This window comes from Felis catus, chromosome D2 (genome assembly GCF_018350175.1).
Source record: "Felis catus isolate Fca126 chromosome D2, F.catus_Fca126_mat1.0, whole genome shotgun sequence".
Lineage (NCBI taxonomy): Eukaryota > Metazoa > Chordata > Mammalia > Carnivora > Felidae > Felis > Felis catus.
In genome coordinates, this window is record NC_058378.1 from 18,849,027 (window position 1) to 18,990,840 (window position 141,814).

The window sequence follows — 141,814 nt, forward strand, 5'->3', positions numbered from 1 at the left end:
AATTTCAACACTTTGTCTAAAACTTAAGGCTATTTTTACTGTGTTATACGTTACCTGATCTGATGATTTGGTCTCAAAGAAAGCCAGAAAATTGGCAGGGCAAAATGTCTTCCTTAATCATTCTTTTTTTTTTTTTTTTCAACATTTATTTATTTTTTTGGGAGAGAGAGAGACAGAGCATGAACGGGGGAGGGGCAGAGAGAGAGGGAGACACAGAATCAGAAACAGGCTCCAGGCTCCGAGCCATCAGCCCAGAGCCCGACGTGGAGCTCGAACTCCCGGACCGCGAGATCGTGACCTGGCTGAAGTCGGACGCTTAACCGACTGCGCCACCCAGGCGCCCCCCTTAATCATTCTTTTATTGCTTTAAGACCACGTATTTTTATATTGAAGGTCTAGATCATGGTTTTCGACCACTTTATGTGTCTGGCCCAACACATGGGAAGGTAGCCGACCTTTCTGGGTATGTAACCGTATGCCATGCTGACATTGTGCCGGATAAGCTTGAGCAGGTGCACTGCTCGATGTTCTGCCCACAGGGAAGATTTCCCCTGTCTACTTTCAAGGTTGTCCCTGAGTGTTGCTGCAATGTGCACTGGATAAGCAAGAGATTGCTAGTGTGCTGGAGGCTGTTTAAGCCACGTGATCCCAACAGGCCTGAAGCTACTGCAGGCATCAGTGGTAGAGAAGATACAGTAAGAAAGTGATGGCAAGCTCCAGAGGGAGACTCACAATGCAGGCTCAGGGTCTGGAACGAGGCTGTCCAATCTGCTACTTAAAAAAAAAAATCGTTCTTGGGGCACCTGGGTGGCTCAAGCCAGTTGGGTGTCTGACGCCTTCAGGTCATGGTATCATGGTTCGTGAATTCGAACCAGGCTCTGCACTGACGGTGTGGAGCGTGCTTTGGATTCTCTCTCTCCTCCCTCTGCCCTTCCCCTGCGCGCGCACGCGCGCACACACGCACACACACACACACACACACACACACACGCTCTCTCTTTAAAAATAAATAAATAAAACATTAAAAAAAAAATAGCTCCTGATGTGCTACAGGGCTCTGGAAGAGATCAGATGTTTGACCATGGACACCAAGTGGCCATGCGTTCAGAACTGCCTATCAACACCTGGCTTCTGTCAGACTCATTAACTCACGGGATCAGGTGAGCCCAGAGACAATCCATCATAAGATGGAAATGGTACATCCAAATCGAGCCCAAACAGGACAAGGGAGTATAAGTAAACCACATGAGCAAGTAGCCAGACCCCTGCCACTCACCACGGTTGCACCTGTACCCCTCCCTCAATTTACATGAATAGCCATTGAGTTAGAGGGTCCCCTATGATCAGGTGAAACGGGAGAAAATACCCAAAACGTGGTTTATGATGGTTGCCTCAGTGAGTAAGTTCAAGCCAAAAACGGCGGCTACATTGTAGCCACACTCAGGGGTGACCTTGAAAGTAGACAGGGGAAATCTTCCCTATGGGCAGAACATGGAGCAGTGCACCTGCTTGTGTGTGGTGTGTGGAAGGAAGAAAGGTACAAGATGAAAATGCACATGGGCTTATAGGTGGTGTTGAATGACCTGGCTGATCGTGTCGGGAACCTGGAAGCCCACGACGAGGAGGTCTTGGATGGAGGAATGCTGACGGCCATGAGGGAGTGGACACAAGGTGGGAAGATCTCTGAAGTACATGCTAGGCTCAGCAAAAGTATCCACCTCGGAAGAAGGGCCATTCAACTACACAGACAAAATGACTCGGCCTGTTGACGTTAACCAGGCTAATCAGCCACCCCAGAGCAGAGTGGCATAGTGCCAGAGATGGATGCCCGACGTGGGCCCAATTGCATGGGTTGTCACTTACCAAGGCTGTTCTAGCTACCATTGCTTCTAAACACCCAACCTGTGATTAAACCCATCTCTGATCCCCCAATATGGCACTATTTTTGATGCAATCAACCACCCACTTGGGAAGTTTCCAGCATTGGGCCTATTCTTTTTATTTTTTTAAGTTTTTTTTTAATGTTTATTTATTTTTGACGGAGAGAGAGAGAGACAGAGCATGAGTGGGGGAGGGGCAGAGAGAGAGGGAGACACAGAATCCAAAGCAGGCTCCAGGCTCTGAGCTGTCAGCACAGAGCCCGAGGTGGGGCTTGAACCCACTAGCTATGAGATCATGACCTGAGCCACAGTCGGACGCTCAACCGACTGAGCCACCCAGGTGCCCCAGCATTGGGCCTTTTCTATCCCGGAAGGGTCCACAGTTTGTCCTCACAGGAGTAAACACTTAATTCCAGCCATGATGGCCTTTTCTGCCCACAGAGGCTCAGCCAGCACCACAACCAGGGAATGAGGAAGTACCTGATCCATGGAGCATCCAACCAGGAGGCCCACTTCACCAAACCCATCCCAGAGCAGGCACAACAGGGCACCAGAAGGCCTGCTCTGGCATTGCTGCTAAGTCAGTATGGAAACAAGGATGCTGTCTTCCAGGTCATATGCGCTGAATGTGAGGTCTCTGTACTACGTTGTATCCAATAGAAAGAATGCAAGGGTCAAAGAACCAAAGGACAGAAGTGAGAGTGGCCCCCTTATCATCTCTTTGACCCAGGGGGGATCTCTGTGCTTCCCATCTCTCCTCCTCTGTGCTCTTTGGGGGTTGAGGGACACATTTCAACCCATGCACCTCCCAATAACCTGCTGTACTCAGCGTCTGCTTCTCAGAGGCCCCAAGTGACACAGAAGGTAAAAAGGTGGGTGAATTGGCCACCCAATTCAGTTTACACAGAGGATTAAGTTAGTCGTCTAGAGGAATCCATTGTCTGATTTCATTGTTTATTATTTCCTTACAGCCCAGAGCCTTTGAAGCATTTTACTACATAGATATCTCTGTCAGATAGAAAAGATAATCCCAGAGGTTAGAAGGAAGGAGATTCGGTGCCAAACTAGAGCTGTCTGTTACCTGAGAAAAGTGCTGACTTTTCTTCCGGGAACAAGGAAATTTACTTTTTCTCAGCAGACTTTATAAGTGTTGTGGGAGACCATTGCAAAATCGAAACAGATCCATAGATACAGAGAACAAACGGATGGTTGCCAGAGGGAATGGGGTGGGCACAAATGAGTGAAGGGGAGTGGGATGTACAGGCTTCCAGTGAAGGAATGTAGAAGTCACAGGGATAAAAGGGACAGCATAGGGAATACAGTCAATAGTACTGTGACAGCATTGTATGGTGACAGATGGTCGCTACACTTGTGGTGAGCACAGCAGAATGTATACACTGTCGCATCACTACGTTATACACCTGAGAGTAAGGTGGTGTGTGTGTCAACTATATTTCAGTTGGGTGGATGGATGGATGGATGGATGGATGGATGGATGGATGGATAGATGGATAGATGGGTGGATGGATGGGTGGACGGACAGATAGATGATAGATAGATAGAATTTTTGGCATGTTAAAATACTGCTTGTTTGACATACCAGTTATATGCACATTAACATATTAACTGAAGACATCCAGTGGGAAAGAAACCTGTTTAGCTTTGGTTTAACTTGCTCCTAAGAAAAATGATCCAAAATTTGGAAACAGGCAAAAGGGATCACTGGGTATCCTTTCAGTGTCCCACTCAAAGTTGGTAGCAAGCTTGCTGGAAGAGCCTTTGTTTGACTTGCTACTCACCTTTGATTAGGATATTTGCAACTCGGAAGGAGATTAACTTGAAGACAATTGATGGTACAGCAAACAATATTTGTCTTATGAGAGTAAAGATAACCTCCAAAGATACCACGTATTGCCTTGTGGGAAATTAACCATGTCAACATAGTAATCTTATTCTACATTTTTTTTTAATTTTTTTTAACGTTTATTTATTTCTGAGACAGAGACAGAGCATGAACAGGGGAGGGGCAGAGAGAGGGAGAAACAGAATCTGAAACGGGCTCCGGGCTCCGAGCTGTCAGCCCAGAGCCCGACGTGGGGCTCGAACTTACGGACCGCGAGATCGTGACCTGAGCCGAAGTCCGCCGCCCAACCGACTGAGCCACCCAGGTGCCCCTTATTCTACATTTAAAAAAAAAAAAACTTTTCCTTGTTCTTCAATACTTCTGGAACTAGGTTTACCATCCTGCTATTCCCTCATCGACAGTGTAGTTAATAGATCTTTGACACATTTTGATTCTATATTTGTAAGAGGTAGTCACGCTTCATAAGTTATTGGAAATTGTACTTTAACAACTGTTTCCAAAAGTTACTTAGTTGCAGGAACACCACTGGTTTTTGTTGCTGTTGTTGTTTTCTAATCTCTTGCTGCCCATCCCTAGTGTTTTCTTTAGGCTAACTTCCTAAAAGTGAAACACTAAAAGGAAGTGTATTTTTCTTTTTCTTTTTTTTTTTTTTGGGGGGGGGACATTATTGCCAAATAGTCCTCCAAAATATTGTACAATTAAGAATACCACTGGGGCGCCTGGGTGGCTCAGTCGGTTAAGAGTCTGACTTTGGCTCAGGTCGTGATCTCACGGTCCGTGAGTTCGAGCCCCGCGTCGGGCTCTGGGCTGATGGCTCAGAGCCTGGAGCCTGTTTCCGATTCTGTGTCTCCCTCTCTCTCTGCCCCTCCCCTGCTCATGTTCTGTCTCTGTCTCAAAAATAAACAAAACATTAAAAAAATTAAAAAAAAAAAAGAATACCATTAACAGGTATATGAGTGTGCTGTCCCTTACATTCTCCACAATAGTGGGCACCATATTTTTAAATATATTGATCCATTTAATACATTGGTTAATATAATTGGTTAATTTAATAGAGAGATTAGAATCTCATGGTTTTGATTAGCACTTAATTATTAGTAAGGTCAATACTTGTTCGTATTTTTTGGCCCTGTTTTTCTAGGTGTGTGTTTATTTTTCCTAGGAATTTTAGTTCTATGGAAAAGATTTTTGGTATTTTTATCGAGATTGTGTTAAATTTAGAAACTGACCAGAGAATTTATGATACTGAGATGTTTTACCTAAGAATACTGGATATATTTCCATTTGTTTTAATCTTTCAGAAGTGTTTTAAAGTATCCTCCTATAAACTTTGAACATATATGTTTATGTTTATTCCTAAATGTATTTTCTATATTATATAATTGTTGCGTATCTGAAGGCTTTTAATTTTTGTATGTGGATATTATATTTTGCTATCATAATGAAACTGTGTTGTTTCAGTTAGCTTTCTCATTGATTCTCTGAGACTTTCTAGGGATACTATCATATCTTCTGCAATAGAGATCGTTTTACTTCTGTTACCAATTCTCCTAACAGATTTCTTTTCAGCGTTTGCATTGACTAAAACCTCTAGTAGAAAGTGAAATCATGTAGATAGCAGGCATGCTTTCTGGTACCTGATCTTAACAGAAATGCCCCTTGTGATTCCTCTTTAAGAAAGATGTTGGGGGGTACCTGGGTGGCTCCGTCAGTTAGGTGTCTGACTCTTGACTTCAGGTCAGGTCACGAGATCGGGTCACAATCTCATGGTTCGTGAGTTTGATCCCTACACCCGGACTCTGCGCTGGCAGCATGCAGCCTGCTTGGGATTCTTTCTCTCTCTCCCTCTTTGTCTGCCCCTCCCCTGCTTGTGCAATGCGAGGTTCTCTCTAAATAATTAAACAAACTTAAAAAAAAAAAAAAAGAAAGAAAGAAAAGAAAATGTGTCCTTCTTCACAGTCAGTGCTTTTTTTGGCTTGAATTCTATTTTGTCTGCCATCAAGATCACAGAACTTGCTTTTTTGTTTGTTTCCATTTTTCTGTCCCCTTTTTTCTCACCTTTCTTTTATATACAGACTACAGTTGATCTTGCTTTATTAGACACATTGGAAACCTTTCTGTTTCATAGATCAACCTTATCCATTCACATTTATTTATCCATCTTGTGTTAAAATTGCTTTGTATACGTATAATTAGTTGAAATGCTTCTCTACATGTGTTTTCTTTGCTGTTTTATTTTTATTTTTATTATTTTTTTAATTTTTACTCATCTTTGAGAGAGAGAGAAAGACAGACAGAGTGTGAGCAGCTAAGGGGCAGAGAGAGAGAGGGAGACACAGAATCTGAAGCAGGCTCCAGACTCCGAGCTGTCAGCACAGAGCCCGATGCGCGGCTCAAACCCATGAACCGTGAGACATGATCTGAGCTGACGACTGAGCCACCCAGGCACCCACGCTGTTTTATTTTTTAATTTTCTTTTTTTACTTAAAATGTTTTCATGCTTGTTTATGTTTATTTATTTTGAAAGAGAGAGAGCAGGGGAAGGACAGAGAGAGAGAGAGAGAGAGAGAGAGAGAGAGAGAGAGAGAGAGACTCAATCAGGCTCCAAGCTGTCAGTGCAGAGTCAGACATAAGGCTTGATCTCATGAAACATGAGATCATGACCTGAGCTGAAATCAAGAGTCAGATGCTTAACTGACTGAGCCACCCAGGTGCCCTTAACTTTTCTTTTGATATTTAGGAAACTTTGTAATTTTATACTAATGCTTAGTTTTGGAATTCTCTCCTTTATGTTCTTGTTTTTATTTTATTATTATTTTTTAATTTACATGCGAGTGAGTTGGCATATAATGCAATCATGATTTCAGGAGTAGGATCTAGTGTTTCATCCCCTGCATATAACACCCAGTGCTCATCCCGACCAGTGCCCTCCTCCATGCCCCTTATCCAATCAGCCCATTCCCCCATCCCAGAGCCCCCCAGCAACCCTCCGTCTGTTCTCTGTATTTAAGAGTTTCTTATGTTTTGTACCCTCCCTGTCCTTATATGATTTTTGCTTCCCTTCATTTATGTTCATCTATTTTGTATCTTAAATTACACATATGAGTGAAGTCATATGATATTTGCCTTTCTCCGACTAATTTCGCTTAGCATAATACCCTCCAGTTCCATCCATGGAATTCTCTCTTTCCTGATGCCAGTCCCCTTTTACTTTCTGATTTGTCCATTTGTATTCATATCCACCGTTCCCATCTGTTGTCTAGACAATGAGTTTGTTTTGCTTTTTCTCTCCCTCTTCCTTCCCCTCCTATTTTAGTTGCTTAAGTTTTTACTTAGTACATATCACATTTATATATTACTATTTTATTCTCATTCCCAACTTTGTTTTGGCCTTAAAAAAATTTTTTTTTAACGTTTATTTATTTTTGAGACAGAGAGAGACAGAGCATGAACAGGGGAGGGGCAGAGAGAGAGGGAGACACAGAATCCGAAACAGGCTCCAAGCTGTCAGCACAGAGCCCGACGCGGGGCTCGAACTCACGAACTATGAGATCATGACCTGAGCTGAAGTCGGATGCTTAACCGGCCGAGCCACCCAGGTACCCCTGTTTTGGCCTTAAATTTAAGTTAATTTTTATTACATGCTCATCAGCTCATTTGCTAACAATCTCTCAATCATCTGTCAGTTGAAGGTCACCGTCTCACAGACTCCTCAAGAAAGATTCATAAGTTCCATATTTCCCGAGCTTTTCCATGTTCAAAACAATTTTCCTATACTCTTGATACTCAAGTATATTTGCAGATACAGTCAAGGATCTAGGGATGAGATTCTCCTGGATTTGGCACAGGCCCTAGGTCCAATGACCTTCCCTTATAGAGGAAAGAAGGTGAAATTTAAAACACAGAGGAACCTAGGGGAATGCCATGTGAAGACAAAGATAAAGACTGGAGTTACACAGCCCCCAAGGCAAGGGATGCCAGTTTTGTCAGAAGCCACCAACAGTTCAAGGCCAGCCATGGGACAGATGATCCCTCAGAGCCACCACCCAAGGCCCAATGCTGCCATCACCTTGAGTTCAGATTTCTGGCCTCCAGAACTCTGAAAGAATAGACGTCCATTTGTTTTAAGCCACCGAATTCCTGATAATTCATTATGATAGCCCTGCGAAGCGAACATAGACAGCTTGGCTGGTTATAAAATCTCTAGTTCATGCTTTCTTCCGTCGAGTTTCCTTTCTTTCTTTTAAAAACGCTGCTCCATAGCTGCCTACTTTGCGTATTACTTTTGAAGAGTCTGGAGGCTGAAAAGCTGTCTCATTCTCTTGCCCTTACAAGTCATTGGACCCTTTTGCCTGGAAGCTTTGAAAACATGTTTTTATCTTTTTATTTTTAAATACTTTTTTTTTATTAAAATTTTAACGTTTATTTATGTTTGAGACAGAGAGAGACAGAGCATGAACAGGGGAGGGGCAGAGAGAGAGGGAGACACAGAATCTGAAACAGGCTCCAGGCTCTGAGCGGTCAGCACAGAGCCCGACGCGGGGCTCGAACTCACGGACCGTGAGATCATGACCTGAGCCGAAGTCGGATGCTTAACCGGCCGAGCCACCCAGGCGCCCCTGTTTTTATTTGTAACGTTTAACCATTTTGCTATCCTATGTCTGAGAATTGATTGTTCAGTGTCCATTTTCTCCAGTGGCTGTGGGCTTTTTATTTTTTATTATTTTTTTTTCAACATTTTTCATTTATTTTTGGGACAGAGAGAGACAGAGCATGAACGGGGAAGGGGCAGAGAGAGAGGGAGACACAGAATCGGAAACAGGCTCCAGGCTCCGAGCCATCAGCCCAGAGCCTGACGCGGGGCTCGAACTCACGGACCGCGAGATCGTGACCTGGCTGAAGTCGGATGCTTAACCGACTGTGCCACCCAGGCGCCCCGGCTGTGGGCTTTTTAAAACAGTAGACTCAGATTATTTTTATTTTTGGAATGTGTTCTTAGATTATAGGTTTTAATGGTAGTTCCGGTCTATTGTTTTGATTTGCTTCTCCATTATAAGGATCTTGGACCTTCTTCACCTATCATCTCAGCTATCTGTTCCCTTTTCTTTTGATTGTTTTGCTGCTTCTTTCCAATGCTGCTCTTTAGATTTTTTATTTAAAACATTTTTCCTTGGGTACTTAACCATTTAGTCAATTCTTTTTTTTTTTTAATTAAAAAAAATTTTTTTAAGTTTTATTTATTTTAAGAGACAGGATGAAAAGGGGAGGCGCAGACAGAGGAAGAGAGAGAATCCCAAGCAGGATCTGTGCTGTCAGTGGGGAGCCTGATGTGGGGCTCAAACTCATGAACCATGAGTTCGTGACCTGAGCCAAAAGCAAGAATTGGACGCTTAACCGACTGAGCCACCCAGGCGCCCCCTTCATAAAATTTATTTTTTAATATTTATTTTTGAGAGCCGCCTGGGTGGCTCAGTCAGTGAAGTGTCTGAGTGCAGCTCAGGTCATGATCTTGTGGTTCATGAGTTCGAGCCCCACGTCAGGCTCTGTGCTGACAGCTCAGAGCCTAGAGCCTGCTTCAGATTCTGTGTCTCCCTCTCTCTCTGCTCCTCCCCTGTTCATGCTCTGTCTCTCTCTGTCTCAAAAATAAGTAAACATTAAAAATACTTAAAAATAAATAATAAATATTTAGGACAGCTCCAGGGAGGGGCAGAGAGGGGGGACGGGGAAGAGGATCCAAAGTGGGCTCTGCGCTGACAGTAGAGAGCCCAACACAGGGCTTGAACTCACGAAATGTGAGATAACGACCTGAACTGAAGTCAGACGCTTAACCAACTGAACCACCCAGGTGCCCCAGAATCTGGCTCATTTTTTAGTTCTTTTCTTTTGGTCAGTGGTTTGGCCCACAAGAACTTTCTCCCCACCCCGCTGTCCCGCTCCATATTTTCATCTTTAAATTCTCCTTCGCTCTCATGACCTTAGGCCAATTTGAGACCCTTACATCACCCTCTTCTCTTGTTTTCACAGTTTTTTAGGAGTCCTCCTGCCCCAGGTATGTTCAAAGCCTTGTGACAGACCTGGACAGATAGCTCTGGCAGAAACTGGTGTTGATTTTTCTATGTAATGGCAATATGAGGTCTGTAATTACATTATAGGTATGAGATTTGTGTGTCTTTATTTGTTCTTTTTGTTACTCCATAGAGTTTTGGGGAGCACGTAGGAGAAGCTTCATATTTAATTGGCTTCAATTACCAGACATTTCCCCTGGCTGCTTTATTTTTTTTTTATATCCTAGATTCACTTCAGCAAGTTTAGAAATTGCTTTTCGTGGGTTTAGTTGGAATTATGTTAGATCTATAAATTAACGTGAGAAAACCAACTTGGCTGCTAGGCATGTGCTTTGGAAACTGATTGCCAGAATTCAACTCCTACTCTGCCATCTACTATTTGTGTGATTTGGGGCAAAATGCCTCGCCTCTGGGGGCCACAGCTTCTTCATTTGTTTAAAAACAAAAAAACAAACAAACAAACAAAAAAAAAAACAAGGGATGCCTAGGTGGCTCAGTCGGTTAAGCATCCAACTCCTGATTTCGGCTCAGGTCAGGATCTCATGGATCATGAGCTCGAGCCCCGTGTTGGGCTCTGCATTGCAGGGAGCCTGCTTGGGATTCTCTCTTCCTCTCTCTCATCCCCTTTCCCTTAAACTAAATAAGCAAACATTAAAAAAAAAAAAAAAAAGACCCACCCCCTAAAAATGTAGTGCGATTATGTGTATAAATTGCTTAACATAGAACCTGGTACATATCGAGTAGTATTCAGTCTACATATCCAGGAAAATATTGCATTTCTTCATTTTATTTAAGTCTAAGCACAGCTTTATTATTGCCTTCACATTTGTCTTGTACATTCTTTTTAATTTCTTAGGTGTTTTACCTTTTTATTGCAATTATGAATGCCATTTTTTGGCAGTGAATTCTCTACCTGCATACCCAGGAAAACCTATTTTTTGCCAATGTTGGGTTCAACTGTCTTGTAGAATTCTCTTGTCGCTTCATTATATTTTCAGTTGACTCTCTTTGGTTTTTTTAAGTAAAGAAGGATATAATTTGCCTGTAATGACAATTTCATCTTTCTCTTGTCCATAACTACACCTCGCTTATTTTTGTCTCTTGCATTGGGTAGGACCTCCAGCACCACGTTTCACAATAGCGGTGATAACTGGCATCTATGCTTTATTTCTGGTTTAGATAAGATGGTCTCTGTTCGTTCACTAGTAAGTATGATGTTACCTAATGGCTTGATCGAGATGCTTTTTCTCAGGGCACTGATTATGCAATGTGGCAGTTCTATTCTTATCATGTTGGTTTAGTAATAATGTGTTTTTTCTAAGTCTTTTAATATTCTGTCGGATATGATTTGCTGTGGTTTTATTAAGGATTTATATGTTGGTATTTTCCTGTGTTTTGCTTTTGGTGGTGATCTTTGTTAGATGTAAATATTAAGGCTAATGAATTTCATAAAATGGATTAAGAAGTCTATCTTTTTCTTATGCTTCGGAATAGTTTATATACCAGGGGAACCATTTATTCTTGAAAATTTTGAAAGAAGCCCTCGACGCAAGTATTTGTAAAACTAAGCAAAAATAAAAAATAAAAATAAATAGCCCTCAACACAAGAGTTTGTAAAGATAAGAAAAATAAATTTTAAATTTTTCCTCTTTTTTCTACATAGGAGGCTATCTTTTATTGTTTTCTTAATTTTTTAATAAATACTTTTAGCATATTTTTAAAAAAGCTTTGAATGTTTTTTTTTTGTTGTTGTTGTTGTTGTTGTTGTTGTTGTTGTTGTTTTGAGAGAGAGAGAGAGAGCATGAGCAGGGGAGGGGCAGAGAGAGAAGACACAGAATACAAAGCTGGCTCCAGGCTCTGACCTGTCAGCACAGAGCCTGATTCAGGACTCAAAGCCACAGACCGTGAGATCATGACCTGAGCCAAAGCTGGATGCTTATGCGACTGAGCCACCCAGATGCCCCTGCATATTTTTTAATAGATGTTGGAAAATCCAAAACGACACATACCCTAATACCCTGGCCATTCACTTCTCCATAGAGAAAACCACTGTTCCTTGTGTATCCTTGCCAAGATACTCTGTTAATGCATGAGTGTGTGTGTGAGTATATATATTTTTATTTTTTACTTAAATAGAGCATACTATACATGCAGCTCTGCACCTCGTTTTTTTCATTGTATGTCTTACAGTATGGTTCCAAATTGGCATATGTAGAGTTGCCTCATCCTTTCTAAAGATTGCATGGCCTTCCACTGCCTGGATATACCCCAATTTATTTAACTGATGCCTAATGCTAGACTATAGTTTCCAGGCTTTTTAAAAAAAATTTTTTTTAATGTTTATTTTTTTGAGAGAGAGGGAGAAGATAGGGGAGAGGGAGAGAGAGAGAGGGAGACACAGAATCTGAAGCAGGCTCCAGGCTCTGAGCTGTCAACACAGAGCCCGATGTGGGGCTTGAACCCACGAGCTATAAGATCACGACCTGAGTTGAAGTCGGAAGCTTAACCCATTGAGCCACCCAGGCGCCCCCCCTTCTTTAAATTACTTTTCCAGTCTTTTGCTATTATAAACAATACTGCAATGAATCTTTGTATAAATTTATCATTCCATACATGTGAGAGTGTATATAGAATTTAAATTCCTAGAAGTGACACACCCATTGGAATGGCCAAAATCCCAAACAGTGATAACACCAAATTCTGGCAAGGATGTGGAGGAACAGAAGCTCCCATTCATTGCTGGTGGGGATGTGAAACAATGCAGCCACTTTGGAAGACAGTTTGGCAGTTTCTTACAACACCGAACGTACAATCCAGCGATCTCTCTCCTTTGTGTTTACCAAGAAGAGGTAAAAACTTTTGTTCGTATAAAAACCTGCACGTGGATGTTTATAGCATCTTTCTTCCTAATTGCCAAAACTTGGAAGGAACCAAGACTTCCTTCTGTGGGTAACTGGATAAACTTCAGTACAGACGAGGGATTTCTTTCCAGGGCTGGAAAGAAATAAGCTATCAAGCCATGGAATGACATGGAAGAAACTCAAAGGCCATTACTAACTAAAAGGAACCAATCTGAAAGGCTACATACTGTACATTGGACATTCTGGAACAAGGCAAAACTATGAAGACAGTAAAAAAGATCAGTGGTTCCTGGGGCGAGGGGGAAGGAGGGATGGATAGACAAAGCAGAGGATTTTTAGGCAGTGAAACAACTCTGTATGATGCTGTAATGGTGGATACGTGTCCTTATACATTCATCCAAATGTACAACACCAAGAGTGAACCCTAATGTTAACTATGGACATCCATCAGTGGACTCTGGTGGGGGTGTTGTTAGTGGGGGAGGGGGGAGGCTGTGCTTGTGTCAAGGCACGGGGCAGGTGGGAAATTCTGTATCTTCCTTTCAATTTTGTTGTGAACCTAAAACCGCTCTGAAAAATAGTCTATTGTTAAAAATCCTGGAAGTGACATTGTGCAATCAAAGGATATATGTATTTACATTGTTAATAGATATAGCAAGTGCTTTCGTGCAGCAATTGACATTTTTCACCAACATGTGGACACCTCACCCTCATCAAGGCAATGCAGTAAAACTTTTTGATCTTTATTTAAATGATTGAGGAGAATGGTATCTGCTTGTCATTTTAGTTTTCATGTCTTCTATTATAAATCAGATAGGGACACCTGGGTGGCTGAGTCGGTTAAGCGTCCAACTCTTGGGTTTCAGCTCAGGTCACGATCTCACGGTTGATGAGTTTGAGCCCCGTGTCGGCTCTGGGCTGACAGCTCAGAGTCTGGGGCCTGCTTCAGATTCTGTGTCTCCCTCTCTCTCTGCCCCTCCCCTGCTCGTGCGCTCTCTCTCTCTCAAAAATAAATATTTTTTAAAAATTGATACCCTACTCCAATTCCAATATGGCTTCATCTTACTTTAATGTACTATATCTCTGTTTCCAAATAAGGTCACATTCTGAGATACCAGGAGTTAGGATTTCAACATATCTTTTTTGGAGGAACACAATTCAACCCATAACAACCTTCCTCTAGAGTCTTTGGGGAGGGGGTGAGAGAGAACGTAAAAGCGAAAGATGCCGAAACCTGCTTACACTGCATTCAGCCTGCCTGAGTCATATTGCTGAGATAGTTACAGCCTCAGCCTTCACTCTAAGCACACAATGCAGATGAGTTACCAAAAACTTCAATCTGGACTTCAGAGGAATTTACAAAACACTTCTGCCCCATGTAGATTGCACCCCTTCCTGGTTCATGCTTGAGGGAACTGTATGTAGGCTCATCTTTCAGCCATTGCCTCGCCACTCCGGTCCTTGACTGGATAACCTGCAAGCTTGAATTAAGAGAAAAAGAAATGTACAAAGAAAGGTCAAATGACAGCCCCACCTCCATCCTTATCAGATCAGAGACCTCACACCAGGAAGATTTTTGTTTGCTTCTTGTGCTGCCCATGGGGGCGGGGCAGGGCAGGGGTCCTGCTGTCCACATGAGCTCCCTGTTCGCCCTTTGAGAGGTACAGGAACCCACAGGTGGAACTGTTCTCGAAGTAATTCCACTGCTCTCAAGTTTCCGTCAAAAGACATCCTTTTTGAATTCAACACCTGTTGCCCACTAAACCTATTAAGAGTCTATTCATGGAAGGCCAGATTTTACTGCTTGGTTCAACCACACCTCCACCAAGAGCCCTTTCTGTCTGTCATTGGTCAGGATTTGGACTTTTGTTTGTTGTCTCAGGATTAATGCACAGGCTTTTCTTGCTTTTCTATGGTGTTTCATACTATACCCTGCATCCTAGAATTTAGACACCGATGAGAGGCTAACCTAAGTCATGGTTAACTTGGGTGGGGATTCCATGCTCCCCTGGGTCTAAGAGGTTGGAATTTAGAGGAAGGCATGCTTCCTGCTCACTTCCTGCTCATCAGGGCATTTGAAGCACTATTTAATTCCACACCACCTTTCTATGATCAATACTTCCTCTCAAAAGTCCTACACTCCTTACCTACCAGGGCACCCCAAGTAGGGTGAGGTAAGTGAGGCACTCTCCTGGGGGTGAAACTTAAAGGGGCCTAAAAAGTGTCCCTAATCAAGATAACACTTTCATCCAAAAATAGAAAGAATAATTGGCAAAGTAGGCCAGCTGCTAACTGCCTAATTTTGTAAATAAGGTTTTTAGGGGTGGGATTAACGTGGGAGGAGAGAGGCAGGATTGTGCAAATGCAGAAATGCATTTGAAATTCTGATACATTGCTCATGATGGATTTTTTTGCATTAATTTTGATTTTAAAAAATATTGCATTAAAATATTTATCTTGATTATGGAGGTTTAGGGTTTTTTTTTTTCTCGAATCCATACATTTTGCGATTGAAGCACGTGTCTCTCACTAGCCTTACCCTCGTATCGGCTTTGTAAAATTACGAGTCAACAAAAACTCAATCCACCTTCTTCAGCCACGCCTCATACATGTTAGAGAATCAGGCTGGTCCCATCCCTAATCCCCCAGCGTACAGATGCCTGCACCTTGAAGTCTCCTTGCGTCCCGGTGGGTTTTAAGATCCTCTCCTCTGGCTTTCCTTGCACGTGCATTAAAATACTACATTGCATTTAGATTGGTCTTCTGCACTCTCAGCAGCCGGGGTGTCTCGACCATGTGTTTTTGCACTTCGGCTCAGGTTAGGAAATGATCTCTTCCTTTCCTCAAAGTTATCCAATTTCACGGCTCGCCAACCACCTCCTCCAACCACCACGCCTTCCATAACCGCGCTGACCCGCAGCGGTGTCCTCTCCAGCAACGTTCTGCGTCTCAGTCCGTGCTCGGCCCTGGGACGTAGGGTGACAGGACCGGCCCCAGCCAGGGTCGCCGGGGCCGCGGACCCTCCCCGAGCCCAGACCAGCTCGCTGTCGGGCCGCCGCATCCCTTCACCGGTCATCGTGTGATCCGGTCTGCGCGCTCCGCCGAGTCGTCCGGCGTGAGAAAGGGCTCGCAGGTTTTTACGGGAAGGGACTGAGAAGCGCGAAAAAGCTCCCCGCACGATAGTGCGCAGGCGCAGCAGCGCCCGACGCTTTCTTCAGCCCCGTCTTTGGCGCCGCCGGCTCCGCGCCTCGCGCTCTGCAGCCCGGTGGGGGGCGCTGCGGGGAAGGACCCCCGAGGCGGGAGGGGGCTCCTTGGAGGGGGTGTGGTGCGGCGCCAGGGTCGCCGCCCTCGGGGGCGGGGACCCGTGCGGGCGGAGGGCCGCGGCTAGGACGGGCATGGGGCGGGCGCGACCCGGGGCGTGCGCGGGGGCCGGGGGCCCGAGGAGAAGGGTGACGGCGGGTGACAACGGGCGGGGCTGCGGGCGGCGCCGCGTTCACGCCCTCTGCTCGGCCGGGCCGGGAGGGTCCTCGGCCTCTGTGCGCGCCGGGCCGGGCAGGCTGAGGCGCACGGGGCGGACGCGGCGCCATGCACGGCCCGCCTGCTTGGCCGCTGCGGCTGCTCGTGTGGCGAAGCCCGGCCGCCAGAACGTGGGCCCCGGGCGCCCGTGTCCCGGGGCCCCGGCCGCAGTTGACGGGCCTTTGGCCGGCGCGGCCTTGGGGCGCGGGGCCGCGGTTCCTCGGGGACGCCGGAGCCGCGCGAGGCCCGCGCCGCTGGACTAGCGGCTACCCGGGCGGGGGTCCCCGCGGCCCCGGGGGCGGAGCAGGCCTCGCGCGGCTCCTGGGGCTGTGGGCGCGGCCCCCCGGCGCCTGCAGGTGCTGGGGGCTCGCCGGGCCCGGAGCTGCGCGGCTCCCGCGCGCCGGGCTCCCGGGCGGCCCAGCAGTGGCCGCCCGGGTCGGGGACGAGGCCAGGCAGCGCGGGCCGGCTTTGCCTGCGGCCGCGGCGACTCCCGGAGACGACTCGCGAATGCGCTCCGCGGCGGCCAGGCGTTCGGATGCCCGGAAACTTCTGGGGCTGGCGTATCCGGAGCGCGGGAGGCTGGCAGGTAGGGCTTTTTCTCCGTCCGTTCTCTTCCCAACGCTGGTCAGCACCCCTTACAAAGCGCGTGGTCCCGCGACCGCCGAGAGGGGACACCGCGGGGGCTGCAGAGAGACCCTGGGCCACTTGTAACACTGGGTGTAGGGACGGGCTGGCTTCTTACCTGAGGATCTCCACCAAGAAGGGCCGGGTGGAGCGCTCACCTCCCGGTAGCACTGTCGAGCGTTCAGGTTGGCCGAGTTGTGTTTTATGTTTCTCGGCTTGACACATGATACGAGTGGAGCAGTATTTCATTATTGGAACCTTTGGGTCTGTTCTGCTTTGGCATTGCCAGTATTCTCAGAACGGGCCGCGTCCCTCCCCCCCCCCCCTTCATTGTAAAATTTATTCTAGCCAAAAATATACCTATTTTGTATTATACACTGATACTACTTAAAAACATTTTTTGCCTTAGACAAGTTTATTAAACAGCATTTTTTTTTTTTTGCTGTGTGAAGTAAAACAGTCTAAACCTTTCAGATTTGTCTCGTGCTTTTTGCCTCCCTCAGTGGTAAGCAGGAAGTTACTAGCTCTTCAAAAAAAATCAAACACTGCCTACCGTCAGTGATCTGTAAACTCCAGAAACTTTGAGCACACTATAGACCAAACCCCAACTAAATCGTAATTGAGTAATTTTTTAAAGAAATAAAAGTGAATGTTTTTAAATGTGTATTTTTTTGAGAGAGAGAGCGTGAGCCGGGGGAGGGACAGAGAGGGGGACAGAAGATCTGAAGCAGGCTTCTTGCCGCCTGCACAGAGCCTGACTTGGGGCTGAACCCACTAACCGAGGGATCACGACCTGAGCCAAAGTCAGACACTCAGCCGACTGAGCCACCCAGGCGCCCCAAAATGAATGTTTCAGAACGATTTTCTATGGCTCCTCGTTTTTAACCATAATTCGGGAAATGTTGGCCTTTTAAGATTTAAAAGTTTCTGAGATTCCCCTAAATCTTCATTTCTGTAATAAATATTTATTGAGCCCCCTCAGAGTCTGGTGGGCCATGGGGTTGCGTGGGTGAGCGGAAAGAAACACAGTTCCTGTTCCTCCTAGGGCTTTCAGCTTAGTGGGGAAGAAACAAATGAAATAATCATATGACTGGAGAGAAAACTGCAACCGTGGTGAGGGCTTGGGATCGAGGCCTGTGAGGTTGTCAGATGCAGCCCTTGAAACAGTGAGAATCCCACACTCTTTGCCGCAAATCCACTGCTTTAGAAAAGATTTTCCGGGGCGCCTGGGTGGCGCAGTCGGTTAAGCGTCCGACTTCGGCCAGGTCACAATCTCGCGGTCCGTGAGTTCGAGCCCCGCGTCGGGCTCTGGGCTGATGGCTCAGAGCCTGGAGACTGTTTCAGATTCTGTGTCTCCCTCTCTCTCTGCCCGTCCCCCATTCATGCTCTGTCTCTCTCTGTCCCAAAAATAAATAAACGTTGAAGAAAAAAAAAAATTTTTTTAAATAAAAAAAAAAAAAAGAAAAGATTTTCCAAGAGAGTCATTTGCGATGTAGGGCAGGTTGGTGCTACGGAGGAGGGCAGATAGGGAGAGAATGTTTCTCTTCTTACTGTTGAAGCTTAGGGGAATTCTTGGTATCACTGAGGTAGACAGAATTTATGTCATGGCTCACTTGATTGTACGTAGATTTTGTTGGAAATAAAGATCTTTTACTCTATTAAAAGGACATTTTGAGACCGGAAGATCCCACTGGACTGTGAGCTGCTTGAGAATGGCGCTGGGCCTAATTCTGTCTAGTTCTTAGCATGTGTGCTGCCTAGAGCAGGGGCTCCGAGTGCCTGAGGTGGAAGAATAAATAATGGTACAACCAGGCCCAGATTGAGGCCCAAACGTAGAGACCCTGAACCCTACAGGGTGTGTCTGCCATTCCCATATGCAACTCAGAGTGAGTGCCAGGAAAACCAGGGGTGTTTAAAGTTTATTTCTTTATGAAGAGAGAGAGAGAGCGTGCGAGTGAGTGGGGGAAGGGCAGAGCGCGGGGGAGAGAGAGAAGCCCCAGCAGGCTCCACGCTGTCAGCACAGAGCCCCACGTGGGGCTCGATCTCACAAACCGTGAGACGACCGGCGCCGGAACCAAGAGTTGGACACGTAACCGGCTGAGCCCCCCGGGTGCCCAGTTTTGTTTTATTTCTGAGATATTAGGCGCTGAGAAGGTTTTTTAGGTGTCAGGCTTTGCTAGTGCCCACATGGGCTCGCCACCATGGGTAGCCTAGCCCCGCATCTCGCGTGCCCATCATCCCTGTACCTTCTTTTTTTTTTTTTTTAATTTTTTTTTTTTCAACGTTTATTTATTTTTGGGACAGAGAGAGACAGAGCATGAACGGGGGAGGGGCAGAGAGAGAGAGAGACACAGAATCGGAAACAGGCTCCAGGCTCTGAGCCATCAGCCCAGAGCCCGACGCAAGGCTCGAACTCACGGACCGCGAGATCGTGACCTGGCCGAAGTCGGACGCTCAACCGACTGCGCCACCCAGGCGCCCCCATCCCTGTACCTTCTTACTCTGTTCCCACATGTCCCACCACGCTGGTATGTGGAGAAGTACAGCAAGAGCTGTACCGCCTTTTATTATAAGAGAGCTGTTTTGGGGCGCCTGGGTGGCTCAGTCGGTTGAGCGTCCAACTTCGGCTCAGGTCATGATCTCGCGGTTCATGAGTTCGAGCCCCGAGTCAGGCTCTGTGCTGACCGCTCAGAGCCTGGAACCTGTTTCAGATTCTGTGTCTCCCTCTCTCTCTGACCCTCTCCTGCTCATGCTCTGTCTCTCTCTGTCTCAAAAATAAATAAAACATTAAAAAAATTTAAAAAAGAAGAGCTGTTTTGATCTGCCTCGCTGAATAATTGTGAACATTTAATCCGAGAAAGGCTGAGGTTGGTTCACTAATTCTTCTAAACAATCAGCACGTGTTGTACCTTATAAGGAAATCTGCTGAAAAACCCTTACTAGGACATACGGTTTCCTCAAAAGTCATTGTGTATGATACATTGAGGCCAATCTGGATGTTGGCATTTGTGGGATTAAAAGGAAGTGGGGTGTCATGTCGTCATTAATTTGTAACTTATCATCATAAGGGCAGCCTCAGATGTTGGCACAGCTCTTCGAAATGCTACAGATAAAGAGCTGTGTGCGTGTGTGCACGCGCATGTGTGTGTTATAATCAAGAGACCAAAAAAAAAAAAAAAAAAAAAAAACCCGAGTTGCAGAGAAGGAATTCCAATGTTAACGTGCTGGTTTTTAGGAAAACAAACGCAAACGTCCTTTTTTAACAATTCAGCCATACATCTGATTAACGACGTTTTCCTCTGTCTTCAGCAGTTTGCTGAGTATGCCACCTGAAGTGCGTGACCGGGAAAGTTGGATCTTAAGTAATTTGTGTCAGAAACTGTAAAATCAGGGTCTGCCATTTGAACTGTTTCCAGATGTGTGTGTGCAGAGAGCGGTCGTGGCGTCACCCACACCCCCCCCCCCGGGTCTTCTAGAGGCACTGCAGCCCCTCACCCGCCCCTGTGCCCCCTCCCCTGCGCCCCCTCCCCTGCTACCCACTTGCTAGAGGAATCCGCAGCCCATCTTCCTACAGCTGTGGCCCACAGCGGTGCTCTCGGGTCTCACTGATAACTCTTCCTCTTATCCCCTTGGCCAGAAGGAGTCTTCAAAGATACAGGAGCTCACTGAGGAGCCCCTAGTGGACTGCTGGGATAAGAAGTCATTTGTCAGAGCCCCTTGCTGCGCCTGGCAGATAGAGGGGGGCGGTGGAGGGCTCTGACCATCCCACTGAGTTAGGGGCAGGGAGCACTGCGTGAGCTGATCTCAGCAGTGAGGTGTGTGGGCCGTTGGGGTCCTGTGGGGTCGTGACCACAGTGCCAACCTGGAGGTGCACACAGAGACACCTTGCCAGGCAGGTTCCCGGTTACACTGTGCGAGATACACCACACCCCTCCACCCACACTGTTCAGTTGAGGCCTCTGTGGAGGACCTGGGAGGGTGCCTCTCACTTAAAATACTGATAAGGGCTGTGTGCTTTGAGATTAGGGCCATTCTGAGAACCCCATGCCCACCGGGAGCTTTTGCTGAATGTATAAGTTATATTTTATGAAGTGACCAAAAACAATGAAGTGATAAAGCCAGTGAATACGGTAAACAAGGAGCGGATGAGCCGTGCTGAGAGCGACTATTCCCTGAAGTCCCCGGTCAGGACAGAGGCTCTGACAAGGACAGTACTAACTGGCACATGAGGCTGTACCTTTGAAATGGGGACTGCTCCAGAAAGCGGGGGATGTTTGTTTGCTCTGGAGACACCATGTATCAGAGAACGCCTTAACGTTCTGTAGCTGTGCTATGAAACGTGTTAGCATTGATTTAAGTGGAAAGTGCATACCAGATTTTAAAAGAACTTGGTATGAAGGAAAAAAAAAGTGAAGTATCATTGTAGGGTTCGCTATTATTTTTATGTAGATTACATGTTGTTTAATAACTTGGATATATTGGATCAAGTGTGTTGTTAAAATTAATCTTACCCACTCCCTTTTACTCTTTTAATGTGGCGATTAGAAGATTTAAAATTACATAGGTGGCTCAGTCGGTTAAGCGTCCGACTTCAGCTCAGGTCATGATCTCGCGGTCCACGAGTTCGAGCCCCACGTCGGGCTTTGTGCTGACAGCTCGGAGCCTGGAGCACCTACTTCGGATTCTGGGTCTCCCTCTCTCTCTGCCCCTCCCCCACTCGTGCTCTGTCTCTGTCTCTCTGTCTCTCTCAAAAATAAATAAACGTTAAAAAAATAATAAAATTACATGGGTGGCCGTCGTGTCCCCTGAGCAGAGAGTACTGGAGGCAAAGGCAGCCCCCCCGCCCCCCAATTGCACATATGACCCAGATGCCTCAGTCTTCAGCACGTGCTGACAGTCTGGAAGGTCTTTGTTCTGCATGAACCTAAGAAGTTTCCTAAATGCTCTGCTTCCTGCTAGTCCGCCAGCCCCTCGCGTCTTCACTTCCTTCCCTGTCCAGTTTAGATGCCAGGCTTCTTCACCTCACCCTCGAACCTGGAGTATCTTCTACTCCTTTGTTCCCCATGGTACCCACCTTGCATCCACGGAAATGTCTCCCAGATGCCTGAAAACTCAACATGTCCAAAATCCAAAGTTGCCTTCCTCCCCCAAACTGCCTTTTCTGCTGCCACTTCTCTCAGAGAGCGGGCTGCTGTGTGAACCCCTTTGCCAAAGCCAGAGACATTCTTGACTCCTTGTGATGGGGACAACGGAAGTGCTATCTACTACGTATTGTTTGCTAGATATCGGGCACCGTACCAGATGCTTTACATGTATGTACTGAATTTTCTCCTTGTGGTATCTCTATGAAAGAGGTATTATTTTTATTGCCGTTTTACAGATGAAGAAACTGAGGCACAGAGCGGTTGAGTGACTCACTGAAGGTCCAACAGCTAGATGGCAGAGCTAGGTCTCAGCTTAGAACCTACCCTCCTAACACGCTTCCCAAATCCGGTCAATTCTCGGGTCCTCTGGAGCCTCGTTCCTAAAAACATCTGCAGTCCTTGTCACCTTCCTTGTCCCCTCTGTCCCCACCCTAGTTCCCCCAGTCCCCCTTGCCTGAAACCCTGGAACACCACACCGTAAGCGGTCTCCGTCTGCGGTCCTGCTGGCCTCCAGTTCTCTCCTTTCACTCTGCAGCCAGAGCGCGACATTTAAAATGCAAAGTTGCCTGTAGCACTCGCCCGCCTAAAGCCCTCTGACAGCCTGCCATACTGCAGATTCCCTGTTCCGCTTCACAATCTGCAGCCCCCCCACCTCTCCACTTTGTTTCTCGGGGCTGCTTTTGTGTCACGAGGTCCCTATTCCAGCTCTGTCCTGCAGCCATTCTGCTGCTTCCTGGCCTGCCCCGACCCCAGGCTCATGCCGATTTCTCTGCTTGGAATGTAGGAAGGAGAGGAAGGCTTTGTGTCAGAACAGGGTTCTGTCCTATATGAACTGGGTGACCTTGGGCAAGCGCCCTCACCTCTTTGCTGGAGTTGCCCCTAAAATAATGAGGATAAGAGGGGTGCTGGGAAGATTCAAGGAGATAATGCCTATCAGAGGCTTCAGATCGTGGTGGGGGCTCGTTTTTGTGCTTCGTCTTTAGTCCTGGAACGACACTGGGGATAGCTGTACCGGCCTGATGGTCGGATGCTTCGCTAAAAGATTGGTTCTATGTCCAGCAGCTGGGGGTCATGCTGTACAGCTTCTTCCACCCACCCCAAAAACCTCTGTGCTTTCATGAGTAAACTCTGCATTTTAGGATTTCTTCCCTGCTCCCTTTGAAGAATATTTCTTGCACTTTTTGGATGCCGTGGTTCAGTAGAACGAGGATAACCTTCAGGAAGATACCTGAAGAAATCTGTCAAGAGATACATAACAGTCGCTGGGTCCCATCAGGCAAGAGGCTTAACCATGGAAAACAGGTGAAGAATTTCAGAAGGGTTGCAGTGTCCTTGGCATGTTGGGTTTAGGGAGGAATCTGGAACGATAGTTCTGGTTCAAATCTAAATTATTCATTAATGTCAAAGACAGTGGTATGTAGGGAAGACGTCCATTAAAAAGAATCCATCTAACTGAAAGCTGAAAAAATCTTTTATTTTACTTTTGTCTACGTTCATTTACTTTTGTCTATTTTATTCTACTTTTGTGTCCTGCATTGTAGGAGAAGGACACAAATGGCAATAAAACAGGCTGATAATCTTTTTTTTTTTTTTAATTCAAAGGAAAAAGGGGATATCCTGGAATGAGTTTGGATTCAACTAAATTCTTTCCTCTTTGTAATCGTTATTATGACTGTGTCAGAACCAGGGTTCAGAATCTAAATCGTGGGGCATTTCATTCACGAACTCCAGATTCTGATTTGGAATCATCAATTTGAGTTAAAAGACGGGAGGAGGGAGGGGGAAATGGACCCTTGTGGCACTTCACATGCATTGCACCCGTGGAGGCGTTTGCCAGAGCGAAAGAGCAGACTGGAGAGACTAGCTAGCTACTGATGACAGATGAAACAGAAGGGCCTCTCGGGTTAATCCCTCGTTCCTCAGGACGCCTCTCTCCGGAGCACACTGGCTCCCTGAGGTTGTGCTGGGCAGAATCCCGAGTAAACATTCTCTGGGCCTGGTGGGCTTTCAGTCCCTCTGGGCTCTTGTCAGGAGCGTGGCATTTTGAAACAAGACCCCAGGTCTTGCATCAAAATGAAACGGCCCTTGACCAGGTTCACATTATTCAGTTAAACTGTGGTTGTGCAGTATGAAGCCAGACACAGGAACTTTCTGGCTCTGTGCAAAGAATCATTTCCATGTGGACTTTCCGAGGCACCAGATACTCCGTTCCTAGTTAGGCTCACTGAGGCACTTTGGTGTGATAGACTTTTGTGCCTTCTTTGCCCCAGTTCAGTTTATTTGTTTATTCATCCAGCAGATGTTTATTGAACTTCTCCTGTGTCTCTGTCCCCGTAGGCGGTGGGAGGATAGCAGTGAACGAAACAGACAAAAATCTTTTAGGTCCTAGTGGAGAGTAGACAGTAAACAAGTGACACTTTTGGTTTAGAATGCCAGAAGGTGGCAAGTGCTAGGAGAAGAAGGAAGAGGGAGTGACGCAGGCAGTGTTTGGGTATTTGTATTTTAACGAAGGTTGCCAGAAGGTTGTCCGCTAAGGTCTTCTCCAGAACAGGATGTCAGGAGGCCTCGAGGAAGGAAGAGAGCCATTGTGGGAAATGTTCCCTCCCTAAACGCCTCCCCTTTCTCCTAGCGCTCTGCCAGCCAAATAACCGTTGGCACTGAGTCTGCTCTTTGCTCTTTTTAAAATCTAAACAAATAGTTTTGATTGAAGTCTAGTTGATGTGCAAAGTTATATTCGTTCCAGGTGTAATATATTGAATCATCAATTCTGCCCTTTACTCCGTGCCCACCACGATAAATGTAGTCGCCATCTGTCACCAAACAGCATTTAGTACTGTATTATTGACTGTATTCCCCAGACTGTACTCTGCATCTCTGTGGCTTATTTATTTTATAACTGGAAGCTTGTTCCAGTTCATCTCCTATATCTATCACCCTTTTTTTTTTAATTTTTTTTAACGTTTATTCATTTTTGAGAGACAGACAGAGACAGAGTATGAGCGGGGAAGGGGCAGAGAGAGAGGACACAGAATCTGAAGCCGGCTCCAGGCTCTGAGCTGTCAGCACAGAGCCCGACACGGGGCTCGAACTCACGAACCGTGAGATCATGACCTGAGCCGAAGGCGGACGCTCAACCGACTGAGCCACCCAGGCACCCCTGTATCTGTCTCTTAATACTCTCTCCCACCTTTCCTCTGGTAATCTCCAGTTCTCTGTATTTAAGAGTCTAAAATATTTTGTCCATTTGTTTTGTTTTTTATGCTCCAAATGTAAGTGAAGTCACGTGCTGTTTGTCTTTCTTTGTCTGACTTACCTTACTCAGCCTAATACCCACTCGGTCCATCCATATTAGAGGAAATGGCAAGCCCTCATGCTTTTTTATGGCTGAGTAATATTCCACTGTGTGTGTGTGTGTGTGTGTGTGTGTGTGTGTGTGTGTGTGCGCGCGCGCGCACGCGCGTATACCACACTATCCATTCATCTGTGGATGGACACTTGGTATTGTAAATAATACAGTCTATATTCTTTTTATTGAGGTTACGTGAAAGTAATACCTTTAACTGCAGTGGTTAGCATTAGACAAAACACCAAGAGAAGCAATTGCTACTTGCAGGGTGTGAGAGCTCCCATCTCCTGGGGTTCAGTCCATTTGGTGTTCATCTAGGAGCCTCGCCATTGGCTTTATGGTGGTGGTACTAGGTGGGTTCCTACTAGGACCAAGCTCAAAAGTACGCAGTAGCACATACCCTGCCCCCCAGTCACCCTGGTCTTAAGAAGGAACTTTTGTTGCCTGCGTCTGATTACTCTCCTGGAGTTGTCCTGTGTGTACGTAAACTTCGAAACCAACAAGAAAACGTTAACATCCGGGTCCTGGGCTGTTTTCACTGACATTGTAGCTTGGTGACGTCAGTACCTATAGAGTTGCCCCATTCTTTTTAATAACTGTGTAACACTCAGAAAATAAATGCTCCTTTATTGATCTAACTTGTTCCCCATTTGTGGATGTTCCACTGGTATAAGTGATGCTGTAACGAACATCCGTGAGGGTACATGTTTTGCATACACTTAGGGGAGTATACATAGAAGTTAGAATCTTAGAGGCGGAATTGCTGGATCAAAGGGAATGTACATTCACATTTTAACCGATATGATCGCATCACTCTCCGTTGCATTTGTACCACTTTGCACACCCACTAACAGTGCAAATGCCCCTTTTCCTACAGCTTCTTCCAGCACGGTGTGTTATCGATCTCTGATTTTTGCCAATCCAGTAGATGAAAACTGGAATACCTTTGTAGTGTAGATTTGCACTCCCTTATTAGGAATGCACTCACCTGTTTTATGTGTTGTTCCTGGTTGGGTTTTCTCAGTATCTTCCTTTCTGTTAAGACTCTATCCCACTGTTTTTTAGACGGATGAACAATTGTATTATTATCTATTGTCCTATCACGCCAGTACTCTGGTGCTTTATTCCCCAAAGCAGTAAGATTAAGAGGGAACGTGCCACATGTGTCATGGATGACAGCAACTGCTTTCCAAAGGTTATTTAAAGTTCTGAAATTCTATACATAATTCAGAGATCCACCTGCGTTGCTTGATCTTCCAGCGAAGATACAGTTCAGATGCCAGGGAATAACCACGTGTAGCATGAATGCAGGAAAAATCTCATCTGAGATAAACACCAAGATCAAGCGGCAGGGAGGGAGGCCAGAACGGATTTTCAGATTTTCCACCGTCAGCTCTTGGATATTCCTGGCAAGGAAGACACGATCAAACCTGGGTAAAAGCAAAAGTCATCTTCTCTGGCTACTTGGGTATGCTCGGTCACCCTCCTCACTCTGTCCCTGGAAGCTCCTCGGTTCTTGCCTTTAGTCAAGGGCCCGGGAGCTGAAAGAAGGAAACCCGCAGCACCTGCTCTGCGCAAGCTCTGAGCAGCGCACGCTCTGAACAGCTGCTGCGGGCAAGACGCTTGGTGAATTCGGCGCCCCGCCCCTCGCCGAAGCACCCCCGGGCCTGAGAACTTCCTGTGTTTTCTAGCCGCAGTTGGGTTTCTGGCCATGTCCAGTGTCATCACCATGTCCGCTCCCTTCTTCCTGGGGAGGATCATCGATGTCATTTACACAAACCCCACCGTGGACTACGGCTATACCCTGACCCGCCTCTGCCTGGCGCTCAGCGGCGTGTTCCTGTGCGGTGCTGCTGCAAACACTGTTCGCGTCTACCTCATGCAGACTTCAGGTAAAAGGGCCCTCACCTTGCCGAGCGAGGCGTTCCAGAGGATTCGCACTGGGGCTCACGTGGGGTTTCGTGCGCTCCGGGCCCCCTGTTCCTCTTTTCCCACAGTCCCATCCAGCGGGGACAAAGCCCCATGTCTGGCCAGACGTGGGAGCTACGAATATTTTTCGATCTGGCGCTCACTTCTCAGCTCCCCTGGTACGTGGGTGGAAGGGAGGGAAGCCGCCTGTCTTACGGGAGGCACGGCCCGTGGGCAGGAGGCTGGAGTTCTGAGCCTTCTCCAGGGAGCTGTGGAAATCTTGCATGCTCCGTGTTTGTGTTTCCCCTCCAGTGGGCACTGGGGCGATGGTGTTTTACAGCCTTTCCGTGACGAGGCCTGGCTGTTAACAGGCCGGTGACAACCACAGAAATCACAGAGCCCGGGGTGCCCGACTCTTCCGCCGGCTGCTCGCCACTTAGCTCATAAAACGCTCTGCGGATGATTAACCGGCCCTTGCCCGTTGCCGAGCTCGGTACAGAAAAGGATTGCCAGGGGGGAACAGAATCAGCTTTGGGGAAGTTAGCGTAGGAAGCCTCATTTGTAAATAGTACTGTTTAAAATGTCTCTCAGCGATCTTCTGTTTTATCCCCGGGTCCCCTCCTGCGCATCCACGGTCTCCGCACGCTTCCTGAGGCAGAAAGAGTGCTCGTTACCAGTGTCTGCGTGTCAGCGTGCCGGGGCTCAGGGGGGCCTGTTGCCAGCAGGTGGACGCAGGGCCCCAGACATGCTGGGAGGAGGTTGACGACAGCCGCCCGAGCCGCTGCCTGTTAGCTGGCTCGACCCAAGCTGATGCCGTTCTTGTTTGCTTTTGCAGGTCAGCGCATTGTGAATAGGTTGAGGGCTTCGTTATTCTCCTCTCTTCTGAGGCAGGAGGTTGCTTTCTTCGACAAGACTCGCACTGGAGAATTGATTAACCGCCTCTCCTCGGACACCGCACTCCTGGGGCGCTCAATTACCGAAAACCTGTCGGATGGGCTCAGGGCCGGGGCCCAGGCTTCCATTGGCATTGGCATGATGGTACGTCGGCCTGGCTGGCATCGGCGCCTTCTGGTCAGGGCTTTGGCCTGTTCCGGGCCTCTCAGTCAGGGGATGAGCTCTAGCTGAGCTGTTCTCATCGCCCCATAAGCCACTTAGCCAGGAGTGCTGCCACAGAGGCACGGGGGATGTGGGGCTTGCTTCCTCCTGTGCGGCCTCCTGCACCCTTCATTCCTCCAGGATGACTTCTTATCTGGAGCGTGCACCATTAACATTTAGGAAAGATTGCATTCTTGCCTGGGTTTTCTAAGAATGTGTGAAAGAATGTTGCTGAAAAAAGCAACAGGTGGAAGGAGCGCTTTGAGTGCCAAGCTGTGTGTCAGAGGAAAGGTAAGTAAGTCACATTCCACCCGCCTCCCCCCGGCCCACACCAAAAAATGCAGTAGAGCTGCTATTGCTGTCTTGAGAAGACCAAGGGATGGTTTCCTTTCCTCTTCGTAAGGAAGACGATAAATTCTATCCTGTACACGAGTGGGTCTGTACTCCACTGAAGTGAGCTCTCTCTTCTCCCGCAGCCCCTTTTCCTGCCTTAACCGGGTGGCTTGAGCACCTTCGTCTGTTTGCCTCGCTTCTTCAAACCCTGTTTCTGTTCAGACCTGTGCTGCTGGCCACTAGAATGTAAAGCAAACTACATAGGTCATTTTAAACTTTCTAGTAGCCACAGTTTATTATTATTTTTAAATGTTATTTATTTATTTTGAGAGAGAGAGAGAGAGAGAGAGAGAGAGCGAGCAGGGGAGAGGCAGAGAGAGAAGGAGAGAGAATCCCAAGCAGGCTCTGTGCTGTCAGCGCAGACCCCAAAGCAGGGCTCGATCTCACGCACCGTGAGATCCTGACCCGAGCTGAAGTCAAGACTCTGACACTTAACTGATCGAGCCACCCAGGCGCCCCTCTAGTAGACACATTTTAAAAAGCAGAAAGAAATGATTTTTTAAATGTTTATTTGTTATTCTTAAGAGAGGGCGAGAGTGAGAGCAAGCAGGGGAGGGGCAGAGAGAGAGGGAGACAGAGAATCGGAAGCAGACTTTCCACTGTCCGCGCAGAACCCGACGTGGGGTTCGAGCTCACAAACTGTGCGCCGAAGTCAGATGCTTAACTGACTGGGCCACCCAGATGCCCCCAAGATGAGATTAATTTTAATAACGTATTTTACTTAATCCAGTATAACAAAGCATCAGTTCCACATGTAATTTTTGTAACAATCATTAATCTGATATTTAATATTATTTTTTCATGTTAAGATTTCAAAATCCAATGTGTATTTTATACTCATGGAGCATCTCAATCCGGGTGCTAAATTTTCATTGGAAATATTTCAGCTGTATTTAGATTTCATAACGTTTGCCATTGAAAAGGTAGATTGACATGCCAGAACTTGACCTAAACTTGACCAATAACTGAATAGAAATGAAATATTGGTTTTTAAGTTTAAATTTTAGTGAAAATTTAGGGATTCAGTTTCTCAGTCACACAGGCTGCATTTGCAGTGATCAGTGGCCATGTGGCCCTATCATTGTGAGCAGTGCAGTCCTAGATCCCCAGAGTGAAGATTCTAATTGATCCCATCTCCCAAGTGGAGCAGCTTGGGTTTTTGTCCTCTTTGCGTCCACGCAGCGCTCAGTCCAGAGCAGAAGGACGTACTGCCAACCTGAGCCAGTAAGGTCTGGTTTATGAAATGAAAAGCCACTGTGAAATCCCGTGTTTTCTCAAGAAGACCCATCCTGCACTAACGCATCATTCCTAAATATCGATAGTTCTGGGGCTCAGGAAAAGTTGGGAACCTCTTCCTGTAACAGTTTCAGACAGTTCAGAATAAGTCCGATGGCTAATCAGAAGGGGCCTTAGTCTGCTCAGGCTGTCTTAACAAAGTACCACAGAGCGGGTGACATAACCGACAGAGATTTACTTCTTACAGTTCTAGAGGTTGGAGTCCAAGGTCAAGGTGCTGGCCAAGTTGGTTCGTTGTGAGTTTCTTCCATTGGCTTGGCTTGTAGGTGGCCGCCATCTTGACATGTGCTCACATGGCCTTTCCTCAGTGCTTGCGTGCAGGTTCTTAAGGGTCTCTTTTCTTAAGGACCCTGATCTCATCAGGGCTCCACCCTTATGACCTCATTTCACTTTAATTACTTCCTTAGAAGCCCCATCTCCAAATATAGCCACACTAGGGTTAAGGCTTCAGCATATAAATTTTGCGGGGGGCGGGGGGGGGGGCACCAACATTCAGCCTCATGAGTTGGCATCACCTGGGACCTGGTTTTTAGCCCTGGAGGAACAAGAGTAGCCTTAGTTTCTCACAAGCTCCCTGGACCTGACCTCTGATAAGTCTGCTGACAAGAACCTAGTAATGTCTATACCAGACTGCAAGTTTAGTAGTTTACATTACGGGATCTTCCTTCCTACAGTAAGATGTGTGTTCCTGGGGCGCCTGGGTGGCTCAGTCGGTTGAGTGTCCGACTTCGGCTCAGGTCAGGGCCTTGCAGTTTGTGAGTTCGAGCCCCGTGTCGGGCTCTGTGCCGACAGCTGAGAGCCTGGAGCCTGCTCCAGAGTCTGTGTCTCCCTCTCTCTGCCCCTTCCCCACTCGTGCTCTGTCTCTCTCTGTCTCTCAAAAATGAATAAACGTTAAAAAAAAAATGTGTGTTCCTGCTCTTCCAAATGCTCCTTTTTGGTGACAGGACCCTGCATTAGGCTTCAAAGACTTATTACCAAGCACGGAACCAGAGCAGAGAGAGGTGGGTGGTGCCGAGACATTCTGATGGCTATTCCGGCCCCACCGCAGAGGACGCCCCATGCAGTTGGTTTGCTTGAGCTCTGTCGGATTCAGGCGCCGGAACTGTGAGGCCTGCCTTGATTGCATCCCTGCCCCTGCACATGGCCTGCAGGTGACCTGCTGGACTGCATGGCCTGTGTGCTCAGGGTGGATCGGTCCATAAGTGGTCAAAGGTGCCAACCACCTTCCTGCCTCAGGGCCTTTGGGCACTTGCCCTTGTAAGACCCTATTACACCTGCAGTTATCCTCTGTGTGTCTCTCTCTTTTACCCATCTGCTATCTAGCTGTCACTCTGATAAAACTCCACATGGATCAGCTGTCTCCCAGGTGCCTGGAATAGTGTGAGCTCTCTGTAGGCGTTCAGTAACGGGCTGTTGAATGAACGATTGGCTGATCGGTTTATCACTGTACGTTTCGTTCTGCGACTTTTCCTCAGCGTTTTAAGAAAGCCTCATGCCGACTATACCATTTCCCGTGCAGATGAGATTTGGCGGATTTTAACCATTTGTTGAAGAGACGCTGGGACCATTGAAAATCCAATCACCGAACTGCAGGGTTGGCAGGAGCCCCATTATGTTATGTCTCTAGAAGTTGATTATTTCCTCCTTGAGCAGCTCCAGTTGCTAGAAACTTCTTATGTTGAGTCCACATCCCTCCTGCCGAGACTTCGGTCCTCTGAGCCCTGGAAACAGCTCCAACTCTTCTTCCACTTGTTAGTCCTACTTTCACCTGATCATCGATTGATACGGGGTTTTGTGGTGTCTTTGCCGTCTTGGCCATTTCAGCGCGACGTTGCTCTGGTCATTCAGTGCCTTAGAGGGGACCCAGACTTGACTACAGAATTCCTGGTGTGGTCTGGCCAGCGTGGAGCAGCCCGGGCCTCCTTCCCTCACTCCTGTCCTGCCTTCCCCCCCCTCTCTCGTGGGACAGCATGGTCTAAGGTGCACACGGCACTGTGCCGGCTGTGGTCCAGCACTGGACGGTAAAATATTTCCATCCTTTCTTCAGCGGCTTTGTCCGTATTACCCCTGTGTGGTGTGCTCAGTACTCAGGGGGTTTTATGAAGCTTGAAGGTGTCTGAATAACACACACACACACACACACACACACACACACACACACACCCTGTAGTAGGTAATGAAAGTGTCTTGCTGCTCTGTGTAACAAACACCTAACACCTTTTGGCTTTTGTCTTTGACAGTTTTATGTCTCACCTCAACTGGCCACTTTTGTTTTGAGTGTGGTGCCTCCAATATCCGTCCTTGCTGTGATTTATGGACGTTACCTACAGAAGCTAACCAAAGTTATGCAGGATTCCCTGGCACAGACCACTCAGGTAAAAGCCCCTCCCTTACGTGGTCTCCGCTTGGAGGAGATGTGCTTCTGCTTTTCAAAAAAAGTACTTCAGGGGCGCCTGGGTGGCACAGTCGGTTAAGCGTCCGACTTCAGCCAGGTCACGATCTCGCGGTCCGTGAGTTCGAGCCCCGCGTCGGACTCTGGGCTGATGGCTCGGAGCCTGGAGCCTGTTTCCGATTCTGTGTCTCCCTCTCTCTCTGCCCCTCTCCCGTTCATGCTCTGTCTCTCTCTGTCCCAAAAATAAATAAACGTTGAAAAAAAAATTAAAAAAAAAAAAAAGTACTTCACTTTTCCTTAAGGGAGCCCTCAAGAAGGCTAGAAACCCAGACTAGGTTTCTATGGGCTAGAATCCTATAGATTCTATCCTTCTAGAATAGGCTAGAATCCTAGAAACCTAAAATACTCTGCCTTCTAGACTAGATTACTACCCACACCTTGAAGTAGATCCCACTTGACTAAACATTGTGTGAACTCTTTCGCTCTTCACCATCACTGTTTCTCGTAGGATCGCAAAGCTCATTATATTTTGAAAATAGTGTCTGCGTGACGCTTTGTCCTTTGTTAATTGAGAAGTGAAGCTTTGCAATGCTATCCAGTATTGCATTTTTTAAAAACTGAACATAGCTGGTACATTTTCATGTTACAAAAAACATGGGTGTTTATAATTGAAAACTTGAAAATATCGAGAGAAAAAATAACACATATAACCCTACCTCTCAGAATGAATGGTATTAACACTTTTGGAGTCTATCCTTTTTACCTATCTTCTTCTCTGTATAAAAATATATTTCACAGGGCACCTGGGTGGCTCAGTCGGTTAAGCATCCAACTCTCGATTTCGACTCACAATCTCACAGTTTCGTGAGTTCGAGCCCCGCGCTGGTCTCTGCACTGACCACACAGAGCCTACTTGGGATTCTTTCTGTATCTCCTCTCTCTCTCTAGCTCTCTCTTTCTCTCTCTCTCTGCCCCTACCCTGCTCGTACTCTCTCTGTCTCTCTCAAAATAAGTCAACTTTAAAAATATACACATATTTCAGCATCTATTAGCCCCCGTTTGCCTTTCTATCTACATATATGTGGCGTGTAAATGTGTAAATATAACAAAAATATATTTGTTTCCAAAAATAAAATTGTTCATATACTCTGCTTTGTAATCTATTTTTAATGCCTTAAAAATGAGAGCCCCATTTTAACTTTGCTCTAGAAATCTTGAAATGTGACTTTCCTCCCCTGAAATGTATTTATTATTCTCCCAGCTAGCTGAGGAAAGTATTGGAAATATAAGAACTGTTCGAGCTTTTGGGAAAGAAATAACAGAAATAGAGAAATACACCAGCAAAGTGGACCACGTGATGCAGTTAGCAAGGAAAGAGGCGTTTGCTCGGGCTGGCTTCTTTGGAGCAGTAAGTAGATCGTTTTGAAAAGAGTGCAAAGGACAGATGTTACGACTGAAACAGATTTGTATTCCCTTGACTTTGCCGTAAATAGAAAATAATTCTACTCCACTTCAAGATTAGGTCTGAGAGTTCATTTTTGTGAAAGAAGAGGAAACCACTACATGTGACTAAGTGGTGGTGGGGGCAGGCAGATCCCCAACATGGCCCAGACCAGCCACGTCCGCCTCACCGGGGAACTGTCTAGAAGTGTAGACCCTCAGCTGCACCCCAGGCCTACAAATCCAATGCTCTGGGGCTGCGCCCAGCAACAATCTGTTTTAACAGGCCTCCAGGTCGCTTCTGATGCAGGCAGTTTGAGACCCACTGGGGATTAACCAAAATAACTTCAGTGTGTTTCAAGAAAAAAGTACGACAAAAATGATCGCATTGATCACAATGAACTCAAATACAACACTGAACTAGAAAATCACTGCGAGTGGGAAATCTATACCATGTTCAAATGGGAAAGAACTTCAGAGGCGATTCAATAATGGTCATGATTTAGGGACACAGAGGAAACAGGCCCAGATGAGGCAGCATTACCAAAGACCATGTACCTAACAAAGCTCAAGGCAGATCAGAGACAGGACTTCAACTTGTCTAGCCTTTGCTCAGGGCATCACATTAAGATACATAAATGCATATGCTTGCTGTGCATTCGTCTTGTTGTTAGGGAGGGAGTCCTTAATATTGTGTTTTCCTTTGCAAACCGAGTCCATTGAGTAAAATAGGAATCTGATGGGTGACTTAGCTTCTAGGTTTTCACATTGATGAGATCATTTCCTTCAATACTGTGATCTTTCCAAAGTAGTTTTTTATTTGGAATTCAGATTAAAACTTAGTGTTCTGGGAAAACCTTGTTGTGATAGTTAAATGCAAAAAAGAAACTATAGGCGATATTTACGCTTTTTGCGTTTAGGTTTCTGGCTCCTACCTGAGGTGTCTTCATTTTCTTCATTTGACAGACGGGGCTCTCCGGGAACCTGATTGTGCTTTCTGTCCTGTACAAAGGAGGGCTGCTGATGGGCAGTGCCCACATGACCGTGGGTGAACTCTCTTCCTTCCTAATGTATGCTTTCTGGGTTGGATTAAGCATTGGAGGTATATAATTTAAATAGGCTTGGGAGTTACAAATTAAAACTCAGCTTATTGTCTCTGCGGTAACAATTTAACTTTGCCATTGCACCACCTCTCGTCAGTTAACTTCAACTGAAAAAAACATTTCCTAGAGTGTTAGTCCAAATTGCCTCTGAAAAAAGATGTAAAGATATGGACGCGATCTTGCCATGTAGGTGAGCAGTTCCTTGGCTGGGAAGGTGAGGATTTTCATAGGCCTCTCGTGGCTCATTGAGCTCAGGGTCATACTGGAGCCGTATTTTCCAACTTGCATGTTAACACGGCTTGCTGGCTCTGGTCCTAGGAGGTGGGACCAGCAGGTGGGGGCTCTGGGACCTAGGAGGTGGAAGGAAGGACAGTGCTGAACAGGTGTGCACACAAAACCCACGGTTCCTGTGGCTCTGGTAGTTACCCGACCGGCAAATCACCGTGAAATAAAATTCCTTTTGTACCAAGTCAACCACATTCAAAACCGATGAACAGTCGTAAGTATAAATCAGAAAGTGCGTGAAACGGAGTCGCTTGCCTTGGTCAAGAATCTCTCGAAGTTCAGCTTCTGTTGTTGAATCCTGGCCAAAGGGAAGCAAGTTCTTGGAGACAGAGCTGTGTGAAGTCTATGAAAGTTTTCTTTCCTGTACCTCGCCTGCATGCCCAGCCAACAGGGGACAAATGATTTCCTGCCTTTTGTTTTCCGCCTTCCCTGAAAACTGAGATAGAAAGGTTAGATAAATAGCTTGAGGTCTGGCCAGCGGAACTCTGCTATCCCACCGTGGCATCTCCACCCAAGACTTTTCTTTTCAGGGTTAAAGCTAGAGGCTTTTCCTTAGACGTTGGCAGGCAAGTGAGGATATTTTCTGGACTGAGATTTTGAGAGATCCCTGAAAAGAGCATGTTAGTTCTGCGGGCTGCTCTGGAAGAAAAACCTGATTCAGACCGGTCAGGGTGCTAAGTGACTTGGGAAGTGAGAGGGTCAGTTCTCGAGGACCCAGTGAGGTGGGGTTGCTCTCCTCTCCACCCCTGGGATGAGCCTGCTGGACCACAGGGTCTCACACCTGGGTGGTCGTGTTCCTTCAGTCTTCTGTCCTGCCCGACAGTGGATTTACCTTCTACCACTTACCCTCTCTGCGGCCTTTCTTTCACATCCCACGCTTGACCGCAGTCTCCTGTCCTCCCCAGCCTCCCCCAATCTTCTGTTTTCTGCTACAAGCTGCTTTGATCTTTCCTAGTCCCTCCGCTCCTCGCACCTGCTTTTCTCCAAAATTCTTGACCCGACAGAAGCTACCTCTGTTTTGGGGTCTTCACTGCCTTCCTTTTTGTCCTGACAAGTTCGCAGCTGTGCCTTGTACAGGAGTAGGTGGGAAACACGGTGTACCGGGTGACTGACCGGGAGTTAATTCCCTCCCCCAGTTACGGAAGCTGCTGCTGAGGCTCTGTCTGTGCTCGAGGTTTGAGGGTAACTTTGCTTTCTGAACCACAGGCTGTCCCATGACTCTGGTCACTGCCTGGTACAATACGTGCCATGTGGGGCTGGAGGGGGGGGGGAAAGGTGCGGGTGGATAGGTGGGGATCTGTGACCACACGGTGTCCCCACATTTACCACCTAGATAGGTACTTAAGGCTGTAGGAACTTGATTCAAGAAGCTGAAACAGATTTTAAAGGTTTTTGTGAAGCTCACTGTTGAAAATAGTCACATGATGAATCTGTAAGCAAGAAATCCTATTTTGTTTATTAGAATGTATTTAATAATTAAATGTTAAAGAAAGTTTAGATGTTTTCTGCTTAGAATAGCATACTGAAAAACAAATACAACAAATTCTACGTATATTCGAGAGAGGATCAGAAGGCTGTTTGAAGAAAAGCATGCTTGTTCGTTTTGTGCCAGAGAATGCCCTTACATCTACCTAGCGAACCCCAATATCTCGTTTCTTATTTATTTCTATTGAGGTGAAATTCACCTAACGTACCGTGAACCGTTTTAAAGTCTACAGTCTGGTGGTATTTTGTACATTCACAGTGTTGTGCAACCACCGCCTCCCCTTGGTTCCGAAATATCTTCGTCACCCCCCCACCCCCAGCCCAAAAAGAAAATCCCATACTCGTTAAGCAGTCGGTTTCCATATCCCTCCCTCCCCCAGCCCCTGGCAACCACAGTTTGCTTTGTGTCTTCCCGTCTTTACTGGAGTTCGCGTAAAAGGAATCACACAATATGTTTGTATTGGCTTGTATGTTTGGCTTGTTTCACTCAGCATGTTTTCACAATTTCCTCACATTGTAGCGTGCTTTGGTCCTTCCTTCCTTTTCACGGCTGAATAATACTCCGTTGTATGGGTGGACCGCGTGTTGTGTATCTGGGGCCATTTTGCTTTGTTTTTATTTTCACTATGTTGAACTACCTCCAACTCCTTCCCTCCTTTTTTCTTTTTTTTTCTTTTTTATTAATAGAAAATTTGTTAGAGGAATTTTAGGTTCACAAGATTAAGCAGAGAGTATAGGGAGTTCCCACATGTTCCCTGCCTCTATGCGAGCACAGCCTCCCCATCAGCATCCCCCACCAGAGTGACACATTTGATATCATTGACAAAGCAACACTGACAGGTGATTATCACCCAAAGTCCAAAGTCCATCGTTTACATTACGTTCACTGGTGTTGTATATCCCATGGGTTGGAACATGCATCTATCATTACAGTATCATACAGAATACTTTCATCGCCCTAAAAGTCCTCTGTGCTCTGCCTATTCCTCCCTTCCCTTAACCCCCGGTGACCACTGATCTTTTTATTGTCTCCACACTTTCACCTCTTCCAGAGCGTCATCTAGTTCAGATAGGCATCTTTCATTTCATAGGTGGCATTTAGTGTTCCTCTGTGTCCTTTCAGGACTTGATCGCTCGTTTGGTTTTAGCACGGACTAATATTGCATCGTCCGACGTACCACGGTTTCTTTATCCACCCACATACTGAACGACATCTCGATTGCTTCCAGGTTTTGACAATTATGAATAAAGATGCTCTAAAGATCCACAGGCAGGTTTTTGTGCCGACGCGAGTTTTCCCCCTCTCTGGGTAAACCCAAAGGAGTGAGATTGCTGGGTCGTAGGCAAGAGTATGTTCAGTGTAAGGAACCGCCTTCCAAAGTGGCTGTGCTATCTTGCATTCCCACCAGCAGTGAATGAGAGTTCCCAATGCTCTTCGTCCTCACCAGCTTTAGGTGTTGTCAGAATCTTGGGTTTTCATCCTTCCGTTAGGTGTGCGGAAGTACCTCGTTCTATTTGCATTTCCCCGATGACATGTGATGTCACCTGTAGATCTTTAGTGAGGTCTTTGGGTTCAGGTCTTCTGCCCATTTTTTGATCGGGTTGTTTTCTTACTGTCGAGTATGAAGAGTTCTTTGTACATCGTGGATACCTTTGTCAGCTGGGTCTTTTACAAATATTTTCTCCCAGTCTGTGGCTTGTCTTCTCATTCTCTCTGGAGAGCACAAGTCTTTGACTTTAATAAAGTCTAATTTGTCAGTTCTTTCTTTCATGGATCATGGGTTTGGTGTTGTATCTACAAAGTCATCACCAAGCCCAGAGTCATCTAGGATTTGTTCTATGTTAACTTCTAAGAGTTTTACAGTTTTGTTGAATTGCCTTTGCTCATTTGTCAAATATCAGTGGACGATATTTATCTGGATCTATTTCTGCCCGGTGCACTTTTAATTCAACACGAAGAGTTTAATCCACTGTACCTTGCACAGACTTCCACAAAAAATGCACCAAAATACCTTGGAAAGAATAGCTGAATTGCATTTTTGTGGCATCCTTACCACATGTTACAAGTGTATGTTCTTGCGGTTGGCATGGCCTAGCGTACTTGGAGTTTGTTTGCTTTAAGTCATTAATTCATTCACAGTTCAAAGGTGACTTCGGGGTACCTAGGTGTCTCAGTCAGTAAAGCGTCCGGTTCTTGATCTCAGCTCAGGAATTGATCTCGGGGTCTGAGTTCAGGCCCCGTGTTGGGTTCCGCGCTGCGTAGGGAGCTTATTTAAAAAACAAACAAACGTGGGGCGCTTGGGTGGCTCAGTCGGTTAAGCGTCCGACCTTGGCTCAGGTCATGATCTCACGGTCCGTGAGTTCGAGCCCCGCATCGGGCTCTGTGCTGGCTGCTCAGAGCCTGGAGCCTGCTTCAGATTCTGTGTCTCCCTCTCTCTCTGACCCTCCCCCATTCATGCTCTGTCTCTCTCTCTCTCTCTCTCTCAAAAATAAATGAACATTAAAACAAACAAACAAAAACAAAGGTGACTTTAAAAAGAGATTGTTGGAAAATTTAACATTTCTAAATTCCTTTTCAGTTTTTAGCCTAGTAAAAGTTGTATTTGTCGAGTGCTTGAAATGGGGTTTGGTTTTGCAGATATGAATTTAAAACGAATATTGGGATGTTTTATATTCCTTTTAAGTAAGCATTATATTCTATTTGTATTGCTCGGTTTTTTCACTAGGTAGCTTTTCTCTGTAACGTTGTGATTTTAATTCAGTGGTTGATTACTGTGGCTATATGCACTTGTAAATTCCCAATCAAACATGAAATCTGTATTAGAAATCAGTGAAATCGGAGGAGGAGAAGCTGAAGGCAAACAAGGGTACGAGACAGAGGGAATTTTGAGTACAGATTCCCAGGCAGTTGCCTCAAATCCTGTTTGAAAGTGAACAGATGTTATTATATTAAAAGCAAGTTACCGTTACTGTTTGCAGAGGGCTGTAGCAGATGGTTGTTTCCTGGCATTGGTGATAAGTATGTTTGCTTCTTGTCCTTAGGGCTGAGCTCTTTCTACTCGGAGCTGATGAAAGGGCTGGGTGCCGGGGGACGCCTTTGGGAGCTCCTCGAGAGAAAGCCTGAGCTGCCTTTTGACGGTGGGTATCCCACGGGTTTGTTCTTTGCTGGGATTAGACAAATGTTGCTTTGGGGGCGCCTGGGTGGCTCAGTTGGCTGAGCATCCAACTTCTGATTTCAGCTCGGGTCATGATCTCGCAGTTCATGAGTTTGAACCCCCTCCCTTCCCCTCTGTGCTGGCGGCTCAGAGCCTGCTTGGGGTTCTCTGCTTCCCCCTTGCTCACTGGCGCTCTCTCTCTTTCTCTCTCTCAAAATAAATAACTAAACAGTTTAAAAAAAAAATGTGGGTTGGGACAGTTAGACCAGCTCTACCTGTGAAGGCTGAGCATGACAAGGGTGTTGTCCTTGCCACGTTACGGAAAGGGTGATCAGAGGGGCAGGTGGTGGGAGGGGAAGGACAAAGGAAGCGTGGGGGCTGACCATGCAGTGTGTCAGTCCTGCCGGTGATCTGTTACCACCAGCAGCAGGAAGGAAGCGAGTACCACCCAGGGGTACAGATGGGAAGGGCCCTGGCCAGTCCACCAGATTTGTCTTCTGTAGTGCTTTTGACGTTTGTGTTGGGGCGAGGGCGGGGCGGGGGGAAAGGAAGGCAGGTCACACATTAAAAGCCTCCAAATTTCTTGGCTTGGGGAGGGGGCTGGGCTAGCGGATGCTGGTGTTAATTGGCTAGAGCCATCTCCCTCGTCAACTCCTTCCCTAGAAGCTAGCGCTCCGGGGAGGTACGTGACCTAGAAGCGGTGGCCACTCCGTCACTCGCTGACTCCCAGGACACTGATTGCTGCTCAGCCCCAGTATTCTCCAGTGTGACAGGCTGGAGGAAGTAAGCCCGGCTGAGGGAGACGGAGTGGCTTCTCCCGAGTCATCGGCAGGGTGAGGAATACAAGGACAGAGCAGCCCTTGGATCCCTCTGGCTCTGCGGCTGGTGGACAATGCTCAGCCCTCTGTCGTCCTTCCCTCAAGACATTTAGAGAAGAGAAGATAAACCCTGCACCCGAGGAACTCGAGGTGGCGGCACAGAGGGGGAAGGCAATCGGGTCCGAAACCAGACTGCCCTACGGGTGGACGGTCGCTCTGCTGCCCGTTGGCTTGGGCAGGCGGTTGTCTCTGAGACTCCGTGTCCCGTCAGTGAAACTGGGACAGTCACCTCTGCCCATCAAGGCCATGAGGCTCAGACGAACGCAGAGGTATCGTGCCTCGCACAGAGTGCGTGCAGAGCAGGCTCCGGGTGAGCGTTAGACGGAGGGAGGCCTCTTCCTGGCTTGCCCGGGAAGGGCTCACAGTCCGGGGGAGTGTGGTGGCCGTGGCCCGGCACCGCCTGGAGTCAGACGAGTGGAAGAATGGAGTTCCGCTGTCCGTTCGATCTTTGCGTTAAGTAACTCGTATTCTGTCTTGTTTCAGAAGGGGTCGTTTTAAACCAGGAAAGTTTCCAGGGCACCCTGGAGTTTCGGAACGTGCATTTCGCCTACCCCACTCGCCCGGAGGTGCCTATATTCCAGGATTTCAGCCTTTGTATCCCGTCAGCGTCGGTCACGGCGCTGGTTGGCCCAAGTGGTTCTGGCAAATCAACGGTGCTGTCCCTCCTGCTGAGGTTGTATGACCCCATTTCTGGTGAGTGGGTCATCGCCTGGTAGGGTGGGAGGCCTCTCCAGAGCCCCCCTACCCCTGTGTTCTGGGAGAGGACCAAATTATGCAACGACTTGTAGTGTGAGACTTCTGGATGCTAGAGGGTTTGTTCTGAGGAAAGGAAGCCCCTGTACAAAGGGGTCCCTCTTAAGAGTACACAGAAGCCCCGTCAGGCAGTTTGTAGAGTTCCTGTCTGGCCTCTTCAAGTCCCGAGCGACTTCCTGAATTCTGCCTCCTCTCCCGTGCTGGTGTCTCCTTCTGACGCCCCCATCCTGGGAGAGGACAGGCAGGGCTGCCCCGCAGCTACGGGAAGGTGCCCCACGTGTGGCAGAGCATCACTGCCCAGCAGTCGCGGAGTAAGTGCCTCTCTGTGCCAGCCGCTCAGCTTGTAAAGCTTCTCTGGAAGCCTTCGGGCTGCATCCGCCCGTGAACTGCCCTGTGGCCAGCGTGCAGACCGGTGATTTGGCAGTCCGTGGTTCACTTCTAGTTTGTGACTGCTTTCTTGAAGTCATTTTGAGGTAGTAGGAATTCTTTTAATGGATTTTTCTCGCTCTCGTTTTTATTTTGTTTTTAACTGGATCATAGCATCTTTTAGAGCAGAGAACATGATATTTTAGTTCCTTATGTCCTTTGTCAATTACGATGTAATTGACATATAATATTATATCAGTTCCGGGTGTACAACCTGATTTGCTGTATGTATATCTTATGGAAGGTCTAGTTAACATCCATCACCACACATAATTATAAAGTCTATATCCTTCTTTATATCAGAGCCTGAAGTAGATAGTCCTTATGTATGGCTTTCATTCTGGATTGAGACAACAAGGATGTTTCTCAACAAGAAAACAGCTGCTTGTTAGGAAAGAACCACATCATTAATTTAAAAGGAATACGTCTCGTGGCTTTTGTAGCTGTGCTTTTTGGTTAAAACAACGAGAGAGCTGGCTGTGTGCCAGTTAAGTATTTGACTTGCGGATCCTGACCCGCAGAATAGCCAACTGCATTAAAATGGGTGTTAGCTCCACTGTTTGCCTCTGGAATCCCCGTTTTGATTCACGCTACTTGCTATAAAATTCTGAATTGAGAAAAATCCTAGTGAAGTGAATGCAAAGCAAGTCAGAATATTAAGCCTGTGGTTTCTTTATCATAAACTGCCTTATCATAAATTCCCGCCTTGGGTAGACTATATATAAATATATATACACTTGTACTTTTTAAGCCAAAGACCTCAGATGTTTGCCAGTTGGCGAACGTTTACAGCTGGCTTGTAGATTCCCACACCACTGAGAAGGAATGGCATTTCTGAGTCGCCATCATCGTCATCACCAAGCATTACTGAGCGTTGTAGAATTAATTCTGTTAGCGAGGGTCGCAGGGTTACATCTGATTATTTAGATGTTCTGCTCTGGTATCAGATTCTCGGTGGCGGATAATGATTCTCTTCCAACTGCATTTATGCAGGAAGAGATATTTTAAGGAAGAATAAAAGAGCTAAAAAAAAAAATCACTGGCGGGGTTAAACTCCTAGGACACGTCTCGTAACTTCACTGCAGAACCAGGCCTTCGAGGTGGTTGCTGATGCTGACGTGGCCCACAAGCTCCAGGATGAGGCAGCCACTGTCACAGGTGCCAGCTTCAGAGCTGTGCCACCACCGCCAGCGTCTGTGACAGCCAATGGACACCTCGCTGCTTGCCCCCTTCCACGTAACTCTCTCCCGAGTCAGTTTCGCACAGGTGCATCTTCTTGCGGGGCCCTGAGTCATTCCAGAAAGGAAGCCATTGCAGCAAAGTGAGCTGCATGGATGAGCGAGGAGACGGGCTGGTCAGCTACCCGCTGCAGGGAGACGGGAGACATGGAAGTTCCATGAAACATGTTGATTTTAGATTCCGTTTGGAGATTTTGAATGTACTTGTAATCTTTGAAAGAACCGAGTGTGGAATTTTTCCACCAGATCCTTTCTCTGTTTTCATGAGTCATTGGCCGCATGACACTCCGTGACTTTCCTCTCCTCTCTACAAGGAACTATCAGTCTCGATGGCCATGATATCCGTCAGCTGAATCCAGTCTGGCTGAGATCCAAGATTGGGACAGTGAGTCAGGTAGGAAGAGAGGTTTCTATTTTTATTGTACTTGTCCTTTCACTTTGCTTTTATTATTTATTTTTGCCTTAGACTGACCCTCCCAAAAGAGAAGGAAGTTTTCCAGATGTACCGAACTGATCTCACCCACAGGTTTTGTAGATTTGGAAACAGAGCTGTATCCTGCAGACCTTAAACACTTGATCCAATCGAAACCGATTTTTATCAAAAGCTGGGGACTCATGTTACTTTGTAGAGCAGATAGTCTAGAGGGTGAGGAGAAAACAATAGAACTTTTCTACGTTTTACTGACTCCTCCACAGTTCCCATCTTAGTCACCAGCACAGTCTATGGTTTTCCACAATGGGCTTCAGGGATAGTAAGCAAGCCAAGATTCGGGCGAGAGCCAGTGTCTCCTTGCAAAGAGGTCACGGATTTCGAGGCAAAATGTTAGTGTAATACGGCGGCTTTGATGGGGCTGTTTTCACGAGACCCTTTGGTGCAGGGAATTTTTGACGCAGTTGTTTATATTTTTATTACCAGGCTATGTGCACAGCAGACAAATCTGAGCCTGCCCTCAGACCTTACCCCTGCCCCCACTCCCCTAGGCGAGGAGCAGGGGCGGGGGGTTGCTTGGTTGTATAAGTATACCAGTAGTGCATATTGTTTAGGGATGAAGAAAAGAAGCTGGAGGTTTATTTGCTTCTCAGGACTGTTCCACAGGGTTCTGTGAAAATGTCATGTCCCCACCCTGGTTTGTGTATATTTCTAAAAGTAATGAATAGAGATGGATTCCCCCCTTGATTCTCAGTGGGAAGCCCACAGCTGGAAAATTCAGGTGGACTCGGCATCTTCCTTACCTGACAATTCCTAAGGGGAGGAGCTTGCATTTATGAAGTGTCTACCGTGTGCCAGGCACCTGCTGTGGAATCTCATTTCCTGCAGTATAATGATGAAATCAATCCTGTTCATGGAACAACATGAATTTTTTAGAAGTCGGCTGGGCGAATTTATGGAGAATGAGGGAGTAGAATTGAGAAAACCCTTGAACAACATGGGTTTGAACTGCATGGGGCCACTCGTATGTGGATTTTTATAGTGCAGTACTGTGAATGTGCTTTCTTTTCCTTATGATTTCCTAATAACATTTTCTTTAGCTTGCTTTATTGGAAGAATACGGTATGGAATACATAGAACATACAAGATACATAGTAATCACCTGCTTTATGTTATCAGTAAGGCTTCCAGTCAGCAGTAGACTGTTAGTGGCTAAGTTTTGGGGGAGTCGAAAGTTATACTCAGATTTTTGACTGCACGGGGATCAGCACCCGTCTAAGCCTCATGTTACTCAGCAGCCGACTGTGTGTTCTCGGGGAGCAATTTAATAGTTTCTTAGATATAAGTACTGTATTAAGCTTCACTATATTTACTAGATATGTTTGAAGTCTGTGTTGAAATTTGCAATAAATATGTTGTATTTCCAATGTGCAGGAACCAGTTTTGTTTTCTTGCTCAATTGCTGAGAACATTGCTTATGGTGCGGACGACCCCTCCTCGGTGACTGCCGAGCAGATAGAAAAAGTGGCTGATGTAGCCAATGCAGGTGCTTTCATCCGGAATTTCCCCCAAGGATTCAACACTGTGGTCGGAGAAAAGGGCGTTCTCCTCTCAGGTACCTTTTTGTTACTGCTTTGTAGCGAAAACTTGCTGTTCCAGAGAACTCTCCAGCATTTCGTATGGCAGTATTAATTTCTAATTAGGCTCTTGTCCTTAGAGTTTATGCAATTTGCCTTTCCATTTTCTAAAATTTCTTCTGTATGTGGACTGCTCCCCAGTGTCCTTCACTTTCTACCCCAAAGGTGTTCCCAGATTCCCACGCAGTGTCCCACTGAGCTTTTTTCTCACCTGAGAAAAAATGTGTTTTGCAACTTGAAATCCTTGAATTTTGCAGAAAAGAAGACAAACACAGGGTAGCAAGATGACCTGTCCAGGGAGGCAGAGGCTGTGAATCAGGAACAGAACTGAAATTGAAGAATTCTTTATTCCCCACTCTGTACTTTGCCCGTTAGACCAAGAGTTTCATTAAAGGGCCAGAGAGTAAATATTTTTAAAAAAGATTTTTTAATGTTTATTTAATTTGGATGGGGAGAGAGAGAGAGACAGAGAGAGAGAGAGAGAGAGACAGACAAAGTGCAAGTGGGGGAGGAGCAGAGAGAGAGAGAGGGAGACACAGAATCCGAAACAGGCTCCAGGCTCTGAGCCATCAGCACAGAGCCTGATGCGGGGCTCGAACTCACAAACTGTGAAATCATGACCTGAGCTGAAGTCGTACACTTAACCGACTGAGCCACCCAGGCGCCCCGGTGGTTTATTCTCTTGGTTTTCTCCTGTTCTGTGCACGCACACAGACTGCTCCCTGTGCCTGTTGTCCCCCAGGAAAGGAAAGACAAGAGGACAGCATGAGGACGGAAGGTGTCGGGAGTAGCGCCCTGAGGTAGAGCAGCAGAATGACAGGCCCCAGCACCACGGATGCCCTCGGCTCCCGTATCGGCTCCCATCCCCTTCACATACTGTTCAGAGACCCCTTGATGTCTTAAGTTTCTGGTTTCCTTGCCACATGGGATGTTCTGCAAGGGAAGCGGTACATGTAGCGGTTAAGAGCATCGGCCTTCGCTGTTGGTTCAGACCTCTGCTCTGCCACCTACCAACTATAGACCTCAGACTGATTATTTTCTGCCTTGGTTTTTCATCCGTGAAAAGGGAATGATTACAGAATCTACTTCATAGGGTTTTTTCAAGATTGAATGAGATAACATCGTAACACATTCAGACATTGCCCGGCACATCAGAACTCCTCAGTAAATGTTAGCTACGATAATAATGTTTGTTACTAATTTTGAGGTTGGTGAGGCGACAGTATATTTTAAACAGAGGTCTCTGTCCCCCGACCCACCTCAGCTGTGACTAACTGGAAGAAGCTGTCTTCAAACTGCCGCGTAGCTGATCAGAAAATCCTATTACCAAGAATTTTTGTTAAGGCTTTCAAGTTTTTAAAAAAAAAAACATTGTCATTGTCAGGTGGACAGAAACAGCGGATTGCAATTGCTCGTGCTCTGCTTAAGGTAAGCTTCAAGCCACTTGGCCGGGATTTTTTGTTGTTCTTGTTATCATTTTTAATTAGGGAGTTTATCATTTGTAATTTACTACTCTTCTTCCTTTTGTTTTTTTGGAGGGGGAGGCGAGGTACGTGGTTGAGAGTTCTGGTGAAAGATGGGTGGGGAGTGTTCCACCCGGTACGTCTCGTCCCAATTTAACAAGTATTTCTTGGGTATGAGGAGCCCAGGACTATGCTAGAGTTGTTGGAGGGAGAGAAGTTTGGCACATGAACCTTCCGTCCTGAAGTATACAGTCTAATGAGTGAAACAGTGATTAATTCAAAATATCAAACAATACAAGTATGATTCCTTGTATCGTCTATAGTCACCTGCTCAACTTAATAGTAGTACAGACTGGAAATACTTATACAGGACTCCTAAGAAGAGAGGGAAAGCCATTTTAGCTTAAGGCCCCAGACATTGTATTTCTTAGCAAATGATAGCCTTCCCCTTTGTTGTATAACTGTTCTCCTCAGGGTCATAGGTGAGGTTTTACTTTAAAACTTTTTTTATGAAAAAAAATTTTGTTTAAGTTTACTTATCATTTATTTTTTGAGAGAGAGTGAGAGTGCATGAATGAGGGAGGGGGCAAAGACTGAGGGAAAGAGAGAGATTTGTAAGAGGGCTCTGTGCTGACAGCAGTGAGCTCGATGCAGGGCTTGAACTCACAAACCATGAGATGACCTGAGCCAAAATCGAGAGTCCGACATCTAACCAACTGAGCCACCCAGGTGCCCCTAAAACTTTTTTTTTAAATGGTTACTTATTTTGAGAGAGAGAGAGAGAGAGTGTGTGTGTGAGTGAGGGAGGGGTGGAGACAGAGAGAGAGAGAGTGAGGGAGGGGCAGAGAGAGAGAATCACAAGCGGGCTCCAGCTGTGAGCTCAGAACCTGATGTGGGGCTCGATCCCACGAGTCGTGAGGTCATGACCTGAGCCAAAATCGAGTCAGACACTTAACCGACTGAGCCACCCCGGCGCCCTCTTAGGTAAGGTTTTAAAAAAACAGCTATATTGAAGCATACCATAAAATTCACCAGTTTTAAATGTACTTTTCAGCGACCTTTAGGAAATTTACAATTGTTCAACTGTCACATGGTCCAATTTTAGAACATTTCTATCACCCCAGATTTCCTTATACACACTTGTAGCTTTTCTTCTCCCCACTTCTAGTCCCAGGCCATCACCACTGTAATTTCTATCTGTCTGGATTTGCCTTTCTGGACATTTGAGATCAATGGAGTCCTACAGTTTGTAGAATTTTGGGTTTGGCTTCTTTCACTTGGCAGAATGTTTTCAAGGTTCATCCCCGTTGTGTCACGTATCAATACTTTTTTTTTTTTTTTTATTCCTGAGAGTTTGTGTTTTCCTAATAAAATTGTGTTCCTTTTCTTTTCAACGTTTTTCTTTCTTCAGAATCCCAAAATCCTTCTCCTAGACGAAGCAACCAGGTGAGGATATCTTAATCGTATGTATGATTGTATAAGCCACATCCTTCCTTTACCAAATATGACTCCTTACCTCAAAGTGATACAGCTGAAAAATGCCGTTTTCCCCCCTTCCACTTTAAAGTGCCCGAGTGTGACTTAACGAGACCAGTGGACAGGCTGAGTCGTAAGTTGAGTGTTCTAGTCTCAACCTAGACGCGTTTGTGATGAGCCCCGAGTCACTCTACTCAGCAGCGGTCCCGCAAGTTGTGTGGAAATCAAGGGTTCCGAGCTTCCTTTGTAGTATCTTTACGCTATAAGAGGTAGATAGTAAACCCAAGAGGTTGTCATTTTGATCGCAGTGAAAATTCACTGCCGGTTCAGGACAGCTGTGTGTGCAACAGGAAGCACGTAAATACGCAGTATGGGTGGCACTGACAGCTTTGCTTTCTCATGTGGGTTTCCTGTTTAAGTGCCCTGGATGCTGAAAATGAGTACCTTGTGCAAGAAGCTCTAGACCGACTCATGGAAGGTAGGACGGTGTTGATTATTGCCCACCGTCTGTCCACCATTAAGAACGCTAATACGGTGGCTGTTCTTGACCAAGGAAAGATCACAGAACGTGGGAGGCACGAAGAACTTCTTTCAAAACCCAACGGGATATACAGAAGATTAATGAACAAGCAAAGTTGAGTCCGCATAAAGAAGTAGTTACCGATGAAGTGAACGCGAGAGACTTTAGAGCGAAACATGGTCACGGGAATAAACGAATTTAGGATGTGAAATCTGGGCGTCACACTGCAAGTTATCTTAAGTATGCCTGTTTTTTCCCAGGGTGGGTAAAATATTGTTTTGAGATGCACCTGTTCTCAAGACCTTTTTATTCAGTTTTAATCACGGTAACTTTCTAAATGTCTCTAGCACTGAGATTATTTTCAGGTGTTTTACTTTCTTTTATCTTGGAATACTTTAGTTACTATAACGTGGCACCTCATTTGTGTTTTCTTACCTGCCATTACAGATTGAAACTATTGTCACATGACAATTTTTAAAAGGGGATTTTAAATAAAAGGCTTAATTATTTTAGGTGAGTTTTCCAATCACTGTGTAATCCTCTCGGTAGTATTCTACCTCCTTTGTGTCTAATTTTACTAGGAGATGAAAATCTTCCCTTTTTTTAATTCTGGTAATCTCATGAAGTGAACCTCACATACAGACCTACAGAAATCGTAAACATCACATGACAAGATGGGAACGTTTACATTCCATACTTCCTGTATTTTCAGAGGTATGAGAGTTTAGGAGTATGCGTTCCTCTGGGATGAGACTGTTTGAATGTGTGTGGCTTTCAAAATCCTTAGCACGCGAAAGCCTGACGAGTTTTAAAAAGGGTTAAGAAGCCCATCCTTTGAATAAGAAAACTTCTATTTTCATTATTCACGCATTTGTTACTGTGGGAAGTGAGGCATGAACTGCCAGGTATCATTAAGAGGTAAAAATGAATTCTACATTGAAGTCACCCAAAGGCATGTATTTTGACAATTATCTTTAAAAAATGTATAATTCCTCACCAAATGTTACTTTTCATCAGTTAAATACATTTGAAATTTCACTCAGTGAGGCAAAAACCTAAATAATTTTCAACCTTAAAACATTTGAAGAAAGCTTAGTTCTTTCTATTCTGTACAACGTCATGAAACGTTAAGAACTTGTCACTCTTCTAAAAAGAGGACAATAGTCATTTTTATTTATGGTTATGGTTTTATGCACCCAAATGCCTCGGAACTCATAAAGCAATGCTGAGAGCCGTTAGATTTGCCATATTTCAAACCAGTGCTGTTAATTTGCTGTTGCCTCAAGAAAAAGTGGTTTTTTTTTTTTTTTACATTGACGATGCCAGAATCTAAGAAATAACTATGTCGATGTAATGAAAATAGAGGTTTTCCCTTGTTCTACATATTTATTAGTTCACTGATTATACTGGAAGGAGAGATCACTATTTCATGATAAGCACAGAGTATTAGATTTCATTCTACATAAAGGAGTTTATTATTGAATAAAGTGAACTCAGTGAATGAACGAACTCCATGTTCTTTGAATTAGGAAGCAGTACATCTGTGACAATCATTTTCACAACCTTTACTTGCATTCTTTATACGATTTGCTGTTATGGTGTGGTTCTCAGAAAGCAGACAAAACACGACGACAAGGGTGGATCTCTTTGTGCCATAGAAGTATTGACAACATTGAATTTGATCATTACATTTTATTCTCTAATACAAAAATGTTCAATTGTGTCTTTAGGGAACATTTTATATCCTGGATTAAAATTTATAGTGAACTTTATCTGTGTCTGTCACTTCTTATAGAACTTTATTACATTCAGTTTCTCACTAGAATTTGGCTATGGAGATTCAGAAATAAGGAAAAAACTGACATTACAAATAAAGTAGTAATTACAAGTTCCCTTCATTTCCTCCTTACCTAAGATTGTTACTGTCTTTTTTATTTTCTATTTATAAACTGTTAGAAGGTGAGGGAGGGATAGTAAAGTATCCCCCAAACTGAGACAGCATTGAAAGACTGGAAAACGAAGCAGGTGACTCCATTCAGTCTACACACAGTTTTATTCAAGGTAACTTACTGATGGGAGTTCGGGTGGACGACCATCCAGGCAGCTGCACAAATATTCTCCGCAAAGTTGAGACCTTAGTCTAGAGATTTTATAGGGCACTATAGGGAGATCAAAGGGCTTGCATGCACCTGACAGTGAACCTGTAATTAGATCTCGTGGCACCATCCAGGCATCGCGCAGGGGAAAGACTATGTTATCTCTACAAGATTTATGGGAGGCCAAAGCAAGCCTCCGTCCCTCCCAGCCTTGGCGGTCATTTCTAAGGTATGTATGTTAATCTTCAAGGGGCCCGGAACACAAGGGAGGTCATGGAGCAAACATGGACAAGATGGAGGGCTAAAGGTGGAATCAGTATTGTCCGTAGTCCCACAGAAACATTGTAATTAGTTGCTTCCGTGCAAGAAATAAGTATCCCCTGCTCCTACCACGGACGAAGAACTGTGCTATGGAGTGGACAGATTAGCACCTGCCCTCAAGGGGCTTCTGTTCAGAAGGAGGGATGAGGCAGATAAAAATTAATTACAAGAAGATAGCTAAATATCACAGAGGTGTCACCCTTACCGTGGTTCCTACCACTTTGTTTCCTGAGTGTTTGCACGAGTTACCACGTTTGATACTTTGACGGTCCTATAATTTAAATAAATACCTATCATCCCCTTTTCACAGAAGAGGAAATAAGACTAGGCAAGTTGTAATTCATTCAGCGTTGATGCCGTATACAAGAAAAAATTAGAGAAATAGCCAGATCATGGTGGGGGGGGGGGGAACCTTCAATATCATGCTGAAAATCTTAGTTTTCATCCTACATGTATGGAGAGCCATTGAAGGATGTATATATTCATAGGGGCAATTTAGAAAATAAGCAAAAAAGGACATTTTAATCACCTGAAATTTTACACGTGAAGATAAAATTTCACGTTAATGAGCTTAACGTTTTCTTGTCCGCCCTCCCAGGCTCATCTCTATGTGCAAGGCCTTCTCTGACCGCGGACCTGACTGCTTCTCAGGGAATAATCACAAGCTAAATAAACCATTATAGGCTAAACCCTTGCAAATACAGTTTTATAAATTAGGGCTCTATTTTGGGAAATCCATTTTATTCCATAAAAATGCCAAAGTGGCTAGAAAATAAAACAAATGTAAATGTTGTAAAACATTAAGTATATTAATGAAAGGAGTACAGGACAACTACCTTGTAAATGTTCCTTTGGGGGTGTTCTCCGTGATTTATACATCTGAGGCATCATGGTAATCTATTCATTCAACTCATTCGAGAAACATTGATCATCCTCTATTTTGTTAGGTCCTGTGCTAATAAAGGACCAGTGCCTCCCTCCTGAAACTAACCTGTGGGTCACCAAAGTGCAGCCTGCTGCCTGATTTGTACGGCCTGCAAGCTAAGGATGGTTTTTACAGTTTTAAATGGTTTTTTAAAAATCAAAAGAAAAAGATCTCATAACACATCAAAGTTCTCTGAAGTTCAAACTTCAGTGTCCGTAAAGAGCTTTATTGGACCACAGCCAACTTGTGAGCAGTTGCAACAGACCGTACGGCCTGCAAGCAGGTGCTCTCTGGCCCCTTGACAGTTTGCTGACTGCAGAACTAATGGAAACAATATGCGTGCTTCCCCGCTCGAAGGACTTGGAAAGCTGCAATGAAATTTAGCATTATCTCAAAAAAGTTCCACTGGCATTAGAGGGCAATTAAATGAATACCTTGGACACTGGCTGGGGCATGGATGATTTCCATGATGAGTTCTCCATTGTTTCCCTGCCTTTCCATTTTAATATTGTCACCATTATGTTGGTGATAATGGAAGTCTAACAATTCCGCCACAGTCACGGGATGTAGTTCTGGCTACTATCCTCTTGTTCATTGCAGTGATTACTACCACATAAATCAAAGTTTGGTCTTAACTGAAAGGGCAGTACTTTAGGAAGGGTGTACAGAAGGGAGGCACGTGTTGAGGTTGAGCATCTCACACTTGTACTTACATGTCTATACTTAGGAGGTACTTTATTTCAGTTAAAAAAAAATGGGCTCGTATTGGACATACTATTTTTTGACCAATCTGCTTTTTAAAATTTGATACTTTCCGGGGCGCCTGGGTGGCTCAGTTGGTTGGGCGTCCGACTTCAGCTCAGGTCACGATCTCGCGGTCCGTGGGTTCGAGCCCCGCATCGGGCTCTGGGCTGATGGCTCAGAGCCTGGAGCCTGCTTCCAATTCTGTGTCTCCCTCTCTCTCTGCCCCTCCCCCGTTCATGCTCTGTGAATCTCTGTCTCAAAAATAAATAAACGTTAAAAAAAAATTTAAATTTGATACTTTCCTATATCCTTTAAGTATTCATTACACATATCTACATGTAGTCTTTTTAACCATATAGAATTCTATAATGCAAATATACTATAAATCTATCATTGGGTATCCTTCTATATTCCTTGCTATTATAAACAATACTATCTTTGTTATGATGTGATTTGTTCAGATAAACTTCTAAAACTTCAGATAAATTTCTAATTGCCAAACTTAAGGAGCACATACAAGTTATAAGGCTTTTTGATAGATTGTCTGCTTAAAAGACTGTACTAACTTATAAAAATCTCACCAGAAGTGTATACATCAGCGCCTCTTCCCCCCGCAGCCTTTCAACATGAGCTCTTTTCATTTTTTAAAACCTTCCAGCTAATTCAACTGACAAATAATACTGATGGGTGGTTTGATTTACATTTCTTAATAATTACTAGTGAAGTTGAAGACCTTTTCATTGTTTTTGGTCATTTGTAGTCTTTGACTTAATGCTAGCTCATGCCCTTCGTACATTTCCATCTTTTCCTATTGGGGTAGCTTGCTTTCTCTTACTGATTTTCTTAAGGAGTATTATTTATTGGAAATGCTGGTTTTCAGCTTGTTTGCCCTCACTATGTTTGTGGTTTTTGACATCCACAAATATAGTCATATCTATATTATCTAATTCTCACAAGTGAGTACTATTCGTAATCTAATAAAGTCTCAAAAAGGTGACACAGATAGCAAATAGCAGAGGTGAGATTTGAAGCAAGTCCCATTGGATTCGAGTCTATGCACTCAATTACTACACCAGTCGTTATCAAAATGTCCCCAGACAGCAGCATCACCAACACCTGGAAACGTGTTAGAAATGTAAACACGCAACCCTTAGCCCAGACCTAGGACTCAGACGCTGTGGGTGGGCAGCAATGCGGCTTAACAAGCCCTCCAGGAGATGAAGCACCCTTGAGTGTGAGAGCCACCGCACTACGCTATGCCCTTCTTGATTTCCCCGTATGAGAGACTATACTATTTAAAATGAGGCCCAAAGTAAGGAAATGAATTTTTTTTAAATTAGGAAATGGCAGCCACTAGGAAAATGTCGCATCCTCGGTAGTGATAAAGAAGCACTCCGCTGCCCCAAGGCATAGTCCTGAGTATCTACTGTTTCACTCGCGGTCCCCACCATACACTGCGGGAGGCTGACATCCATGGACTGTATTCAGGAGCCACAGTGTACCAGCCTGTTGCAGTGGCGGGAAGTGTGAAGAATGACTCTAGGGTAGCGCTCTTATTTTTGACTTGGGTGATCGGCCAATTTTACCAAGTAGGGCAGAGGTGGTAGGAGAGGGGTCCAAAAGGAAAACAAGAATTTAGCAGGTGTATTGTGAGGAGTCTGCAGGACATGCAGGGCAAAGTGTTAGGAGCCCGCAGTTTTTGACCAAGATCCGGGATAGAGGTGGACTTGGGGTGTTACTAGCGTGGATGAGACAGTGCGGGGCTGAATGGGGAATGACAAACCTAGAGACCAACAAATACAACGCTAAGAGTGAAACCAGTGACAGCTTTTCGGTTTTTCTCCCTTCTCAGCGACAGACACTTTCCAGTTCCCCAAGAGGCTCAGAAAAGACCAGCGTGCAGAGAGGCTTTGCCTTCAGGCTGCTAGCGGGCCAGCCCCACCCACCGGAGTCGAGAAGGGCACCTGGCTTTCCAGCTTCACTTCTCCCGAGGCTAGAGACACCCGCCAGCTGCCTCCACACTAGTCATCCTCCACACTAGTCACCGCTGTGATCACGCCTCGCGGCGGGACACTACCCTCTGACGTCATTACGGCGCGCCCCCTTCCAAACCGCCCCCACCACGCCCCGCGCCTCGGCGCGGCCCTTTGACGTCTGACCGCGCGCTTTCCCCCGCCACCTCGACCACGCCCCGCGGCTCGGCGCCGTGCTTTTACGTCATCAGCGCGCGCCCTCCCGCTCCCGGGTGTTCAAGCTCGGCGCGCGAGCGGAGTTTCAGCCCCACAGGCGGAGTGTCTGTCGCCTCTCCTTTCCGTCATGTTCCCGGCCGTCTCCTCTCCGCGGACACCGGGGCCCGGGACTCGAAGGGGCCCGCTGGCCGGAGTCGGGCCGGGCTCCACGCCCCGGGCGACAAGCAGGAAAGGTCTATCCCTGGGGTCTGCAGTCAGCTCCCCGGCGCTCTTTTCGCCGGTCGGCCGGCGTAGCTCGCTGAGCTCGCGGTAGGTGATCGTCCCCGGTTGGGTCTGGCGAACAATAGGCTTACGGGCTTCAGTGGGTCTGATGGGGTAGTGTCTCCAGACGCCTTCGGAACGCGGAGGAGGGGGCGGGGAGGTAATGCCAAGGCTGGGGGAACTAGACCTTCGCCATCTTTGCGAGTAGTTACTTCAGCCTCAGTTTAATTCATCTCTTAAGCCTTCACTTTGCACTTTTCATGGAATTACCTCTGTGTAGAAGTGAACAAATTGGATTTCAGTCAGTGGTTACCTGCCTCCTTACTACCCCCGTCTTCCATTGTAAGTCCGTTGAAATGGCAATAATAGGCGACCTGAGCCTGCTTAAGGCCAAATGAATCAATACGAAAACCCTCGACGACGGTGGGAATGAGGATCTCCAATTCTGGAAAGTCATGTTATGCCTAACATAGTTACTGCTATTAATATCTGCTGACTGATAATTACATGACTTTTAGCAAGAGAAGTTATCTTTGCAGCTAAATTAATAGGGGAAAGTCTTTCCTAGCAGTGAGATAAGAATAGTAGTTTTGCTCCCAAATAAAAGTGTGGCACATCAGTCCACATCATTCCTTAAACCATACTCTGCATCCCCCTTTCATAATTAATCTAAAACTTTAGAAGGTAACATGTTTCTGAGTAGTTTCCTCCGAATTCATCTACGAAAAAAGAATTTTCCCTTGCAAGAAAAGTGTAATATTGGGTCTTGAGCTTATAGTTAAAATTTATCTATAGATGCTTGCAATACTTTAAAGGAGAAATGGTTTTTAATTTTTTTAAGTTTATTTTACTTACTTTGAGAGAGAGTGTGCACAGGAGGGACAGAGAGAGAGAGAATCCCAAGGCTCCACACTGTCATCTCGGAGCCCGATGTGGGGCTCAGACTCACCCACCATGAGATCATGACCTGAGAAGAAAAGAGGATTAGGTTGTTTAACCCACTGAGCCACCCGGGTGCTCCAAGGAGACATGATTTTTTTTTTTTTTTAACGTTTATTCATTTTTGAGACAGAGAGAGACAGAACATGAACGGGGGAGGGTCAGAGAGAGACAGAGGGAGACACAGAATCTGAAACAGGTTCCAGGCTCTGAGCGGTCAGCACAGAGCCGGATGCTGGGCTTGAACTCACAGACCGCGAGATCATGACCTGAGCCAAGCCGAAATCGGACGCTTAACCGACTGAGCCACCCAGGCGCCCGGAGACATGATTTTTAAAGAATTCACTGCATCTTGGACTTTTACATCTCGAAAGTGCTCTTCAAAGTGGTGATCTTGTCAGTGTTTTTTTTACTACCTTTGAGAAAAGTAAAGCTGTACTTTATATAATGCGTTTTGTTTCAAATCTCTTTTTACTTTCCAGTGATCATTTAAAGAAAAATCTTTGTTGTAATACTCTCAAGAAACAAAGCTCACTTAATCCTCATGATAAGAGATGGAATAAATTTTATACTGGTAACTTTACATTATTTTTTGAATGTTGACAAGGTGAAAAGATCTAATTTCTACACTGTATCTGCTCTTAACAGGTAACAGCAGATACTCATGACCCTATTTAATTTATAGTTATAGAAATCTGGTAGATTTCATGTAATCCTAGAGCTGATGAGGGCCAAATGGGTGAAGGGGAGCGAGAGGTACAGGCTTCCAGTTAGGAAATGGGTAAATAATGGTGATGAAAAGTACAGCCTAGGGAATATAGTCAACAGTACTGTAATAGGGTTGCGTGGTGACAGATGGTAACTGTCCTTGTGAGCATAGCATAGAGTTTCGAATCACCATGTTGTACATCTGAAACTAAAGTAACGTTGTGTGTCAGTTATACTTCAATTAAAAAAAATTCTAGGGGCACCTGGGTGGCTTAGGTGGTTAAGCATCTGACTTCGGCTCAGGTCACAATCTCATGGTCTGTGAGTTCAAGCCCTGCGTCAGGCTCTGTGCTGACAGCTCGGAGCTTGGAGCCTGCTTTGGATTCTGTGTCTCCCTCTCTCTCCGCTCTCCCCCACTTGTGCTCTGTCTCTCTCTCTCTCTCTTTCTCAAAAATAAATAAACATTAAAAAAAAAAATTCCAGAGCTGATGAGAGCTAAAAGATAATCTAATCCAATGTTTGTAAAACTTTTTGGCCACAGTGTAGGATAAATTCTAGTTTATATTCTATTTTATTTTTCAGAAATGTTAATTGAGACCCTCACAATGACCCACAATTTGGAAAATGGTGATCTAGTCCAACCTTTGTATTACATAACGAAGGATACAGTTATATAGAGTTTAAGTGAACGGAGCACCCATCTGATTACTAGAGCATAAGAGTCAGAAGCCAAATTTTCCTATATCCTGTCAGTCTTTTTTTAATGTAAAATATATTTACACAGTACACATGAGCCAGAGTGTTCTTTTACTGCTACAGCTCATTTTTTTTCTTGTTTATCAAAGATCTTTTCTTTATATGAAAATAGTACATAAAAGTAAGCATAACGGAAACTTTTAAATATGATGCAAGTTGTATGGTCTCTTTTCTTTAGAGGAACACCTACACGAGTACTGCCACACCACTGTGTAACTGAGTCTATGAACTATGATGTGAAAACATTTGGATCTTCTCTCCCTGTTAAAGTAATGGAAGCCCTAACGTTGGCTGAAGGTGAGTGTCATTTCCATTTGCCTATATTAGCAATTCAAAATGAAGCCTGTCCCTGGGTCCGAGATTGAAATTTGTGCTTTTTCTGGTATATACCTTCACTTAAATGGGGTAGAAACAGGTAACATTTGGTTTTCCATGAATTGCAAAATATAATAAATTTGAGAAGCAGAATGAGTCCATTTTTAGCACAGATTACTTCTTCAATGGTCGTAAACACTGCATAGGCAAAACTCAGTCCAATTTCAAAATTTGATTGCGAGTGTGAAGCTTAGCTTAAAAGACCACTCCGTCATGTTATGAGTATGGGTATAATAACGTTATTATAAGATCAAGTCTTACCTCCATTTCTGGATCCTTTGTAGTATCCCAGAGGCTATATGTACACATTTATGTTATCAGTGTAAAGTACCTTCAGAAGATTCTGTTGGCAGAGAATTAGAGTGGGAGTTTGGAAGATGCAGTCACGCAAGCGTCAGAAAGGCAACAGTAAGGGTAAGGGGTTGGGTGACTGGCAGAACAAAGTTCACAGCATCCTCCATGATCTGCCCAAGTCATTTTTATTTATGATTCAATTCTAGATTTCTGTGATTTTTTTGGAACAGTGTTTTTGAAACTGTAGGTAGTGACTGAAATCAGTTTAGTGGTTCATGGCCAGCACTTAAAAAAATTGAAAGCAAAACATCAGAGTGCATTTTATGTCATAATGTTACATAAGTTTTGTGTGTTTTACTTAAATTACATGTGAATGCATCATGATGTAAAATATATCTCATATTGTGAATGATGGTCAAATAAGTTTAAAGTACTCCATTCTAGAAGGAATATTTCTCATCAACTTGAACTATGTATCTTGCCTGTGAGTCCTTGGGAACCCAGGTACAGAGGTTTTCAGACAACTAAACTTCCACTGTAACCTCCATCATGTACTTTTCTTGTTTTAATTATATATATAACATGTATTATATTTTTCTTTAGTCCTCTAAAAATTTCAGCTCAAATAGTATTTAAACCTTTTAACATACTCCTGGTTCATGCCACCAGACTGTTAATAACAAATAGTACACAGCCTCAGAGGAGAGAGTCCCTCAAAATCAGGATGTGTAAACTTAAGGGTGTGTAAACTTGAAGAACTTTTCCGAATATGGAAACCTACCAAGTGCTGTGTGTTAAGTCAGGGACCTCACAGGTTTACCAGTAGAGTATTTGGAGCTGCTGTATTGCTTTCAGGAAATGAAAATATTGAACAGATACTCTAATTCAGCAAAAGCCCACACTTAGCCTAGGCATGATTTAGTATTTTAGCTTGTAGATTATTGATGCCTTTTATTTTGCCCTTCTACCCTGCTTTAGGCAAAGAGCAGAGCTCAAATTAATTAAGTTTCCAGGGCTAACACACTTAACTGAGGTTTACCACCACCAGTGCTTATGACAGCAATATACTAATTTAGTTTTGTCACTTACTATGGAATGCAACCCTTGATGTCTGCGTATAATGAAGTGACTTATCAAACTTTTAAAGAAGGTATTTGAAAGTCATGTTCTTTTGAAGGAATAATTTTTTTCTTGAAATTCTTTATATATTTAATGAGAGATTATTATTTGCATTTCTGTATCAAAATAAAATTATGAATGTTACTAAATATTGTAGAAAGCAAGATACTTGTTTATGGCCAATATTAAAAGATAGTAAACCTAAGGCCAAAATATACCTTTGCCTTCAGATACATTTCTTAAAGTGGTTATCAAAGTTAAATGGCTCTCTTGTTTTGGATATTAATAACTCTAACTCTTGAATTACTCAAGGGCATTTTTTTGATATGAATGAATCTTTTTTATCTGTGGTAATTACTTTTTTTTTTTTTTAATAAAGAATGTATCCATAAAGAAGATCTTGGTATAAGGAGTTTTAACAGTTTTTCTTTTCTGTTTCTTTTTTTTTTTTGTTATAGTTTTTCTTACTCGTTCTTTGAGGTTAAATATGTAAGTTATGTACTTTTTTTTTTTTAGTTGATGATCAGCTGACTGTTCACATAGATGAAGGTGGATGGGCTTGTCTGGTCTGCAAAGAGAAACTCATTATTTGGAAGATTGCTCTGTCACCTATTACTAAGGTAATGGCTCTTGAGAGAGCTAGAAGGAGAAGAGGAAATGATTACCAGTTGGCTCTTAATTTTTACTCTAAATTTTTAGAGTTGTTGGAGGACACAATCTGAATTTACTCATTAGATTTGCATTTTCGTAGTGGTATGAATTGCAGAGCGTACATTCACATTTTTATGTTGGGAAAAAAAAGTTTCTCCCCTTTCATAATTCTAAATTAGGATCCATGTTATTAAAATTTTTAGTGAGTGTTATGAATGCCATACCGGTCTGCCTAATGAATTTTAAGAATAAATGCTGCCCACATTAGCTAATGAACTGAGCTTATTTCTTTTTTTAATTTTTTCTTTTGAGAGAGAGAGTGAGGGAGAATCTTAAGCAGGCTCCATGCTGAGTGCGGAGCTCAATCCCACGTGACTGATGCTGGGCTCAATCCCATGACCCTGGTGTCATGATCTGCGCTGATATCAAGAGTTGGATGCCTAACTGACTGAGCCCTCCAGGCGCCCCTGAGGTTATATATTTCTAAGATAGGACTATGATTCACTGAATCTACTGAATGGTGTTTAATGGGAAAAAAATGATACCAGTTTTAGCAATTGCTAGTTTAACTTTCAGTTGTCAGTTTCTCACATGGGGTTATCATTTGCGTTTCTAGGAACTTATCCTCAGCAACCTATTTTCCTGTCTGTTCCAGATGAGGCATACTCTCTTACACCACTCACTGGTCACTGTTACTGGGCCATTGTTCTGTTGGACCTGGGGATTCTTGCTTACTTAAACTCTTCATGTCTGCTGGCCTCTGTACTTTTGCCTAGAAGATAGTATTTGTAGTTAAGAGCATAGGTGAGGGAAAGTTCTGGGGGCCATGAAGAGTTAGCAGAAGGAGCCTGATAATTTGGCTGAGGCTAAGAAATATTTTCTAGACACCTTGGTATAATTAATTGCTCTGTAGTCATGCTGATTTTAGATGTCAAATAAATCAAGACTAGACTGGGAAAATTCCATAGGAAGCCTACATACTTCTTTAAGGGAAGTATGACTTCTCTTAAGTCTTGCAGACTTTTTTTAGTCTAGAAAGATACTGGGCTAGTTGATGTTCAGAGTCTGGTCTAGCTCTTAAGTTTTTCTGATTCTGTATCTCTTAAAATAGTTTGCTTTAAAATGACTGAAGGGCCTGATGAAAACCTGATCAAAAGGATGTGAGAAAAAAGTACGTTTGTAGAATGGTATTTCCAGCAATGACTCAGATTCTGAAACGTACAGGGAAGGGAAATCGTGAATGCAAAGAATCGGATTTGATGTGAAAGATTTTTTTTTGTTTGGGTTTGTTCTTTAGTTATCTGTTTGCAAAGAGCTTCAGCTGCCACCAAGTGACTTCCACTGGAGTGCTGACTTGGTGGCTCTCTCTTATTCTGCTACCTCAGGTGAAGCACATTCTACTCAGGTAGGTGACTTAAATGCTTGATGTGTGTGTGTGCGTGTGTGTGTGTGTGTGTGTGTGTGTGTGTGTGTGTATTTTTTTTTTTTTTTAATTAAGGGAAGTTGTAACATTGGAGGAATTATCCAATCAACATTATCCAAGTTGATTCAGTGACATAACTGTAAAGCTACAGGAATCAAGATACTAGTATTGGCAAAGAGGTAGACACCTAAGGGCAACTGAACAGAATAGGGAGTGCAGATACAGATCAACAAAGAGGTGCCCCTTTGGTCTTTAACAGAGCTGCAGTAGCAATTCAGTGAAGTCAGGGTAGTCTTTGCAGTAAATGGTGCTGGGACCATTGGGCATCCTTATGCAAAAAACAAAACAAAAAAACACCTCATACCGTATACAAAGGTTAACTCAAAATGGATCATAGGTCTAGATGTAAAATGTTTAGAAGAAAACAGGAGAAAATCATCATGACGTGGCGTTAGACAAAGAGTTTTGGGAAATCACCGAAAGCATGATTCATAAAAGAAAAAAATAGATAAGTCGGACTTCATCAAAATTAGAAACTTGGTGTCAGAGACACTGACAAGAAAATGAAGAGACAAGCTACAGACTGGGAGAGAATCTTTCCAAGTTATATATCCAACAGAGGACTTATATCTAGAATGTAAAACAAACTCTGAAAGCTTAATAAAACAAACAACCCAGTTTAAAAACAGGGCACAGGACTTGAACAGACACTTTATCAAAGAGGATGTAAGGATGTCACAGAGATGTTCACATCATTAGTCATTAGAGAAATGCAAATCAAAACTAGAGTGAGGTATCACAGTACTACCTATTACAGTGGCTGAAATACAAAGTACTTGAACTGGCAAGTGCTGACAAGGATGTAGAGCAACTGGAAATTGTACGTTGCTGGTGGGAATGCAAAATGGTACAGCTACTTGACTTTCACTTTCTAGTAGTTAAAATACACTTGCTGTTTTGACCCAACAATTCCATTCTTGGCTGTTTACCTCAGAGAAATTAAAACTTACGTTTCCACAAAAAACAGTACATGAGTGTTACAGTATTCATATCACATTATTTATGATAGCCAAAGGTGGGAACAACCCAAAAGTCCGTTAGCGAGTGAATAATAAACGAATGGTTTCATCCATAGAATGGAATAGTACTCAGCAGTAAAAAGGAATGAACTCTTGATACAAGTGACAACCTGGATGTATCTCAGAGACATGCTGAGTGAGATCAACTAGTGCTTAAAGGCTACATTCTGTATGGTTTCATTTGCTGGACATTCTCAGAAAGATGAAACTATGATGATGGAAATAGTCGTTGCCAGGGTTAGGATAGGGGAAAGGTCTGATCATAAAGGGATAGATAGCACTAGGGAGTTTTGGGTGTTAATGGAACTGTGCTGTATTCTTATTGTGGTGGTAGTTACATGGATCTTTGCGTGTGTTAAAATTTATAGAACTGCACAACAAAAGGAAAAGAAAGTCAATTTTATAGTGTGATAATTTTTAAAATACAAAAAAAGAGGTGGTTTTTTTCCCCCTAATTTCTATTAAAAAATAAATTGCCCTGTGTTCTTTTTATCAGTGTCACCAAATTGCTAGCTTTAGGGTCCTTCTTTTTACTGTGATTGCTGAGTGTTATGATCTTGTTTCAAGGCTGTGGCTGTCATGGTTGCCACCAGAGAAGGATCCATCCGCTATTGGCCAAGCCTTGCCAGTGAAGACATCTACACAGAGACCTTCGTGGATTTAGGAGGTGATAAGACTTACAGTTTCCTAACAGCAGTGCAGGTATACAATAGATATTCTTTTATATGTATTGGAAAGCTGTAATTTGACTTGGAAGTGAGATGTGAACAACTAAAAATACAGGGTTTTGAATAGACCATACAGGCCAGAGAGGAATTCAGGAGCCAAGAGAAGAATGTAAGGGTCTAGGATTTGAACAGTTGGACAAAGGAAAGGCCTTCTCCTAGGACTCTGAAATACCAGTATCGGATAGTAGCCAGCGGTATTCATTTCTTTCAGAAGTATTTTCTGATGGTGACTTTGAAGCCCTTAGACGTTATGAAGTCTGGTTTGCTAAAATACACTCTGTAGGTCGACCAAAGAATAAAATGTGGTACTTGATTTGTTGAACCTGTAACGTGATGAACCTGTAATTTAAAAATCAGAATTCAGACACTCAATGAAAAAAACAGAATTGCAACTGAAGGTTTCCTATGTAGAATTAGTAGTATTATGTGAATGGATTCATAAGTAAATCATTTTAATAAAGTTTTCTTTTTTTATTCTTTTAAATCTGTTTTAAGGGAGATGCTAGATCATTTATCTCTGTATCAAAGCATTTTTTGTTAATGTTCTTCATCTTAGTTATAGAAGCTTACTTAACGAATTTCACAATATTTGTTCATAGGGAGAAAGTTTTATTTTGTCCTCATCGGGAAGCCAGCTGATTCGACTGATACCTGAAAGTTTAGGAAAGATTCATCAACATATCCTGCCTCAAGGACAAGGCATGCTTTCAGGAATTGGTCGGAAGGTTTCTTCTCTTTTGGGAATTTTATCTCCAAGTACTGATCTCATCGTAAGTTGATGAAATGACGTTTTATGAGCCTGTTTCTTCATGAAATCATTAAGTTGGAAGTTTCCTATGAAGTTGATATTGCCTCCGTATGAACACTAGTGTATATGAAATAAAACCTTTGATCTTTTCAATGATGCATATTTATTGTGATCAAATGAGATGCCATACTAACCCTCTCACACTGTAACTGTAATATTCTTAAATAAATCGTATGGATTCTTTTGAATCTTCGAATTAAAACTGTTTTGTAAAATTATAAATGTGCTTAAGGACCAGTTTTGCTTTTTAGACTTAACCAAAAGTGTGTTCACTCCCATTACTGCAGCTGTTTGTGTGGATGACTCAAATCTGGGTCTGTTGGTTGGGCTTGTGCCTCAGGCTCTGGACTAGTGAAGGGAGGCGGATGGGAGCTCACATTTATGGAGCATGTACCCTCTGCCGGGTGCTCTGTATTTGTTATCTCAAGTAACAATTACAATCACCTATGAGGTAGAGAGCTTTCTCCCCAGTTTGCCAATGAGAATACGGCCTCAGGGATGTCATGTAAACTGCCTGAGGTTATGGAACGACTCCGTGCCCAGGCACGTTAGAATGGAAAGCACATTTTCTTTCTACTGTGCTCTTTCCTTCTAATTTCAGGTTGCTCTCATCATCTGCTTTCTTGATGCTCTTTGAACCTAAAACCTGACCTGTCTGAAAACAAATGGCCCATATTCCTTTTTCTCTCCCATTTTCAAAACTTACTTCTCTTTTGACCTGTTTATTTCTGTCCATGACCCTGTTTTTTCAGTGACCCAGGTATAAACCTTGATTGTGTGTGTCTCTGTCTCCTTCTTACTTACCAGATACTGTAGATTTGACTTCGGTCATGTCTCATTTTCATCCCTGTCTTCTGCTTCCATTGTTATGCCCTAATCTATACTCTTGCTAAATTTCCCCTAAGCTCTTGGTGCCAGTTCCGTTCACTCACCGTCGGCCTCCTTACCCATTAGTGGCCAGAATCATGGTGACAAGAGAAATGGAGAAAATTAGGGCTTCAGCTCAAAACAGTTGTGTGTCCACCTTAAAAAAAAAAACACGTCTGTATTTCATAACCAAGTGTATACTTGAAAAGGCAAAATAATCTGCCTACATGTAACTAACTATACACATCCCTGCCACATTCACTTTCCTGTAACACAGCTCTTGAGTTCAAAAGCCATTGAGAATATCTCCCTTGCTTACTAGGTTTTCATATTCCCCACTCTGCCATGTGTCCCTCGTGTTTCATTTGAGCATTATTTCTACTTGTAACATTGAGCATTATTTCCAATGTAACAGGACTACTGGTTGCTCTTTGAAAGACCTTATAACTTTGCTAACTCCCAACTGTGCTCTTTGTGGGCTGTCTGCTTTTATATTTCTGCCTATGAAAATCTGACGTGGCTTTCAAGGTCCATTTTAAGATCACTCCTTTCTTTGAATCCTAAATGAAGAATTCTGCTAAGATTACTAATAGAATACTCACAAAATATATAAAATTTAGATTTCAGAAAAATAGTTCATTAACATCAGAACTAAAAAAAATCTATAAACTTAACCTTTTTCTTCTCTCCATACAGCTTTCAAGTGTCCTTTGGGATAGAGACAGAGCAAGTTTTTATAGCCTGACAAGTTCAAACATCAGTAAATGGGAATTAGATGATTCTTCAGAAAAACAAGCACATAGTTGGGATATAAACAGAGCTCTGAAGGAAAACATTACTGATGCTATTTGGGTAAGGAACAATAATATTCATTTCTGTAATTCACATTCATGGTTATATGAGAATGCTAGTTTCTCTCATTATTTAGATGACATTGCAATGCACTGTTTTTAGCCATCAGATAAACAAGAGAGGGCGCGTTCAATCTCTAGAAATGGTGGAACTCACTGATTTACCTAATAATTTTTAAAATGCATCCATTATTTTTATTTATTTAATAACTATTTGAACCGTTTAGTAGGTGCTGGGAATACAAAGTTGAAAAGAAATCCTCACACTCCAGGAACTTACGTTATTGATGTTTTCACGTAGGGATCCGAGAGTAACTACGAAGCTATTAAAGAAGGGGTCAACATTCGGTATTTGGATTTGAAGCAGAACTGGTAAGCAGTTACTTTGTCTCATAAAGAATATAGATCGTTGTTTGGGAAAATAATGTTTATTATAAAATGATGAGCAGTCTTGCTATCTGTTCTTCTAATGCTAATCCTTTCATACTGTTATACCTCACTCAATGATTTTATGTTCTTTATCTAGAGATGCTGGTTCATTTGACAAATGTAGGCAGTTCTCAGCCTTCAGCTGTGTGTTCTTATATTACTTGCCTTCCCTAGTTCAAGACTCATCTTTCCTGCTCTCATGGCTGGAGCTTCTCTTTCTTCGTGCTAAGAAATGCCCTCCCTGCTGCTGTGGGTGCTCCGTGCTGTCCTCCTTCTCTTCTCAGTGGAGATACCAGGCATACTTGTCCACATCTTTTGCTTTAGTAAGCCTGTGTTTGTGGCTGTATTGGAGAAAGGAAGGTGGGGTGAGGTTTTGTCTTGGCAATACATGTTAGAACTCAGAGTTTATAGTCCCAGTGAATTTCCTCTTAGAAACAAGGCTCTAAGTGGTGCTTAAGATCCCAGGTTAGTCTGATAAAGTTAATATATCCTGTCTTACTTAGTTTTAATACCAAAGGTCATATGGAACTTAAAAATCATTCGTAACATGGCTTCCATGAGAAAGTTCGTAATCAGTGCCCAATGTGTGACTTGGAATCCTTCAAAACACAACTTACCAGAAGTTAAGGGCAGTTTTTATGTGTTTTAGGGTAATTTAATTTAGTAGAACAAATTCTTATTTCTTGGAAGGATATTATAGTTTTGCTGTATAATTTTTCTCTCTCAGGCTCTTGAGAATGTCAGTAAGATCCTTCTTTATAGTTTCTGAAAACTTTATATAAACTATCAAAGAGGTATAAACAATAGTATATACTGAATTCTCATGTATGGTTTAATTAAATATAGTTTATCTGTTTTCCTTTATCTTTACCAGACTTTCAGAGATTTAGAACTACTGATAGGACACAACCCACGTGGGCATACGATGCAGACATTTTTCCACATACACTTCTCAGAATGGAGATGTGGGCTGAAAACAGAAAAGAGAAACATACTTAGGAATTGCTGTACTGGGCCAAACCCCAAGCTCCTTTCCCCCATTTTTGTCATGCTAACAAGATGCTTGTGTTTGCAAGACACGGCTCTTGTTCTCCTTCTGGACCCTCTAGAGATCCATATGGAGTATCCGTGTCTGCGTATGTTTCTTCATTTAAGAATAGTGTTTGTTGAGGCACCTGGGTGGCTCAGTCGGTTAAGTGTCTGACTTCGGCTCAGGTCATGATCTCACGGTTTGTGAGTTCAAGCCCCCTGTCGGGCTTTGTGCTGACAGCTCAGAGCCTGGAGCCTGCTTCGGATTCTGTGTCTCCCTCTCTCTGCCCCTCCCCCACTCACGCTCGCTCTCTTTTTCTCTCTCAAAAATAAATAAAAACATCAAAAAAACTTAAAAAAAAAAAAAAAAGAATAGTGTTTGCCTTCCCAATGCTTATGGATGCTCCTTGATCTGTTGCTCATTTTGGCCAGGTTTGCAACCAAGGCTTATATTTTCAGTGAGCAGGCTTATAAGTTCTTTTACTAGATTATTACTGACACAACTCAGATTTTATTTTATTTTATTTTATTTTAGTTTAGTTTAGTTTAGTTTAGTTTAGTTTAGTTTAGTTTATATTTTTTAAGCTAATTTATTTTTGAGAGAGAGGCACAAGTCGGGGAGGAGCAGAGAGAGAGGGAGACACAGAATCTGAAACAGGCTCCAGGCTCTGAGCTGTCAGCACAGAGCCCAGTGCGGGGCTCGAACTCACAAACCATGAGATCATGACCTGAGCCGAAGTCGGACCCTTAACTGATTGAGCCACCTAGGCTCCCCTCAGATAGCTTCATTTCATTTCATTTCATTTCATTTCATTTCATTTCATTTCATTTCATTCCATTCCATTCCATTCCATTCCATTCCATTCCATTCCATTCATTTTAATTTTTTTTTTAATGTTTATCTTTGAGAGAGAGAGAGAAAGACAGAGTGCGAGTGGGAGAGTAGCAGAGAGAAGGAGACACAGAATCAAAGCAGGCTCCAGGCCCTGAGCTGTCAGCCCAGAGCCCAACGTGGGGCTCAAACTCATGAACCGAACCACAAGATCATGATTTCAGCCAAAGTCGGACGCTTAACTGACTGAGCCACCCAGGCGCCCCTCAGATAGCTTCATTCTAGATATGAAGTTGGATTTTTCAACGTTTATTTATTTTTGGGACAGAGAGAGACAGAGCATGAACGGGGGAGGGGCAGAGAGAGAGGGAGACACAGAATCGGAAACAGGCTCCAGGCTCCGAGCCATCAGCCCAGAGCCTGACGCGGGGCTCGAACTCCCGGACCGCGAGATCGTGACCTGGCTGAAGTCGGACGCCTAACCGACTGCACCACCCAGGCGCCCCTGGATTTTTTAAATCATAAATGTATTATATATATACTCACATAAAAATTTGTTAAATTTTTACTGGTTTGCAAAATTTTCATTATCTATTGTTCTGTCATCTCTACTACCTAAAACAGCTTCATGTTTTTTAGAATGTGACAGTGTTTTTCTAAAGATGTCAAACCTGGCCTAGCACCACTCTCTAAGGAATTCTGTTAGATGTGTCTCCATGACTCGGTGGGCGCTCCTTATCACCCAATGATGTAGTCTTTATTTTATTTTTATTTATTTATTTTTTAATGTTAATTTTTAGAGAGGAGAGGTGGAGAGAGAGGGAGAGAGAGAATCCCAAGCAGGTTCCACACTGTCAGTGCAGAGCCCAACATGGGGCTCGAACTCATGAACTGTGAGATCATGACATGAGCAGAAACCAAGAGTTCGACACTTAACTGACTGAACCACTGAGGTGCCCTGATGCAGTCTTTAAAGTAACTTCAACGTAGAGTCTTATCATCCGTGTAACCAACTGTACCTCCGTCCTTGGTATTTTTAAGACTGCATTCTCCAGGAGCTCGCTCGGTTCCTTTTTCGTGTTGTGTTTTGGCAATACTTTTCATCTCTGACTTGTTTATTGTATAACTGAAAGTTTGTACTTCTTAGCCCGCTTTATTTCACCCATTCCCTCACCCACCTCCCTTCTGGGGAGTCTTCTTTTGTTTTTGTTCATTTGTTTTGTTTTTAAGATTCCACATGTAAGTGAAATTGTATGGTATTTGTCTTTCTGTGTCTGACTTATTTCACTTAGTATGATACCCTCTAGTTCCATTCATGTTGTCACAGATGGCAGGATCTCATTCTTTTTTATGGCTGGGTAATATTCCGTCTTCTTTATCCATTCATTTGTTAATGGGCACTGGGGTTGATTCCATATCTCAGCTGTTGTAAACAATGCTGAATTAAACATAGGGGTGGGGCGCCTAGGTGGCTCAGTCAGTTAAGCATCTGACTTTGGCTTAGGTCATGATCTCACGGTTCGTGGGTTCGAGCCCCACATCGGGCTCGCTGCTGTCAGCACAGAGCCTGCTTCAGATCCTTTGTCCTCCTTTCTCTCTGCCCCTCCCCTGCTTGCTCTCTCTCTCTCTCTCTCTCTCTGTCTCAAAATAAAATAAACATAGGGGTGCATATATTTTTTGAATTAGGGTTTCATTTTGTTTGGATAAATATGCAATAGTGGAATTACTGGATCATATAGTATTTCAATTTTTAATTTTTCAGGAAACTTCTATACTATTTTCCATAGTGGCTGCACCAGGTTTGCATTCCCACCAACAGAGTTTGAGGGCTCCTTTTTCTCCACATCCTCACCAACACTTGTTAATGCTTGTCTTTTTGATTTTAGCCATTCTGATAGGTGTAAGGTGTTATCTCATTGTGGTTTTGATATGCATTTCCCTGATGATTACTAATGTTGAGCATCTTTTTATATGGCTGTTGGCCATCTGTATGTCTTCTTTAGAAAAATGTCTATTCAGGGGCACTTGGGTGGCTCAGTTGGTTAAGCATCCAACTTTGGCTCACGTCATGATTTCATGGTTCGTGGGTTCGAGCCCTGTGTTGGGCTCTGTGCTGAAAGCTTGGAGCCTAGAGCCTGCTTCGGATTCTGTGTCTCCCTCTCTCTCTGCCTCTCTCCCTCCCACACTGTCTTCCTCAAAAATAAATAATAAACATTTAAAAAAATGTCTATTCAGGCCCTCTACCCATTTTTAAATTGGGTTTTTGGGTTTTTGGTGTTGAGTTGTATGTCTCCACATATTTTAGGTATTGACCCTTTATCCAATATATTATTTGCAAAATTCCATTCAGTGAGTTGCCTTTTTGTTTTGTTGATCATTTCTTTTATCATGCAAAAGCTTTTTATTTTGTTGTAGCCTCAATAACTTTATTTTGCTTTTGTTTCCCTTCCCTGAAGGGGCATACTCATAAATATGTTGCTAAAGCTGCTGCCCGAGAGATTACTGCCTGTGTTTTCTTTTAGGAGTTTTATGATTTCAGGTCTCACATTTGGGTCGTTAATCCATTAGTTCCTTTTTATGCGTAACATTCTTCTATGTCCTGTATTAGCTCTCCAGGTCATTACCCGTATGTTACAAATTTGGACCAATATTTTTAGATTTCTTTCAAGAGTCCAAGTAGAAGTGATAAAGGTTCAGGAATTGGGTGAAGAAAACAGTGGAAAAGGAGTAAGAGCCACGTTAGGACTGCTTGGTTTGGAGTGGTGTGTCACTGAGTCCCTGGCTCCCACTTTCTTGGTTTTTCCATTTGGTTCCCCACCCCCCTCCCCACCCTCCGTTTCTTTTTTTTAGTTGTCAGTAGAGGGCGCTTACCACCCTGTTAATATTTCTGAGACTTGAATGGAAGTGGCTAATAATTAACACTACTCAAAGTTCCGGAGGGGTTAAGGGTAGAGACCATTTAATTCTTTTTGAGGGCAACAATTTTGATAGACTTGAGAGGAACATAGAAGCTTTAAGAGAGAAAAAGGTTTGTCTTCACATGGAGATTTCTGTAACTGACTATTAAAAACAAAATGTTCTTCTGGACCAAAGTAAACTTCAAAGAACAGATTAGGCCAGGGTTTGGCAACCTTTTCTGTGAAGGGCCCCAGACTGGCTATTTTAGGCTTTGGGGGCCATTGTGGCCTTCACTGCAATTATTGTACTCAATCAGTGATAGCACAAAAGCATCCATGGACAGTATAGAAATAGGTGGACCTGGCTGTATTCCAGTAAAACTTCATTTATAAAAACTCACTTGGGCACAGTGAGGCTTGAGGGTTATGCTTTGCCAACCCCTGAATTTGATGATTTGATATATTTTTTAAATTTTTTTGTAATGTTTATTTTTGAGAGGGAGAGACAGCGTAAGTGGGGCAGGGGCAGAAGGAGAGGGAGACACAGAATCCGAAGCAGGCTCCAGGCTCTGAGCTGTCAGCACAAAGCCTGACACAGGGCTCGAACTCAAAGACCGCGAGATCATGACCTGAGCTGAAGTCGGACGCTTAACCGACTGACCCACCCAGATGCCCCAATTTGTTTTTTTAAGTCAGATTTATTGAGCTTATTTTATATACAGTAAAATTCACCCATTTTAGTGTATAATTCAATGAGTTTTGACAAATGCACACTCATTTGGGATACAATCAAGAAGAGTAGTTCCGTCACCCCAAAAATTCCTCCGTGCCCCTTTGTAATCAACCCCTCCTCTTCTTTCAGCCCCTGGCAACTATTGATGTGTTTTCAGTCCCTGGAGTTTTACCTTTTTCAGAATGCCATATAAGTGGGATTATATAGTATAGAGCCTTTTGAGACTGGCGTAATGCATTTGACATTCATTCAGTAGTTTCTTCCTTTTTACTGCTGAGTAGTGGCACACTGTGTAGAATTACCAGGGCTCATCAGTTCAGCAGCTGAAGGATCTTGAGCTTCCAGTTTTAGGCAGTTACGAATAAAGCTACTCTACCTATTGGCACACAGGTTTTTGTGTGAACTTAAGTTTCTGTTTGTCTTGGGTAAATGTCTAGGAGTGGGATTCCTAGGTCATATGGTCAATGTATATTTAACTATATGAGAAGACAAGCTGTTTTCCAAAGAGCTATAGATCTTTCTTTCTCATTGATTAGTGATGGGCTCCTGATTTTGGCAGCTGCATGGCACCCAGCGGACAATCCATGTCTCATCTATTACTCTCTGATAACAGTAGAAGATAATGGCCACCAAATGTCTGATGTAGTAACTGTAGAAGTCACTCAGTATAATCCACCTTTTCAGGTAAGATTTCTATCGTAAATTAAATTACAGATGATAGTAACATCAGAGTAACTCAACTCATTCGAGTTGTCTTAACCATTGCAGGGTCAAATCTTTTTAGGAGATTGATCTGCGGGGCTTGGAAATATTTTTAAATAGCCAGTGTTTAGGCATTGCATTTTATTTGCCATCTTAGATTCGTTCCTTTGCGCAACCTTAGCTAAATGAGAGTGGAAGCAGCTGACAGGAAGCAGTTGTTTAATATTGTAAGTATTGTTTAATAATGATACCTTAACAGGGGTGGCTCAGGTGGTTGAGCATCCGACTTCGGCTCAGGTTCATGGGTTTGAGCCCCGCGTCAGACTCTGTGCTGACAGCTCAGGGCCTGGAGCCTGCTTCAGATTCTGTGTCTCCCTCTCTCTCTCTCTCTGCCCCTCCCCCGCTCATGCTGTCTCTCTCTCAAAAATAAAGATTTAAAAAATTTAAAAAAACAATGATGTCTTAACTGTAAATTCATTTCATTTGACCTTACGTGGTATAGTATCAAATTTTGTTAAATTCTTATTCTTAATATGACTGTAACTAAATACTGTAAGGAAATCATTTAATTTGTTCTTTTATTCCAAATAAACCTCATAGTTCTGATTATGCAGGAAAAACATGCTCATTGTTAAGAGTTTTTAGGCAGTGCAAAAGAGGTATAAAGCAAACAATTTCAGAATGAAATCACAGGATACCCCTTTTAATGTTTTATTTATAAAATTACTTTTTTAATAACAGTATATATTTGCTGCTTTCATTTAATTAGGTCGTATTTCTATTTTTGCTTCTGACTTTATATATGAACAAATGAACTCTATTTTCTTGTGCTTGATATCTTCACAGTGAAGTAAGAACCTCAATGTTTACCGGGGATCATTTATAAAGTATTTGCCAATTCTAAATCAATAATATAATTAATTTTTTTATGTCTTTTTTTTTAATGTTTATTTTTGTTTTGGGTTTTTTTTTCATTTTTTAATTAATTATTTTAAATCCAAGTTAGTTAACATATAGTGTAATAATGGCTTCAGTAGATTTTAGTGACCCATCATTTCCATACTACAGCCAGTGCTCATCCCAATGAGTACCCTCCTTAATGGCCAACACCCATTTAGGCCATCCCCCACCCCCCCTCCCCCCAGCAACCCTCAGTTTATTTTCTGTATTTAAGAGTCTCTTACGGTTTAGTTCCCTCTCTGTTATCTTATTTTTGCTTCTCTTCCCCTATGTTCATCTGTTTTGTTTCTTAAATATTTTATTTCTTTTCTCACATTTGTTATAGGCTTTTAGTTAAAATCACCGTGGAATTATTTTCAAAATTAGCTAATTATTTACAGCTCTACAAATGATTTCTCCAATTGATGTTTGTAAACTTATTTTATAAATCATCCCAAGGGTAGTGTTTAGGTTTTCATAAGGACAGTCTGAATTATTTTATCATTTTTATGAGATAGTAAACAAAAATGTAAAGAACAAAATTATACAAACAAGTATTTCTGTTCTAATTCTCATTAAATATAATCTTTCATTTTCAGTCTGAAGACTTGATTATGTGTCGGCTGATGGTCCCAAACTTTTCAAACCAGACTGCTTATCTGTATACTGAGAGTGCCATCTATGTGTGCTCCACTGGAACTGGGAAGTTTTCTCTTCCTCGGGAGAAAATTGTCTTTAATACACAAGGTATAGTATCAGCTTTAGAAAGGATGATTAAGAACTCATTAGTCATTCCTAGCAGTTTTTATTGTCTTTCCATAAGTGTTATTTTAAGCATGATACCTCCAAGTGTTATTGAGACATTCATTCTGTACGATACCAGTGGTAGCTGAAGTCCTAACCCTACTGAAAAACCAAAAGGATAGTAAATTCCCAAAGTGTTTTGGGCAAAAAATAGTAACATTTTCTCCAGAAGAAGCCAGGAAGGAAAGAACCAATGGTAAGAGAAGTAATTGCTTATTCCTAGCTATAATAACTTATCCTGAGTTGCTGTTCTTTAAGGAAGTTTGTCCAGATCTCTGGATAAGAAGAATCCCAGGTGCTGGACTCATGCAGGGGGACTGGAATGGGGGCGAGGGGAGCCACCCAAGAGTGGAGGAAAAAAAAAAAAAAACAGCCAAGCAGGTAGTCTCATTAGGAATTTTAATCTAAAGAGATTGGGCATAGTGCAAAATCCAAGTTGGGGAGTAAGATATAGATTTTCTAGTTTAAACACAAGAGCCTTGACTTTGGGTAGGGAGATTGTTATTAAGGCATTGAGCAAGCGTAGACTTTTTTTCCTTCCCCTTTGGCTTACTTAGTAAGTAAAAACACAGGGCACCTAGGTGGCTGAGCCAGTTGAGCATCTGACTCTTGATATTGGCTCAGGTCATGATCTCTCAGTCGTGGCATTGAGCCCTAGATCAGGCTCCACACTTGGTGTGGAGCCCGCCTGGGATTCTCTCTCTCCCTCTGCCCTTTCCCCCTGCTCACTCACTCGCTCTCTCTCTCAAATAAAGTTTTTAAAAAGCTGAGTTCTAAGTAGGAATATTGTAAAGGAAAAAATTGTTTTTATTATAGCAAAATGATTTTTTGCTTAAGGTGGTAGGTTATATTTATATTTTATTTTTTTAGAGCGAGAGTGTGTGTGCAGGGGAGGGGCAGAGAGAGAGTGAATCTCAAGCAGGCTCTGCGCTGTCAGGGCTCGATCTCACACCCCTGGGATCATGACCTGAGCTGAAAACAAGAGTCAGATACTCGACTGAGCCATCCAGGTGCCCCTAGAGTGGTAGATTTTAGAAAACATTTTTTTTGTGTTTTATTACGTATTTTTGTATATTTTTCTTTCTTTTAGGAGATAGTATTTTAGGAGCTGGTTCCTGTGGTGGTCTTCCTATTCTTTTTTCCAGAAACAGTGGGTTGGTGTCTATTACATCAAGGGAAAATGCATCCATATTAGCAGAAGACCTTGAAGAATCCCTAGCATCTTCAGTTGCTGGACCCAGCAATGAGGTAATGCAGTTCCATAAGACTTTTTAGTTTTTATTAGAGTATTCCTTTTAAAAAATTGTTTTAATGTTTATTTTTGAGAGACAGACAGAGTGTGAGCAGGGAAGGGGCAGAGAGAGAGGGAGAGACAGAATCCGAAGCGGGCTCCAGGCTCCGAGCTGTCAGCACAGAGCCAGACGCGGGGCTCAAACTCATGAACCTGAGCCGAAGTCATGAACTCATGACCTGAGCCGAAGTCAGACGCTTAACCGACTGAGCCACCCAGGTGCCCCTAGATATTTCCCACAAATGTTTTAGTTGAACAGTTTAAAAGAGTTGTGATGAAACATAATTCTTTTCTCTCCCTCATCTCCTCTGTCCTCCTTTCCAGAAGCAACTCCTTTTAGGTCTTTGAGCCGTGTCTTCTGGTGTTTTTTTCCATATTTCTAAGTAACATCGTATGTTGCTATCTCTTAATTTACCAGTTTTAGACACCTCTTGATTTCCTATTATAGAAGGTAAGGATTTAGGGTAACTTACACTCCTTCCTCTGCCTATATTGTCCCAGTATAAATTTTTTCCTTTAATGGCAGTGTGAATATTTATGGCTCACTGAGTCAAGTAATGTACTGATTACGTTTCCTTCGTTATTCAATTTTATGTGATTCTTGGAGTTTTTAATGGACTAATTTCGTATTTGCTTTCATTCTTTAGTATCTGGCCCATCTTCTAACAGCCTCCAGCAGCAGTTTAAGTGCCTTTCCATATGGTTTTCCCCATAGTCAAATCTCTAGAAATTCTACGTCTATGATCATCTTGGAATTTTTCTTTTCATTGTCCACAAATCCCCACCAGGATCTGTCCCTGCACCACCCACACCGATTTGCTTTGTGTCCTCTCTGCTCTTTCATCTGCCTTTCCTTCTTCTGGTTTTTCCATCGCCATGCGTTGTAGTCGGAATCACAGATGTTTGGGTGGTTGTGCTTCCTGCTATTGTGGGATTATTTTGAAAGGGAGAGTGGGATACAAACCATCAGTTTTTTTTCTGTCTTGAAACACAGAATACCCTGATCTGTAGATTTGTATCATTCTTGTACAGAAGACTAAGTTAATATCATGTGGGGCAATTTCCATTTGAATAGAATGTGAAATATATAGACTATTTCTGTAATTCGAAATTGGAATGACTTGGTAGTTTCAACGGAAAGTAACATTTTTTTTGCTTTTATTCTTTTGTAGCCTTGTGGTTTTGTAATACTGCCTTGTGTTCTGAAGCTATCTTAGAGCATTCTACTTCTTTAAAATTTTTCTAAATCCCTGTTTAAGCCTGAAATCAACCGTTATTGTTAGTAATATACATTGTGGTGAACTGTGTAAGAGCAAACCTATGAGAGGTTGTGTGGCTTATGATGAAACCCCCAGATAGTTTTACTCACAATATAATCCCTGAGTTATATATATCTTTTTTTAAAAAAAATTGTATGAGTCGATTCATATTCTTTATTTTTATTTTTATTCCAGGATAGTTAACATAAAGTGTTACATTAGTTCCAGGTATACAATGTAGTGATTCAGTAATTCTATACATTACTCAGTGCTCCTTATGATAAATGTGCTCTTAATCCCCTTCACCTGTTTTACCCGTCCCCCCACTCACCTCTCCTCTGGTTACCCCCAGTTTGTTCTCTGTAGTTGTCGAGTCTATTTTTCACTTTGTCTCTTTTTTTTCTTTGTTCGTTTGTTTTGTTTCCTCCACGTGAGTGAAATCATACGGTATTTGTTTTTCTCTGACTGACTTCATTTAGCATTATACTTCCTAGATCCATCCATGTTGTTGTAAATTGCAAATATTCATTCATTTTTATGGCTGAGTAATATCCCATTGTGTGTGTGTGTGTGTGTGTATACATCTTCTTTATCCATTCATCTGTTGATGGACACTTGGGCTGCTCCCATAATTTGGCTCTTTTAAGTAATGCTGAACTAAACATAGGAGTTCATATACGTTTTTGAATTAGTGTTTTGTATTCTTTTGGTAAATATCCAGTAGTGTGATTGCTGGATTGAAGGGTAGATCTCCAAGTGTGCGTGAGTGGGAGAGGGGCAGAAGGAGAGGGAGATCTTCAGCAGGCTCCACACCCAGTGCAGAGCCAGACTCAGGGCTCCATCCCACGAACCGTGAGATCATGACCTGAGCCGAAATTGAGAGTCAGACACTTAACTGAGCCACCCAGGCACTCCAGGGTAGTTGTACTTTTAACTTTTTGAGGAATCTCCATACTATTTTCCACAGTGGCTGCACCAGTTTGCATCCCTACCAACAGGGCACGGGGGTCCCTTTTTTGCCCACATTCTTGCCAACACTTGTTTCTTGTTTTTGATTTTAGCCATTCTGACAGGGGTGACGTTATATCTCAGTGTGGTTTTGATTAGTATTTCTCTGATGATGAGTGATGTTGAGCATCTTTTCATGCGTCTGTTGGCCATCTGTGTGTCTTTGAAGAAATGTCTGTTCATGTCTTCTGCTCATTTTTTAATTGAGTTGTTTGGTTTTTGGGTGTTATATCAGTTCTTTATGTACTGTGACTAGTAACCCTTTGTCAGATACGTCATTTGCAAATGTCTTCCATTTAGTAGCTTGTCTTTTAGTTTTATTGTTTCATTTGTTGTGCAGAAGCTTTTTGAGTTAGTCCCAATAGTTTATTTTTGCTTTTGTTACCTTGGCCTCAGCGTACATATCTAGAGAAATGTGGATGTCAGAGAAATTACTGCCTGTGCTCTCTTCTAGGATTTTTATTGTTTCAGGTCTCACGTTTAGGTCCTTAATCAAACTTTGAGTTTTTGTGTTTAGTGTAAGAAAGTAGTCCAGTTTCATTCTTTTGCATGTAGCTGTCCAGTTTTCCCATCACCATTTGTTAAAGAGACTTTTTCCCATGCATATTCTTGCCTCCTTTGTCAAAGATAAATTGATCATATAATTGTGCGTTTACTTCTGGGCTGTCTATTCTGTTCCATTGATCTGTGTGCCTGTTTTTGTGCCAGTACCATACTGTTTTGATTACTACAGCTTTGCAATTTTTTTTTAAATGCTTATTTTTGAGAGAGAGAGAGAGAGAGAGACAGAGTGTGAGCAGGGGAGGGGCAGAGAGAGAGGGGTGGGGGGGACACAGAATCTGAAGCAGGCTCCAGGCTCCAGGCTTCGAGCTGTCAGCACAGAGCCCGATGCAGGGCTTGAAGCCACGAACTGTGAGATCATGGCCTGAGCTAAAGTCGGACATTCAACCGACTGAGCCACCCAGGCGCCCCTGATTACTACAGCTTTGTAGCATAACTTGATAACTAGGATTGTGATAGTTCGAATTTTTTCTTTTCCAAGACTGCTTTGGTTATATATACCATTTGGTCCATTTTAGCTTGTTTCAATGTCTTAGGTATATAAACCACTGGTATAAAGTATGGTAAACAGTTTGTGCATCTGTGTTGTTGCTGTCATAGGTGGGTCCAGTTTCTATTCTAAATTCCAGTAATTTAGAATATTCTGATACCTTCACCTCTAAATTACAGTTTTTTATTTGACAGAGTATGGTTTTTGAGGCTTCTACAAAGAATGAAACCATAGCCCAGGAAGATAAAACTAAAGTGTTAAAAGCTGCTTTTCTGCAATACTGCAGGTATGAACAGTTCTTTAAATTATGGCTTAGTTGATGTCTGAGCACACATTTTACTGACGTGCGTTCCTTATTTGTTGACTGGTGAGCAAGTTGGAAGAATGCTGCCACCAAGGAGCAGATGTTTTTCTGAGCTTCGGTGCTTTACCAAACTTACGCTGCACTTGGTAGGCACAAGAGGCTTCCAGCTGGTCTAGGAAAAAACGTGGTGTGACAAAGCCTCTCCGCTTAATGGATAACAACGTGCTGTTAAAAATGGTGATCGTGGGGGGCGCCTGGGTGGCTCAGTCGGCTGAGTGACTTCAGCTCAGGTCATGATCTCGCGGTTTGTGAGTTGGAGCCCCACGTCGGGCTCTGTTCTGACAGCTCAGAGCCTGGAGCGTGCTTCGGGTTCTGTGTCTCCCTCTCTCTCTGCCCCTCCCCTGCTCATGCTCTGTCTCTCTCACTCTCAAAACTAAGTAAATATTTAGAAAAAAATTTTTTTAAAAAATGATGATCATGGAAGACCTCTTGCAAACATGTTTTATGTATACTGTGAAGGCAAATAAGTTGCATACAGAGGTCTAGCGATGTTATAAAGAAGTGAGACTTGGCCTATTCATTGGGTTTTGTTCTGTACAAAATCACCCGAGAACTTAGCAGCTTATTTAACATAGCTCATGATTCTGCAGTCTGGCTGTTCAGGGGTTGGGCTCATGTGGACTCGCTGTGATCAGCTGCCAGCCACCCAGGCTAGACTTGCCCACATTTAGGGTCTCTGGCTGGTCATGTCTCTGCTCGTGTGCCCTCTCATCATCTGGCAGGCTCTCCCCCCTGGGTGTTCTCCTCCTCCCCGTGGCCTCAATTCTTTCCTAAGATGCAGACATTCCTGCTCATGGGGGTGAGGTGTGCTCTCTCTGCCACCGTGTGCCCTTCCTCATAGTCCCTCGGCCTCGCTGCTCTTCTTCCTTGACTACAGGCCTCTGCTTATCCGTGTCTTCCTCCGGGAGGTTTTCCCTGCCCCTCGGACGGTTTTGGTTTCCCTTCGGTGTGTTCTGTAGCGCTCCCCTTTCCTTGTCACGGGGTGCGTGTGACTGCTTATTTAACTCTCCGGCTCCTTGTGACACCGTACCCTTTGTGAAGCCTTGGAGTGTGTTCTCAGTGTCCTGTCCTTCTGCCTCCAGTCCCTTGTGTGTTGTAAGTACTCGACATATATTTGTTGAACTAATAAATGCATAACAGGTGTCTCTCTCTTATGTTTTTAATGTTTGTTTAGAGAGAGAAAGAGATAGCAAGCGGAGAGGAGGAGAGAGAGAGGGAGACAGAGAATCTCAAGCAGGCTCTGCACTGCCAGGGCAGAGCCAGACGTGGGGCTCAAACTCACCACCCATGAGGCCATGACCTGATCCAAAATCAAGAGTCAGGCATATAACCGACAGAGCCAGCCAGGCGCCCCTCGTGTCCCTTTTAAAGAAATGTTGCTAACTTTTAATAATGTTGTTTTAACGTTTTAATAACGTTATTAACTTTGGGCTAAAATACAGGAGTTTCCCAATTAATGTTTATGTGGTGAATTTTGAAAATGTTTGCCTCCTTTAATACTTCTGTGTTCCCATTTTATTTCAGAAAAGATCTAAGTCATGCTCAAATGATGGTTGATGAGCTCTTTTCCTCCCACTCTGACTTGGATTCCGACTGTGAACTAGACCGAGCTGTTACCCAAATCAGTGTGGACCTGGTGGATGACTACCCGGCCTCAGACCCACGATGGGCTGAGTCTGTCCCTGAGGGTGACAACTTCTACTTTTCATATTATGAGTGATCTGTTTTGAGAATATTCTGGTTCCTTTTTTAAGCATCTCTTGAAGCATGTCTTTTTTAGTTTTTAAATCAGTTATTTATTATGTTTTAAAAGGTTGTAATTTACCTTATAGTAGATTTTGGAAAGGGCTCAGAACAGATTTGCCTAATAAAAACTGAAGGAATATTGGAGCAAATCTTGCTTGTTCTACCTGAAGCAGATTAGCCCTACTTAGCTTCCTCTCACATTTTATTTCTAAAAAATTGGTAGCATAGGTAAGCATTTGGCATCTGTGTGTGTGTGTGTGTGTATATATACGTATATATGTGTATATATATATACATGTATATGTATATTTTGTATACATGTATATTTTTTATATATATGTATATATTTTTTAAAGTTTATTCATTTATTTTGAAAGAGCGTGCGCAAGCAGGACAGGAGCAGAGAGAGAGAGAATTCCCAGCAGGCTTCACTCTGTCAGTGCAGAGCCTGATGCAGGGCTCAGACTCACGAACTGCCAGATCGTGACCTGACCTGAAGTTGGACACTTAACCGACTGAGCCACGCAGGTGCCCCTTTGACACCTGCTTGTTAGCCCCCAAATTAAATGATAATTCTGGCATAATCACTGTATTTGCCTAATAGAAGGTATCCATTTTCCTAAGAGCTGCATTGAGCAAATCTCAGTGTATAGGAGTGGGCGTGTCTTGACATTCGGCCCAGGGTTTTCCTCCCTGCCCTGGGGGACTGTCCCTCTTAGACTTCTACTGCAGCGTCCCAGCAAACTGTCCAAACCTCCATTTCTCTCCCTTATTTCTTACTTAGCAAGTTTGCTAAGCCTTATTAGAGGTTTAGGAAGGAAACGTCAATGCTTACCTTTTTTCTTTGACTTTATTTTGATCTGTCAAGCTTAGAATGATATAAATGATTAAGCTATTGTTAGCTTAATGTTTTTGTGTTTTGAATAAATACACTATGAAATGTATCAGACTCCCAAAATTTCCCTCTAAATTTTTTAAATTCTTGGGTAATGTTACAAATGATTGCATTGAAAGGTTGGTCGTTTCCTTTTGTATAGATTTTTTTTTTGGTTTTATTTTGTGTAGATTTTTTTGTATAGATTTTGTATAAGTTTATTTTGTATAGATTTTATTTTAATAGCAGTAGTTATTGTAAACCCAGTATATTATGTGTTTAAATTTTGTTATTGTGTTTCAACAGAAGCACCTGGGTTTAGCAATACATCGCTGATTATTCTTCACCAGCTAGAAGACAAAATGAAAGCCCATTCTTTCCTTATGGACTTTATTCACCAAGTAAGCATCTAGTCGCTGTGAACAGGGATGGCCAGGACCCTGTGTCTTTTGTCAGCTCTAAGGCAATGGGAGATCCTTGCTTACTGTGAGATGTTTCATTGGGTGGGGACATGACCAGTGTTCTCATTTTCTTTGCTGACTTAAAAGTAAGTAATTCCAGGGCTGGTGGGGGTGACGGGGGCGAGGTATTCAAGTATAAATAGTGCATTGAAAGCAGGGTGAAAAGAAGAAAAATAGTGTCTTTCAGCAGAAATGTTTCAGTTTTTCTTATCACTTTCTGTGATGTCCCGCTTTTCATTCCGATCTGTTGTGTGCTTTTATGTAAACTTAGGTTTTCACGAATTGACTTTGTGTTGTTAAAAAGAGTGAACCATTTTAAGGTGATGACATATTTTGATACATGGGCTTTTAATTTTGAAGTGCCATTAGAATCAATTCCCTGTTTAAAGTGTTTTCTTTCAGGAGTATTCCCGTTTATATTAGGTCTAAAATTAGAATATTAAAATTTGCTGCTAGACAGAATTGTTAGGCAGAATCATCCACCTCTGCTTTGTTGATCAGTAGTGGCTTCCACGCATATTACATATCCACATGAAGAAATTCAATCCCACTTTTGCTTACTTTTTCCAAAATCAGTAATGCCTTGACATTAAAGAGATTCTTATGCTGTCTCAGTAGAACTTCCTGTGGTGACGGGAATGTTCTGTATCTGTGGTCTTCTGTAGTCACTAGTCACAGGCAGCTGCCGAGCACTTGAAATATGACTGATACAACTGAGGAACTACATTTGTTTTTAATTTAATTTTAATTAACTTAAATTTAAATCACCATTTGGTGGAGAGTGGCTCTCTTATGATTCCAGAAATAGCTTGATTGTTCTTAATTCCACATTCTGCTTCATTATAATGCATGGTTTGGCTCCTGACTACTTTTATTGTCTTGGCAAGAGAACTCCATTTAAGTCGCTCTCTCTCTCTCTGTCTCTCTCTTTTTTTTTTAGGGGTTTAGGTGGACTGCAGATTAATGGGGAAAATACATTTTCTCCTGATATAATTGTTCAGTCAAGTGTACTAATTAACTATGAGTTAACTGTTAGTACCTAACAAACCACCCCCAAATCCTCAACATGTGGTGGATTAAAACAGTTCTTTAGGGTACCTGGGCGACATTTCTGTTGATTTTGGCCGGTACCGCTCCTTGAACTGCATTCAGGGTAGGCTGGGCTGGAAGGTCCCCAGGCTTCTCTCGCCTGACGGACAATTGGCCGTCAGTTGGGCCACTTGGTTCTTCTCCACTTAGTCTCCAGTCCTCCTTTCGTCTGGACTGGCTTCCTGTGGTCTCGGGGCAGCACTCACCGGGGATGAACTTAGAAGCTGTGGTCTTGCTCAGGTCTTACCTTAGATGTCACATCGTGTTACTTCCACCAAAGTGACACTGGTCAAAGCAAGTCACCAGGCCAGCCCAGATGAAAAGGATTGAGAAGTGGATTGTACCTCTTGACGGGAGGAGTGGCGGTCGCGTGGCAGGAAGGTGTCATACTGGGATGGAAGGAGTTCATGCCTTAACGTGCCACACCGAGGACACACTGACTGATCAGAGGGGGAGGGAGCCAGGGGGCAGGAGCAGTTACCGCCTCTTTTGGCACAGCCTCCCTGGGCTTCAGACTCCTGCTGGAGTCACTGCGCTCTTGGAAGCAGTGTGCATTGCAAGGTAGTGTCTAGCTGGATCTAAAAATCCCATTCCGGCTGTGTGTTTATACTTGCGTTACCTTATTAATGCTTATTATTAATTTATATTAATAATCAGGAAAAACGTGTAAGCAGATACTTGTATCTAAGGAAATAATTCTGAACAGAAGGCTCTCCTCCTCGGGCCAGATTCAACACCAACAAGGCCATATCTCATTCCAAAGGGGAGGAGAATTAGTATCCGGGCCTCAGGACAGTATCTTTGCCTCTGGGTTTCCGGTGTTGAGGGAAGCATATATCCTCACACATAGTGCAGAGAACCTTAGAAGCGGGGAGTTAATGTGCTCCTCTTTGCTGTGTGGCTTGAGTGACGTTACTGTGTCGTTACCACTTCACTGGCCGTGCTGCCGCACTGAGGCAAATAGAAGCAGACGAGCAGAACGCCCTCATGTAAAAACTACGTTTGCGGTATTTGTGTGGGAGCCAAGAAGGGAATTCAAATCAGAAAGGACAATGGAACTCTTATTTTAAAATAGCCAGGTGAGCAGGTTGAATAAATTAAGACAGATTGATTCAGTGACCTGTTCCACGGTCACTAAAAATAATGGGTAAAAAGAAAAAAAATGAATATCTAAGTGTGTTGTGAAAAATAAGATGCCATCAAAACAAGGTACAGGGGCCCCTGGGTGGCTCGGTTGGTTAAGCGTCCGACTTCAGCTCACGTCACGATCTCCCCATTCGCGGGTTCGAGCCCCGCATCGGGCTCTGTACCGACAGCTCAGAGCCGGGAGCCTGCTTCAGATTCTGTGTCTCCCTCTCTGTCTGCCCCTCCCCCACTTGTACTCTTGTGTGTGTCTCTCAAAAATAAACAAACATTTTTAAAAAACTAAAAAGCAAAACAAGGTGCTGAACAACATATAAAATGTGACTCCTTTGTGTTACAGAAACCAAAATGTCTTCCCGTGTAGAAATGCCACAAAAGCATATAAAGATATGAAGGAAACAACTGTAGGTCCAGTAGGGAATCGGCGGGGGACTTGTACCTCTCCACGCTATTAAGTTTCCTAACCATGTGCAAGTCAGGCTCTCTGCTTTCACCGTGGACAGTGTGGTGGAGAGATTTCTGGAGTGGTGACCCACACCTGCGCTGTTAGTTGAGCCTCAAGGGGAGGAGCGTGTTGGGAAGAGAACCCTTTGTTAAATATTTTGTATTGTTCTCTTCCGTGGATTAGAGCTTCACGCCCTCTTTCCTGACTTTGCTATTCATTTGGGATGGTAGAGAATGTTCCTGAGAGCCTTGAGGTCCAACCTACAGTATTATCCTTCCTTATGGCCCTGGTTTATCACACCCACTCTCTTTTGGTCGTATTCTCTGAAGGAAGGGTTCTTGTGTGCTGTCCTCTTAGTCGATGTGTCTTTATGTATGATTGCTGTACGTTCTCAGAAGTCAGGGTGTGGCTTTTCTTTAAGCAGTTTAATGAGTGAATTTGGCAGCAAAGTGGCAAGAAATGGTTCTCCAGCCAAGAGAGGTCATGTTCGTCCTCTCGTTGCCCAGGTTCTCTGCTCGCAGAGGCAGGCAGTGAGAGGTGCCGGCAGCACCCTGGACACACAGCATTTCCATGGTCATTCCCAGTGTAGAAACCATCTTCTCTCATTTAGAAAAAGGGAAAGAGCATTTTTACACAGAGAAAAAGGAAAAAGACGTGTGAATGTCATCTTTTATCTTTTGTTTTCAGTTGGCTGATGTTGGAGTGTTTGTTCTTGACGTGTGCTTGTTTTTGTGTTTTTAAAAACATTTTTTAATGTTTATTTTTGAGAGAGAGAGAGACAGAGACAGAGTGCAAGCAGTGGAGGGGTGGACAGAGAGAGGCATAGAATCTGAAACAGGCTCCAGGCTCTGAGCTGTCAGCACAGAGCCTGATGCGGGGCTCAAACTCCGGATCGGCGAGATCATGACCTGAACTGAAGTCCGATGCTTAACTGACTGAGCCACCCAGGCACCCCTTGACATGCACTTGTAAACCAAGTTTGTTTACAAAACCAAGTCTTGCCAAGACACAGGTTGGCTTTTCACTGTAATTACCTCTTGTTCTTCTTGTCTTGACTGCTGATGTTCCTAAATGATTCCATTTTGTGGGAAGCAGCCTTCCGCCCTGGGTTTCCTTTTACGCACTGCAGGGCTGTCTTTAGACTTTAAAAAAAAAAAAAAAAAAGAAGACTAACCTCATGGGGTATTTGCAGAAAACCATTTAGCAAAAGGTAGATTCCTCATTGTTTTTTTGAGCTCGTTGTAATAAATCTAATTCAGAAAAACATTTTTTTTTCTTTTTCTTAATTTTTTTTCTTTTCTTAAAACAAAAATTTTTTTTAATGTTTATTTTTGAGAGGCAGAGTGTGAGCGGGGGAGGGGCAGAGAGAGAGAAAGACACAGAATCTGAAGAGGCTCCAGGCTCTGAGCTGTCAGCACAGAGCCCGACACGGGGCTCGAACTCACAAGCCGTGAGATCATGACCTGAACCGAAGTTGGATACTTAACCGACTGAGCCACCCAGGCACCCCCCCAAAATTTTTTTTCTTAACCATGTGCATTCATCGCTTCTGTCCATAGGAATTCCCTGGGGATTTGGGTTACTGTTTATTTTTGTTTTCTTTGTACTTTATTTAAAATAAACCTCAGCATATAAAAACCAAGTCACTTTGTTAATGAAATAGATCACACTTAAAATGTGGAAGAGTATTCAGTATTTAGATGTCTCTTGGCTTCCTAGTTGGGATGTAACACTTCATCAAATGAGAAAGCTTAGAAGTCCTGGAACCTAGCAACGCCTGAACCAGGCATCAGGCAGATCAGAGGTAGATAGTGCAAAGGATTAAAGACTCTCCCACCCTCCCCATGGCTTTAAGGTTCTGGGAATCAGGTGCTGAAGATGGAAACTGCTGAGTGTCTAGTTCCTGAGGATCTTGAATGTAGGGAAGTTATGTAGAAAAGAACAATTTTACAATTTTCATAACCATAAGTAAGAAATAAGATGGAGTGATGGAATGGCCCTGATCTCAGAAGAGGAACCATCTGCCCTTTCTTATAGGTGCTCACAGCTCTGGCTGAAGGGTGTGTGTGTGTGTGTGTGTGTGTGTTCGTTCATGTGTGTGTTCGTGTTCAAAACAGCAAAAAAGAGAGGTAGCTGAGGTACTTTTTTAGGGGCAGATGAGGCCAGTGGCTCTGTACCCAGTGTGCTTCTGGGGGAGATAAGACTGCATTACTTTGTACGTTACTGTAAATGCTTTCTAAGAACATGTGTTTGTGTTTTCACCAGGTTGGCTTATTTGGACGTCTTGGCACTTTTGCAGTTCGAGGGATGCCCATGGCAACTCGCCTGTTGCTCTGTGAGCATGCCGAAAAGTTATCAGCCGCCATCGTTCTCAAGAACTATCACTCGAGGCTCTCTGAGCTCGTGAACACAGCAATAATGATTGCTTTAAATAAGAGGGACTGCGAAATCCCATCCAACCTGACCCCCGCAGACGTCTTTTTTAGAGAAGTAAGAGTTGTTATTTTACCCTTAATGTGGCTTTGTAGAGCTGGGCCCTTGGCCGATCATGCCCCCAACAGAGAAAAAGCTTGAGGCCAAAAAAAATCTCATTGAAATTTTAAATAGGACTCCATATTTATTTGTCACTTTCCCTACAAATTAGAGCTTGCAAACTTGACTAAGAAGTCTTCCCTACTGTCTGCTGGGTGTTTTCCTTTTGTCTCTCCAAATCCACTCTTGACTCTGCCTCAGAGGGCACCTTCGCCAGTGGGTTCCTTCGCCCTGTGGCTTCTTGTTGCCTTTAACAGAGGTGAGGCACTGTTATTCTCTGTTCTGTCATGCCCCCCTCCCCCAGCCTCATTCCCTCCCTGCTTCCACTGCAGTTTGCTGTGCCTTCTGTCAGAGACTGCGGCTTCCCTCTGGCTGCTCTCCGCGTTCCCAGTAACTGCTGCTTCCCAGTGCCCCTTCACACCTGGGCTTAGTGGTGGCTTCCCTGTCGCTAGCCCTGGGTGCCGCCCCTTCCTCTGCAGATCCCCTTACTCTGCCAACCGTCCCTTCACTAAACTCTTCTCAGGCGCCTGCTAGGATCCTACTATCTACCTTGCTGTTGAAATCAATTTATTTTCAAAGGAAAAGAAAAACCTGCTGTAAACTTTGGAGGGAGAAAAGAGGAAGATGCTGGTCAGCTGGCCATTGTGAAAAAGAGTAGTTTTTGGGAGGGCGAGGTTAGATCTGATGCCAGAGCTTGTCCAAAGAGTTGGGGTCTATCCCTAAAACCCTGCTGGAGAGCTGTCCAAGTTAACCGTTGGGAGTGTTGGGTGTCGGGGTCAGTCTAGGTGGAGGTGAAAAGGTCTTGGAATTCTGAGGAGATGGGAATAGTGAAGAATGTGTTCTTAAGATCCAAGTCCGTGAAGTACATGGTGGAGGGTGGCGTGGTGGAGAGGAGGGTACATGGATTGGGGCCAGCGGCCTCAGGTAATTCTGAGATCCTAAACTAGTTTGTAAGAACCATCCGGCTTTTGGAATGGAGGGACTGGAGTATTGTAAGGACAGTTAGTAGGTTTTAATACATTTGAGGAAGGAAATCCGGAAATGGGTCGTAAGCCTCGCAAGGCCTCAGCTTTGAGAGGATGTTGGGGTTTTGAAGGGAAAAAGATAGGACCCTTAAGGCATATAGGTTGCTTTCACAATCAAAGTGTTTGTTGTAACTTTTGTGTCTTTTTTTTTTGTCTTTGTTCATACTTAATTTTATACAGCAAAACAAAGTTTATTTTAAAAAATTCACAAATTATTTGAAAGAATTAAGAGTCGTGTTCTTTTTTCTGCATTCGGATCAAAGTGGAAAGCATACTAGTTAATTCAGTATATATTTTCCAGATAACTGGAAAAAAAAGGAATGATTTGGAAATCAGAAAGGATTATCAGTTGGATACATAATTCAGGAATAGTACGTTAGGAATAGCATAGGACAAAACCAAAAACGTGATAGGTTTTTCAAAAGAACACTCCATATGGGAAATGGTAATGTTTAAGACTATGACGTTTACTGGCCTTAAGCTTCCTTTGGGTGTAGTTCTGAATCCCAGGGTTCCATTAAAGCAGAGGTAACTGTTTAAGGGTCAGACTTTCAGGTTAGCATATGAACAGAATTTGAGACCGCTGAGTATGTAACTCCTATCATAAAGGTGTTGAGCAAATGTTTTGACAATAATTTTCTGCTATCATATCATATATCATATCATATATGCTTTCCCTATCGTTTTCACGTTAACAGTATTAAAAAAAAATCTTAAGTTTGGGGCACCTGGGTGGCTTAGTCAGTTAAGCATCTGACTCTTGATTTCAGCTCAGGTCGTGATCTCATAGTTCGTGAGTTCAAGCTCCTCATCGGGCTCTGCCCTGGCAGTGCAGAGCTTACTTGGGATTCTCTCTCTGTCCTGCTTGCTCTATCTCTCTCTCTCAAAATAAATAAGCAAACAAACATGAATTAAATAAATAAATATTGCACCCTAAAAAAAAATTCTTACACTTAATCTTTTAAATGAAATGAGCCAAAAGTCTCTTGCTAGGGCTGTTAATGTGCCTTTGAGTAACATCTGAGAAGGCAGAACAGAACAGGGTTTAAAAGACAATGATTCTGTTTGGGCCACAGTTTGTGTATAGGTCTTGCTCCTTCAACTAGTTTGTATACTTCAGGGCAGCAAACCTGATTTCTGTTTTTCCTTATCTCTGAGTGCCCAATGCTATGCAAACTCTAGGTGTATTAAGTAGTAAGGTAGGGAAAGTTTAACTGGGCTGAAACTGGAAACAAGGGTTTCAGTGCTTTAAGAACAGTTTTGCACCGTTACCTCCGTGTGTTAGTAAAGACAAAAATTAGAAAAGAACAGTTAAAAATTATATAATTGACCCTTGAACAATGTGAGGGTTAAGGGTGCCCGACCCCCCATGTAGTCAAAATGTTTTAAAACCTGAAGAAGAGAAAATAAATTTACAGTACTGTAAGGTATCGAAAAACATCTACATGGGGCGCCTGGGTGGCGCAGTTGGTTAAGCGTCCGACTTCAGCCAGGTCACGATCTCGCGGTCCGTGAGTTCAAGCCCCGCGTCGGGCTCTGGGCTGATGGCTCAGAGCCTGGAGCCTGTTTCCGATTCTGTGTCTCCCTCTCTCTCTGCCCCTCCCCCGTTCATGCTCTGTCTCTCTCTGTCCGAAAAATAAACGTTGAAAAAACAAAAAAAAAACATCTACATGTAAGCAGACCCACGCATTTCAAACCTGTGTTGCTCGAGGATCCCTTGCACAGTATTTTCTCTCCCTACTTCTTTTTAAATGTATTTTTTGCCATCAACTGTTTTATTCTGAGTAATGAGCTAAGAATATGACTTTATGAGAAAAGCCCGTTGAGTAGATTCTGGGCAGTTGTGATTATTACCCATCGCCATGGTTTTTGTTAAAAGTAGTTGCCTTCTCTGTACTCCCTCAGGTGTCGCAGGTAGACACCATTTGCGAGTGTTTACTGGAGCACGAGGAGCAGGTCTTAAAGGAAACATCTTTGGAATCTGTTGAATGGGCTGAAGTGGTGATCAATGTGAACAGTATTCTCAAGGTACAAAACCACGGTGAAGATTTCAGCAAATCAAAGACCGGAGTGTGGCTGGAAGAGAAAGTGGTTCCATATTCCAGCTCTGTATCGCCAGTAATTTAAAAGTGTTTAGCATTTAATTCAAAAAATTTAGAAAAGTACAGTCGTTTTATTTATCAAACATTTTGAATGTCTTATGCATATTAAAAGTTTCTATAATCCTGGGTTCTGGATTATAATAAAATAATAACCTTTTATCTGGAGAAAGATACATGTATCATGGCAAATGTATTAATGTTATAGTAACTAAGTGTCTTAATTACTCAAGAACTTAATAGTTACATTATTGATTAAAATGTTCCATTTAATCTTAGATAATGTTCTTTATAGCAATGGTTTTCCTACTTTGGTTAGTATAGTTTTCCAAAATTAAAGTTAAGTTATGGAGTAAAACAAATTTCAAATGCAGAAAGAACCAAAAGAGTAATTCTTACAGACTTGAGCTGAGTATTTTTTTAGTATTAATAGACTTTGATGTTTCAAATTATCTTTAAAAATACTGGGACTCATCACTTTCTGCATATGCTGATGCATTTTTTTCTAGGACATGCTACAAGCTGCCTGTCATTATCGACAGAATAGAAACTCCTTATATAGAAAAGAGCCAGTAGAACAAGAACCTGAGTATGTTCCTTGGACAGGTGAGATTGCAAGCTCTGAGCGCAAATATACTGGTTTATTATTAGCAGTCGTTCAAAATGTATTTCTAATGGCCTATCGTTTCTGGAAGCTGTATTATTCCATTAGTGTGGGTTTGTGAGTGAAATGAAAAATAAGTGCCACCTCCAGAATGAGTAATTCTTGTGAAAATTGCCTTATTCTCTTAGAATAATTTGTAGATTTGTCTGTAATTTATGTAACTGATACTTATTAGATTTAAAAAAAAAAAAAATTTAAGTAATCTCTGCCCCTGACGTGGTGCTTGAATTCACGATCCTGAGATCAAGAGTCACATGCTCTACTAAGCCAGCCAGGCGCCCTTTGTCTACTAGATTTTAGTGCATATGGTTATTCAAAGAAGGAGGTCCTGGCCCTAGAGGTATTGACAATAGTTAATGTTGATTTAATACAAGAAAGTAAGTGGAGTTAGCACTGAAGGAATTTAGAAGGGAGAGGATCATGTTCACCTGGCTGTGTTGAAGTCTCCATAGAGAAGATGGGATTTAAGCAGGACATAGAGGGGTCAGCTGAACCCCTATTTGGTTTATTTTTCCAGCAGCGGTGACATGATAGTTCTTAGGCAGTTGGTCTTTCCCCCAGCCATTATAGAACCCTTACTTACCGTATTACTTTATGTGATTTCATAGCAACGAGTGGTCCTGGGGGCATCCGAACAGTAATCGTGCGCCAGCATGGGATTGTCCTGAAAGTGGTATATCCTCAGGCAGACAGCAACCTCCGAAACATTCTGACAGAGCAGCTGGTAGCACTGATTGATTGCTTCCTGGATGGTTACGTTTCCCAGCTTAAGTCTCTGGACAAATCTGGTGATCAAGAAAGATACAGCAGTCTGGAAATGGAATACCTACAGAAAAGATCAGATCTCCTATCTCCACTTCGTAAGTGCATGATATTTAGCAGTGGCTGTGGGTCTTTGGCGTTGCGGAACGGGTGACGGAGTCCAATCGTTAATGTAGCATATTCAGTGTAATATCATTAATCCAACTGTAACCGAGAACGTAAAGCAAAGCATGTATGTACAGCTTTCTGCATTCATTCATTTGTTCGACCTTGTCTTCACACCTTTCCAGGTACGAGTACCATAGATGGTGCTGAAGATGATTTGAAAATGAATAAATTAAAAACAACTGGAGACTGTGCTCAAAGAGTTTATCTCAGACTTTTACATGAATAAGTCGACTGCACAGTAGAGCACGATGAGGGCGGTTAGAGGGTACAGATGGAACAGTGTGGCTGTTTGGCAAAGGACACATTATTTTCATAGCTAGAGTTAGGAGAAGTAGCTCGTTTTGCTAGTATACCAAGGAAGGGACTAGCATCATGGGTAGGCAGTGATGAAGCAGGGGATTAAATTTGCCTCTCTAATGAGTTTATAAGGATTATGAAACTAAATGCCAGTAAGTGGAAAGGTTTCTATTCCGTTATTTTTTAGAATATAATATGAATTAAAGGTAAAGTTTCAAGTAATACTTTCTATCACATAATAAGTTTTCACTAACAGAAATTTTTCCATCTGTTCTCATTTCTACAGTCACACTAGGCCAATACCCGTGGGCTGCTTCATTAGCAGAAAAGTACTGTGACTTTGATATCTTAGTGCAAATGTGTGAGCAGACTGACAACCAGACCAGACTCCAGCGCTACATGACCCAGTTTGCTGATCAGGTAACGAGTGTTGGGGACGTAGGAAATTGATGCTGTTGTAAGGTTTTACCATTTCAAATCTTTTTTTTTTTTTATGTTTATTCAAGAGAGAGAGAGAGAGAGAGAGCACGTGTGGGGAGAGGGGTAGAGAGAGAAGGAGAGAGAGAAGTCCAAGCAGGCTCGGAACTGTCAGTGCAGAGCCTGATGCGGGCAGGGCTTGAATTCATGAACCGTGAGATCATGACATGAGCAGAAATCAAGAGTCAGACGCTTAACTGACTGAGCCACCCAGGCGCCCTCGTTTCAAATCTTACTTGGGTGTTTTGTTGGAAGATGATATATAGTCGTTTTGTAGTTACCTTATATACTAATTTGTGCATTAGGTATTTTTTGTAAATTGGCAGATGATTCCAAATATTGTTGAAAGGTTCTGTGACCTTTGACGAATAAGTTAAAATTGTCATTTCTATTCATATATTTCCAGTCATAATTAAAAGTACTTAGGTATATGAAAATTGAGAGAATTTTTAAAATTTGAAAAGAAGATCTTAGGAGCACAGGATGCTGCAGCAAAAGCTCAGCTTTCCATACACCAAAGATTTGTGCTCTCCTTCTTTGACATCATGCTTCTTATTTTTTTTCTAATTTTTTTTTTAAATGTTTATTTATTTTTGAGGGAGAGAGAGAAAGAGCGTGAGCAGAGAAGGGGCAGAGAGAGAGGAGACACAGAATCTGAAGCAGGCTTCAGGCTCTGAGCTGTCAGCACACAGCCTGATGCGGGGCTTGAACTCCCGAACCATGAGATCATGACCTGAGCCGAAGTCGGATGCTTAACCGACTGAGCCACCCAGGTGGACCACATGCTTTTTATTTTTCAAAAAACTTTTCATTATGACACTCTCTAGGTGAATTTAAGCTAGTTGATTGTCAAGTAAGCACGGACTTTTTTCTTACTATAAAAGTGAACATAGTATAAAATTCAGAAAGCCCCTATAAACCAGAAAGATTTTAAGAATCATTCAAAATTTCACTACCCAGAGAGGAAGAACCCTTTGTAACATTTGGTTTATGTTGTTCTAATCTTTTCACGCCATATTATTGTGGACAAATACGTTTTGCCAGTTGCTAATCACAAAAATTTGTCCTGATATCATTAAATATTTCACAATGTTTTGATGGTGTTGTGGTATTTCATGGCCTGGATGTAACTTGCCTTATTTGATCAGGGCCTGATGTTTGACATGGCTTATTTAGTATTTCACGATAACACTAAAGTCAATATGTCTGCGTCCATCATGATTTCTATTCTTTTGTGGATTCTAGTTCTTTGTTGACATTTTTCATCCATTTTTTCTTTCTTTTATTTTCTTTAATACGTTCAGTAGTTCTTTAAAACATCCTTCTGTACTACCTCTAAAATCTGATCATCCTCAGATTTGTTTCTCTTGCCTACTTCTTGGTCATATTTTTCTGCTTATTATGTCTTACGAATTTCTTGTTGTATTTTGGATATTGTGTGTAAAGGAACCTTAAAGATGAAAATAATGTTTGTTTTTTTTTCTCCTGAGAGGCAGATAAAGTGAGAGGTAGGTCACTCAGTTCATCAAGAACAGAGGTGGGCCAAGATTTGGTTGAGGCTTTTGTTACATTCATTTCATTTCTGGTTTCAAAGTCTTGTGGGACTGGTGTGTTCATGGCAGAATTTCCTTTAGTGGAAATACCTCTTAAATACTGTGTGACTGTAGGACATTTTAATCTTCCCTTCCAGCCTAGCCTTCCATGCTACCCCAGCATCCGGCAAACATCAGGTGGGGAAAACTGGCTAGGCATTTAGACCCTCTCTAGAATCCTGTTTATCATTCCAGTGCACATGGCCTTCTGGCACAGAATTGAACCCCTGGAGGTGTGGAGGTGGGTGGCTCAGTCAGTTAAACGTCCAACTTGGGCTCAGGTCATGATCTCACAAGTTCGTGGGTTTGAGCCCTGCGTCGGGTTCTATGCTGCCAGCTCAGAGCCTGGAGCCTGCTTCGGATTCTGTGTCTCCCTCTCTTTCTGCCCCTCCCCTGCTCATGCTCTGTCTCTTTTTCGCTCTCTCAAAAAAAAATAAACATTAAAAAAAGAATTTGACCCCTGGGAATCTTTCATTCTGCACTGTTGCATAGAACTTTCCTGTGTGTTTTCTAAGATAGGACATGGGGCACGTTGAGCACCTGATGTGATTAGTGTGACTGAGGAACTGAATTTTAACATTTTAACTAGGTTTAAACAGCTGTACATAGCTAATAGCTGTCAAACCATACCACGCACATCTAGAGTTTACATGATCTTAAGCAAGATCCCCTTTCTGAATCTGCATTCCTCTTTTGTTAAACTAAGTTAAGGGGTTTTTTTTGAGGATCCTAGTATATAGAAAATAAATGTTTAAACAGGATCTCTGTTCTGGAATCTAAGACCTTTGAAAAAAATATTAACGTTTTATTATCAGAAATATACTTTTTAAAACTGTATTAATAAATATTATTGGATTCTTTGCTCTTTTATTTGTAGAATTTTTCAGACTTTCTCTTCCGTTGGTATCTGGAGAAAGGAAAGCGAGGCAAATTATTATCTCAACCCATTTCTCAGCATGGAGAGTTGGCAAATTTTTTGCAAGCTCATGAACATCTCAGCTGGTTACATGAAATTAACAGCCAAGAATTAGAAAAGGTAAGAATTGAGTTACATGGAGCAGGTTTAGGCAGTTTTTTACTTAGTTTTTTTTTTTTTTTTTAACTAGTTTTTATTTTATAGAGAAAGAGCACAAGGGGGGAGAGGGGCAGAAGTTCAGAGAGAGAGAGAGAGAGAGAGGGAGAGAATGAATCCCAGACAGGCTCCATGCTCAGCACAGAGCCCAATATGGGGCTCCATCCCATGACCCTGGGATCATGACCTGAGTTGAAGTCAGGAGTCAGATGCTCAAATGACTGAGCCACTCAGGTGCCCCTTTAGTTTTAATTAGTTTAGTTTATAGTGATTAAAATGCTATTTAGAAATTATTTTAAGCATATGTCTCCTTTCTCTGACATAATTTGAATAAAGTATTCTTGTTTATTTATGATGGGATTGCTCGTATTTTTAATGTCTCAAAAAAATGTAGCCCGTTGTGTTTTGACTACTATCAGAGTAAGATAAAGCACAAAAATTGTATTAACATGTAAATAACCGTTGACCTTTATTTGCAATGAGTATTAAAATGTTCAAATTATGAGTAAAAACAATACACGAATTAATTTTAAAATTTGTCCTTGACAGGTCGTTGAAGTGACTCTAATTGTTACAGAGCAAATGTCTTATATGTGTTTCTTTTCCCAATAATTAGTGTCGCTGGTTGGTATTTTATTGTGTAATTACTCTTGGTGTATAGAACCAATTAGTTTTTAGGTTTGCTAGTACTGACTTGATCTTTCATTGATATAAATTAGGGGGCAAAACAAGTTTAGGTCGTGCATTAGCCTGTATTTCAACTTGAATTAGTACGCAGGGTCTTATCACTTTTCATGTTTTGTTGTAGGCTCATGCAACACTTCTGGGTCTGGCAAACATGGAAACACATTACTTTGCAAAGAAAAAAACCCTTCTTGGCTTGAGTAAATTGGCTGCGTTGGCTTCAGACTTTTCAGAGGATGTACTACAAGAAAAAATTGAAGGTAAAAGAAAGAATTTGAGCATCAAGCATGCTATCAGTGAACTTTTATAATGCATTCCTAGTATTGTTCAGTGGTATTCATTAAACATAGGACCCATCTCTTCTTTAAGAGGAATGCTTTCTATTCAGTGGCTTTAGACAATTACGTAAGTACATATTTGGGATTCTATTTTTTAGAGAAAGTTTGTATATTAAATAAGAATTCCTAAAGAATGAAAGTAAATGATTTGACCTGTGCTTTGATTACACCCTTAGTGACTCACATTCTAAGAACAGGAAGAACTGCAAAGAAATCTTTATTCAGTGGGTTTGTTGTAGGTAGTAGTTTGTTAAAGCTACTGGTTTCAGAATTCAAAGCTTTTTGGTGTCATAATTGTGAGACTTTTGTTATGTTGTCAGTTAAGAAAATGTTTGGATATATTCTTATTTTTGAGAACCAAGGGGAAGAGGGAGATGGAAATCTAGGAGGAGGATGAGGAAGGGCCCTGGACTGTACTTGAATTGGAGATTTCAGATGGAATCACGATTGTTCAAAATTAAAGTATTTCTTGGGCTCTGTCCACTGAAAAGGCCTAAAAGCAGTGACACCCCAGTGGCAGGAGCGTACCTAGTCCTGTATCATGGCTTCTAACTACTATTTCTCAGTAAAAGGAGATGAGGGTTATTGAGGAAATGATCCTGGGGAGTCTTGTTGGGCCAGAAAGCAAGCTTAATGTAGAGATGTCAAACAATACGACAGCCACCACTGGCCAAGTTTGGGGATAATCTAAACACCAAAAAGAATGATAGTAAAACATTTTATTTCACAGTTTAAAAGCAAAAAAAAAATCCATAAATCTACAGTGAGACCCAGAAGGGGAGGGGTCAGTGAGAGTTTCCTTTAGAAAAAAAAAGAATACCAACTAATAAGTGTAGAATGGGACTTGGCAGATCACCACCTGCAACCATGGTGACTAATGTGTCATCCAAGGACGCTAAAGCCATTGAGTTTAGGGGTTAGGGGAAAAGGATGGCCTCATGTTTTCAGAGTATCATGACATGGACCTGACAGGTACCATCATCAGCACTGAGACAGGCTCACCGTAAATACTTCCCAGGGTGATGTCATGTAGCAGTGTGGAATACCACCTTGTGCTATTGTCATGTCAGAAATGTTCAACCTGAATCTAACCACAGGGAAGTGATTAGATAGATCCTGTTTTGGGGCATTTTGCAATATAATTGGCTCCGACTCCCTAATTCAGCAGCATGAAAGACAAAAAAATTAAAAAAACAACAAAACAGGAGGCTGTTTTAGATTAAAGTAACCTGAGAGCCATGACAACCAAATGTAGGGAGAGAGGCTGGCTCAGCACCTCGATCATCCCCCAAATAACCAACCATGACGCACGTTTTGGGGACAACTGAGGGGATGTGAACATAATTAACATTAGATGATATTTCTGTATTTATGTTAAATTTTTCAGACCTGATAATGATATTGTGATTGAATGCCCTTAGGAGGTACATCCTAAAGTATTTAGAAATGTCCTGATGTTTGCAGCTTTCATTTGATTTAGGAGGAAAAGCAAATAGGTAGATTGGTAAATAGGTAGATAAAGCCAGAATGATAACAGGTAACCGTAGGTATACAGGGGTGCACTGTATATTTCTTTAATATTTTCTCTAGGGGCGCCTGGGTGGCTCAGTCGGTTGAGCGTCTGACTTTGGCTCAGGTCATGATCTCATGGTTCGTGAGTTCGAGCCCTGCGTCAGGCTCTGTGCTGACAGCTCAGAGCTTGGAGCCTGCTTTGGATTCTGTCTCCCTGTCTCTCTGTCCCTCCCCTGCTCGCACTCTGTCTCTCTTTCTCTCAAAAATAAAAAAATGTTAAGAAAAATTGTTTTAATTTTCTGTGGTGTTAGAACTTATTTTTATTTTTCTAATGTTTATTTATTAAAAAAAATTTTTTTTAATGCTTTATCTTTGAGAGAGACAGAGACAGAGTACAAGCAGGGGAGGGGGAGACACAGAATTTGAAGCAGGCTCCAGGCTCCGAGCTGTCAGCACAGAGCCTGACGCCAGGCTCGAACTCATGAACTGAGAGATCATGACCTGAACTGAAGTTGGATGCTTAACCGACTGAGCCACCTAGGTGCCCCTGTTTGTTTATTTTTGACAGAGAGACAGAGTGCAAGCAGGGGAGGGGCAGAGAGAGAGGGAGACACAGAATCCAAAGCAGAGCCTGACTCAGGGCTCAGACTCACAAACCACAAGATCATGACCTGAGCTGAAGTAGGCTACTTAACCAACTGAGCCACCCAAGCCCCCCTAGAATTCTTTTCTAAATAGGCTGCATGCCCAGCATGGAGCCCATTGTGGACTTGAACTCACGACCCATAGATCAAGAGTCGTACACTTAACCAACTGAGCCCCCAAGTGCCCCAAGTTTGGAATTTCTCAAAGTAAAAATTGGAAGGGGATTTTAGCTCTGTGATCAGGGGTGAAGGGTATACAAACATAGATATTTGTATTTGGTTGCAGGGCTTATCCACAGAGGCCAGCCTTTGAGGTATGGGTTCTATTTATACTACCGTCTTTTTTTCTTCAAGGAATGGGAACAATGGAAAGAATCTTGACAGAAATTGGACAGATCTGGTTTCATATGTTTTCTCTGGCTTACTAGCTTTGTGACCTTGGATACCCTCTGAGCTTCAGTTTCCTCAGCTATAAAATGGGTAGTTGTAAGGAGTGGAGACACTGTGTTCCTTGAAAAAAATGTCTTGTACGTATTAAGTCCCCAATAAAGTGTAGGGTTAGCATTTAACTTTTATTATTAAAACTATTTTTCACTGTTTATAAAGGAGATTTTCAATCTTATTTTTAAGCACTAGTAGTGTTTATTCTTCTAGAGAAGTGTGTATATATTCTGCAAGATTGGCAGATAGTCTGACATGGGAAGCCATATTTTAGCCTTGTCACCAGAGATAGACCATGTTATTCAAATCCAGATGGTTGTTTTATCTATTTATTTATATTTGAGAGAGAGAGAGAGAGAGAGAGAGAGAGAGAGAGAGAGAGAGAGCGAGCTTGTACGAGCTGGGGAGAGGGGCAGAGGGAAAGAGCAAAAGAATCTTAAGCAAGCTTTGTGCTCAGCTCAGAGCCTGACACGGGGCTCAATCCCACAAACCGTGAGATGACCTGAGCTGAAATCAAGAGTCGGACGCTTAACTGACTGAGCCACCCAAGTGTCCCTCAAATCAAGGTTTTATTTCTTGCTCCCCCCACAACCCGCTCACCAGAAATCATTGGAACTGTGGTCACCATTTTACATTTGATCACTTCTTAACTTTTGCTTTCTTAACACAATGGGAATGTTTTTGGGTGTCAGTAATTACCTGCAGACTATCATCACAGTGTATCTAATCCTAGGGAGTAGATTTTTTTTTTAATTTTCTGGTTATATAAATAATTCCTTACTGAAATTTGTAAATTACCAGGAAAAAACATAACAATCAAATAGTCTATATAATCTCACTGCCCCAGAGAGAACTATAGTCACTGTTTCGTGTACCCTCCCAGTCTGCTTCTCTATGTATGGAAATCGCACAAAAATTATTTAATTTTTACAAAATTAGGATCACGTGGAGGGATGTCAGTATTTGAATGAGCATATTTATGCTTTGGTCATTGTACCTGGCGGTGACAACTGTGTTTATGAGAATACATAGCAGTTCTCAGTCCTTGTCTCCTGCAGTCCACATCTTCCTGGGCAAAACCGGGGAATTGGGCTGCAGCCTGGATGGCTGATGTCACCTCATCCAGTAGAGCTCACCATTGCTAATTAATAGGTTTGGTGCATAATCTTCCAGCCTTTTTTTCTTGTAATAACTCATGGCGGCTTTTAAATAGATCATTTCCCTTAGTGCAAGATTCTACTAGAAACTGGTGGGAAGAAGCACTTTCTTGAGTTAACATAAAATGGGACCGGGTGGCCCCAGATTTGGGGGACTTGTGTCTTGTGAAATAGCCATCTGTTCTCCAGGCAGTAGGTGTATTTTCATAGCTCTTCTCTTCTCTCCTAATTCTCTGGTTACTGTGACTGTTTATATGACTTGGATCAAATCATGAATATGTTTTAACATAATCAGAAATCAAAGGCAAGCAGAATTAATAACATGTTAAGATCATCAAATAACGATGAGATTACCATTAGAGGTGTTCCTTTTTTTTTTTTTTTTTAATTCAGATTTGTTTTATGACAGAGCAGAAGTTTACTCCCCTCCCTGCCTCTCATTTTGAATTCTAGAAATGGCTGAGCAGGAGCGCTTTCTGCTGCACCAGGAGACCCTGCCGGAGCAACTGCTGGCAGAGAAAGAGCTGAGTCTCAGTGCGATGCCGGTGCTGACTGCACCACAGCTCATCAGCGTACGTCTGCGCGAATCCTTGCGCCATTCCTCAGTCTCAAAACAGCGTCAGTGTCTCTTGAGTCAGATGGACAGTTCCTAAGAGTAGTCCTCTTTCCATTTCTATTTTTCTGGTAACTTTCCCCTTCCTCTAAAATAAGTTGTTAGAAGCTGCTTGAGAACAGGATGCCAGTTGGCAGGAAGCGGATCAGCCTCTGCCTCCCATGGAACTCCAGCTGTTCCTAGAGATGCTTATCCAGGTGACCAGAAGGAAGTACTTGGATTTTCTTTTCTAGCATAGGACATATACATACCATGAGGTACAGTTCAGGCTCTTCCATAAGAAAAATAGTTTAAGGAACTAGATTTACATAGCCTGTGAGTACTGTCCTCCCGCTTTTGTCTGGAACACAACACACTCCTGAGGGCAGGAACACAACAATTCCCTAGATTATGGGCTGCAGCCTCCACGAGACAGTCTCATTGTTACGTACTGTACTTGTAACCTTAACTCTGCTTCGCTCTTTGCCCTTCAACAGAGCATCCCCATACAAGAGTGATGTAGGATCACTTTGAAATCGCTCTAATTATAGTAACAGAAGACAATTCCAAAACTTCAGTATTTTAGTCATTATTGGTAACAGATTTCCTGTAATTGAGCCCACAACAGCCTCTCTTTATATAGCATATTGCAAAGAATATGCCCAAAAGAATACTGAAGTATGTTACATTATATTGAACATAAGAATATGAATTTACTGACATTTTTAAAGTATATATACCAAATTACACAAATTAAGTACTGTTGAGTGTAGGCATGTTTTAAAAGAAAGTTGATCGTGAGGATAGATGGAATGTGATTTCCAAATGTGACAGTCTTCTTAGTATAAAATACAAATACCTGTGACTGACTTGCAAGACATAATGACTTATTTTCTCCCTAAATTTCTCTAGTCTTAGTTACATGATTACTTAAAATAGTCCTCATCCTTATTTGAATTTCCCATAGCTATATATCTGTGAAGAAAACAGAAGAGCTAATGAATATGATTTCAAGAAAGCTTTGGACTTGCTGGAATATATCGATGAGGTGAGTAAAATCCCTGGAGACGATCAAAGGCAAGTATCACAATTATGTATTTGGTTTGCGGTAGAGTTGAAAACGTATTAAAAAAGAAAAGGTAACTTCTTTTAGCCAATCATGACAATGTGTTAATTAAAAAAGACTCCCGGTGGGGCGCTTGGGTGGCTCAGTCTGGTAAGCGTCCGACTTCGGCTCAGGTCACGATCTCGCGGTCTGTGAGTTCGAGCCCCGCGTCAGGCTCTGTGCTGTCAGTTCAGAGCCTGGAGCTTGCTTCGGATTCTGTGTCTCCCTCTCTCTTTGCCTCTCCCCCCTCACACTCTGTCCTCGTCTCTCTCTATCAAAAAATGAATAAACGTTAAAAAAATTTTTTTTTTTTTTTTAATTAAAAAATATAAAAAAGACTCTCGGGTGCCTGGGTGGCTCAGTCGGGTTAAAGCGTCCGACTCTGGCTCAGGTCGTGATCTCACAGTTCATGAGTTCGAGCCCCACATCAGGCTCTGTGCTCACAGCTCAGAGCCTGGAGCCGGCTTCAGATTCTGTTTCCCTCTCTCTCTGCCCCTCCCCCACTTGTTCTCTTTCTCTCAGTCTCTCTCTCTCTCAAAAATAAATAAATGTTTTTTTTTTTAATTTTAAAAAAGACTCTGTGGTTCAGCTATTCCTAATTCTTGGAATGTGTAGCTCTTTAGAAAAGTTGTCAGGAGAGTCGCTTTCCTGATAATTCTCACATGTTCCCTGCTGTCTTTTTCTGTGCATGAATAAAAAACTCGGCTTTTCAGAGTCCTGAGTTAGTTTTTTTCTTTCATTTATTAAGTCATTATTAGTTCTTCATTCTGATACGTTGCTTTATCAATTTATTTTTCATAGTATTCACCCTAAGAGGAGCTGTTTCTCAGCTTTCTTTGGGGGGGAGAAAAAAGATTATGATGATAATTCTGTAGGATAAGAATTGGCCTTGCAATTGAAAGTAGTTTGGTAGATTTAAAAAATGTAATGGAGTGGCTTTTATGTTACCTTGTTTAAAATCTTAACCTTTTCAGGGTTCCTGATAACATCAGATTATCACAGAATAATCAGAAACTGATTCGCACAGAGTTATTAATTGGCTTACTCTTCTGCATATTAATGTCTTAAAAGGAATTTTTTTTAATTATGAATCAGAAGTAAAGCAATATTTATGTAGAATTAGAACCTGATAACAACTCAAATGTAAGCATGTATTTCTTACAATCAGGACTTAATGAGAATTTTTTTGTTTCACCATAAAGGAGGAAGATGTAAATATAAATGATCTAAAACTGGAAATCCTTTGCAAAGCTCTTCAGAGAGATAAGTAAGTTCTCATAGCATGAATCTAAGGTACGGTTTTGGGAAAGGTTTCTTTAGGAAGATTATGATACCATACATCAAACGGTCTTGTAGCCTAATTGTTTTATAACATATACTATGAAAATCGTAATGGTTGCATTAGTAATCTAAATTTTTCATTCAATAATTAAGGGAGAGTTTAAGGACTTAGGACCACTAGTATAATACGTCTCTACTTTTGATTTTAAAATTTAGACCGTCAGTTTGCACAGAAATGCCTATGTTCCTGATTTTCACACAAGTTGGGCCAGTTCTGCCAAACAAGCTGCTGTTGTTTTAAATAAAAAGTTTATTAGAGTATCAGTACTGTCTTGTAAGTTATTGAGACCTCTCACATTATCTCCTTCTTAAGGGGGGAGATTTCTGCTGGAAATGGTGGCAAAGAAAGGTGGTGGCTGTGAAAGACTGAGAATCAAATTGCTTCGGGGAAAAAGAATTTTAAAGAGAACGTGACTTGAGTGTTAACGTCCTTCCCTACCCACAACTTCCCTTTTTATATCGTGCTGAGAAATTACAGTAGAACTATTTTTACTAAAGCCTTTCTTCCTCTGATCACTCCCAAATGGTTCACATTGTTCTGCTTGGTCTTGGAGGTCACGCTCTGAAGCATCTAGCTCTGCCACTTGATTCTCCTTCCTTATCTAAAAAAAAGTATGCCATCATTTGGCTGGAATTCTTTTCATGGCTTTGTGTTTAAAAACTTTAAGGTATCGTGGGATAGATCCATTGATGATACAGAGTAGTGGTTCTGTGTGTGTGTTTTTCAGCAGTAGATAATCTCATCTAGATAAAACTTACATTGTATTAGACACCATTTACCCTTTTACTTTTATGAAAAGCAGAGTCTGTTACAATATACTGTAACTATTGTGCTCCGAAGATCATACTTTGGAGTCCTTACTAGATTTGTTATATATTTATAGCGTTTTTTGGGAACAGATACCTCACTACTTGGTTTTGACATCACATAGGTATGGTTACATTGGGCAGGTAGCTACTTGAGTGTAACATCTTGTATCTACTATAAAGACTCTAAGTGTGTTCAACATTTAAAGCTCCCTTATTTTAATAATTTGAAACAGTATCACAAAAACTTAAGATTCTCCACCTGACCCCCCAACCCCTCCCCAGCACAACCATTAGAATAAGACTATGGTAGCAAACAGAAGTCCTTTATTTCAGATATGTTCACGATTTCATTTTCTTCCCATTGCAATTTTGTTTTCTAGCTGGTCCAGTTCAGATGGTAAGGATGATCCAATTGAAGTATCTAAAGGCAGTATATTTGTGAAAATCTTACAGAAGCTTTTAAAAGATGGTAAGTAGTTTGTTAACACTAGAAATTCTGGTATCGCTCCTCAGTTTTAGAAATCTGAGAATGGGATTTGCCAAGGTGTCAGTGCGAGGGCAGTTTAAGATTAAACAGTACCATACTCAGAATTCGATTTGTTTAAAATGAAGGAAGGGTTGGGGTCCCTGAGTGGCTCAGTCGGTTAAGCGTCCGACCTCTCCTCAGGTCATGATCTCACGGCTCATGAGTTCAAGCCCCGCATCAGACTCTATGCTGACGGCTCGGAGCCTGGAGCCTGCTTTGGATTCTGTGTCTTCCTCTCTCCCTGCCCCTCCCCTGCTCACGCGCTCTCTCTCAAAAATACACAAATATTAAAATGAAGGGTTTTTTTCTTTCCTCTCCAATTGGGGGAGCATGTGTCAAGGTGAAGTCTCCATCCACATGGATCCTGGGGGACTCCAGTGGGCAAAGTCTCTGTGCTGATTGGACAAGGAATAGATTCAAGTGTTGGTTGTGATACCAAAAATGTATATGATAAATGAGATGTAACTTTTTGTAATATAACTGACCATACTATGCTTAAGAATAAATTACAAATGCTTTTTCAAATCCATTTTGGATGTTAATACTCTAAAATTCATTTTAGGAACAAAATAAAAAGAAACAAGAAGGGAATGTGTTCTGCACATACTCCCATACTAAAGCAGTGAGCAAAATTCCATTTGCTGATTGAGACACAAATTAGGTAAAGAAGCTTTTATGGACAAAATGCTGTTCTTAGGGAGGTATATGAATTAGAGGATGCAGTTGACCCTTGAACAGTGTGTGGATGAGGGGCACTGATCCCCAGCACAGTTGAAAATCTATGTATAACATTTGACTCCCTAAAAACCTAAGTGCTGATGTTCTGCTATTGACCAGAAGCCTTACGAGTAACACAGTTAGCACATATTTTATATGTGTGTTATGTACTGTATTCTTATCATAAACTAAGCTTAGAGAAATGAAAACGTTCTTAAGAAAATCATAAGAAAGAGAAAATACAGTCATAGTACTGTACTGTATTAAAAAAAAAAAAATTTGCATGTAAGTGGACCCTTGCAGTTCAAACCCGTGTTGTTCAGGGATCAGCTGTGTATGTATATGTATATGGAGCTTAATATGGAGAATGTTAGGTAGAGATGAGCAATTTTGCACATTTTATACCTATGTGACTCATATTATAGAATTATATCAAAACGTATGCTACTAAATTCAGGCAATGTGCAAAATAGGCTAACTTAGTGTTCACCAATCTTTTCAAATATAAGGACACTCTCTTTTATATCAAATGGAAAAAATACACAGTGATAAAAAGTTGTAAATTCAGCAGTCCTTCTAAATGGATGGGACTTCTATCCATCATACTGACATTTACACACATTTGAAAGGTTTCTATATATACATACGCAAGGTACATTATTTAATCTATGAAAACATGCCAAATCCAGTCTCTGATACATAGTAGTCACTCAATAGACGTTTGTCCTTTGAATGCCTGGAAGTATTTTGCAGATTCATAGGACTCATAGCCCCAACTCCTCTGCAATAGATTGTATTCTGCAGTCCTGTGTTTTAATTCTTTTGTAACGTTTATTTATTTTTGAGAGAGACAGAGCGTGAGCAGGGGAGGGACAGAGAGAGAGGGAGACACCGAATCCGAAGCAGGCTCCTGGCTCTGAGCTGACAGCACAGAGCTTGACGCAGGGCTTGAAACCACAAACCACGAGATCATGACTTGAGCCGAAGTCGGACGCTTAACCGACTGAGACACCCAGACGCCCTTACAGTCCTCTATTTTAAAAAATCACTGGCTTAACCAAGTGAAATGAAGGAGGACCCTTAGAAAAGTTCTGTGGAATTAACCACACCAACCAGTATTCTGAGATTAAAGAGAAGCAAACTCTCAGTGTTTGTGTTTCAGAAGGTGTTTTTTTGTTTTTTTTGTTTTTTGTTTTTATAGCCCATCTCTATGGGTCTCCTAGCATTAGTTTTCAGATTTTTAGTCTCCTTTTATAAGTGATCCAAAGAAAATGTAATTCTGTGACTAGATTACTTGGAACTTGCTCAGAAATGATTTGAACTTTTCTTCATGAAAAAGGAATACTTGATTGCTCCATATTGATAGATTTAATAGTACATTCATTTTCAAAAATGAGCAAGTAATACAAAGGTTAATTAAGACTTTACATTGTCACAGAATAAATAAAAACTAAAAATGAAAAAAGGAATCTAGCAAAAGAACCTATTTTTTTTTCTTGAAAGTATTTGAAATGCTTGAAATTCCAAAAGAGCTAAAATGCACCAAAAGGCTTTCTCTTTTCTGTATTTGGAAATGAAGAAATGATATGGTTGACTTCATGTATGGTTGAAGAGTTGGAAACCATTTGGACCCAAATCCAATGCTGTCCATGAAATTTGTTCTTCTAAAAGTGCCACAGAGGGGCACCTGGGTGGCCGTCGGTTGAGCCTCTGACTCTTGGTTTTGGCTCAGGTCATGATCTCGCAGTTCGTGGGTTCAAGCCCCACTCCGGGCTCTGCAACTGGTAGCATGGAGCCTGCTTGGGTTCTCTCTCTCTCTCCCTGCCTCTCTCTGTCCCTCCCCCACTCGAGCTGTCTCTTTCTCTCTCTCTCAAAAAAAAAAAAGTAAAAAAAAAAAAGTGCCACAGAATTGAATTGTGGCTAAGTAACTGGTGTTCTTTAAAGGTGACTTTGCTGTTTTTGTTATTCTTAGATCTTACTCATAAGGACAACAGGAACGTAAAGTTGTGAAGAATTATTACACTGTGACCAAAGGACAAAAACAAGTAGAAATATTATAGAAATATATATAAGTATATATAAATATATGTAATACATATATATATAATACATTCAGACACATTTACATACATACATACATACATGTACAAATTAAAGGTATATGTATTATATATAACAAGAAGCCAAAGACATTTATTTTTGGAACCTTTTTAATAATATAGTTACTATATACAATGGTAAATATTTTTAAAGACAGATCCTGAAGATAGAGAGTTATAGATAGCCTCATATTTCGTAAGCTCTGACAGCCAACAATTACTTCAGCTTGTGGAAATGTATTCATCCTCCAGATATATTTAACTTACCCATACAGAGCTTTTCAGTTTGTTTTTATATATTATTGAAGTACATTATCCACACAAAATAAAATGCACGTATCATTATATATGGAGTTTAAATTTTTTTCTAATTAGTCACCAGTATTTAATAGTTGAGAAGAGTTCTTACAAAAGTCTTTTCTTTTTTAAATTTTTTTTGTTTGTTTTTTTTGACAGAGAGAGCATGAGCAGGGCAGGGGCAGAGAGAGAGAGGGAGACACATAATCCGAAGCCACCTCCAGGCTCTGAGCTGTCAGCACAGAGCCTGACGTGGGGCTCGAACTCATGAGCTGTGAGATCATGACCTGAGCCGAAGTCGGACACTCAACCGACTGTGCCACCCAGGTGCCCCACAAAACTCTTATTTTCTTAATTCTCTTAAGAATCAAACTATTTGCCTAAACTGAACTGATATATTTATCTGGCAACAGTAAACTGGATCTGATGAGCACTGCCCCCTTTGGATGAGGCATTGGCTCTAAGTTTACCAACGTCCCCGAGGCCACCTTCCTCATACCACCTGCGGGAGTTTTTGGCCCCAGCTGTAACGAAAAGAAATCCACCAAATGTTAGTTCTAAACAGAGGGCGTGCCCCATAAAAATAGAAGCCAAATAAGATGTTACATTTTTTTAGAGAATTGATCTTTTAGAAACTAATGTATTTTCACAAGTTTAATACTGTTTTACAGATAAAAAGTCTTTATTGGAAGTATTTTAATTATAATAAATGATGTATAAATATTTTGAATTTAGCCTCATAACATTCATTAACCAGATTTTTATTATATTACAATTAAGTACAAAAAAACGGTGCTAGGCACTTTGAGGGCCTTTGATTTTGAGACCCTTATGCTAATGTAACAGATTATAAAATACTGTCTTATATGAAAATTTTTTTTTTCCAGTTTTCTTTATCAAGCGAGAAAACTGTACATGCCTTTTTGTAACTACACAGATCTTGATTTCAGCAGTTCTGTCTCATCAGTGCTCATTGGCTTTCTGGCTTTTAGAGGACTAATGAAATGGTTCTTCACCTATCTCACTTTTAACTATAATATATATTTTGAGAGACTGTAGCTAGCTTTCATGACATTGCATTTACTGAATTATTTCCCTATACATATAATTGGATACATATTTAATATATATAACTGTCGAAATATTTGAATATGTAACTATAAGATATTTGAAATACCTGAATACATAATCGTTGGAATATATAATTGTTTGAAATATTTGTTCTCAGGTGATTGTTAGTTAAAAACTCCCACGTTGAAGAAATAAATGACTTAAACTGTAGAGAAAAATGAAAATATTTCAGGTCTTATTAAAGACTTTAATTAGATTGGCTGTTTTGACCACTAGGGGGAAAAAAACACTCAAGCAACCTCTTCTAAGTAAAGCATGTCGTGTTGTTAGACCTGAAAGTATGTTTGACCGTGGAAGGAATTTAGAACAGAGTATTTCCCAATAGTGGGGTGACATTATATTTTAAATAGAAGCACAGATGCCGTTATCATCAATCATCTTAATTCATTTGAGAGTTTTATCAAAGTAAAAAAGGACTTTCTGTGTTTGTGTTTATAGGCATTCAGCTCAGTGAATACCTGCCAGAGGTGAAAGACCTCCTACAGGCAGACCAGCTTGGGAGCCTCAAGTCTAATCCTTACTTTGAGTTTGTTTTGAAAGCAAACTATGAATATTATGTCCGCGGACAAGTGTAACTCCTTCTGAAAATGGTCACTGCTGCTAAAAATTTGTATAGGCTCATCCTTAGAAAAATCTTAGACCTTAAATATCTAAAAGTTTGTACAGTTTTATAACATGAATTACTGAATTTTTGGTACTTTATTCGGAAACAGCCGTGTGACTGTAGTTTTTTGTTTTTTAGTTACAAGATCTTTTCTCCTTTTGCCATCGATTCATCACTTGTTATTTCCCTGCTGGCTACCCTTCTCATTCCATCAAGGTCCGGAGTTCTTGTTCTAGTTGTGGCTATTTGTTTGCACAAAGCACTTCTAGGCCTCAGTCCCTATAACTCTGAACATGACAGGATGGCACTGATTGTCTCTGAGATTGCTGTCGCTCTGGAGATTGTGCACTGAGGAGAATTGGGAGTCTGGTATCCGTTTGGGTTAGGGCTGCTGCGAAATGTCCAGTAAGACAGATGTCAGATTTGGTGACTTGCTGTAGGGCCGAAAGACAAAACAAGTGGGCATAATTCCTGTGAGTTTGAGAACTGCTTAATTCACTGGGAAAATACTATAAATTTCCATGTAAATAGAGTATTAGAGTAGTGAGTAAAAACACTTAAGTGGTAACCTGCCTGCAAGTACCATATGGTAAATTTGTAGTATTAAAGTTAGTTATGGCCTTTCAGTATGGGGATTCAAGCTGTATTTTCAAGGTGATTTACACTGAATTCCTGCTTTGCCACAGTCTGGCAACATAGAGCATGTGTTACGCTAGAAGCCGTTATAGGCTTTCTTAACACGGCATCTGATTTACTGAAAAGTAGTGGCTCTCAGAGCTTCATTGTTCTGACTAGTGTCATTACTCAGTTTTTCTCAGCTTTAAATAAAGACTAGAGGTTGGACAGGGTGTTGCTGGCATATTCAGATTCTGGCCCAGTTGAATGCTCACTAAACAACTTGCTCCAACAGCTGAAAAGGTCAGAAGTTAAATATGGTAAAGAGTCCGGTGCCTGGTTTCACAAAGTGCGGCCATCGTGCCTCTCTTCCCGTGCCCTCTTCCCCTCTAGGCTTCAAATCCAGCCTTTGAACATGTTGGCAGGAACAGGTTAATGGAGCTCGTTACGTTAATAACCAGAGGAAAGACACTAGCAGTCTTGTCTTTTTCTGTTTGCAGCTTGTGTGCTGGGACAGCATGAGGGTCCCGGTTAGGAGTCTATGGAAGGGTGGGGTGCTAAGGGAAGGTAGGAAGAACTTGTCAGGTGGCAGGGAAGAAATGGTTGAACTCTTGTGTTCTAAGCCGAGGCTTTGCTTTTACATAGACATTAATAGTTCTTGCCTGTATGATCCTTTTTAGATACTCGTGTGCTCTGGGAACACAAGACTGTGCCCCCTTCACATGCTACCACAAATCTAAGTATCCCTAATGTGACAGGAAAGCCAGTCTGACGGTGACCCTGGCCCCGTTGACTGCCTGATGTCAAATTGCTGCTCTCGCGGTGTAATGCATAGTTGTCTTATGTTGAGGGAGGAGAAGCTTCACTCTTCTAGCTCTGTCTCTTAGCCTGGCACCAAAATGGTTGGGTTTTTTAAAATTAATAAAATTAAGGTCTAAGGTTTTAAGTAACTTTTCTAAATTTTAAAAAGTTGTTTCACAGTGTAGTCTTTATCAAAGAATTACTGATTTTTGTATAAATTGAGTAATAAAGGCGCATTATAAAGGTGAGCGTGTTTTCTAAGGAAAGAGAAACATTCCTGCCTTGGGAAGGGGTTTTTTTCACCCCGTCTTTGCTGTTCTGAAAGTCACAGTTTGCAGCCTCAATTAAATGAAGCAACGCGGTTTTTGATAGCAGCCAACTTCGTGCTCTGGTATGTTTTGTTTTAAGACTTTGTGAATGTATCAAGGTTGAAGGCAGAACTTGAGATACACGTAGGGACTTGCTGAAACCCGTAGCGAAGTAAAAGGCTACGGACACCCTCTGTCACAGGGGTTTTGTTTTTGAAGAAGCCCTCGAAATTGGATTCTTTCTTTGACTTCGGGGTCTGGATCAAAATGCTGAAGTCTGTCACCCACCGAGCACACGAGGCCCGCGCGAGGGGCACACGGCACGTTTCCCCTTCGAGGTGGATCGCTCTCTCTAGTAGCGGGAACAGACGGAAAGCCACGTCAGAATGTCGTCAGGCTCCTCCTTGATCTCTTGTGATCCTTCACACTTGTACATCTTGAGACTGATAACTACAGAAAAAGGTAGTCCCACCTTTTTATTCCTGGACCTTTTATTGGAGAATGCCCGAAGAGAAAGTAGTTTTACGTACTCCTATGTAAAATCCACTCCTTAAATACAAAAATGCAATTTTAAAAAATAATTTTGTGTAATTCTAAAATTATGAAAAGCTGTAGAAAATGTAAAACCTTTTTTTTTTTAAAGTATGTGGAAGAACATAAACCCCTGTAATACCACCAGCCAGAAATCATTTCAGTTACCAGCTTAGAATGCATTTTAGAGGCACCTGGCTGGCTCTGTTGGAAGAGCGTGCATCTCTGGATCTCGGCGTCATGACTTGGAGCTCCATGTTGGGTGTAGAGATTACTTAAATAAACTTAAAAAAAAAAAAAAAGAAATGTATCTTAGACTACTTGGGACTGTCCATATTTTATAACCCAGTGTATATTATGAGCATCTCCATATATCCTTAATCCAATGTTTCCCAACCTTTTTCCCATTGGCATCCCTAAGGGATCTTTTTAGACACTTTTGCCCTAATCACTCCACCCCCATCCCTCCATGAAAATTAAATACTGCAGATAGATAGACAGACATGTACACACACACACATATATAATGTACTATGCCTTTGGAGGCCACAAATCATTGTAATATCTAAGTTTTTTTCACACCCCCCAAGAAACAGTTTCCCCCCTTTGAGAATGCATGATTTTTCAAGATACAATTTTCTAATGAGTGCCTGACACTTTACCACATGGCTATGCCATGGTTTATTTAACAGTTCTCCCTTCTTAATGATCTTAACATTTGAGTTCATGGTTTGGGTTTGGGTTGGGTTTTTTTTTTTGTTTTTTGGGTTTTTTTTTTTTTGCCATTTTAAATAATAGAATAAATCTTTCTACAAAAATCTTTGTGCGCTCCAAGTTCCTTTAAAATTACATGACTTTTCCTGTTCAGTTTGTGATGATGCTTATACACGTTTAGTGAACAGTTGTAATCATTTTGAATGTCCTTTGCTCACCTACCCACCTCACCACCAACCCCCCCCCCCACCTCCTCCAGACACTCAGAAGAAAGATACTGTACTATTTATTGAACACTTCTGTCCCAGGCACTTCTGTCCAAGTCAGTCTTAAGGAGTAGGTAGTACCCTCCATTGAGAATACAGAGTCTTTCTTGAAATGACCTGCCCAAGGCCACACAGCCATTCAGAAGGGGTGAGGGGCATACCCAGAAATGCCAAGTGCAGATTTTTCACCAGGTTCTTATGCCAGATATTAGGAGGTAGTGGGGGCAGAACGAGAGGTGACGGCCCTCAGAGGTGGCCAGGGCGGAAGCCGTGACTTCATTTCTGGATGTCCTTGGCTCCTGTTGGAAAAGATCCCTTGAGGATCTTTTATATTTCCGGAACGAAACCAAGTGTTGGGGAGGATTGAAGGAAGGGAGAAAGGGGTCCCACCCCCAACTGCTCCTGGTGGGAGGGGGAGTCGCCCAAGCCCCAGCTGTGGGACCCCGGGGGCTCTGTGGTCTGACTCACCGAGCCTTATTCTGAGTTCTAGCATGACTAGTACAGGTCTTATTTCCCTCAGAATAGTTACAAGCATCCAAGGGAGCCATGTGAAAGCACATAAAGCGTTCTATGAATTCGTATTTGAATCAGTAGGAAATAACAATGGGAGGCTGAGACCCAGCAAGGTGGCTCACAGATGAGTGAGGAACCGAGGGGACAGGGCTGTGGAGAAGACAGCTGAGCGGCAGCCCAAGGCCCCGTCAGAGTGTCAAGAGCCCGGGGAAAACTTAGAAGCCGACGCTCTGTCAAGCATTCCCTCCGTGGCTGAGCTTTACTTGGCGATAGTTCTCAAAAGGCTATGCGGGCAGCCACCCGCTTACTAGGCGAGAGCAGAGCACTGCTGTGTTCCCCAAAACCGTACATGTATGGAGGTGGCCTTTGCACTCACCCGTTAGGTCTATTCCCTAGGCCAATGAGAACTCAACAAGACCAGGATGGGATTGGGTGGCCCCGTGGTGACCCGTCAAGAGACCATTTAAACAGCCCCAACCGTGGGAGGAGAGCAGATGCCCGGCCCTGTGTTCTCGGGCCCCAGCTCCCGAGGTTTCCTTCCCTTGGGTTTTCTTCATAGCTTTTCACGTGTCTTTGAAACCGATAGACTCCGGGCTCAGAAAAGCTTGCTATGGGAGAGAGAGGAACCACACCGAGCAAGAGGTTTGGAAGATAGTGGCAGCCCAGTTCCCCTTTTTAAAAAAGCAACAAATTCTTAGGTATCCTTGCTGCTTTCAGGCCAGAATTTAAGCTTTACCCCTCAAAATTGTGCATACAGTGCATGTGCAGGGTTTTTTTGGATTTTTGTTTTTTTGGGGGGGGGGGCGTCTTTTTGTTTGTTTCCTTCCTAGCATCTTCACTACCCACGGACAGCAGGACAGAAGGTATTAAAAAGGACACGTAGCTCTGTCTGTTACTCGTTCTCTGCAACAACTGAAAAAGCTACATGTGAGAGAAACTACAGCAGCTTTCAGCTGACTCTTTATACTCACGACATAGGCCCCCTGCTAAACAAACTTCATTTTTTAACGGACTTTGATGGTTTAGGAAGAGCTGCCATGATGTGGGCTACCGGGGAGGGTTACGTGTGCCTTTATATCCGTCCTCCGGAGAATCCACACCTGTCCCCCTTGCCCAGCTCCACGACCACATGCGAATTGCAACTATTTTGGGAACACTTAAGCACATCAGAAAAATGAATGATTCCATTCGCGCTGGCACCACAGCAGCGATGTACCCGCTCCAGGCATGGCACTGAGTTCATCACAGAAAACGGTCTCTCCTGCCTTCGATGGCAGGGTTAGGACTGCGCTTGTTCCCCCACCCCCACCCCCACCCCTGCCGAAAATGCGAGTCCGGCACCGACTGGGTAACCTCTTCTGACCCTCGCTCCACCTTACCATAAGTAGATCCAAATCCTTCTAGAAAATCTGAAAGGCATATCCCCATGTATCAGTGGTATAAATAGAACCGCTTCAGCAGGCTCTGGTAGAGGGTGAGTTGCTCCAAGGTGGACTGGGAAGCAGCCTGGCCTTGGCAAGGCTGCACCCTCTAAATAGAAAGATGAGTTTGTTCAGCCTTTGCAGAAGGAAAAATTGCTACCCATCCTAGAGTGCAATGTCCTTGTCCTCTTTACTGGGAGGAAGGTCGAGCAAGGTCTCATTTAGTAAGGGCGCTTCGCCCATTCCGCCACCGGGTCTGGTCGGGAGTTGTGACCCCTGCCTTTCAGCCCCAGGACAGGGACACTCTTAGTCCCACCAGGGAGGTGGGGGTTTGGGGCCTCAGCCCAGCCCACCCAACCTGGGGCGGGTTCAGTCCGGGAGGAAGAGAACACCCACCACCAGCACCACCAAATTCACTCCCTTCACGAACACCCGAGTGCGCTGCGTGTCACTGAGAGGAACAGCTCCGGCTGCCCTGGCGTTGTGCCTGGCGCGGCCAGGGCCGCCGCCCCGGCCTGTCCCCGGGAGCCCTCCTCCTCCTCCTCCTCCTCCTCCCCGCCTCTCCGCCCTCTCCTCCCGCCGCCAGCTGTCTGGCCCGCGACAGCTGCGCGCCCTCCCGCCGCCGGTGGCCCTCTCCGCGGTGGGGGCGGGTCAGCCCTCCGAATCGGGGAGCTCAGGGGTGGGAAGGGAGAGGCGAAGTTCACCGGGGAGCGGGGGTCGCCTTCCTTCCCTTCCTGGGACCGCTTCTCCCATCCTCTCTTGTCCCACCACCAGGACACGGCTCCCTCCTCCCTGTAGCCGCACGTGGGGCTCTGAGGGTCTGAGTAAACCCAAAGAAGGGATGAAATGTGGGAGGCACCCTCCGGAGCGCCCTGTGCGAGCAGAGCGGACAGGGTGGGGAGGCCTTGCGGACAGGTGCAGCTCCGGGAGCGCAGGCGCACACGCGCACCCACTGGCGCTCGCGGTGACCCTCGCCCCACCCCATCCCCTCGGGCGGGCAACTGGGCCGGGTCGGGAGGGGCCGACCGGCCGGGGAGACACTCCATATACGGCCCGGCCCGCGTTACCTGGGCTCGGGCCAGGCCGCTCCTTCTTTGGTCAGCGCAGGGGACCCGGGCGGGGACCCAGGCCGCGAGCCGGCTGGGGGACTGGGCTCCAGTGCCCAACACCCAAATATGGCTCGAGAAGGGGAGCGACATTCCTGCGGGGCGGCGCGGGGGGGAGCGCCCGCGGGCTATATAAAACCTGAGCGCGAGGACCAGCGGCCACCGCAGCGGACAGCGCCGAGAGAAGCCTCGCTTCCCTCCCGCGGCGACCAGGGCCCGAGCCGGAGAGCAGCAGGTGTAGCCACCCGCCCAGGTAGGGCGGGAGTGGGGGAGGGAGCCGGGGACAGGAGAACAATAGGACAGGGGGACAAGGTGACAGGGCACCACCGAGGGGAGCCTGGAGAACTCCGGGGTAGAACCCAACCGACTCACCTGATCAGCCCCAAGGCCTGCTTTCTGCCCGCCCACCCCGTGGCTTGGTCCTCAGAGCCACACGCGCTTTATAGAGGAGGCCCGAGGCCACCAGCTTTGGGAAACATCTCCAAATTTATCCCCAGCCCCTTTGGGCTCCTTTACCTGGCGTTTCGTATGTGCCGGGTGGATTAGAGGTTTTGCTTTAGTCGTCCCAAGGGCAATGCCTTCCCGAGGAAGGCCGGAGCCCAAGAGCAGCAAAGGCCGCAATTCTCTGGGGTCGCCATCAGGCCAAACGGTGCCTCTGTTCTGAGGTTGGAATGTCGTGGGGGTCCGGAATGGGCCACTCCTCTCGGCACGGCGCACCAAAGCCCTTCCCACGGGCACCTCCTTCGGCCCCCGCGCTCGCCCGGCGAGCAGGTATCGCCCGCCTCAGCCGCCCAGACGAGGCCGCCGAGGCGCCGAGGCCTGGGGCGCCAGCGCCCGGCTCCTGCGTCAGGTAGCCTGCAGCGAAGGCAGAGGTGTCCCGGCGGACACTGTGCCGGGGTTCCCGGGGTGGAGAAATTCTCCGAGATTCTCCGCAGCGCGGCCGTGAGCCCGGGGAGCGAAGCCCGCCAGGGTGCCCTCCGCCGCAACCCTGGCCGGCGGCGCGCGGCTCGGGGCCGGGGACGTCCGTCGGTCCCCGGGAAGGGAGGGCGCTCGGGCCGTCGGGGACTCCCGCGCTGTCGCGTCGTGCGTCTCCACGGCCTTCCTGTCCTTTACAGAAACCAGACACCATGTGTGACGAAGACGAGACCACCGCCCTCGTGTGCGACAATGGCTCCGGCCTGGTGAAAGCCGGCTTCGCCGGCGACGACGCCCCTAGGGCCGTGTTCCCTTCCATCGTGGGCCGCCCTCGCCACCAGGTCAGGCTGCCCGTCCGCGGAGGGAGCCGGCGGGGGTCCCCACCTCCACCCCCCCCCCCCCCGCGTAGGCCAGCCGCCGTCGCGGGAGCCGCCGTAACGTGGGCGTGGTGTCTCCGCTCCGCAGGGCGTCATGGTGGGTATGGGTCAGAAAGATTCCTACGTGGGCGACGAGGCGCAGAGCAAGAGAGGCATCCTGACCCTGAAGTACCCCATTGAGCACGGCATCATCACCAACTGGGACGACATGGAGAAGATCTGGCACCACACCTTCTACAACGAGCTCCGCGTGGCCCCCGAGGAGCACCCCACCCTGCTCACCGAGGCCCCCCTCAACCCCAAGGCCAACCGCGAGAAGATGACCCAGATCATGTTTGAGACCTTCAACGTGCCCGCCATGTACGTGGCCATCCAGGCCGTGCTGTCCCTCTACGCCTCCGGCCGTACCACCGGTGAGTGCGCGCAGGGCCGCCCCGCTCTCCGGCTCCCCCGCTCCCGCCCGCCGCGCGCGCCCGCGCCCGGCCTCGGGGGCGCGCGCTCACCGCCGCCGTGTGCCCCGCCCCGCCCCCCGCGCAGGCATCGTGCTCGACTCCGGCGACGGCGTCACCCACAACGTGCCCATCTATGAGGGCTACGCCCTGCCGCACGCCATCATGCGCCTGGACTTGGCCGGCCGCGACCTCACCGACTACCTGATGAAGATCCTCACTGAGCGCGGCTACTCTTTCGTGACCACAGGTGCGCGGCGCTCCGGGCTCCCCGGGCGGGCGGGGTGGCGCGCTGGCCGCGGGGCCCTGCGCTGAGGGCGCCTCTCCTGCCCCTGCCCCCCCACAGCTGAGCGCGAGATCGTGCGCGACATCAAGGAGAAGCTGTGCTACGTGGCCCTGGACTTCGAGAACGAGATGGCGACGGCCGCCTCCTCCTCCTCCCTGGAGAAGAGCTACGAGCTGCCCGACGGACAGGTCATCACCATCGGTAACGAGCGCTTCCGTTGCCCGGAGACGCTCTTCCAGCCCTCCTTCATCGGTGAGTCCCGCTCGCCGGCCTCCCCGGGAGCCCCGGGGCCCCGCCCGGTCCCCGGCTCGCACCCGCCGGCTCACGCTCCTCCCTGCGGCCCCCAGGCATGGAGTCGGCGGGCATCCACGAGACCACCTACAACAGCATCATGAAGTGCGACATCGACATCAGGAAGGACCTGTACGCCAACAACGTCATGTCGGGGGGCACCACCATGTACCCGGGTATCGCTGACCGCATGCAGAAGGAGATCACGGCGCTGGCCCCCAGCACCATGAAGATCAAGGTTGGCGGCGGCCCGCGCCCCCTGCCCGCGGGTGGGCCCCGGGGTGCGGCCCTCGCCGGCCTGACGCGCTCCCTGTCTTACAGATCATCGCCCCGCCTGAGCGCAAGTACTCGGTGTGGATCGGCGGCTCCATCCTGGCCTCGCTGTCCACCTTCCAGCAGATGTGGATCACCAAGCAGGAGTACGACGAGGCCGGCCCCTCCATCGTCCACCGCAAATGCTTCTAGACCCCATTCCACCAACAGCGTGCGAATTCTCCTCAGGACGACAAATCTGCTCAGGTTGCAGGTGGCTGACCTCGAGTCACCGCGCAGCAACTTCGTCTCTAACAACTTGAGTTGCCGCAGCCGCAATCCGACACAATGTTTATAACGTGTACATACATTAACTTATTTACCTCATTTTGTTATTTTTAAAACAAAGCCCTGTGGAAGGAAATGGAAAACTTGAAGCATTAAACTCAGCCATTCTGTCTGTTGCGTAAAGTTGTTCGTTGTGTTTATTTGCCGGGGCGGGGGGCGTCGCAGGGGGCAAGGGAGGAAGAGGGACCCCACCTTCCTTGCGTGACTTTTCACAATACTCGGAATGAGCGCGCTCCTTGCGACGCCTTAGTTAAGTCTTCCCTTGCTTGCGGTCTCCCCCTCTGGATCAGATCCATTCCCAAACACTGGCAGGCCCGCCCCTCTGGTAGGTGGTGAGGCCATCTCTCCCACCGCAGGCTCTGGGGTGGCCGCCGGCGGGCGGGTGGCTCTGGCCAGCGACCGGCGGCGGGCGCTGTCCACGGTGCTGGCGCCGGGAGCCGCCCCTCAGAGCGCATTTCCGTCCCACCTTAAGGGATCGGCCTTCCCTACTGCATCTGGAGATCTAACTGAAAAAGTGGTGCGCTGCATTTAATGAACCAGCTTTCATCTGCAAGGGAAGGCGGTCACTTCTCTTCCCGACTGGGAAGTCCTTTGCTTCGTGCCAAGGCGACGGAAGTGCCTCTTCCAGGGTGGGGGCTGGGGAGGAGCGCCGCCCAGAGGTGGGAGGAGGGTAAGGGACACATGCGCTTTCCAGAAAGGGCGGCGCGTGCAGGGCTGGGCCGGGCACGGAGGGCAGCCCAGCAAGGAGGGGTCTGCGGGGAGTGGAGCTGAGACTGGCACTGGCACTGGTGCCAGTGGAGCAGGAGTAGTGAAGAGGAGTAAACAGGGAAGAAGGAAGACGACCGTCCTCCTTCCCAGCACTCGCAATGTTCCAAAAGGCACGAAATATATTAACAGAGTAGGAATTTCTATGGGACAGCACAGCCGTCTTCTTTAAAACAAAAACAGAACTACCTTAATGTCTTCTAGTCAAGATTACCAAGGACAGTGGTACCTAAATAAAATCGATTTTGACTCAAGGCAGGTAATAAACTCTTTTGGAGATAGGCTTATAAGTAGAATTAACAATATGCAATGTTATATGCCACGTAGCCATGTGTTTATTCATTCTCTCCTTTTTGAAAAGGTTCTGAAATCCTTGAGGCCTCTAAGGTGGGAATGACTGCCAAATGCAGAGATCAAGAAAATCAATAATTCGGTAGAATTTAAAACGTTAATAAAACAAGCATATGATACTATGTGTTATTGCCCACCAAGGGTGGATAAATGTTTAAAATGGGCTACATCCTAGTCTCTCAGAGGAATCTAGGTTTTACTGATAACAGTACATAGGCATATATGATCAAACAAAACACACACACAGCCCGAATAATCATGTAGCCAGCAGCCTGGAAAAAAATGTCAGAATTACACGAGTTAGCTAATTGTCATGTTGTTGTTTTTTTAATTTAAAAAAGATTTGTTTCTGAGAGAGAGAGCACGAGTGGGAGACAGGCAGAGAGAGAGGGAGACAGAGGGTCCAAAGTGGGCTCTGTGCTGACAGCAGAGAGCCCGATGCTCATGTTAAGTGTTTTTTAACCAAAACCCAACATCACTTAATTAAGACTTCAGTAAGGTGTGTAAGGGGGTAACAACACATTTTCCCGGTGATCATAATCATTACATAGCTCATGATCATTTAGGATGCACAGAAGTTTTCGATATAATCTGGTAACGTTTCCTCATGCATTGCCTCTGACATTTCTATGGACAAAACGTGCAAAAACTATCAATTGCGTGGTTTCACTGGGAATGTGCCAAATCTAAAAATTACCTTTCCTTTACTGACACTTCTAACAAACAAACAAACAAACAAACAAACAGGCATTTTATTGGCGTTCTGTACTTTCCTATCAGGTCGTATTACCTATGTTTGTCCTGAAAGAGAGTGGTGGGTGTGGTGTAATAAAGAATGAGTCTGTTGAGAATATATATCTAGAGCGTATACAAATGTCTGTGCCGGGTGAGGGGAGAAAGAACGATTTCCAGCAGCTCTATGAGTGTCTGTAGTAGTAACAGTCGAGAAGTCCCTGTGTGGTGGCAGTACCCTTAGCGCTAGAGTGAATAATGTTACATCTGATTCCCCACCGAAAAGCCATCTCGGGGAATCCGTTGCTGCAGCAGTGAGAGAATTGAAAGCAGCAAAGAATCCACCCCCCACCCCACCCCCCCGTTGCTTTTGGTGTGTTTCCCTAGACTTGGCAGTAGGCTTATCGGGGATCTTATTTCCTTCTCACAAACCTTGGTAAGTTGCCACCAATTTGTTTTCGCTGAATCTATGTTACCAGTGTTCTGTCGAAGAAGGAAGGAATAGAGAAGAAAATGGGCAGAGAGAGTGTGTCGGGATTGGAATGAGGGATGAGGGCGCCTGGGAGGCTCGGTCAGTTAAGCGTCTGACCCTGGATTTCGGCTCAGCTCACGATGGCACAGTTTTGTGGGTTCGAGCCCCCCGTCAGTCTCCACAGTGTGGAGCCAGCTTGGGATTATCTGTCTCCCTTTCTCCCTGCCCCTCCCCCGTTCACGCTGTCTCTGTCTCTCTCTGTCTCTCTCAAAATAAATAAATAAAAAAAAAAGATTAAGGCTGAGAGGGAGAATTGAAAGTAGTCAGTACCACAGCACATGCTAGGCTCTATCACTTAAACCTTTGGAAGCTCGAATTAGACCGGGGAATATCAGGGTCCCGCCCAGCTGCATCTGTCCCGTGACCCATCACCCCAGATGTGGTAGAACCCACCAAAGGTTAATAAAATATTTTATTGCCCACGTACCATGTGCAAGGGGTACAGAGAGGGCTAAGATATGGTCCCATCCTTACGCGTTTGGGGCCCTGATCCCCAGGATCGCCAGGCACCTTATGCCTTGACTCTGATCACCACGAAGGCTGTTGGAGCCGCTCTGCGGGCGGTGAGGGAGGCTGGCACACGCCGCACTGGGAGCCATCAGATGCTGTGGACGCAGTGGCTGTTTTGTTGTCTTCAGTCAACTGCCACCATGAGGCCGGCTTCCCTCCCATTGTTTTCCGACAAGGCTCGATGGGTTCCAAATATGGTGCTTATGGGGATACACGTCCCTCATGGTGCTCAAGCAGGTTGTCCTGCCTGTGGTGTTGGGGACACAGAGTAGCACGGCCCCTTACCTGGGGGTGCCTCAGCCCCGAGGGCGGGAGGTGGGGAGGGGCTCATGTCACCAGACCTGCACGGCCATGTGGGCATTTGTGTGGTCAGCCTGCCTACCTGACTGCCTCCTTCTCCTCTTCGTCTCGCTTCTGTCACTTTCATTTCCTTCCTGCCCTGCACCGTCCTTTGGAAGGCATCCATTTTAGCACCATGGAGATGTCATAGTTCTTTTGTGTAATTACCGTAAGCTGATGATAAGCCCTGAGACCTCTAAGTGACCCTTCCCCCATTATCAGTTTCTTAATGGCTTATCCTGACGTTGAACAGGTCCTGGGGGTGATTAGTGAGCGAGTAAAAGATCAAGGAAGGTGCAAAGAGGACATTGGTGGTTCTCATATGTGTCAATAGAATTGAGAATAGGTTGCCTTTTATATGATAACGATTGGAGTTTCTTAAAGCTCATCATTGTGCGGAGTTGCTGGTCACCACAGCTGGCCTCAGGAACGGCAGATTATAGCATGGGTCAAGGGACAGCCGTGACACCCTTGGATCCTCATCCCACCGTGTCCTCACTTAGTTCCTTCACGGTACCTATGTTAGGCTCTTGTGGCTGCTGTAACAAATTACCATGAAGTAGGTGACTTGGAACAACAGGAATTGCCTTCTTCACAGTTCTGGAAGCTACAAGTTCGAGGTCAAGGTGGCGGTGGGGATTGGTTTCTCTCTCCTTGGCTTGTAGATGGCCATCTTCTCCCTGTGTCTTCATTTCATCTTCCCTCTTTCCACGTCTGGGTCCAAATTTCCTCCTTAGAGAACACCAGTTATGTTGGATTTAGTGTCCACCCTAATGACTTCATTTTAATTTAATTATCTCTTTAAAGACCCCCATCTTCAGGGGCCCCTGGGTGGCTCAGTCCGTTAAGTGTCTGACTTCAGCTCAGGTCATGATCTCACGGTTCATGGGTTCGAGCCCCGTGTCGGGCTCTGTGCTGACCGCTCAGAGCCTGGAGGCTGCTTCGGATTCTGTGTTTCCCTCGCTCGCTGCCCCTCCTCCGCTCACATTCTATCTCTCTCTCTCAAAAATAAGCATTAAAAAAAAATAAAAATAAAGACACCATCTCCAAATATAGTCACATTCAGAGGTACTGGGTGTGTTAGGACTTCAACATATGAATGAGTGAGGATACACAATTCAGCCCAAAATAGGGAGCAACAATTTGACCCACTATGGTACCTAAGAGGCCCTATAACAATTAATTTATATTAACATCAATAATTATTTTTTTTTAATTTTCTAATGTTTATTTTTGAGGGAGAGACAGAGTGAGAGCCATTGGAAGGGGAGGGAGAGAAGGAGACACAGAGTCCGAAGCAGGCTCCAGGCTCCTAGCTGTCGGCACAGAGCCCGACGCGGTGCTCGAACTCATGAACTGGAGATTCTTACATGAGTCGAAGTCGGACACTTAATGGAGGGAGTCACCCAGGTGCCCCTACATTAGTAGTTCATTATAATAGGTCCTGCAGCTCTTATGCTAATATTGTGTCTTATGCTATATGAAGCACCTTCAAATGCATGAACTCATTTGAGTTTATAAGGTAGCTAGAGAGTACGGTTCCACTTTCATAAATGATAAAGGTGAGGTTTCAAGATTGAATGACTTGCCTAAGTTTATAAATTAGGAAAAGGGAGGGGCGCTTGGGTGGCTTAGTTGATTGAGTGTCTGACTCTTGATTTCAGCTCAGGTCCTGATCCCAGGGTCATGGCATCCAGCCCCAAGTTGGGCTCTGCAGTGAGTACAGAGCCTTCTTGGGATTCTCTCTTTCTCTCTCTCTCTCTTTCCCTCTGCCCTTCTCCCCTGCTCTCTTGTTCTCTCAATAAATAAATAAATAGATAAATAAATAAATAAATAAATAAGGAAATGCGGTAGAGCAAAGACTTGAACGTGGAACTCTCGACTCTATTCTTTTATTTTCAATATATAAAACCTGGTGTTTTATATGTATTTCTGATAAACAGCATATGGTTACGTAGTTTTTCCAGCTTGACAATTTTGTCTTTTAATTGAAACACTTGACCCATGTGGTATCTGATGTAATTGCTGACGTATTTGGGTTAAGTCTACGATTTTATTTTGTGCCATTAGATTCGGCTGTTCAAAGTCTAAAATTAATCACTTCTCCCTCCTGGTACAATATGAGACCCTCTGAGGACTGTCATTCCAACAATTTACCTTCCTCCTGACTTGTCATGTAGTTTCATTCTATCTTTTTAAACCCCCAGGCGCGCCTGGGTGGCTCAGTCCATTAAGCGTCAGACTTTCGCTCAGGTCATGATCTCCGGGTGTTTTGTGAGTTCGAGCCCCACACCTAGCCCTGTGCTGACAGCTCGGAGCCTGGAGCCTGCTTCAGAATCTGTGCCTCCCTCTCTCTCTGTTCCTCCCCTGCTTGCACTCTGTCTCTCTCAAAAATAAAGATTAAAAAAAATTATAACCCCCCAGACATTATCATTTGTTATACATCAGTCATGGCTTTAACTTCCTCAAAGTATTATAATTGTCAGTTTAGATTTACTTGTATATTAATAATTTTCTTTGCCCATTTCTTCCTCTTTATGGATCCTTTCCAAGTGGGATCGTTTTTTTCTACCTGAAGCACAAAGTCTTTACAATGTCTTTCATGAGACTCTGTTGGTTGCAATATATCTCACTTTTTGTTTGTTTCTCCCTCATTCTTGAAAGATTTTTTTTTCTGAATACAGAATTCCTGGTTGACAGTTACTTCTTTCAGCATATTGAAAATGATATTTCTCTATCTTCTGAGTGCCATTTTTGCTATTGATAAGTCAACAGTCATCCTGGGGTTTCTTTGAGGCAATTTGCATTTCCCTCTCCCTGCCTCTCAGTCTTTTTATTTTGTTTTGCTTCATTTTTTTAAAGATTTCTCCTTGTCTTTGATATTCTGCAGTTTCTCTATGATGTACCTAATTGTGGATTTATTTTTTTACTTCCTTAGAATTTATGAGCTTTTTGAATATGTGGATTGGTGTCTTTTCAACAGGTTTGGGAAGTCACCAACCATTATTTTTTTCAAATACTGGCTCCGGTCCCATTTTTTCTCTCCTTTCGTTCTGAAGAATTGATCAATTGGGCTTCCCCAAAATTTAAATGCCTGTTCATCAAAGGACACCATTTAAAAAATGAATAGCCAAACCTAATACGGGGAGGAAATGTTTGCAAAACATATTTGACAAAGGTGTGTTATCCAGGCTATAGAAAGAACCCCTACACTTCAATAACAAACAGATAAAAATGCAATAAAATGGGCAAAATAGTTTGAATAGACACTTCACAAAAGAAGATCTGTAAATGGCTAATAAGATAAGCGCATGATCATACTTGTTAGGATGGCTATAGTAAAAACACACAGAAAACCAACTACAACAGAATAACGAGTGTTGGTAAGAATGTGGAGAAACTGGAACTCTTGATCATTGCTGATAGTACTGCAAAATGGTGGAACCTCTGTGGAAAACGTTATGGCAATTCCTAAAAAAAAATTAAAGATAGAATCCAGCGATTTCTATTTCTGGGCACATCCTCAAAGCAATACAAGCAGGGACTCAAAGACGTATTTGCACAACCGCGTTCATAGCGCCATGGTTCACAAGAGTCGCGAGATAGAAGCAGCCCAAGTGTCCATTGATGGATGATTGGATACACAAAATATGGTATATGCGTACAACGGAATATTATTCACCCTTAAAAGGGAAGGAAATTCTCACACATACTACAACATGGAGGAACTTTGAGAGCATTACACTAAGTGAAATAAAACAGTCCCGTGAAGACAAATACCGTATGGTTCCACTTATATGATGTACCTAGTGTAGTCAAATGCACAGAGGAAGAAAGTGAAAGGGTGGTTTCCAGAGACTGGGGGGACAAGGGAAGGGAGGGTCAGTGTTTAATGGGCACCAAGTTTCAGTTGGGGAAGATGAAAAAGTTCTGGAGATGGATGGTGGTGAGGGTTGCACAATAAGGTGAATGAACTTCATGCCACAGAACTGTACACTGACAGATGGTTCAAATAAAACATTTTATGTTACATGTATTTTGCTCTAATTATTGAGGGTGAGCACTGTCCTCAGAGCGGGCTCTTCCTCAAGTCCCTGCCCCCTGGGCACTGTGTTTGCCATACCCTCATTCCAGCCCTGTGCTGAGTGTCTGTATTTTTTCCAAAGGGCATTTTGGGTAATTCCTCCAACTGATCTTCCAATCCACTAATTCTTCCTCTTACTTAATCTATCATGAAGTTCCTTCGTTCACTTTCAAGTCTCTGTTATTAACTTTCTCACTGATAGAAATTTTTAGAAATTGCTTTGTTCTTTTCCAAATCAACAAGGTCATGTTTTTATACTTTCTGTTCCCAGGGGATATTTGTTAGCTTTTCTCTTGCTTCCTTGATGGAGCACGCATAATTTTGTTTTGTTTTGTTTTTGGTTTTGTGTTTTCACAACGTGTACCTAATAATCCCGGTAGCTGGAGTCTTGGAGTTTGTTTCTGTTATCCGTTGTTTCGATTCTTGTCCATACTACCTTGTTTCCATGTGTTTTCTTGTTAACAACGCCATGTTCACCGTCCTGAAAGAATTACTTGTAGAATACTTGGAAACAGAATAAAAGTGACTCTCTCCAGAAACGATTTGTATTTGCTTCTGCCAGAGAGCTCCTAGGCTACTAGTAATCTGCAATGATGGTAAAATTCACAGCCTGAGGTCGTTTGGTCCTCCCAGGTGATACAGATTGGGACTACAGACACACGTGAGGGCTCAGCTGTGTTCACAATTTCTCCGAAATCCGCACCCCACACCACTACCACCACATGCTCAGTGTCAAGGCCACTTACCTTCCGGGGACTTGAGTGTCAGCGCGGGGTAGGGTTTACTTCTGGGTAACTCCTTCACTCCCACCCTGTGGTGTAGCCCTTAGGGGCCCCAAGCTTTACAAAGCTGTTAAACCCCAAGTGCAAGGTAATCAAGATAAACCCTCTCCAGGAAAGAGCTGTTCCTAGAATTGCTGCGTTTCTGGCTTCTCTTAGATTTTGGCCCTAGTAATTCTTTACTATCTTGTCAACTCTTCAGGGCCTGTAAGATTTTTTAAATACTTTATCTGGCTTTTTTTTTTTTTTAAAGCTGTTTTCAACAGGAGTGTTGATTCTGAGAATTTAGCCTGCCATGTTCTCTAAAAATAGAACTCAACGTCTCTTACTTCTCAGGCTTGGCTTTAGCCACCTCTGAAAAACAGCACAAACTTCATATACAAGCTTCAGGAATTTTGCCTCAAGTTCTGCTGCCTTATTTTAAGGCTGTTATTTTTTCCTTGGACCTAAAAGTGCTCTGGCTCTGAAATATTCCCCAGGATGACAGGGTACCAGCTGGGAGGCAGAGGTGCCTGGAGCCCTTGCAGCCCCTATGAGAACGTGCCATGTGTCACCAGGGATCGGCTGAACCACGAGAAACAAAACAAAACAAAACTGAATGAAGGGCGACAGGGACAAAGGAACTAGGTCAAAGTGGTAAGTCATCGCCCCAGGTTCTGCAAGGTTGATGTTGGTGGGCGATTTTTTCCCCTGCCTTTTTTATGCCTCAATATTTCTTCCAACTTTATTTTTCTTCAGGAAATGCATATTATGTCAATATTAAATATAGTCAGGAAGAAAATGAAAAACAAAACAAAACAAACAAACAGAAGAGAAAAGGCCCCCATAGCCCAGTAGCCCTGGATAGTATTTCCCGCAGCAGGGACAAGTTTGGGCAGATCCATTCACAACCCGGCTGGTGACCAGAGGCTGGGCTCCTGAGACAGATGGAGGAACCGTGGGGTTTGGGCTGGGCAGTGGATCACAGGGCCACCGTGTCATGCAAGAGCCCAAGGCGGCACCTGCTGAAAGGAGCTAAACTTGCTGAGCTCCAGAGCAGTCCTGGGTGAACTTGGCAGACAGCAGTGAGGAAAGAGTCCCTGGGGTCCCAGAGACTGAATTCTAGTCCTGGTTCCAAATGCTTAAAAGGGATGCCTTACATGCTTCACATCTATCTCTGGAAGCTTCTCTGGAACCTGGATTTGCCTCTAATTTTTTAGACTCTAGAGTGTAGTGCCAAGCACACGGGTGGAGAGCGGGATGGCAGGGTGGGGGTGCAGGGGCGTGGGTGTAGAGTCAGGTGCGCTCAGACCACCAGGGACACTGAGGCTTGAATCTGCTGGCCTGGGTCTGCCACCTCAGGGGAGCCCCGCGTTTCTTCCCACACCGCACGGGCAGTGGAGGCCAGGAATCTGAAAGCCAGGGTCTCAGGGCCTCTCGAATTCAAGGGACTTCACAGAGGAAGACACTCTGGTCTGGGCCAGGATGAGGGGGAGCACTGTCCTCAGAGCGGGCTCTTCCTCAAATCCCTGAGCCCCGGGGCATTGTGTTTGCCACACCCTCATCCCAGCCCTGAGCCGAATGTCTCTATTTTTTCCAAAGGGCAATGTGGCCACTGTGAGGCAAACAGATTTGTCCCAGGCCACGGGAGAACACAGGGTCATGGTCCACTGCCAGGGAAGTATCCTTTTCCTCCACCCAACTTCCTGGTTGTCCAAGGACACAGGCGTGGGGGCTGTCCTCATAAGTCTGAGAAATCAAGACATCCCCAACCTAGTCCTGATTCTTTTTGTTGTTGTTGTTGTTGTTGTTTATAATTGCATCTTGCCTTTTTACAAAAGGTTTTATTTATTTTTGAGACAGAGAGTGTGAGCAGGGGAGGGGCAGAGGGAAGGGGGTGGGGGAGTGGGGTGGCGCGGGAAAGAGGATCTAAAGCAGGCTCCGAGCTGAAACTCACAAATTGTGAGATGGTGACCTGAGCTGAAGTCGGACGCTTAACTGACTGAGCCACCGAGGCGCCCCCTGCTCCTTAGCTCCTTTTCCAAAAGGATCCAGAGCGCTGTCACTCGACTATTGCCTGCTTAGGGGCCTACCCACCAGTCAGCAATTAATGTGCTGATTCATTCAACAAACACTTATTGAGCACTTCCTGTGTGCCAGGCACGGTGCTAGGGGATAAAAGGGTGAGCCAAAGGACTCAGGGGCTCAGTCCTCAGGGGCCTTACAGTATCAGGGTGAAGGGAGACATGTCAGTCACATAACACAAATCAACGTAAGTCCGTAAATCTGGCACATGCGACAAGAGAGGTGTGGCGTGTGACAATACAGAGCGAGCCAAGGGCCACACAGAAGGGTTCACTGAGCAAGTGCAGGTGGAGGTGCGTCTGAAGGGTCGAGAGAAGTTAGCAGGCGAAGGGCAAAGGAGCAGCTCATTCAAGACCAGGGTGGGGTGGAGGGTGGAGCCCCCAGCCCCCAGGAGGGCCGGGCGAGGCTGGGGTGTAGGGCGGTGCGGGGTGAGGGTGCAGCGGGAGGCGCCCCCAGCTTGAGCAGACCCTCCCTTGCGGAGGACGTAGTTTTTCCTTAATCTAAGACTGGAAAGCCACTGACGTGTTTTAGGCAGAGACAGAGAAAACCGGGCATCACCGGAGGCGGCGGGACAGACGCCATGACGGCTCTCGGGCCCCTGACCCACATTCACTCACAGTCATGGGAACACGGGAGCCAGTGTGAGCTGCGGCTGGTGCGGCAGCCAGGCAGTTGGCGGTCCCGGAGCAGGAGCGGCAGGTGGGGAGGGCAGGGCGGGCCTGGGGCCTGAGGTGGGGGCGGGGACTGGGGCCTGAGATGCGGGTACATCCTGGGTCCCGAGTTGGGGATGGGGCCTGGGTCCTGAGATGGGGGTACATCCTGGGTGCTGAGGTGGGGGTGGGGACTGGGTCCTGAAGTGGGGGCGGGGACTGGGTCCTGAGATGGGGGTACATCCTGGGTCCTGAGGTGGGGGCGGGGCCTGGGTCCTGAGGTGGGGGCGGGGCCTGGGTCCTGCGGTGGGGGTGGGGCCCGGCTCCTGAGGTGGGGGCGGGGCCTGGGTCCTGAGGTGGGAGCGGGGCCTGGGTCCTGCGGTGGGGGCGGGGCCTGGGTCCTGCGGTGGGGGCGGGGCCCGGGTCCTGAGGTGGGGGTGGGGCCTGGATCCTGAGGTGGGGGCGGGGCCTGGCTCCTGCGGTGGGGGCGGGGCCTGGGTCCTGAGGTGGGGTGTCCCTGGGCTGCAGCCTTTTCACTTCCTCCCAGTCTATCCCCACCTTGGAGCTGGTACAGAGGGTCATTAGAACTGGAATGTTCTCCGTAGAAAATCCGGAAAGAGCACAGGAGAACGAGAGTTCGTGCTATTTTGGCGTTTCCTCCTCAGGCACTAATGCAGAGGAATCTTAAATGGTAAATGAGCCTTGGGGGGAACCTGCCTCAAATAGCACCGCTCTATCCAGTGTCTGCTCTGAGGACGGTGCTTTGTGCCCTGGGGAGGGGAGAGGGGAGAGGGGGAGGGAGGGGGCGGAGCAAGATAGGGAAAGGCGAGGTGGGGGGGAAGGAGGAAAGGGAGGAAGGGGAGAAGGGAAAGGGGGAAAAGGGATGGGGCCGAGGAGGAGGAGGAGGAGGAGAGGAGGGGAGGGGAGGAGGGCCGCAGCTGTCTGCCCAGCGCCACCGCCTGCCACCCGGTGAGTCACGGTGCCAGCTCCCACCGCCTGCCTCTATTTTTATATCAGCGCCTGCTCATATCTGACTCGTTAAATAAGCCTCCCAACTGGAGGAGGGGAATCTGATGGCAGAGAATGAGGACCGAGGGAATAATGTAGAAGTCTAAATAGGAATTATAAAGCGATCCCTCTCTCTTATTAGGAGCTCTTCGCCTTTTTAACAACCAGGCGCTTTAAGCTGCTGCCGCACAGGGGAGGGGAGACCTGCGAGGCCTTGGGCAGCGGCCACACGAATGATCCCAGGATCCCAGCAGCCGGGGCTCTGGCCCCAGAGGGTGGTGGCAGCTGCGGGAGGGGCTGGGGAAGGTGCGCCCATCGCACCTGCCGGTGACACCCAGCACAATAGGCCCCGTCCGCAGCCAGCGGGAAGGCTGTGCCCTCCCACCCAGCAAGCCAGCGGGAGCGCACCGCAGATGGTCACAGACAAATGCGACAGACTGGGGCTGGCGGTCACATGGGGGAGGGGACCACCGGCCCGCAAGCCAGGTCACTTTGTGCAAGTAATTCAACGGCCCCGAGCCTCAGTTCCCTCAGCTGTGAAATGGCGGGGGGGGGGGGGGGGGGTAGTGCGCTCAGCCTCGTGGGGTTGGAGGATTGCAGGGACACCCCGTGTCCGAGTCGGGTGCGCCCAGGGGGCTGCTGGGCCCGGGGCTTCCTCTGGCGGTGTCCGCAGAAGAGCTCTGCTCCCTCGCGCCTGCTAGAGAATGAGTGCTGCTTTCTCTGGGATCTGTGATGGTTACACCAGCCTTTCTGAGCAGGGGTCAAGGGCAAGAGGCGCTCTGCCAATGTGTCTTTGAGCCTCTCTGGATTTTCTTCCATTTGGAGACTCTCCGGGATGACATTCCTCCTCTGACGTTCGGTTATGTGACGCATCCTGATCAGAGACGTCTGTTTGATCCCTGCCTTCTGAAGTTCACCTGCTGGAGTCAGATTGTGGGGTGAATCTTGGTGACGTCAATCCTGGTGCTTTAGAGGTGCTGGGCAGAGGAGAGTCAGAGCTCGCTCTTGCCAGGAAGAGCTGGGGGAGCTGGGACCCGTGCGTCCTTTTTGCCATGCTTTGCACCGAATGCACAGCTAGAACTCACGTGTGTCCGTGTGTCCTTGTGTCCCCAGGATCGACGCCGGTCCCACGGTTCTTTCCCGGCTCCTGGGCCTGGTGGAGAAGAGGCGTGAGCATTTCTGGTCTCTCCATGGCAAGGATCCCCACGTTCAGAGCAAGATCCTGGTGACCCAGGGGCCCAGGACCTGCCTGTGCCCTGAGGCTGCGGGCCAGGTAGGCTGAGCCCCAGACCCAGTGCAGCGTCAGGTGCCCCGAGAGTCATGCCTGTAGGAGCAGGTGCCTGGCCGCTGGCACAGTCTTCTCCTTTCTGGGGACCCCCAGAACAGGCAGCTGCCTTCTCCTTCATACACTGCCTGACCCTAGAAGGAAGCCCAGGGACACTGACAAGGAGCCTGTTTTCTCCCCCTTTCTTCTTGTCCAACTAGGCACAGATTTAAACTCAAACTTTATTTAATTTAATTTTTTTTTTTACATTTATTTAATTTTGAGAAACAGAGTGAGACAAAGCGTGAGCGGGGGAGGGGCAGAGAGAGAAGGAGACACAGAATCTGAAGCAGGCTCCAGGCTCTGAGCAAACGGTCAGCACAGAGCCTGATGCAGGGCTCGAACCCACAAACTGGGAGATCATGACCTGAGCCGAAGTCGACTGAGCCGTGCAGGCAGCCCTGAACTCAAACCTTAAGGCCAAGAGTGGCCCTGGTAGGCCCTGGGGAACAGTCCAGAGCATCCAGATGCTGCCAGTCAGGCTCCATGCACACGCTGTCCTCTCCTGCCCTGCCCTGCCCTCCCCCTCCCCCTTCCCCTACCTATCTGAGCACTGTGGCAGGAGCCCAGGGCCCCATTCTCCCAGACACAGCCTCAGGTGCCTGGCTCCCACATGCTCACCCCACCGCAAGAACCCCCCCCCCCCTTTCCCATCCTGTGTCTGGTCGGTTTCCCTTTCCTGTGTAGTTCTCGGCCCCAGGCAGATGGCAGTGTGCAGGCCCCCAGGGGGCATCGCAGCCTGGCTGGAATGGCTGAGACACTCTCCCCCTCAGAAAGGGGCCCCAGGGCCCCTGTGGTTCCTCCCTCCAGGGCTGGCTCAGTGAGGGGCTGCAGGGTGAGCAGCAGGCCTTACAGAGTCTCGCCCATCGTGGACTAGAGGGAGGGGACCTTCTCTTGTGGCCAAGGAGCACTCTGCCCAGGAGGAAAGCTAGCCGTAGTCCCATTCTGCAGGTTTGAAAGACAAGGCCGAGAGTTGATCGCACAGTCCCAGGCTGTTCTTCCTCCATCACTGGCCCGTCACTTCCCCTGAGCCACGGGACTGCCCCCCTCCCCCCTGAGAACGCCGTGGCGGAGATTGTGGAGGAGTCTAGGGTAACCCTGGAAACGGGGAGCTGTCAGGCCGCTTCCTGGTGAAAGAGACAAGAGGACACATTCTCTTTTAGATCCCTTCAATCAGAGTCAGTGTTCAGCCCACCTTCCTTAGGCAGGGTTTTAATTTTTCAGTCTTCCTGGTGGCCTGCGCTCCCTGATTTTCCACGTCGCAGGGTTTGTGATCCTCTGGGAGCTTGGGAGCTGGCTCGGGAGCCTGGGGGCAGGAAGGAGGGTGTGGGGAGCGGGCAGCCTTCCTGGGCTGGGCTCGCTGTGACAGCTCACCCCACATGCCTGCCACGGGCCACATGCCTGCCATTCCCCCTGGCGCGCTCATCCTCTCAATATAGGGCGCTTCTGGCACACCCAGGCAGGGGGCCTCTGGCTCTGGGGCCGGACACCCTGCTGCTTTAGGGCAAGGCCAGTGGGGACAGGCTGGGCCAGGTATCAGCTTTCTTCCTCTCCTTGCATGGCCAGGGCCTGCAGCCTGCCTTCTGATTTGCGTGTATTATTAGGTCCCAGGGACTCCGGCGGCCATGGGTGAGCCTCAGTGGGGGGGGGGGGGGGGGGGGGGGGGTTGAGGTGGGGGGAGCATGATCCGGTCCTGGAAGGAGTTTATCCCTGAACCTGAGCTTGGTTGGGGGTCCCCGGGGCCGCCTCCGGGCAAAATGAAGAAGGTGCCTTTCTTTCGTACACCTGTCAGTGCCTTTCCTCGTTCCCTTGCTGTGTGCCCCCACCTGCCCCCGAGCTCACACGTGGGCCTGCCTGGCCCCACTGCCCCCTTGTGCCCCCCACCCACCCCGGGGCTTGTTTCTGTAATATAAATTGACCTAGTTTGTGGCTGATGTGGGCTCAATTGCTTTCTCTCTCTGGTAACATATGGGCATGTTTACTAGGGCGGTTAATGTCATGGTTCTACAAGGAGAGTTAATTTGGGAAATGGGGGCCGTACTGCCCCGGAGGGTGCGGGAGGAGGCCCCTCCCAGGGCACAGAGCCCACCCGCCCCCCCGCTCGGGGGTCCCTGAGCTGCCAAGCTTTGGGATGGAGGGATGCACACAGTTTTGCTTCCTGCCCCAGCCCCCGGACTATTTGACAATGGCTGGTGGCAGCAGACAGGCTGTGTACCTCTGCCACCAGAAGTGACTGGCATCTTTAGGCGACGGGAGGAGAGGATATGCGCCCCTTTCACTGGCTGCGTTTAGCGGGAGAGAAGCCTGCCCTCTGCCTCTCCAGGGGCTCACAGCCAAGGTCGGGCCTCATGGGCAGGGCACTTTGATTTTCTGTCTTCCTTCCTTCTTCCCTCCCTTCCTCCCTCACTTCCTTCCTTCCTTCTTTCCTCCCTTTGTTCCTTCCTTCCTCCCTCCCTCCTTCCTTCCCTCCTTCTTTTCTTTCTCCCTTCCTCCCTTCCCTCCTTCTTTCCTCCCTCCTTCCCTCCCTCCCTCCTTCCTCCCTCCCTCCTTTCTTCCTTCCCTCCTTCCTCCCTCCCTCCTTTCTTCCTTCCTCACTTCCTCCCTCACTTCCTCCCTTCCTTCCTTCCTCCCTCCCTTCCCTCCTTCTTTCCTCCCTCCCTCCCTCCCTCCCTTCCCTCCTTCCTCCCTTCCTCCCTCCCTTCCTTCCTTCCTTCCTTCCTTCCTTCCTTCCTTCCTTCCAGGCTGAGTTATCCTGGTTCCCCTGACCTCACTCTGGGACAATTCCTCTATGACTCAGTGCTCCCACCTTGGGCTTTATCTTCCGCATCTGTAAAACAAGGGACAAAATAGTCACCTCCAGGGTCCCTTTCTGTCCTGAAGCTCTGAAGCCAGCCTACAGTTACTGCTCTGGGACACATAGGGCTCCCGAAAGCCATCTTGGCCCGTGGTAGTCCTGGGAGATCCTCGGCCCGCCTCCCCTCTAGAAGCTCGGTGCCCTCCCTGGCTGGCACTGCCCCACCTCTAAATGAGTTAATGCAGGGCTTTTCTTGTGCGCGGGGCTGTTCCCCTGCCAACTGAGAACTCCAGTCTCGGGCCAGTCTGCGCACTGTGGGGAAAAAAGGCCAATTGTAAAAACTCCCCTCACATAGACGAGGGCGGGGGTGGTGGGCAGCACATAAGAGAGGTTAAATTCCTCTGCCTGAGCTATGCCCAGGAACTAGGGTGGGAGGGAAGGGGAGAAGAGGAGAGGGGGCAGTGGCAGGAGCTCTGCACGGGGGAGATGAGCCCTCTGACGCTCAGCTTGGAGCCGGGAAAACTCTCCATGTCTCCAAATCTTTAGGAAAGGCTCACAAAGTGCGTTACTATTCACTGAACTCCAGAATTTTATTTGGGTTTTAGCAGTTGCCCCATGAATATCCTTTCTGCTCCAGGACCCCACCCAGGGAGCCCTGGTGCATCTAATTATCATGTTTTCTTTTCTTTTTTAGAAAAAAATTTTTAATGTTTATTTATTTTTGAGAGACAGCATGAGCAGGGGAAGGGCAGAGAGAGAAGGAGACACAGAATCTGAAGCAGGCTCCAGGCTCTGAGCGGTCAGCACAGAGCCCGACATGGGGCTCGAACTCACAAACCGCCAGATCATGACCTGAGCCAAAGTCAGACGCGTAACCGACTGAGCCACCCAGGGGCCACCATAGGGGAGCTCTCAATTTGGGTTTCTCTCGTGTTTTTCTCATGATCAGACACGCGTTATGGGGAAAGAATATGAAAGAGGCCAAGTGCCCTTTGCATCACATCCTAGAAAGGGACGCGTGAGATCCACATGTCATCCTTGGTGGCATTTACCCTCCTCGCGTGGCCAAGGGGGTGTCTGCCAGCTTTCTCCACCCGAAGTGGCTGTTTTGTACTTTCCCTACGGTGTTTTCCGGAACCCAGGCTTAGAGCTTAGAGGAGGGGATGAAGCTCCACCCACAGCCTGGAGTGGAGAGTCTCCCCATATATTGCTTGGAATCTTTCGTAAGGAGGGGCTGCCCCTCTTCAGTCCTTATTCACGAATTCAGTCATAATCTACACCCGCGTGGAGACATCTATATTTTATGCTTTGGGCTATAATCCAATGTCACGTTATTTATTTCGCTGTCAAATCATTCCGGCCTTGGCCGTCAGGTGCTCTTTCGGGTTGGCTCCCCTGTTCCTCTGGCATCACAAACTGCTGTGCATCAAGCACTTCCTTACTTGCTCCTACTGTGATCTGCTCCAGCCACGTGGTGTATTCCCTCCCCCCTCCCCCCCCTCCCACCGGCTCTAGAATCAACCACTTCGCCAAGGAGCCGTGGTGCCTTTTCCTGGATCTTTAGAAACCAAGATCTGGCGCTGGGGTGCTCGTTGTTCCTGGGGTGTTTGTTCTCGCTTCTAGGCCCTCTGGGTAGGCAGCGCTCGGGAATAATGATGTGTGTGTACATTAGCCCACGTATATACGTACATCTGTAACTGTTTCCACGTATGCGTTTGCATCTATGCGACCTATGTGTTAGGTTAAACGTGGCTTCTTACTGGTATCTCTGACTCTAACGGAGTTTTAAATGATGCATGATTTGAATGAATCTGGCTAGCTCAGAGAAAAGTATGGACATGAAGACAAGAGTCTCTATTCCTGAGCTGTGGAGGGAGGATATTGGATTTTGCGCGGGATGGAATGAAGCTTCAAGTCTATCTTCCTTCTTTCTGTGTTTTTTTTTAAATTTTTTTAATGATTTTATTTATTTTTGAGACAGAGACAGACAGAGCATGAGCAGGGGAGGGGCAGAGAGAGAGGAAGACACAGAATCTGAAACAGGCTCCAGGCTCTGAGCTGTCGTCAGCACAGAGCCCGACGCGGGGCTCGAACCCACAGACTGTGAGATCATGACCTGAGCCGAAGCCGGACGCTCAACTGACTGAGCCACGCAGGCGCCGCAAGCCTATCTTATTTCAATCTTAGGAGACCACACAAGCCCAGCTGACATCTAGCTGACAGAGAGAACATTTAATTGCTTTGTTCACTTTTCAGCCAGTTGTCTGCCATCGCATAGAGACAGATGGAGATAGACTGAAATGACACATCCTCACGTAAAGAAAGTGAAACGTTCCCTCCTTCCAGAGCCAGCTCTATTAAGGGTGGGAAGACACTGCTGTCCAAGCAGCTGGGTGTGGGTCCTCTGGGCATGTCTTTCCCCCCTACTGTGCCTGGGGGGGACTTGACAATCTTAGATTCCGGCACCTTCAGCAGACAAGCTATCCTTGCTCTGAAACTTCTGGATACCCTGGGCAGGTCATCAGGGCCCACAGACCCCCTTGCCTGGGTGGGGAAGCACCACAAGGATCACAAGAAACCTGGTCTTCCCTCCTTTAGGCAAAAGCCAGTCCAGACCAGGCAAGGTTGGCTTTCTGGTTCCCCAGTCTGAAGGTGGCCCAGGCTTTACCGTTATGCTGAGCTCTGCCTTCAACTTTGGGACAGATGGTGGTGACTGGCTGCCAGCCACCGTGACCTGTTTACTTTTTTTTTTTTTTTAATGTTTATTCATTTATTTTTGGGTGGGGGTGTAGAGGAAGGGGCAAGAGAGAAAGAGGGAGGGAGGGAATCCTAAGCAGGCTCTGTGCTGTCAGTGCAGAGCCTGATGGGGGGCTCGAACCCACGGACCATGAGATCATGACCTGAGCCAACATCAGGACTGAGCCACCTAGGGCCCCCTTCCCCCACCGTGACCTGTTTAAAGGGACTTTGTGGCAGGTGGTGGGGCACAGCTGGCTGCAGGAGCCCCGCTCCCCTTACCAGCTCCCCCTCCTCTGCAGGGGCACGAAGGGCTCCAGCTTCTTGTCTCCCTCTTTAAGTCAGGACAGAGGACCTATCTGAGGGACATGCAGGGCTCATAGGTTCTGGAAGCTTCTAAATTAAAGGGAAAGGAATCTTGGCTTGAAGCACCAAGCATCTTTTTTTTTTAATGTTTATTTTTGAGAGAAAGAGAGAGAGAGACAGACAGAGCACGAGTGGGGAAGGGCAGAGAGACAGAGAGAGTGAGACAGGGAGACACAGAATCCAAAGCAGGCTCCAGGCTCCGAGCTGTCAGCATACGCCCGACGCGGGGCTCGAACTCATGAACCGTGAGATCATGACCTGAGCCGAAGTCAGACGCTTAACCAACTGAGCCACCTGGGCACCCCCTGAAGTGCAGAGTGTCTTTAGAGATGTGACTTGTAAAACAGAGAAAGGCATGATAAGTCTGCCTTCTGCTTTAAACCTCTTAGAGAAGGGCTCACCAGGCCTGGGGGAGAGAGCAAGCGAAAGGGAGACATCTGTTTTGCCCCGACAAGCCCACTGTCCCCTGGAGAAGGTGAGATGCGCAAGAAACCCCACCAGAGGTAGGAGTCCTGGCCTATGAGACCTCTGTGGGCTCTCCGCGGAGGCTGTGGGAGCAGGCAGTGAGTGACATTTGGGAGCAGACCCTGAATCTGGAAGTCATGAGTCTTAGAGGTCGCTTCCCAGATGTGTGATCTTGGGGGGGGGGGGGGTTCACTTCACCATCCCCAGCCTCTGCTTCCTTGTCCATAAACAGAAAAATATTTGCAAGGATATTGTGAGGACTGACGTGGTGATGTCTGTGTAGCCTTGGCTGGTTGTGAAATACCATTCGGTTCCTGGTAGCAACCATCCCCGCTATTTAAAAGACAAGGCCAGATTCTCCCCGTTTTGGCTACTGGCTCCCGTGTCAGTTTGATCTATGCCCTCACTGGGATTTTTTTGATCACTCCTTTACCTGCTGGCACGACGAGATACTCCAGGCTGCCCTTGTGTATCTTCTGTCCTAGTCCTAGACTCAGCCATTTCTCCAGGGAGTTCGGGTTCCTTTTATCGGAGAATGGTCTTAGGACGCAGAGTTCTGGGGCTGGCTGTGCTTATTGGTACGTGGGTATCATTGCTTAGAGGGCCTCTCAGCTGGCAGAGCAAGAAAGTATGCACTCTACACCCTGTGTATACACACAACTGTGCATATCGCTGTATTCGGCAACGCGTATATTAAACGCGTTGCCTAACGCGTGCGTGCGTGAAACGAGTTCGTTCGTGAAACGAGTTCGTGTCTCCAGCTGTAGTACGTTACCTGACGAACAGCCAAGTGGCCGAGATAATATGCTGATGTGCGTAACCTTGGTGTGATGAAAATGGCCCCTTCCATCTGTGCTCTTCCTCCAAAAAATGCACGACCCCCGTATAATTACGCAAAAGACGTCAGACGAAATCCCAACCGAAGGGCAGTCTATGAAATACCTGACCAGCACTTCCCAAGACTGTCAAGGTTATCAAAAACGAGGGAAGTCTGAGAAAATGTCACAGCTAAGAGGAGCCCAAGAAGACCTGAGAATTAAAGGAAATACGGGATCCTGGAACAGAACGGGGACACTGGATAAAAACTAAGGAAATCCAGGGGCGCCTGGGTGGCTCCATGGATTAAGCGTCTGACTTCGGCTCAGGTCATGATCTCAGGGTTTGTGGGTTCGAGCCCCGCGTCGGGCTCTGGGCTGACGGCTCGGAGCCTGGAGCCTCCTTCGGATTCTGTGTCTCCCTCTCTCTCCGCCCCTCCCCCACTCGTGCTCTGTCTCTCTCAAAAATGAATAAACGTTAAAAAAATTTTTAAACAAAACAAAAAACTAGGGAAATCTAAATAAAGAATGAACTTTAGTTAATAATAATGTATCAGTGTTAGTTCATTGACTGTAACAAATGTACCACACTAATTTAAGATGCTAATAACAGGGGTATTGGGTATGAAGTATATGGGAACCTTCTATACTATCTTCACAACTTCTCTGTAAATCAAAAACTACTTTAAGGGCACCTGGGTGGCTTAGTTGGTTGAGCGTCCAATTCTTGATTTCAGCTCAGGTCGGGATCTCACGGTTCATGGGATCGAGCCTTACATCAGACTCTGCGTTGACAGCTCGGAGCCTGCTTGGGATTCTCTCTCTCTGATCTCTCCATCTCTCCCCAGCTCCTGTGCGTGCTCTCTCTCTTTCAAGTGTCTCTCAAAGAAATAAACCTTAAAAAATACTCTAAAATTAAAAAATTTCTTTAAAAAATAAAAGAGAAGGCCAAGGCCACCTGCTCTGGCTGCTTGGGTCATCTTCCAGGATGCCTGCTCCCTTGGGAACGCAACTACAACTTTGTGCCCATCTGTTCTTGCCTCAACTTGTAGCAAACTGGGCTCCTTACCTGTTCCCTTGGAAGCACAAGAGCCTATCATGGGGTGATGGACAGAATGACAGCCCCCAAAGATCTTGCAATCCCAGGACCTGTTTGCAAGATCTTAGCTTGCAAGATCGTTAGCTTCTATGGCCAAACGAGCCTTCGCAGATGTGAGCAAGGTAAGGATCTTGAGATGGGGAGGTTATCCTGGATTATCCAAAATAGTCACAAGAGTCCTTACAGGAGGGAGGCAGGGGTTCTGAGTGAGAGAAGGAGACGTGATGGTTGGGGGCAGAGACAGGAGTACCACAGGGCCAGAAGGGGACCAAGAGCCAAGGAAAGACACCTCTGAGGAAATGGAATCTTCCCTTACAGCCTCCAGAAGGAATGCAGACCCGCCAACCCCTTGATTTGAGATCCACTTCAGACTTCTGACCTCCAGAAATGCAAGGCGGTAAGTTCGTATTGTTCAAGCCACTAAGTTTGGGGTGACTCCCTACAACGTTAGACAGCCACAATAGGAAACTACAAGCGTCAAGAAAAGTGATCCTTTCTGGGGCTGACGTCCCTCTTCCTGGCATAGGCCAATTGCCACAAAAGCAAGAGTCCCTGTGGTAAAGGAGGCAGATTTGCCTTAGGATCGGCAGCACAAACACCTGCATTGCGTACAGGTGACCCGGGAGTCGGGAACAACCGAGGGTGATCGACATTGACGCTTACGCTGGGTTTCCACCGCCTCCACGTCCACAGCAAATTTATCACCTGCAACCGTACTTGACGGAAGCAAACTTGCTTTCCTTTCTTTGAAGTTCTTGCCAACTTCTTTTTGGAAGGCAGTAATTATCTGCCTTTGCTATTTAGGGCATCTTTATTTCCTGAATATCAGGATGAGAACAGTAGTCGGCAGATAAGTTCTCTGCAACCCGAAGACTTATTTTCACACGTTGCTTTTCCTTTCTAAATAATAAAGTGTCTCGGGGCACCTGGGTGGCGCAGTCGGTTAAGCGTCCGACTTCAGCCAGGTCACGATCTCGCGGTCCATGAGTTCGAGCCCCGCGTCGGGCTCTGGGCTGATGGCTCGGAGCCTGGAGCCTGTTTCCGATTCTGTGTCTCCCTCTCTCTCTGCCCCTCCCCTGTTCATGCTCTGTCTCTCTCTGTCCCAAAAATAAATAAACGTTAAAAAAAAAAAATTTAAATACTAAAGTGTCTCAAGGGGAAGGCTTCCCCGACCGGGGCATGCGGGTCTGTGTGTGCGCGTGTCTGTGAGGGTGTGGGTTCCGTGTATTCGAAACCTCTCCAGAAATAGACGAACCAAACTTTCCATGAGACTGAAGAAGCTTTCAAAGCAACAAGCCTACGTTATTCTCTGTGCATCATTGCTGGTTTAAGATTGGGCAGAAATACATCCCTTTAGATGAGGCTCCTCGGCCAGCAGAACGTCCACAAAAAGAAGTCTGGGGCGGGCACCTGGGTGGCTCAGTTGGTAAAGCCTCTGACTTTGGCTCAGGTCATGATCTCACAGTTTGTGAGTTCGAGCCCCGTGTAAGGCTCTGTGCTAACAGCTCAGAGCCTGGAGCCTGCTTCGGACACTGTGTCTCCCTCTCTCTCTGCCCCTCCCCCACGTGTGTTCGCTTTCTCTCTCTTTCTCTCTCTCTCTCTCTCTCTCTCTCTCTCTC

The 141,814-nt window shown here is 44.9% G+C and overlaps 3 protein-coding genes and 1 long non-coding RNA gene across 10 annotated transcripts; 3 read left to right on the forward strand and 1 right to left on the reverse strand.

Moving 5' to 3' along the window:
* Window positions 1–13,178: 13,178 nt before the first annotated feature.
* On the reverse strand, window positions 13,179–15,836 carry LOC109492439. 2 transcript variants are annotated; one of them, XR_002146299.3, is made up of 2 exons: window positions 15,337–15,836; window positions 13,179–14,151 (listed from the first exon to the last, which is right to left on the reverse strand). It is a non-coding gene; the product is annotated as an uncharacterized LOC109492439 (long non-coding RNA). The 2 variants fall into 2 exon arrangements; XR_006586928.1 differs by having other exon boundaries at window positions 15,210–15,836.
* A 224-nt stretch (window positions 15,837–16,060) lies between these two features.
* On the forward strand, window positions 16,061–50,445 carry ABCB10 (ATP binding cassette subfamily B member 10). Of its 4 annotated transcripts, none has more exons than XM_045039964.1 (14): window positions 16,061–16,772; window positions 26,561–26,734; window positions 26,992–27,192; window positions 28,044–28,246; window positions 32,233–32,367; window positions 33,646–33,792; window positions 34,791–34,926; window positions 39,740–39,835; window positions 41,217–41,423; window positions 43,462–43,541; window positions 45,012–45,192; window positions 46,599–46,642; window positions 48,089–48,123; window positions 48,573–50,445. In XM_045039964.1, exons 1-14 carry the CDS (start codon window positions 16,256–16,258, stop codon window positions 48,790–48,792), a joined length of 2,376 nt encoding a protein of 791 aa, XP_044895899.1. In that variant the 5' UTR covers window positions 16,061–16,255; the 3' UTR covers window positions 48,793–50,445. The 4 variants fall into 4 exon arrangements, with proteins under 4 accessions (XP_044895899.1, XP_044895898.1, XP_003993992.5 ...); XM_045039963.1 differs by having other exon boundaries at window positions 16,064–16,772; window positions 41,214–41,423; XM_023240443.2 differs by lacking the exon at window positions 16,061–16,772 and adding an exon at window positions 21,504–23,256 and having other exon boundaries at window positions 26,532–26,734; window positions 41,214–41,423.
* Window positions 50,446–54,971: 4,526 nt separating this feature from the next.
* NUP133 (nucleoporin 133) lies at window positions 54,972–112,059 on the forward strand. Of its 3 annotated transcripts, none has more exons than XM_003993934.6 (26): window positions 54,972–55,257; window positions 57,791–57,909; window positions 59,917–60,020; window positions 61,349–61,456; window positions 63,121–63,255; window positions 63,881–64,051; window positions 65,653–65,808; window positions 66,109–66,179; window positions 72,264–72,411; window positions 73,968–74,115; window positions 75,263–75,420; window positions 78,976–79,067; window positions 80,670–80,833; window positions 82,072–82,166; window positions 87,169–87,393; window positions 90,366–90,488; window positions 91,069–91,165; window positions 91,832–92,083; window positions 92,737–92,870; window positions 95,397–95,555; window positions 96,400–96,535; window positions 100,821–100,939; window positions 101,927–102,007; window positions 103,267–103,331; window positions 104,596–104,684; window positions 109,424–112,059. In XM_003993934.6, the coding sequence occupies exons 1-26, from the start codon at window positions 55,076–55,078 to the stop codon at window positions 109,558–109,560; spliced, it is 3,468 nt and encodes a 1,155-aa protein (XP_003993983.2). In that variant the 5' UTR covers window positions 54,972–55,075; the 3' UTR covers window positions 109,561–112,059. The 3 variants fall into 3 exon arrangements, with proteins under 3 accessions (XP_003993983.2, XP_019668672.1, XP_019668671.1); XM_019813113.3 differs by lacking the exon at window positions 109,424–112,059 and adding an exon at window positions 108,014–108,039; XM_019813112.3 differs by lacking the exon at window positions 109,424–112,059 and adding an exon at window positions 107,431–107,557.
* Window positions 112,060–115,959: 3,900 nt separating this feature from the next.
* On the forward strand, window positions 115,960–118,905 carry ACTA1 (actin alpha 1, skeletal muscle). Its single transcript, XM_023240445.2, has 7 exons — window positions 115,960–116,117; window positions 116,980–117,120; window positions 117,245–117,569; window positions 117,694–117,855; window positions 117,952–118,143; window positions 118,239–118,420; window positions 118,504–118,905. Exons 2-7 carry the CDS (start codon window positions 116,992–116,994, stop codon window positions 118,645–118,647), a joined length of 1,134 nt encoding a protein of 377 aa, XP_023096213.1. The 5' UTR covers window positions 115,960–116,117; window positions 116,980–116,991; the 3' UTR covers window positions 118,648–118,905.
* The last annotated feature ends 22,909 nt before the right edge of the window (window positions 118,906–141,814 follow it).

Bases quoted from the DNA above. Each gene is read 5' to 3' on its own strand.
- ABCB10 (XM_045039963.1), top strand. From the start codon at position 16,256: ATGCACGGCCCGCCTGCTTGGCCGCTGCGGCTGCTCGTGTGGCGAAGC. The intron at 41,424-43,461 runs GTGAGTGGGTCA...CCTCTCTACAAG, and splicing joins GTTGTATGACCCCATTTCTG to GAACTATCAGTCTCGATGGC. The intron at 46,643-48,088 runs GTAAGCTTCAAG...TTCTTTCTTCAG, and splicing joins TTGCTCGTGCTCTGCTTAAG to AATCCCAAAATCCTTCTCCT.
- ACTA1 (XM_023240445.2), top strand. From the start codon at position 116,992: ATGTGTGACGAAGACGAGACCACCGCCCTCGTGTGCGACAATGGCTCC. The intron at 117,570-117,693 runs GTGAGTGCGCGC...CCCCCCGCGCAG, and splicing joins CGCCTCCGGCCGTACCACCG to GCATCGTGCTCGACTCCGGC. The intron at 118,421-118,503 runs GTTGGCGGCGGC...CCTGTCTTACAG, and splicing joins CCAGCACCATGAAGATCAAG to ATCATCGCCCCGCCTGAGCG.
- NUP133 (XM_003993934.6), top strand. From the start codon at position 55,076: ATGTTCCCGGCCGTCTCCTCTCCGCGGACACCGGGGCCCGGGACTCGA. The intron at 80,834-82,071 runs GTGACAACTTCT...GTGTTTCAACAG, and splicing joins GGCTGAGTCTGTCCCTGAGG to AAGCACCTGGGTTTAGCAAT. The intron at 92,084-92,736 runs GTAAGTGCATGA...TCATTTCTACAG, and splicing joins AGATCTCCTATCTCCACTTC to TCACACTAGGCCAATACCCG.